The sequence below is a fragment of the Biomphalaria glabrata genome, chromosome 13 (assembly GCF_947242115.1).
Source record: "Biomphalaria glabrata chromosome 13, xgBioGlab47.1, whole genome shotgun sequence".
Lineage (NCBI taxonomy): Eukaryota > Metazoa > Mollusca > Gastropoda > Planorbidae > Biomphalaria > Biomphalaria glabrata.
The window spans coordinates 21,075,370-21,204,878 of record NC_074723.1 but is presented as its reverse complement, the minus strand read 5'-3'; the positions used below and the strand labels follow the sequence as shown (position 1 = coordinate 21,204,878).

At 36.7% G+C, this 129,509-nt stretch overlaps 1 protein-coding gene across 2 annotated transcripts; it reads left to right on the top strand.

Moving 5' to 3' along the window:
- Positions 1–17,330: 17,330 nt before the first annotated feature.
- On the top strand, positions 17,331–117,625 carry LOC106065235 (uncharacterized). 2 transcript variants are annotated; one of them, XM_056007960.1, is made up of 11 exons: positions 17,331–17,790; positions 37,174–37,299; positions 67,650–69,254; positions 70,162–71,361; positions 106,163–106,332; positions 109,299–109,452; positions 110,723–110,870; positions 111,977–112,092; positions 114,111–114,248; positions 115,897–116,853; positions 117,263–117,625. In XM_056007960.1, the coding sequence occupies exons 2-11, from the start codon at positions 37,177–37,179 to the stop codon at positions 117,323–117,325; spliced, it is 4,674 nt and encodes a 1,557-aa protein (XP_055863935.1). In that variant the 5' UTR covers positions 17,331–17,790; positions 37,174–37,176; the 3' UTR covers positions 117,326–117,625. The 2 variants fall into 2 exon arrangements, with proteins under 2 accessions (XP_055863935.1, XP_055863936.1); XM_056007961.1 differs by lacking the exons at positions 17,331–17,790; positions 37,174–37,299 and adding an exon at positions 66,576–66,765.
- The last annotated feature ends 11,884 nt before the right edge of the window (positions 117,626–129,509 follow it).

Sequence of the window (129,509 nt, the reverse complement as noted above, 5' to 3'; positions counted from 1 at the left end):
GGAGGCTTTAGCCATGAGCTCGAATTCAGGTCGTTCTCTTTTTTTTTATACTTTTAAAAAGTGAACACGGTCAAAATTCACCCATATTTCACTTTCTCTCCCCCCCCCTCCCAATCCATTTTCCAAGTTAGTCTAGATATTATTATATTAAAGTGATAGAAGTATTGTGGAGACTAAGAGCATGAGATAGTGCTACAAAATAAACAACAAAATATCAAACAAACAATTGGTAATAATATTTCTAATCGCACAGATTTATTGTTGTTGTTTCTAGATCTATTTACAAATTAATTTAATTACGTCACTGCTCCAAACTAATTGATACAATTACACTTTGAATAAGCTTTGTTTTTAGAAAAGTATTTTTTAATGTTTTTCTCGTTTTAAAAAAATGAATTGTATTTACATTTGGTAATACATCATTAATAAACATAAATACCTTTCATAGCTCATAGTCGTACGATAAGTTTGTAGGTGATAATTTAACTAGGATTGTTTCCCTTGATATTCCAACTTATTTTTTAAGTGTTTTTAATTTAAATTATTATTTATTTGTTTTTCAGGATTGAGCTCTAGATATTTTCATCTTTTCTATTTTATTTTTGGAGTCAATGGAACTTATCGTTACAAATGTCTAATAAAAACAAAAAAAAACAAAACAAAAATGTATATAAACTTTCAAAACTGCTTGTGTGTTGCTTCGGAGACACTTGATTGGTATTTGTATTGTATGTATGTACATTCAACATTACTTACTCCGTAGGGTATGCTACAGTGGTTCACGTGTTCAGCATAACTAGGCCAAGCTATATACACACCTCCTCTCACTAGAACGTCATTATAATATGGTAGTAAACTAATATTTTATTCTGTCCGAAATAATTATTATGTGAATTAGCACCTTCTTTAAACAAAACTTAGATCAGTCTGTCTGTCTGTCTGGGTGGATCGTTTTACACGTTTTTTTCTTCTACTTCCTATTCTCGCATCAAGTTGGAATTTTGCACAATTATTTATTGTCCATGACAAACACATTCATTTAATGGTAATTAATTAATCTTGTTTTACATAGAAAAAGTGAACATAAATCTTGCAATATTGAGAAAGGTGGCACCAATTGGATGGTCAACTCCCTTCACTCAAAATAGGCTTAGTTTGTTGTTTTTTAGTATTTTGGCTGCCTGGTCGTGCGGTTAGCGCGCTGGACTGTCGTTCAGATTTATCGATGGTCCAGGGTTCTAACCCTGCCCGCTCCAATCCCCCGTCGTCCTGCGGGAGGTTTGGACTAGGAAGTAATTATCTTCAACTCTGAAGGAACATCCGAAACATGTAAAACATTTTACAAACAAACATTTTTGTTTTTCTTTGCTTTTTTTTTTTTTAATTCTATTAAAAAGTGGGAGATTGTGTGAACTGAAAATTATACTTTTTAAAAAGTGCTCTGCTAAACTCAAATTGTGGAGGATTACATTAAGTTGGAATTTAATTTTTCTAAAAGTGCTCTTCTATACTAACAGTCCTCATTTAGCTATGATCATGTTACTTATGATGATTAGTACAAACAGTCCTACATGATTAGATAGTGACCACAGAGTGGACAGTGGGCAGTAGTTCAAACAAGTTCTATAATAGAACTGGTCATTCCTCTTCAACTAGACAGTCGCAAAACGCCGAGGTCTTTGTTTGCTGACAATCCGCTAAAATTCTCAAGAGGTGTTAGAGGCTATCGCACGACTCCAAAGAGTTCATGTTTTGGGGACCGAGGTCAGAGCACAAACAACAACAGCCCTCCCCCTCCTCCTCCTCATCATCTTTTTTTTTCCCATTCGCCACTATTTTTGATATCATTGATAAATACAGGAGGTATTTTGAAACCCACGTGCATTGGCTCAATGTCTATAAATAGTAGTTCGAGATTATTTTGATGACGTACGTGCTATCATGGCAGCGGATTCTATTTTGGCTCGAAAGTAGACTTAATGATTGTTTCACTGGCTTAAGGGTCAACGCTAAGACAACACTGCTGCTGCTGCCAGGAGTGATGTTCAAGTCCCATGTTCTATTTGTAAGTTTGTTTACAGAAACACGATAGAAAGCTATGTCCATGTTACATATGAAATGATATCTCCAAGTAATAGTTTACATTTTTTTTATATAATGGAAATAAATAGCCACCTCTCTAAAAATAATCATTATTCTAAATCTTAAATTTTATATAATACAGACGTTTTTTCAAAAAAGAAAATGATTACGTCCTACGCGTCATGCATTCATTCAGTCATGCATATTAACCAAATATTATACGTTTCAGTCAATTGTATGTATAGAAAATATGTTGATTTACAAACTTGGGCCGGTGTATTTTGAAAGCTATTTTTTCATATTGTAAGACTAAATCAAAGGACTTAATTAAAATATTGAATATGCAATCCAATGCAATCCTATTTAATTGATGACGTCACTCAGGCAACGTTTTTCAAAAGTATTGCTTCTATTGGAGATTTTTATTGCTACTATTCGTCTACATTTTATTTTGTAACGTAAGCCTATATTTATAGTGACAAAATGAAAATTGAAAACAAGTTTTTTTCAAGTATTTAATTTAGAAACATTATAAAGATATTTATGAAATGGAAAAGAATTCATAAATAGCACGCTTTTTTGTTGTATCCGGGGTAGAGAATACGGAAGTAGTGATAAAATATACATTTTAAAAACTATATAACTTAAAATTGTCACAATCAATAAGACATTGTCAAGGGCCTTAAAATGAACTTCAATGCTCCTCTAAATAAGTTACAAACTGGAGAGTTTAAAAAGTTTGAATCTGCAGTTCTAATAGTACAACAAGATAATAACACTTTTTAGAAATCCATAGCCTAGCAAAGCTTATTTTTCAATTCTTTACACTGGATCAACCAAAAACTTTGCTATTTATGATTTACATGCATTAGTACAACAAAAAAAAACACAAAAAAACTCTCCTATAATATGTGATACTTTTTTTAAAAAACTATACAATCAAATCAAACATGAAATTTATAATAAATTAGCGGATTATTGTAGATCTCCTTTGTGTTATTAATAGTCCAACATTCTCTATACCGGATACACCAAAAAGTTTGCTATTTATGGTTTCACCTCCCTTTCATAAACATCTATCTATATATATATATATATATATATATATATATATATATATATATATATATAATTCTCTTCTTGACTCAACCATTCCTGACACTACCAAGAAGTCATGGAAAAATCACTCTTTTATTTTTGCAAGTCGGACTAGAGTTACCCCACGTAACTTTAGCGAAGAAAAAAAAAGAGGGGGTGGGGGAGAATCACCCGTCACTAAATAGCATGGCCGGACTTAATTATTGTCGGGCCCTATGCGAAACGGATTTCGTGGGCCCCAGTTTTGGGCAGGGATACGGATAATAAGTGTAGAATAAGAGTTTGTATTTGAAAATAAATTCGTATTTGCATTTTATTTATTCTTTACTACATACAGAATTACTTTACGAGCCTTGAGTGTAGCGAAGTCATACAGTATATCAAAAAAATTCTATTTCCTACATAGATCATGATCAATAGAAAGAATTACCAAATGTTTCAATCTATCTTCCAAAATTGTTTACCTCAAATAATTCTTCATTAGTTTGAAGCGCGAGAAGCTTCTTTCACCAGATTCCACAATTACGGGTATTGCATAATGCCGTTTTTTTTTTTTTATCGCAGGTAGGATTGACGTTTTCCATATTGAATGACACCTCAAAATGACAATTTTTGTTAATATATTTAAGGAGATTTTTATGAGTTTTTAAAAGATTTTTATAATTTCCGGAGATTTTCAGGAATTTTTCGTATATTTTGCTATTTCATGAGATTCCCAGGAGCTCCTGGTAAATCAGGAGGCCTCGGGAAATTTGTTATTTATAAGTTATAAAATTGTTTAATTTAATAATTTACACCTAGAATTATGAAAGTCCTATGAAAGTACGGGGCCCACTGCGGTCGCATAGGTTGCAGTGGCCTAAGGCCGCCCAACAAAGTAGCGGCGTATGCTACGCCGCAGGTCGAATAATCACAAATAAAAATGATAAGGCTAATAAAAGAGTGTAGCAATACAATGCAACGTCAGGGAAAGTTTCAGTTATGTTTCGTTGAGGTACATTGCATTGAGAAATTAAGATTTAAAGGCCTGTCAACTACTTTTTAAGTGAAGGAAAAATGAACCTTAAAATTTCATTGTGAGGCTTGCGGATTATAAAAGTTGAACAATGGGAGCTCATTGGAACATGAATTTAGTTTTAAAATCTCACTTACACACTAGCTGGCATATACAAGGGCCGGTCTTAGGTATAAGCAAAGTAGGCAGCCGTCTAGGGCCTCCTATTGGTGAGGCCTCGCATAGTTTTTAGAGGGGAAAAAATAAAATTAAAACAAAAGCGCAACTTCGATCAAATCTCAAACATAGCAAAGCTCTATTGCTTTATGTCTGTTAAACTAGCTCTAAGTTTTTACCAAGTCTCAAAGTTTATTTAGATTTACTTGTTAGACTACCAATGTTAGAGCACCTTTTGGTGAAAAAGTCAAGATGGTATTTCGAGTCTGGTGCATCAAAAGGAGATGCAGGTTTAAGCCATGCAGAGGAGAGTCAATATATCGGCTTCTATTGGAAAGATATATCCTAATGGTCATCTTCAATTAACAATAAAGAACGTGTCGAAATCATTGATTGATTTCGATATAAATAAGATATGCTTTTAATAAACTGAGTGATTTTTTTTTTCGTTGTTTATTTTTTATTTTCTTTTGGGGCACACGAAGTCACTTCGCCAGTTACCTAAGGTTGGTCATGCCTATACACAAAGCTTCTTAAATATTTTTGGTCCATGGTTCTAGTTTATAACTTTAAAAAAAAAATCAGAAATCTAAAATGAAATTCTAGCAAGCCAAAGATAAGACAAGATCATCAGATGACACTTCAGGATGCAAGACTTCTGGGATTAGAGATTACTGCCCGCCGCTGCACTCGGCGCTTAGCTGGAGTGGGGAGGGGAAGGATCAATTAAGCTTAGAACTGTGTGGAGTCAACGACTGCTCGGTAGGATCAATGAAGGTCCGGGGATACAAAGGTATTTAAACAAAGGATATCTAGACCTTAATCTAACTTTCCCGTGTTGTTATGTACACTGATCGTTCTTGACAAGCAGAAGCCGCTAATGATGGACGAGTCCAGACATTTCTGATTCCACGCGATTATTATTATTGTTATTTTTTTTGACAGTTATGTACCAATGTCCGTTGTTTGTTTTTCGTATTTAAAGTATTTCTTGGAACATTTTATTTAAAACTTCTGATAATAATAACAAAAAAAAAAACCAAAAAAAAACAAACTTACGACTTATTAAAAGTGAATATCAAAAGTGAAAGAAAAAAGATTTAGAAATAGAAAGAAAATTCGAAGAGTATAGACAAAAACACATATTTATTCATTCATATATATATATACACACACGCACGCACACGCACTTAGATAGATAGATAGATAGTTAGATAGATAGATAGATAGATAGATAGATAGATAGATAGATAGATAGATAGATAGATAGATAGATAGATTGATAGATTGATTGGTTGATTGATTGATTGATACTTGGGGACCATGTATACACTCAATCAAATCCATCAATAAAATGTATTAATAATAATTTTGTACTTTCCACAAGGGTTTCAATTGTTTGTACTAAAAGAAAATAATAGTTCTCTTTGGTGCTTGAACTGACTATTGAAGAAACACCAAAACATGAAGAAAAAAAGAAACCATTTTAACAAGGACAATTTTTCTATCTGGGTTATACACATTTTTTTTTCTTTGGTCATTGTGACCTCCTTCTAACGCCCCGGGACAGTTCCTATTAAAGTCACTGCGTGATGTCCATGTAAATGTACTGTGCCCCTTCCATCATAGAGGCTCATTTCCATACAACTGTTTGGTTGATGAGCTCACGTATCTTGCCTTGATAGTAATCTCCCCTACAATACCTAGTGCAAATAATGTGTTTATTAAACAAGGCTACTTCTATCTAGAAAGGCAATGGATGGGCTCAGATGGATTACTGGTGTTTCTCCTTCAGTCGGGGCAAACTCTTCTGGGACTAAACAAGCCGATTATGGAGCGGCTAACAGTTACCATAGTTGATGCATGTGAATGTATCTGTGAATGCATCTATTTCAAGTCTAGAGGATAGGGCATCTTACTTCTTTCTCTTGTCTAGGGCCGCCTAAGTCTGTCTCTATGCTTTTTGATCTTGTGCAATTTCCTCCCAAACTATTTCATTGATGCCTGTAGTCATTCTAGCAGTTAACCCTAAAGGTTGGTGTTGAAGGACCTTGGGTCTGATTCCCATTTGCAGGCTCGGCATGGAGGATGTCTTAAGGAATTGTTCCTTCTTGCACGTGAGCACGTGATCGACAAGTCTTCTCTAAGTCAAGAAAAGCATAGACAGTGTGCGTATTGACCGAGTTCAAATTTGTCTGGATTTTAGATAGTTAAGCAGAACTCTGTACTACTTTCTCTCTTAAATTTTCACTTCAATTAGTTTATCTCCCTTCATCTTTTTCTTTTGTTTAAAATAAAAGTATTTTTGAATTATTAGGTCACGTGTCCTGGTGACTGTTTGGTTGATTTGATTGGGTCTCGAAATCAAATTAGTTATCTTTAACTAAAATTTCGCACAAAGTAGTTTGGCTGGATAGATCATTAGCAATAAGACAAATGTCGTTGGTTCTATCCTCATTTAGGAAATCGCTTACAAAAACCTTGAGATACACATTGGACGCTAAAAGAAAATCCACTGCCTCGGACAGACGTAGACAGCGAAAAGAAAATCTAAATCGAGCACCAGCGGAAAATGGTTATGTCTGCGCTGGGTGTAGCGAAATTTGTTGGTCGTAGCTGGGGCTGCGTAGCCACGGGAAATTCCTTATTAATCTTCGGAGTCGTAGACAAACCTTATTTATTATTATCTTATTTAATTATAAAGTAGGAGTCTTTATTTTGTATATGTTCCGATAAAAGGGTGCTGTACTTGTTATTAGCGGTGAGAAGGTGTGTCTACTAGATGTCTACAAACAATTCTTGTTCATTGGTTGTCACCTTTTCAAAAACTAAAATATCGCCACACAAATGATTTTATTTCGTGTTTTTTTCTAGTAATAGATAAACCTTTGCTTTTCAACATTTGAACAAGCAAAACGAATATAAATACGAGTTTACTCAATACCCACACCTTCAGTGAGAACATGTGAAAACTGGATGCCTGATGGGACAACTTGGCTCTGTCACTGACCAGGAGATCAACTCAGAAGTGAATTACTAAAACTGGTGTAGCAACTGACCTTACAGATTCCCCTTAACATTCCTAGGAACATTCTTTTTGCCTGTCATAGAGCGGTTTCTGCTGCAGACCTGCCACATACCATAAAATTCCTCAGTAGACACTAATAAAGAGACTACATTGAATTTTGTTTCACTTTAACATAACTCTGCCCTGGCAGCGCCAGGGAATGAATGCTCGTTCGTTCCTAACATAATACTAATGTGACTTCTCTTGAGTTTGAAGATTAAAAAGGAGTGAAGTAATTTTTGTGGCTACCAGGTCCTAGCTGTGATCTACCTATTTCGCCAACTCCAGAGCAGGCATTGCCGTTGTCTGCCTATGGTTTCTTTAAGGTCGTCTTTGCGACGTCTACGTCTGTCTTCGGCAGCAGATTTCCATTGAAGATGAACATTGTTAAGTTAAATTCTCTTAAGTTTCAATGCTTTCCTTTTGAAGGTTTTTTTTTTTCTGACGAATTTAAATTTACAATAACACAAAGGATGAGACGACTTGGTTATTGAGTTTTAGAAAACAGTTTCCAGTGCCTACATGTAGACCTATATTTCTATATCTTATTCAGAATTTAGCCTGCAATTTTTACAACTTAAACTTGGTTTACATTTTTTAGATTGTTTCTAGTATTCGTTACAATTTGAATTATGTGTACACTGGCAATCCCATGATAAATTGATCATTAACAACTGAAGCGTAGCGAGTCAGGTTCAAATGGCGCTTTAATTAATCGATGGCAACACCCCTGTCTGTTTATCAATCATTCTGTCGATGATGTAATCGATACTTGAAATCAAGTGTCCGGATGTTTGTAGTATAAACATATGGGGAAAGCCAGAGATCACGCGATTACCTCTGCCACATGGAAATGGTTATGTGAGAGAAACTTAGGACATCAGTTGATGTTGAGTGAGAGACATTTAGGACGTCAGTTGATGTTGTGTGAGAGAAACTTAGGACATCAGTTGATGTTGAGTGAGAGAAACTTAGAACATCAGTTGATGTTGTGTGAGAGACATTTAGGACGTCAGTTGATGTTGTGTGAGAGAAACTTAGGACATCAGTTGATGTTGAGTGAGAGAAACTTAGGACATCAGGTGGTGTTAAGTGAGAGAAATTTAGGACGTCAGTTGATGTTAAGTGTGAGATTTAGGACATCAGTTGATGTTAAGTGTGAGATTTAAGACATCAGTTGATGTTAAGTGTGAGATTTAGGACATCATGTTAAGTGTGACATTTAGGACATCAGTTGATGTTAAGTGTGAGATTTAAGACATCAGTTGATGTTAAGTGTGAGATTTAGGACATCAGTTGATGTTAAGTGTGACATTTAGGACATCAGTTGATGTTAAGTGTGAGATTTAGGACGTCAGTTGATGTTAAGTGTGAGATTTAGGACGTCAGTTGATGTTAAGTGTGAGATTTAGGACGTCAATTTATGTTAAGTGTGAGATTTAGGACGTCAATTTATGTTAAGTGTGAGATTTAGGACGTCAGTTGGTGTTAAGTGAGAGATTTAGGAAGTCAATTTATGTTAAGTGTGAGATTTAGGACGTCAGTTGATGTTAAGTGTGAGATTTAGGACGTCAGTTGATGTTAAGTGTGAGAAAGGCTCAGAGAAGAACAAGCAGGTTTCCGAAGAGGCAGATCGTGTACAGAGCAGATTTTCGTTTTACGAAATATCATAGAACAAAGTCTTGAGTACCAACAACGGCTAATGATCAGTTTTGTGGACTTCAAAAAAGCGTTTGATAGTGTCCACCGAGAATCACTATGGAAAATAGTTAGAGAATACGGTATCCCAGAAAAATTCGTCCAGATCCTACGACGCCTTTACAGTCAGTCTAGTTGCTGCATTAAAACAGAAGAGGGAACAACAGAGTTTTTTACAATCGAGACAGGTGTGAGACAGGGGTGCATCTTATCTCCCTTCCTTTTCCTCCTAGCCATCGACTACATAATGAGGAGAGCAATGAACCAGACTGCCTTTGGTATTCCATGGCATGAACAACTCAGATTGATGGACTTGGACTTTGCTGATGATGTTGCACTACTCGGGGCTACAAATAAATGCATTCAAGAAATGACGGAGAGCCTAGACAGAGAGGCACCCAAAATTGGCCTCCACATAAACTTGGATAAGACTAAAATTATGCGAGTGGGATATAAGGCAAAGGGTGTCCCCATCAGACTTGGCGAGTCAAAGCTTGAAGAGCTGGACAAGTTCACGTACCTTGGCAGCATCATAACAAATGATGGAGATGCTTACCATGATGTAGCATGTCGAATAGGAAAGGCAGGGAGCATTTTCCAAAGGCTGCAGCCTATTTGGACTAGCCAAGCCATTGGACTCGAGACAAAAATACACCTTCTCAACACAATCGTCATTCCAACTGCTACATATGCATGTGAGACGTGGAAGTCATCTGTCAAAATTGAGTGGCTCAACAGAGATGGCTGAGACGGATTTTGGGAGTCAGTTACACAGATCGGATCTCAAACAAGGAAATCCTATGCCGAACTGGGAGTCGAACACTTAGTGAGGTTGTGACTGAGCGTCGCATGAGGTTTGCGGGACATGTTCTACGTCAAAATGAATTACGCACACCAAGAGTTGCGATAACCTGGAAGCCAAAACAAGGAAAGCGCAAACAGGGACGTCCTCGTATTACCTGGCGACACACCTTCATGGAGGACCTCAGAACAGTGGACACCAGATGGGAGGAGGCTTCAGACATTGCCAGTGACAGATCATTATGGAGACAGCTTGCCGCCCAATGCGCCGAACGGCGCGGGAGGACCTAAGTCTAAGTCTAAGTGAGATTTAGGACGTCAGTTGATGCTAAGTGTGAGATTTAGGACTTCACTTGAAGATAACTGAGAGAAATTTAGGACGTCAGTTGAAGTTAACTGAGAGAAATTTAGGACGTCAGTTGATGTTAACTGAAAGAAATTTAGGACTTCAGTTGATGTTAACTAAGAGAAATTTAGGATGTCAGAAGAGGTTAACTGAGAAAAATTTAGGATGTCAGTTGAGGTTAACTGAGAGAAATTTAGGATGTCAGTTGAAGTTAACTAAGTGAAATTTAGGACGTCAGTTGAAGTTAACTAAGTGAAATTTAGGACTTCAGTTGAAGTTAACTGAGAGAAATTTAGGATGTCAGTTGAAGTTAACTAAGTGAAATTTAGGACGTCAGTTGAAGTTAACTGAGAGAAATTTAGGACGTCAGTTGAGGTTAACTGAGAGAAATTTAGGACGTCAGTTGAAGTTAACTGGGAGAAATTTAGGACGTCAGTTGATGTTAACTGAGAGAAATTTAGGACTTCAGTTGATATTAAGTGAGATTGATTTGAGATGTCAGGGAGATATTTCATTTTAAAGTTTTTAGGAACTACTAACCCTAACCCTCACTGTAAAGAAAGAAAAGTTAGTTTTTGAAACTTTACATTTTAAAAGTTCAGTTCTTAACACAGATCAGCGTTTCTCAAACTGTTGGTACAAATCAAAAAGAAATTGACAGTATTACCCAATGGTGTCAAAAGGGTGGGTATCATCGGGAGCGGTTGGATTATGATGTCCCTCCTCCCACCTAAAATATTTCCCGTTTTTGTGTGTTTTTTTTGTTGTTGTTGAACAATAATAGCCGATATTGAGCTAATGACCTACATTCATTGATGGTGTTATGCTCCAACAAAAGTTACTCCCTCTCGAGCGAGTCCACACAGCTGCTCGGCTTCTCAGACACTCTCTCTAAATAACTTAATCACGCTTTAATCAACCTTTCAAACGTTTATTTACAAGGGAAATGGTCGTGGGGTCTTCTAATCTAAGCGTCTCTACCGTCGCTACCTCTAGCGTCTCTAAACATGTCGTATTTCCTGTGTTCATGTACCTACTCTTTTGCTTCCGATAGTACTACACAAATTACTAATAATTATGTATCCTAACAATGGTTAGAAAACTATGAATTTCTAATTTAATTTTAAAGTTCGTACTTTATGTCAATCAATCAATGATATCAACATGCATTGAAAATGAAAGACTTAGAAACAGTCTTAACATCAACATGGGCTTTTAAATACTATCGATGTTTTGCCAAATAAACAGTCTTCTACACTCTACTGTCATGTATGTAACGACAAGTGAAACAATTCAAACTTTCGTAAAATGCATAACAAGGTGCAAAAACTATATAACAAAAACTAGCCGAACATTACCCGCGGCCTGCGGGGCCATAGTTTGTGTATTACAGATCTAGGGGATTGGATTTAGATCTATGTCAAACTTAATGTTCCTTTCAGGTTTTTCTCTTTTGCAACGAAAATAAAAGTAGTTTTGCGAAAATGGGATTACACGTTAAGCCGATACATTCATATCTATTAAAAACGAAAGTAGCGCGAGATGAACAGAATATAAAGTACAATTAAAACGGGTTTACCCAATTTGTAAAATGAATGGGATTATAAAGTACCTCAGGACTTCTAAATTCGCAGATATAATGAAGGAATTTATGTAAAAATGCTTTTAAAACACATATTTGAAGGTTATATTTATTCAATAATGAGATCAATAGCCTATATTTTGTATTTTAAAGTGTCAAAATAAAAAACATCTGTGCAAAGTGTAGTTTTAAAAATTAGATCTAGAGCTAGATCCTTTCAATCTTCTCTCATGTAAACATGGTCTAGATCCATGAAATAGTAATACTTTGATAGATTTGGGTAACTTTTTTTTTCAGGGTCTTAAGTTTGTTTTAGGGCTACTATACATACGTCTCGGTTCCAGTTAGTACCCAAGGAACATTTATGCCAAGTTTTATCAAGATTGGTGAAACGGTTTTGATTTCTATGCGTAACATAGACATATAAACACACATAAATCTGCCTTACTTTATGCTTTATATTATAGATATGAACGTAACCTTGTAAAGTGTACAAGAACAAATAGACGCTCTTATAGTTTAAATTTTCCTTTATTGACTTTAAAACTTACAATCCTATATATAACTTCATCATCATCATCAAACTCCATTTGAGGGAGGGCTTGAGAGGCTCAAATCCTATCTTGCAAAAGCCCTGGACAGAAACCCTGCTGTCTTGCGTAGTGCTGCTGACTAGTGCATATATGTCACCATACAGATCGAGAATTTTTAGTTTCTATCAAGAAGGAGATCAGCAAGTCTGGGTCAGTCAAAAAGAATATGAGTCAAAGTCAATATCTTTTCGATACTGCTTTCAATACACAGATTTCTCTCGATATGGAAGTCATGTCTTTCCCTTTGTCGATCTCAAAGAGTTCTTCATTAACTTCATTTTTAAAAAGCATTTTCACTAGACGCCACAAGACACGCAGATGGTAAGAAACAGTTGAAGGCTTAGTGAAAAGATTGGTAGAGATTCTTTGGAAGTTCGTATGGCATAGTCATTGAACAAAATGCAAGTACTGCCCTGTGTCTTCAAGAGCATAGATGTTTTCTCAGTTCTGGTATTTTATTCAACTATTAAACTTTGGTAAATTTTCATATGTAGCGACCAAGTTTGAAACGAACATCAACAATACTTCACCGATTGCTGAAAAAACTTTGTTGTTTTCAGAGGTTGTTGAATTGTACATTCTACAATGTATCTTTAGGAAAATAAAGTGGAAAAAAAAAAAAAAATTAAACGTTTACAATAGGAAGTCATGCTTGTTGGCTAGTAACTGCACCAACTTAAACATTTGTTTCTTGAGTGAACTAAACAGGTTCGCTACAAAACATCTTACTTAAAGAGTGGATGGTCTTACTAAGTCCATTAAAGAACGTTGAGCTCTACTTGCCACAAATGGCTCTCACTTTTCAGTATTGGCCAGTCCTACCTCCTCTTAAAATAACTTTGACCTGCGCTTTTCTTATAGAAGTAGTGCGTTGTAGAGACCAGAGAATGACTATCTAAAAATTACACGTAAGTGTGGAGGGGGATGCGAATGCATTTTTTTATTTCTAGAAAGACGTCCCTAATAAAAGCTTGAGAAACACTGGATTGTTTGCTAAAAATCAATTCAAAAGGCAAGTTCTCTGGAAGACCAAAGATGACAAGGAAATGAGCCGCCCTCTTAAATAATGAGAAAATTAACTGCTTAAATGGTGACATGTGTAGTTAAGTGACATAATCCGCTTCGTTATCTGAGTTCGAATACCGATGGAGAATAAGAATTTATAATTGGAATATTTCACTGAGCTGAATATTATTTGCATGTTACCAATAGTCAGCAAAGAAATCTTATACTAGGCAGCCCAGTTCCGGGTCGGACACTGTCCAATTGGTGCTTACCTCGGACGGTGGAAGAAGAATTACGACACACGGTGTCGCCATTGTATGGAGGACGACGAGACAATAGAACACATTCTTTGTGAATGCCGAGTTCTGCACGAAGGACGATTGGGACAAGGATTTGATAGAGAACTGGTACATGTCCGACACAAGGCTGTCCTTGTACGGGGACAAGGCGACCTTATGACTCACTGCTCGCTTCCTTTCACGTGCTCTAAGGGAGTAATTCCCAGCATGTTTTTCGCTGCCAATGGGGTTTCTGATTCTTATACTAGGCATATCTAATCCTTACAGGTCTTAGGCGGAGTATGGACCCGAAAACACTAAGGTAGATGTACCACTCAACTTACAGGTCTTTGAAAGAGTTTGGTGTGCACAAAGTGCACGTGCTTAGCCGTGTATGTGTAAAAGGGTTTGGGGGGGGGGGTAGGGGATCTATGTGTAAAAATACACTTTTAAAATATCAATACGTATTTTCGATGTACAATGACAATTAATTATTGTGTAATCGCTCCACCAGCCTACGACCTCTCCCACTTTCTTTTTCATGAATGGGGAAGGGGGAATAAGAGGCTGTGTAGGATGTGGTCTTCACGCCTCGTTGGCGCCACCAGTGCAAGTACTGAATTATTTGTATATTTGTTCGTCCTCACAGAATAACCCAGTTGATAACACAGAGGTCTTGGCCTGATCTTGACCTCTTCTTCAAGAGCTGCACTTAATCGATCATATTTGCTAATCATCCTGTCCACTGCTATCAAACATTGGCCTTAGACCAAGTACAAGACAATCTTAGTGGGATACATACACATAGTCATATAGACAAAGCCGGATTTAGGTCTCTTGAGGCCCTAGCCTCTTCCAAATTTCTGAATGGAAACGCACTTCATAAAAAAAATCAAAATGCATTTTCTAAATTGTTGAAGATAGAAATAAAGTACTTTGTAATCTTATTTGCTCTTTATTGGAGATTTTTGTCGGAAAAAAATGTCAAGGACGCTAAATTGAACGTCAGTGTTGCCAACTAAACATAAAAGAATGGAGCTCTAAGTTTAGTAATGCCTCAATGCGTGGCAATGAATCTTCGTATTAAATTTCCTTTATTGTTGCTAGTTAGTTGGTCACAGAAACAGATGACCTTTACATCATTTGTTCTATAGATCGCAAGATCTGAAATAGAAACGTTACTTCTTTACAGTCAATATTGGTCGGTTGGAGGGGAAGTGGCAGTATTACGGAAAGTTTCGTAAGTTAAAAGTTTCCCCTTAACATACCAAAGAGGTGCCTCGGAACCCCAGAGGATATCTCTCAATTATCCTATTCTAATTTTTTTAAATATAATTTTTGTACTGAAATTTACCTTCATAAAAGCACACATACACACAAATTGTTTTGAATAATCTTCGACGAAAAAAAAACAACAACAACAAGCAAACAATGGGGTCCCTAGGGGACTAAAAGTCGGTAAACAATGTAAGCGCTTGATATATTAAAGGTTAACTCATTTTTTTCCCTGTTGCTTCTGTTTTCTTTATTTTTTATTTGCTTAATACTTTCTTGAAATCTTATGTTACATTATACAAATGAGATTTTAAATTAATAATTGTGAACCTATGATCGAACAGGGTATGAGGTTCGCAAGACATGCCCTTATAATAGTTGAAACATGGAGACCAAAATGAGAAGAAGAAAAACGGGTCCGTCTTTGTCAATGGATGGCTAGTGGCTACGGACCTTAAAGGAAAACCTGAAAACGTGGACATCACATGGGAAGAGGCAGTAGACGTCACTGTTGAATGATCTCTCGGAGACAGTTTCTTACCTTTTGTGTCGAATGGCGATGGAGGATCTAGTTTTTGTAAGTGACGTTTGACAGTGAATATGACAGGCTATAATTGTATATTTCATACATCGTATTAAAGATTTATATCTTTATCTTTTTTGGTGGATGACATGTCCCCTACCGGGCACCTCAAAAACAGTAATAAAAAAAATTGTTTCAACAAACTTAATGATGACAATGAGAACACTTTATTATGACTTTATATTTGATATATATATATATATATATATATATTAATTGTAAAATTAGTAAAAGTTAAGTTCCCCTTTCAGACCTTGTGATCTATAGGGCATGTGATTTAAAACAAAATGCAATCACCTTTCTTGATTTAATTGATTAATTTATTCGATACTATATCTACATTCTAGCTGAGTGGGTTTAGTACCTCCTTAAATCCCCGTTGGAAAGTCCGTGTATCCTGCATCTGCTTCTGTGGCCCACGGTTAACGAGCGTGTCTTATGTGGCCAGCCTAACGACCAGCCGCCTTTGCTTTTCCCCAACTAATGACAGGTACCCATTAGAGCTGGGCGGACTCAGAGGCGCACAAGAATCCCGAAATTAAAAATCTCAGTCTCACTAGGATTTGAACCCGGGACCGCCGGTTCAGAAGTCAAGCGCCAGGATTCGAACTCGGGACCGCCGGTTCAGAAGTCAAGCTCTTTACGGCTAAACCACCGCTTCCCCCCTCCCCTAAGTTACTTATGGAATAAAAAAGAAACTAAAAAAAATATTCATATGGATTTTTAAAATGTCAATGGTTTTGAGCGCGTGTGCACTTCTGTGTGAAGAAATAAAAAAATGTGTTTTCAAATTATATAATTCTCCAACCTTGTTTGTGTGTGTGTCAAGTAGGATTAGCATCACCAGAGTGCCGTCTTTAGAGAGACAGAACCAGAAGGATCATTTGCTATTTCATCATCTGTGTTTACACATTTTAAACTGTTGCTTTTATTCAGGAAACAGCTGAGACAATGGGCAGTGAGTTGGTCACTCCATGCAGTCTCGTGTAGGTCCGCACGTATCGGTGCTTGACCTGACCCTTAACCAAGTGCATACCACTGTCGCTATTACGGCGTCGGCCGGTGGCGTAGGATAAAACCACAAAACAAAACAAAAAAGATGCCCGTCTTCGGCCTGGCGATGTGTAGAGGAGAGGGGCACGTCGGGAGGGGGCATCGGTCTGGGCTACTTAAACCTATGACAATAGGTGGTCAGGAAGGAGAGAGAGAGAGAGGGGGGGGGGGGAAAGTCACTTGTTTGACTTCGAGTGGGTGGGTGTGGCAATTGAAAAGTGGTAGTCAAAAAAAAGTTAAAGGGGGGGGGGGGGAAGGGAGGTAGTTAAGTGGCTGGGTCTACGGTACACCGGGTGTGGGGCAATAAATAGTTGAAAGTCAACTCCCAGTCATTCTTTTCACCCAGATGAAGGTCAGCCCGTGCCCCCCCCCCCACCACGCACTTTTTAAGTTTTAAGTTCAGGCAGTGTAAACTTTTGTGTGAGACGCTTGTGATGTCTGTTAGTAGACACATCTCTCATATAGTTTTGGTTGAATTCATTCAAGGAATGTTTGCGTTGTGACGAGATATATACGAGATATACACACGTATGTCCTCCCATATTCATATATATATATAAATATACCGTTTCTATGTGTCACGTGTGTTGATGTGAAAAACAACCGTCGTTCAAATATCTCATTAACCGCCTCACCCCACCCCCCCCCCCACCCCAAACTCCCCATTCGTGTGTTTGTGTCGCAATTTCCAGGGCCACTTATGCTACTGACACAATACTGTGCCTCTAAGATGTACCATTAACTCCAGCCACTCGCGGCGCCTAATTGTTGTCGTATCTCCCCCCATGATACATGTGAAAGTAATCCGACACCACCTGGACTCCCGTGTCCACTGTATTGCGTCTTTGTGTTCTAAATAGATACTATCTTCCAGTCGTGTGTGTGTGTGACCAAAAGCCGAGGATTCATTACCGAGCAGTGCATGCGTGTTTGTTACTAGATGTGCCACAGGTCATCCCTGGCGACACACAACACTGAATGTGTAGAGACGTTTAGAGAGAGAGAGAGAGATACACATCATTTACAATGTATGTTGTGTACAGGACGAGTCCCATTGCAATGGCTTAGAAAGAGATTTTTCTCACCATTTTACTAAGGAGTAAGGCAAGTGGGAAGAAAAATTATCTTCCGACTCGGATATAAGAAGATTTAAAGAAGGTGAGTTAATGTTAATTTTTTTTTATCTTATAATTCAGTAATTTAACTTATGCAGGATACACGGACTTTCAGCCTGGAATTTAAGGAGCTACCAAACCTACTCAGCTAGAATATTAAGGATCTAGAATGGAATAAAGTCATCAATATAGTCTAGAAGAGTGCATTTTGTTTGACCTCACACCCTTGTGTGCGGTAGCCGGGTAAATTCACAGGTGGACTCAGCAGCACGCAGAGCCCAAGGTGAGTGGCATGCCCGGGTCCGTGAGCCGTAAGCGAAGACTACAAATAACGTACCACATTACGCTAACGGCATTATTATTGCTACAAAACATAGTACCTTACGTAAGTAACTGTACTATTGGCCGTTTGACTTAATCAGTTACTGTATTGTAGACCTAATTTCTCTACATATAAGATTTTATCCCCAGTCTACTGATATTTATTTAGTGGCATTTAATCAACGTAACGAATGATTCAGAAACATATTGCATGAGAAATAAAAAAAAGAACACACACAAAAAAAAACAACAAAAAAAAAACAACTAGATAATAATACTTTCTTTTATCATGTAAAAATTTGTGAAAAATGTCATCACTAGTAATTGCAAAGGGTAGTACTCACATTGGAAAGCATTTTTGTAACTATAGCCTTTTGAAACGTACTGCATGACTCGACAGATCTTAATTTCACTTAACCAATGAGAGGGAGAATTCTATCAGATTCCATTAGATTCTTGATCCCACTGGTACGTTGCTAAGTTACTGAACATAGATGTAGCTCAAAGATTGAGCACACACGTTTCATATTGACTCCCTTAGCAAAACTATTTGTTACATATAGCTACTTATTGTGTTACTAAATGTGTGAGGCTTCAGGAGTGAACACCGAGAAAAAAATCAGAAGCCCTTGCGTTGACCAAAGATTGCGCACTCATTGGGACGACTTCCTCATTGTAATGAACCACAAAACATCTAATCAAAGTAACAAACTCTAATACCTTTATTTAATATTAATACCAACATATACACACCAAAATCCTTTCCCAACACTCATGAATTAATACCTACGACAACAAAACGATTTTAACTTTGCATTCACTTTGGAACCAAAACTTCACCTAGGAAACGTTTCAACTGTATAAAAACAAAAGAGTACCTCTTTCAAACCTTACGATCTAAAGGGCGGATGTTTCTATAGCCAACGGTTAACGATGGTGTCATGTGTCCAGCAATATGACCAGTAACCTTTACTTTTTACTACACATTAGAGTTCGGTGCACTCATGGGGGCCTCCTGAAAACCCCGAAATTCAAAATTCCTATCTTCACCTAGATTTGAACCCTGGACACATCGGTTCGGAGGGCAAAGGGTTTTGCCAGCCTGCCTCCATGCCACCCATCATTTCATCAACTATGTAAACAAATATTTAAAAGAATAGCATAGCAGACTGGTTTTATTATTTTTTTTTAATGTGGGAGGAATGGGCTTTAATAATATTATTATAGCGTTTTAAAAAGTATACATTTAGGTCTCAGAACGATAATTGAGTCCATACCACCATATCATAGTTACGCCCCTGCTTATAACGATAAACATTAAAAGAACCATTTTTTTTAAAAATCCGTTATTTCCACCTATGACTAACGTAGTCTACCGTGACCAACTCAAAATATGTTGTGTGTATGTGTGTTTCTCAAAAGTTAGTCATACTAGATCTACACGCCCCTGGACCTACTGAAATCATTGAACCATACAAACAGCATGTTCAGCGTGCTAACTCTTAAACCAACTTCCCATTACAGCCTGCCCGAAACACAATAGAAACAATTTCAATGTCAATTCACTTTCCGTATATCAATTGAGTTCTGGTATTGTCATGTCTACATTCGCAACTACTAGAATCATTCCGAGCCATGGTAGGCCTATAATCCAGCAATCAGGACTGTATTTAACCGTCTACATTGTCCTGTTTCGCTGAAGCCTTAATAACCTTATTTCAGCACTAGTCTAGAACAATATTCTAGCTTTCTCGTCTTTAGTAGGCCTATAAATCTAGATCTATGTGGATTCTCCTTTCAAATAGATGCACAAAAAGGTGGTTCGTAAAGAAAAAGATAAAATAAATTATGAACAAATATTTTCAATGATATACTTGTAAACTAGCTATATACAAAAACACACACACACACACAAATATGTGTGTGTAATTAGGTGTGTGTGTGCGTGTGGTTTATGTTATACTAACAATCTGGATAGAATTAGAGAAAAAAAAAACAATACAGTTTGTGTCGAAAGAAAAACTAAAATCTGCTCCTGAAGTGGTTCACCCAGGCAGGTCCAATGCAGGTTTCAAGATTTCCTGCGTGTATATCAGAGACTATGAACTACAAACTATCAACAACCACAATCCTATCTCAGCCAGTACAAACAAGGAGAGACAAAATAGTGTCAGTTTCGAAAGTTCTGCCGATACTGTCTTATTGTTAGGCCGATTGACGACATGATACCACAGGCTACGGAGATTTATTAATGTTAATATTCATCTATCTATGTATATAATTCTTTTCATGGCTCAAGAATTTGGACATCAAGAAATAGAAAGATCACTCTTTTATTTCTGCAAGTCGGACGGACTAGAGTTATTCCACGTAATTTTAGAGGCGAAAAAAATAGGGGGGGGGGGGTGAGAACGAGTAGTATTCACCCGTCACTAAATAGCAGGGCCGGACTTAACCGTTGTGGGGTCCAATGCGAAACGAATTTCGCGGGGCCCAGTTTGGGTAGGGATACGGATAATCAGTGAAAATTAAGAGTTTGTATTAGAAAATATATTCGTCTTTGCATTTTATTAATTCTTTACTACGCACAGAATTACTACACGAGCCTTACATGTAGCGAAGTCATACAGTATATCATAAGAATTCTGTTTCCTACATAGATCACACTCAATAGCAAGAATTACCAAATGTTTCAATCTATCTTTGAGAATTGTTGACCTCAAGTAATTCTTCTTTAGTTTCAGGAGCGAGAAGCTTCTTTCACCAGATTCCACAATTACGTGATAAGGCCGTTTTTTTTAATCGCGCATAGCATTGGCGTTTTCCATATGACACCCCAAAATGACAATTTCTTTTCTATATATTTCTGGAGATTTGTATGAGTTTTCAAAAGATTTTAATAATTTCATGAGATTTCCAGGACCTTTTCGTATATTTTGCAATTTCATGAGATTTCCAGGAGCTCCTGGTAAATCAGGAAGCCTCGGGAAATCTGTTATAAGTTATAAAATGGTTTAATTTAATAATTAACACATAGAATTAGCGCGGGTCCTATGAAAGTGCGGGCCCACTTTTTCCTGATATCAATCGAAGACCTGTGACAAGAAGTCTCAAGACATCTTCGGTACTCTTGTTTTGTCATCAGAAGATGACGCTGTTGTGGACTTGCCTCATCAGGCGAACTTTTCCTAATGGGTACTCTATATGGTATTACAACTAACCTCGAGATATGTTAGAGGTCAGGGCACTCTATATGGTATTACAACTAACCTCGAGATATGTTAGAGGTCGGACACACTATATGGTATTACAACTAACCTCGAGATATGTTAGAGGTCGGACACACTATATGGTATTACAACTAACCTCGAGATATGTTAGGGGTCGGACACACTATATGGTATTAAAACTAACCTCGAGATATGTTAGAGGTCGGACACACTATATGGTATTAAAACTAACCTCGAGATATGTTAGAGGTCAGGGCACTCTATATGGTATTACAACTAACCTCGAGATATGTTAGAGGTCAGGGCACTCTATATGGTATTACAACTAACCTCGAGATATGTTAGAGGTCGGGCACTCTATATGGTATTACAACTAACCTCGAGATATGTTAGGGGTCGGACACACTATATGGTATTACAACTAACCTCGAGATATGTTAGAGGTCGGACACACTATATGGTATTAAAACTAACCTCGAGATATGTTAGAGGTCAGGACACTCTATATGGTATTACAACTAACCTCGAGATATGTTAGAGGTCGGACACACTATATGGTATTAAAACTAACCTCGAGATATGTTAGAGGTCGGACACACTATATGGTATTAAAACTAACCTCGAGATATGTTAGAGGTCGGACACACTATATGGTATTACAACTAACCTCGAGATATGTTAGAGGTCAGGACACACTATATGGTATTACAACTAACCTCGAGATATGTTAGAGGTCGGACACACTATATGGTATTAAAACTAACCTCGAGATATGTTAGAGGTCAGGACACACTATATGGTATTACAACTAACCTCGAGATATGTTAGAGGTCGGACACACTATATGGTATTAAAACTAACCTCGAGATATGTTAGAGGTCAGGACACACTATATGGTATTACAACTAACCTCGAGATATGTTAGAGGTCGGACACACTATATGGTATTAAAACTAACCTCGAGATATGTTAGAGGTCAGGACACTCTATATGGTATTACAACTAACCTCGAGATATGTTAGAGGTCAGGGCACTCTATATGGTATTACAACTAACCTCGAGATATGTTAGAGGTCAGGGCACTCTATATGGTATTACAACTAACCTCGAGATATGTTAGAGGTCAGGGCACTCTATATGGTATTACAACTAAACTCGAGATATGTTAGGGGTCGGGCAGGACACTTAAGTCTCTCCATGGGCGGCGAAATACTCTCTACGCCTCTGCATTTTACCAGGCATGAATTACAACATCCGCTATTCGAGCCTGATTGTAGTTCCTGAAGCGTGACGACAAAACGTTTATTATCCTTTATTTCATTCATATATTTATTATACATTCTTTTTTCAAAACGATTGTCTTTATAATTGTTTTAAACGTGATTTGCGATAATTTATTTTTTACTTTATACAATACTAACTATTACTAAACATAGACACACACTAAATATTACTCCATATAGACACGCTAAGTTAATATCATCCTTGTTAAACAGGTAGACTGCACTTTCCTCACAAAGTCATGCCCCCTCCCCCCAACCACTTTTTTCCCAACACCATTGGCGAGATTCAAGTGATTCATCACTCTTGTCAATCTCTGCACTTAAAACACACAGTGAGAATGATCACGAACTGTGGTTGCCTATGGGATGTGTACAGCTATTTAATACCCTCGTGCCGTTACTGTACCAGCCCACGAGGCTCCCTGCTCTTCGTGATCTGAATCTTTGATTTCACTATCAAGCATCTTGTTCGCTTGTTTGTTGACTCGAGATCACAGACATTTCTCAATTAGTCAATAAACAATTTTTAAAAGTTAAAAAAAAAAAAACAAGGTTACAATAACAGTTTGTGTGGAAACGCAAACTCAAAATCGGCCCCCGAAGTGGTCCACCTAGAGTCTTCACCAGGATTCGAACACGAGACTTCCTTTTCCAAGTGCTTTATCCCTCAGCCACAGCATCTCCATATATTCAAAAATAACGAACTACATGTCCCTGACAACCAGTCCAACTTCTGACATTCACGTGTGGCTCAGATATTGAGTCCGGTGGAATTGTTCTCACTAACAGGAGAGTAACTGTCGCCTAAACTATTAGGCTTCGGGCCGGAGGGGCTTGTTGGACAAGGCTTGAGAAGGGGAAGGGAAACTCTGAATTCAAACCTCTGATGCCTTGCAGCTGTGTTCTATCACAAGAAAAATCTTCGGGAGTCAACCCTGATGGAAAATCAGGAGCCGGCATTTTGCAGCACTCAGTGTACCCAAACTGTATCGACATTTGCCACTCCTTGTGGACACGGGAGAACTGATGCGTGGGTGACATCGTTCCAACAGGAGCTAATGCCCAGGTATTCATCTCATTTCCATGAGATGACCCATAGTTGAAGGAGGCCATACTTGCCACTGACCAGCCTGCAATGTGAGGTTACCTTGACCTGTACTTTTTACCATGACAATGTCAGGCGTTGTTGTTAACCAATTTCTACAATCTCACTTTCCATTTCCACACACTCATATTATATATACTATTTAACACGTCATTTTTGACAAAAGAAAATAAAACTCTCTAAAACTATATAAAAGTCATAAAAGTTCTTAAGGCGTCAGCGAATGTTAAAATAAACTTAAGAGTGAGTATTGGTTTATGTTTTTGAAGACTAGAGAAACAATACTGTGAGTCATACGATTCTTGTCAGGATACTTGACAATTAAGAGTGTTTTGTTCCGGAGAGACCACTCATTAAATATCACTAAATAGATCTACTATACAGACCTATATATATATATATATTAAACCCAGACTGGAAGACGGAAACAAATTCTTATCCGATAATGATCAGATCACAGACCTATATATATATATTGTTATGTACGTAACTCTTTTTCAAGATGTAAGGGAAGTCGCCTCATATCTAGAAAATTGGATCTTTTTCTGTCTTAGAAAAGTAATGATCTTTAGTTTTCAAAGTTAAGAAATAATGCAATACCATTTTGCAGATATTTAATAGAATGGGCTATTAAACACAGAACTATATAGTCACGCAAATACATGAAATAAAACCATTTCCAGTTAGTTTTTCCATTGAGATAATGTTTCGAAAATCCTAGATCGTAATAATTCACGTCTGTTGATTTAAATCATCTTATGTACATTTAAATAGATTGATGACCTAGATCTTCCTAGATTATGCATCTAAAAATTGCAAAATAATAATTATGAGACGAGAGTGCTCCTATTTTCGATGTTCAATTACTAGATCTAGACCTAAAAATTAGATTATATGTTTGAGCTTGTTTTACATGTTTCGGATGTTTCCTCAGAGTTGAAGATAGTTTACTTCCTAGTCCAAACCTCCCGCAGGACGACGGGGGATGGGAGCGAGGGGTTTGAAACCGGGATCATCGATAAATCGAAACGACAGTCCAGCGCGCAAACCGCACGACTAAGCAGCCATTCATGTTAGGTTTATAAGTAAGGGTTAGAAGAAAAGACAACCTTTCTTTTTTATAACTACTTTACAAAACAACGCCATGTTTCAGCTTTTTAACAAATGTTTACGATATTTTTGTAGTGTTAAAAGATCTTCATGTCCATTCTAGATATAATCTATATAGGTATGTGATCAACTAACAGTCTAGCTTTCATTTCCAAGCACTGTAGATCAATCCCTGTCTCTCTGTGTCCTAGTATTGTAGATCAATCACTGCAGACCAGTGGTGTTCATCCTTATTCTTGTCTGGGAGCCACAGAAATGTCCGACACTCATGTGACATCCCAAATCACCACAAATGTTTCATCTTGCCAAACGGATGCTTTCCTCTTGGAGCTTTGGGGCTTCATTGTGCTCCGTAGGCTGTAGTTTCTACGGGTCTGATAGTACCGCCTGACGGACTGGATAAGGCTCGCGGGTAGTAGGTACGGCATCACTGTTGTAGCCAGGTCAACATGACTATGCATCTTAGTGTTTTAGATAAATAAATACTACTATATATTTTTATATATTTGAAACCCACCGGCTACGCCACCGTATCTTGTTTACAGGGGCTTTAATAGGAATTTTACATTATTTGGGAGCCCGGGGGGCTTGACCTCTATGGGGCCCCTTGCATTTTGCGTAATATTTAATATTTAATTTAAAAACACTCAATTGGGGGCACACCTCAAGTGGAGGCCCGGGGATTTTTCAAATTCTTCCCCACACCCTAGCTACGCTACTGCTTGTTTATCAATAGATATATTAATGTCTATCTTAAACGCTTGTAAATGTAATCAAAACTGCATTAATCATTTGATAATTACTCACGAGACACTCTTACGTCATGGGAAGTAAGTGACCAATGCATCAAAATATTTCAATTTCTTTGGTCCTTGTGCGTGTAGGGAGGGCTTTGTAGCTCTCTAATGTTGGATGTAGTTTTTGTCTAAAAGTCAGTGACCGCGTGTTTACCTTATAAAGTGGACATAGACTCAAGAGTCAGTTTCCATAGTTGTCTGAGATAAGGTTACCACCATTTAGCACTTGACGGGGATGAAAGAAAGAGTCGCTACTCTGCTTACGTCCACCACGCCGCTCCTCAAGGGGTTGTGTTTCCATGGCGGTCCTTTAAAAGAGACAATGTTACATATTCCAAGGAAGACCAAGAAATGGGGAGGGGGGTTCCACCACAGTACTCAGCATCGCGCTTCACCTTTCTTTGAGGGAAACCAGTGTGTGTGTGGGTGGGAAGTCAATGAGGGTACAAGATCCCTTTCTCTATGAACTTTTAGTTGACAAGAAATTCTCCAATAGAAGGACCGGTGAAGCTCATAAGTTATCAGGTCATTGTCTCAAACTCAAGAACTCAATTGTTAAATTTGTAAGAAGATCGTTAGAGACATTTGTCTGTGATCCGCGTCCTGCTTATAGGATCCTGGTTCCAGCTTCTGGTTGCAGGTTCTATAAAATTCTGGCTTGAATAGAGGTATTGTAGCAAGACTACATCAGTTGTTATAGGCATATCTTATCACTTTCGTTAAAAACCATGTCCTCGTGGTATAGATGTATTACAGTGAATACACTAACAGACTACACCTAATATGTATAAGGAATTACATACACATGAAAACAGAAAGAACAAAAATGCATGCAATAAATTCCATTCGACAATCACAACAAAGATGCGCCCAGGCTGACTGCTTCATGACATGAACCGATTGGAACATTGGCGAGAGCATCAACATAATTACCCGCTCTGTTGCACCGATGCCCCAAAACATCAACGGACAACATGCGTTTTCTTGTCATCTTCTTCTTGGTGCCCTGCACTCTCAAGTGTAATGAATTACTCTCTACGCACGTTTGTAAACGTACGAGCAGGTCAATCCAGCACGGAGCACATGTCAAGGTAAAGGTTCATTGGAATCATCACGTGACGGCAAAGCTGTGGCGCTGTTGGTGTGATGAGTATTTCTATTATACACGCGTGAGGGTGTGTATGTGTGGCGTGTTGAATAGAAAAGGAGGTATGGAGAGAACGTGTGTGTGTGTGTGAGAGAGAGAAAGAGGAAGTAGCAGACATTTTATATTAAAACGAAACTATGTCTCCTTCAAAGCTTAAATACAAGTCAGGTGAACAAGGCAGGTTTTATAACGAATATTCTGCATTTGGCGGTGTTGTGTTGAGAACTAAAGCTACAGATCAATGTTTTAAATGGATAGCTGCCTTGGTCTTGCGGTATGCGGCTACAATGTTCCGTCGTCTAGATGGTCCCGGGTTCATATCCTGCCCGCTGCCTACCCCCCCCCCCCCTTTCCTCCGCCATCGTCCTGCTGGAGATTTGCGACTAGGATGTAGATCATCTTAAAACTGCGAAGCAACATCCCAAACATGTTAAACATTCTTACAAACTCATAGACTATGATGACACAAAGTTATAGGTTGACTCTATGAGGCATCTCTATAAAGTGAGGTTATAGATGTCTGATCTATAACATATCAATAACGTTTAATGAATTGAGATTATGGATCGAGTTCCATCAAATTATCTTTTTGTTTTTCAGTTCCTGCTATTACCCCCACACTTCCTTCATAGTCACAAACTAGAAAGAAACGTCAAACTTTGGAAATCTCATGTCAAAATATTTTATCATTTATTTCAAGCCCACATTTTGGACACAGTATGGCTGCATAGCTACATTGATAGAGCGTCGCTTAATTAACGCGAATATCGGTCCCTATGCTCACCATTTTTGTTTTCTCTTAATTTTTTTTAGTGATCAATACAAAATGAATGTTTAGTTTAAGCTAATTATTAAAACATAAAGTAGAAACGGATTTTAGTTTTTGTAGCTATTACTTATTGCAATATCTCTATTCAAGTCTGAACCTCATCAGAGGGGGCGGAGGGTTGAACCTGGACACAAAATCTCGATAACGGCTTCAACGATTTAGTTCTAGATGTCTATATAATTAAAGTAACGAAAAATAATGAAACAATTTCACAACATTGCTCTGGCACTGTGGGTCTCTGCGTTAGTGCATCGAGTTGACGGTGCAAGTATGAGACACGCCTAGAGCTAAAAAAAAACAACACCGTTTTTAAATACAAGCAAAATAGCATAGACACTTCATTCTATAGCGCCGAAAAGTAAGAAATCTACCAAACGGCTAATTTAAATACTTCTCTTTTTAGTACTTCCATATCTGCACATGAAGTGTAACAAAAACCTTGCAATTTTCTGGTTCGCCCCCATGTATGAAAATCGCCCATTGGATCATTTCTATTGATTCTCTCATTAGAAAGTGACAAACTTGACGTCACCGCTTCCCTCCCCTTAGTTTCAATTGTATATATATTTTCAGTTCTCATGTGTGCTTCCCCGACGATGTAACAAAGTGACACCTTATTATTATAGTCGGTGTGTTTGTATGCACATAATCGTCCACGACAAACTAGTCAACACTCAACACTAGAAGTCATCTATTTTTGAGACAGAATTGTATTTGTCTGCTTTTAGTATGGCTACATTTGTTACTGCAAATATTTCGACACATTTGTTCGCTTCTGGTGCTGACCAGAAAGATTGATGGCTCGTTTAACAGAACGTAACTTGTTGCTACGGACTCCGTCATTTCTCCAGGAAGACCACAAAGTGCAATCCCCGATGTGACCTAATGTATTAAGTTAATTAAGCGCTCTGAGCTCTTCAGATAAGAACCGCTGAGAATGCCAAACATTGACAATGTGTTCAGAAACATTGACATTTGTCCCTAAAAACATTGACACTGCGATTTCGTAGTTAACATTTCTGTTCCCGAAAAGTTTTCTTTTCTTTTTTTGTCTTCAAATGAACCAGTCCCTTCTTGGTTAAGACTTGACTTTGGTGGTTATATTTACAGATAATAAGTATTATACCAACTAAAACAGTGAACATACAAATAGGAAACCCTGCTGAATCAAAGTAAAAACAAATAATGTTTTTTGCCACGAGGCCTTCATAGGCTATTAACAAACCTAAAAGAATAGAAACAATTAACAAGAAATAGGCTTTTAGTAATGACGTTAAAATTTATATATAACATATATATGCAAAAGAAATGAAGCTGCACCGGTCAAGAGAAAGAAAAAGAAAGCTGCCCTGTCAGTGAGCCCTAGGACAGATGAATATAAATGCTCGAACTGTGGCAAACTCTGCCGATCCAGAATTGATCAGTCACTCCAGATTCTGCCCCATCTCAAGACGTAACCAAAGCCAGTGACTCATCTGGGCGCATCCTTTGTCTTCCGAGACAGAAGGAGCCATATATATATATATATATATATATATATATATATGAGGTCCTGGGTTCGAATCTCGGTGAAGGCTGGTATTTCGAATTTCAGGATTTTTAGGGCGTCTCTGAGTCCACCGAACTCTAATGGGTACCTGATCTTAGTTGGGGAAAGTAAAGGCGGTTGGTCGTTGTGCTGGCCACATGATACCCTGCTCGTTAACTGTTGGCCACAGAAACAGATGACCTTAACATCATCTGCCCCATAGATCGCAAGGTCTGAAAGGGTAACTTTACTTACTTTTACTATATATATATATATATATGTGTGTGTGTGTGTATTTATTTATTTATGTATTAGTAAAGTACCTCTTTCAGACCTTCGATTTCTAGAGCAGACAATGTATAAAGATAACCTGACTCTATTACAAAGCCAACAGTTAACGATGATGTCATGTGGTTAGCATTACGACCAATTTCCCAACTTATGTAGTCCTACCCGTAGAATTCTCGGCTAGGAAGTAAAGCGCTTAACCACTTATCTTCCACCCCCCCGACTCTAATGTAAATGTGGTTTTCCTCTTAGCCTCTTGTGTGTAGCTCGCTACCTTTTAAGAAATCTCCAGCTGTCTCGTTCGGAAGCCATCTTCTGCTACATGCCAATTTAAACGAGCCAACGCCGAATTTCGTCTTAAATAATGTTAAAATTAATTCTTTCTCTCCTAACCGACGATGCCAGTGTTGATTCCACCAGAATGTGGTATATAATTACGGAGAGAAAGAGTTAAATCAAGTAATGACCTCTACTTGCCATTGAAGTCCTTCAAGACGCACGATCTCTTTGACATGGTACACATCTCTATACCACAACACTTTGCATTCGCTATATCTGTACATGTAGAATACTATTGTCTATGTCATGCTACCTCTAGATGTAATGTTACTGATATTGTACAACGGGAACTGTGTCTTGTATAATCATTCTGCAGAGTGGTCAATCCTGACGAAGGCGAAGGTCAAGCCGCCATATTTTTATGACCACAATCCGAGGGGTAAATATGTTGACTGCATCTCATCTTTACGGATTTCTAAACTGAAGAATCTCATTTTTACTGCTTTATAAAACGTCACATATTTACAGATTTCTAAACTGAGGAATCTCATTTTGACATCTTTCTAAAGCGTCGCATTCTTACATTCTGCTTATACATCCTTGTTACGTAAACACCCAGGCATTCCTCCCACACACCGAGATAAAGAATCGGGTCTCAATCAATAGACGACTTTAATCTAAACTTTTATGAATGTATTGTATTTAAATAACGCATCAACGAATGTTATTTCAATGTCTGCCACATTTAAAAAGAAAACGCCAGAGATGAAGGAATATCCATACAACACCTGGCTTGTAAATTAGATATTAATGAAAAGAGTTTAAAAGAAAAAAAATACGAGTTATAACAGCAAACTAAACAGACCAGATTGATTTCTCGAAAGTTGATTGTGTGCAATAGCAAATACAATAACTAAGGGGGAAAAATCTCATTTATTTTATGTCTGTCGACAAGATTAAATTGTTTTACATGGAAATGAGGAAAGATTTTGTTTTAGGTCGTGGTTAGGTCTAAGCAAGTGACACTTCTTTTTTTTTTCTGTAGCTTTTTATGTTAGGGCTTGAGTTCAGTTCATCGCCATTAGCACCGTGATAATGTTTAAGTTAAAGCTTACACTGGCGGGTTTGGAACCACATTGTGTGGTCTCTTCCAAATATATAAATCACATACACCAATGAAGCTTAGACTAGTATACCAGGACCAATGGAACCTAGACCAATGGAACCTAGACCCACTGTTATCTTACCCAACCTAATGACCAATGGAGCCTAGACCCAATGAAACCTAGACCAATGGAACCTAGACCCAATGTTATCTAAACCCAACCTAATCTAGACCAATGGAACCTAGACCCAATGTTATCTAAACCCAACCTAATCTAGACCAATGGAACCTAGACCCAATGTTATCTAAACCCAACCTAATCTAGACCAATGGAACCTAGACCCAATGTTATCTAAACCCAACCTAATCTAGATCAATGGAGCCTAGACCCAATGTTATCTAAACCCAACCTAATCTAGACCAATGGAACCTAGACCCAATGTTATCTAAACCCAACCTAATCTAGACCAATGGAGCCTAGACCCAACAGAACATAAGCCCACTGGAACCTAGCTAGAGGTATCTGATCTTAAACATTTTATTTTTGTTCTAAGGGTGGAGGGGTATGTTTGGCTTCAAAACAATACTTTGTATGTTGGTATTTAATATATATGTATATATTATGTGGGTGTGTGGGTGGGTGAGGAAAGAAAACACAATTGTATCCTCCCTCCCCCCAGAAAAAAAATCCTGGCTACGCCCATGGTGTCATTTAATTGTTGTTATTTGCCTCAATCTACTTTACTTATCCATTCCGTAAGGACGTCTTTACGTCGACTATGTATGTTTGGTTCCTTACAATGCTAAACCTGCTAAACATCTTATTCCAATGATTTTATGATTTAATTGACATTAGTTCTGAGACTATACTTATAGGTCCTACTCGTCTTTCACACTCCAAAGGGACAAGGCAGGAGTTCCACTACTCAACTTTAGAAATAAGGTTTTCAACTAAGATCATATATCATTTGTTTAATTTTGACTGTCTACGGCGAATTAGAAACTCGACAAATTAGGAAATATGAGAGATGTCATAGAACAAAGATTCTCTAATCAAACTAATCACAATCTACTAAATGGCATACTTCAATTCTTTTGTTTATCACTTGAATTGAATTGAATTTGTTATTTCCCCTGGTAGGAGTTATATTACTGAGTTGCACGAGTATCCCAAAAAGGGGGGGGGGGAGCCTACATTTATATTATTAACAAGGATAAATATTGTGGTTTACAGTGCCCTTTCATTGAAAGTTTGAGAACTATCAACCTCATAGGCTATCAACGCTCAGCCAGTCAATACTCTGCGAATACGTAGCATATGAACTCTCCGCAAACACAAAGCTTATCAACTCTCCGCAAACACATAGCTTATCAACTCTCCGCAAACACATAGCTTATCAACTCTCCACAAACACATAGCTTATCAACTCTCCACAAACACATAGCTTATCAACTCTCCTCAAACACCTAGCTTATCAACTCTCCACAAACACATAGCTTATCAACTCTCCACAAACACATAGCTTATCAACTCTCCACAAACACATAGCTTATCAACTCTCCACAAACACATAGCTTATCAACTCTCCACAAACACATAGCTTATCAACTCTCCACAAACACATAGCTTATCAACTCTCCACAAACACATAGCTTATCAACTCTCCACAAACACATAGCTTATCAACTCTCCACAAACACATAGCTTATCAACTCTCCACAAACACATAGCTTATCAACTCTCCACAAACACATAGCTTATCAACTCTCCACAAACACATAGCTTATCAACTCTCCACAAACACATAGCTTATCAACTCTCCACAAAGACATAGCTTATCAACTCTCCACAAACACATAGCTTATCAACTCTCCACAAACACATAGTTTATCAACTCTCAACAAACACATAGCTTATCAACTCTCCACAAACACATAGCTTATCAACTCTCCGCAAACACATAGCTTATCAACTCTCCACAAACACCTAGCTTATCAACTCTCCACAAACAAATAGCTTATCAACTCTCCACAAACACATAGCTTATCAACTCTCCACAAACACATAGCTTATCAACTCTCCACAAACACATAGCTTATCAACTCTCCACAAACACATAGCTTATCAACTCTCCACAAACACATAGCTTATCAACTCTCAACAAACACCTAGCTTATCAACTCTCCTCAAACACCTAGCTTATCAACTTTCCACAAACACATAGCTTATCAACTCTCCACAAACACATAGCTTATCAACTCTCCACAAACACATAGCTTATCAACTCTCCACAAACACATAGCTTATCAACTCTCCACAAACACATAGCTTATCAACTCTCCACAAACACATAGCTTATCAACTCTCCACAAACACATAGCTTATCAACTCTCCACAAAGACATAGCTTATCAACTCTCCACAAACACATAGCTTATCAACTCTCCACAAACACATAGCTTATCAACTCTCCACAAACACATAGCTTATCAACTCTCCACAAACACATAGCTTATCAACTCTCCACAAACACATAGCTTATCAACTCTCCACAAACACATAGCTTATCAACTCTCCACAAACACATAGCTTATCAACTCTCCACAAACACCTAGCTTATCAACTCTCCACAAACACCTAGCTTATCAACTCTCCACAAACACCTAGCTTATCAACTCTCCACAAACACATAGTTTATCAACTCTCCACAAACACATAGCTTATCAACTCTCCACAAATACATAGCTTATCAACTCTCCACAAACACCTAGCTTATCAACTCTCCACAAACACCTAGCTTATCAACTCTCCACAAACACATAGCTTATCAACTCTCCACAAACACATAGCTTATCAACTCTCCACAAACACATAGCTTATCAACTCTCCACAAATACATAGCTTATCAACTCTCCACAAACACATAGCTTATCAACTCTCCACAAACACATAGCTTATCAACTCTCCACAAACACATAGCTTATCAACTCTCCACAAACACATAGCTTATCAACTCTCCACAAACACATAGCTTATCAACTCTCCACAAACACATAGCTTATCAACTCTCCACAAACACATAGCTTATCAACTCTCCACAAACACATAGCTTATCAACTCTCCACAAACACATAGCTTATCAACTCTCCACAAACACATAGCTTATCAACTCTCCACAAACACATAGCTTATCAACTCTCAACAAACACCTAGCTTATCAACTCTCCTCAAACACCTAGCTTATCAACTTTCCACAAACACATAGCTTATCAACTCTCCACAAACACATAGCTTATCAACTCTCCACAAACACATAGCTTATCAACTCTCCACAAACACATAGCTTATCAACTCTCCACAAACACATAGCTTATCAACTCTCCACAAACACATAGCTTATCAACTCTCCACAAACACATAGCTTATCAACTCTCCACAAAGACATAGCTTATCAACTCTCCACAAACACATAGCTTATCAACTCTCCACAAACACATAGCTTATCAACTCTCCACAAACACATAGCTTATCAACTCTCCACAAACACATAGCTTATCAACTCTCCACAAACACATAGCTTATCAACTCTCCACAAACACATAGCTTATCAACTCTCCACAAACACATAGCTTATCAACTCTCCACAAACACCTAGCTTATCAACTCTCCACAAACACCTAGCTTATCAACTCTCCACAAACACCTAGCTTATCAACTCTCCACAAACACATAGTTTATCAACTCTCCACAAACACATAGCTTATCAACTCTCCACAAATACATAGCTTATCAACTCTCCACAAACACCTAGCTTATCAACTCTCCACAAACACCTAGCTTATCAACTCTCCACAAACACATAGCTTATCAACTCTCCACAAACACATAGCTTATCAACTCTCCACAAACACATAGCTTATCAACTCTCCACAAATACATAGCTTATCAACTCTCCACAAACACATAGCTTATCAACTCTCCACAAACACATAGCTTATCAACTCTCCACAAACACATAGCTTATCAACTCTCCACAAACACATAGCTTATCAACTCTCCACAAACACATAGCTTATCAACTCTCCACAAACACATAGCTTATCAACTCTCCACAAACACATAGCTTATCAACTCTCCACAAACACATAGCTTATCAACTCTCCACAAACACATAGCTTATCAACTCTCCACAAACACATAGCTTATCAACTCTCCACAAAAACATAGCTTATCAACTCTCCACAAACACATAGCTTATCAACTCTCCACAAACACATAGCTTATCAACTGTCCACAAACACATAGCTTATCAACTCTCCTCAAACACCTAGCTTATCAACTCTCCACAAAGACATAGCTTATCAACTCTCCACAAACACATAGCTTATCAACTCTCCACAAACACATAGCTTATCAACTCTCCACAAACACCTAGCTTATTAACTCTCTGTCTGGTCTTGTGGTATGAGCTCTGGACTGGCGTGTCTCGAAGGTCCCGGTTTCAAATCCCGCCCTGTGTCTAAAGAAACCTCCAAAACACATAGAAGAAAAACAAAGAAGAATACACACATTGTCACTGGCAATGCCTGAAGCCTCTTCCTACCTGCTCTAAGGACCTCCAAGAAAGTGTGGCGCCAAGTTTTACCAGGATGTACCTGTTTGCGCATTCCTCATAATGACCTTGTCATCGTAACTCTTATTATGCGTAATTCATTTTGTCGGAGAACATGTCCCGCAAACCTCATGCGACGCTCTGTCACAGCCTTACTAAGGGGTCGACTCCCAGTTCGGCATAGGATTTCTATGATTGAGACCCGATCTCTTTAACTGACTCCTAAAATTCATCTTCGCCATCTTTGTTGAGCCACATTTAGTCTTTTTCAATTTTGGCAGATGACTATTCAGTTTATTAATGGAGCCCCGCCACTGGTAGAAATTTGTAATCTCTCTTGGCTACGATCTTGGAATTAGGTGACTGTAGTTTGCTTTAGATATATCTTTATATCGAAAAGGGAAGTTTCATTGTCAAAATCATCTGTTGGTGGGTTTTAAACTAAAAGATCTCTGAAGGTTGTTTTTTTTAAACCAATTCAGAACCCACTTAGCTAAGCTCATATAATTTGGTGATTAGTATAACTGTAGAATAAAATTGAAGAGAGAGGTTTTCAACCTAAAAACCATCTGTTTGGATGATTTTAAACTCAAAACCATCTGGAGGGGTTTTAAAGCCCTCTGGAGGAGGAGGGTTTAAACTCAAAAATTTGCTTTTTTATTATATTAAAGAGATATTTTTTAGTATCAAACCCCGCAGAAAGGGGGGTTTAAACTAAAAAAACAACTTTGGCTACGCTCATAGCATTTTGAGTGCGTAGTTTGCTTTTTGTATTTTGAATATATATTGAAGGGGGGTTTTAACTCAAAACCCTCTTTGGCTACGATCATAGAATTTTGAGTTTGCAATTTTTTTTTTATATTGAAGAGGTGATTTTTAGCTGCAAAGACAAAACCCCTCTAGGCTACGCTCATAGAATCTGGTGATTGATGTATGGATAGTCTTATATTGAAGAGGGAGTTTTATCGTAAATTTCAGAGGGGGTTTTAAAATCAAAATCTTCCTTAGCTATGCTCTTGGAATTTGGGTATTATCGTTTACATTATTATTGTTTTTTGTTGTGTTTTATAGAAGAGGGGGATTTAACTGCCAAAAACCTTAGTAGGTGGTTTTATACTTAAAACCACATTGGCTGCACTGGGGTAAGTGATGGTTTATATTAAAATCTCACCTAAAATAAACAAAATCAAAGCAAAAAAATCAGTCACTAAATTCCGATAAAATTCACAATAAGTGGTGATCAGTATTTAAAATTCACTATAAGTAGTGATATGTATATGAAATGTACTAAAAATGGTGATCGTTTTATGAAATTCACTATAAGTGGTGATCTGTATTTGAAATTCAATTTTGCAGCCTTTTTATTCACTGCTGTGGGTGTAATTTGTAATATGCATACCATTTAAAAGCTCTCTGTTCACAGCAGTCTTCATCATTTTGTAGGTTTCTTCTTCTCTTACAAAAAAAAAAAAAAAGAAAGAAAAATAAAATTGTTCCTTCTAAAATAAGGATGTTTTCATTCATTAATCGAAATTTAGAGCCTTTAAAAATGTGTTTGAACTTGAGTTTTCTTTCAGTTACCTGGGTTTGTGTACATTTATCAGAAAGTCAATCTCCATTTCTATTGATGTATTTAATAGTGCTTAGTTTATTATAAATACGCACACCTAGCCATATATAGAATTGTATTGTCGATATATAAATAGACTTTTTTTTTCTATCGCATATATCTATATAGACATATTCTGTATTACTGATGTATTAATAGCCCTGTTTTTTTATTCGTTGATAGGCTATGCTTGAAGATTGCAGTCTAGTCATGTCTGAAGTCAGTCCCGCTGTGGCAGCCATGTGGCGTCTCATTGAGATATTAAATAGCGAGAAAAAATTATGGCAGAGACAACTCCTCCTGAGAAATGTAAGTGAAAACAATTTTGTTGGTTATGTCCCCTGGTCTACAATGTCAGATATTTTTATCGGCCCTCGAAAGGGGAAAAGACGCTATTAGTTTTGTGTGGAATGTCTGTCCGTCTGTCCCGTTTAGATCTTGTAAACTAGAAAAGAGTGAAATACAATATCATAATATTTTAGACCATTCAAAGTTCTGATACAACGGCTAATTTTTTTCTTTTCTGAAAGCGAAAAATCTATTCTTTTAAATCACTGATGCAAGCAAATTTTTTATAAAAATACTCCACTTTTACAACTATTCACTATTAATAGTAACAAACACGGGAGGCTCTCTGGTAGGGAAGGTAACTATATACCATATTATTAACACATTTATGGAAACGGTTTTAGATTTTTGTCAAAATATTTTTTATATTTGTATTGCTAAGTTAAGTAAGTTCTGTTATACTAACTACTGCATTTACAAAAAATAAATGTTTACTTTTTTTTTAAAGAGAGAAATCTATTTAGTATGCATATAAGTGGGACAGAATCTAAATCAACAATTAATAATAAGTTTTTAAAATTATCGCGTGAAGTGCACAAAACACTACACCACAATTGAACACCGAACTAAACGATTTTTATTTTTTTAACTTAATGTTTTTTCCTTGAGGAATAAGAGATTGGCCATTTACAAAACAATTAGACCAATTATATATTCATTATCAGACATTAGTTAGGCCAGGTTCACATCTAACTTCACGTTCACATTCACTTTACGGTCTGTGGACCTCTGGGGCACCACACAAGATCTAACAACCTTCTTTCTCCATTCTTCTCTGTCATTTGTCTTTGATCGAATTTAATTCTGATGTTCTTTCTGAAAATATTGAAACCTGCCTTTGTACCTGCCTGGGTGGACCACTTCGGGGGTCGATTTTGAGTTTGTGTCTCCACACAAACTTTCTTTGTAACCTTGTTGTTCTTATTTTCACATAGGGTTACCCGAAGTTTAAAAATGTAATAGCACATTATCAATTGATAGAATTTGATCCTTCAAATGTTCTGGTTTAAACAGAAATGCTCGGTAACAGTTGTAAGTGAAAATTATTTAGCAAAAAAATAAATTACACGACAAACTCTTTCGTTGAATTGGAAAAAAAACCTGTACCCAGAGTGAATAAAGAAACAAATAGAGTTTCCATTGTAGCGGCGTTTTTCACACACAAATAACAATCTAACGAAAATGGTGTGCGCTCGTTTGTCCGAGTTATGAACTAGTACAAGAATTACTTTTGTCTGAGAAATCAAATGTAACCTATGTTCTGAACGGTCTTATATTAACTACTGTGTAGGTCCTCGTGTAAAAGTTCATTGGGTTTCCTCCTTTTGTAAGTTTTTGTCTTCCTTTGTGTCCTTCTTTAGGTTTGCAGGTGTCAGGTAACTCTACATTCACGCATTGACACTAACGTCAGAAAAAAAGTAGAATGAAAATTTTGCCACAAATAACAGACAGAAATACATTTGTGCATGACAGTTTAATTTATTACAAAGCTTATATCGACTCACTCTGTCTGTCTGTCTGTCTGTCTGGAACAATTTTTGAAAACGTTATTTCTCCCATAACCCTTCGTGTATCAAGTCGAAACTTACACAATTATTTTTTGTACCTAAAAACATTAATCAATATAAAAAAAAACTAACCAATTCGTTAATTAAACGGTTCCCGGTCATTTCATCCCCGGTCACTTCATCCCCGGTCATTTCATCCCCGGTCACTTCATCCCCGGTCATTTCATCCCCTGGTCACTTCATCCCCGGTCTTTTCATCCCCTGATATTTTCAACATCTGATCATTTTTATCTAACAAATTGTAATTTTAAAAATCATGAAATGAGCAATATTTAATGTATTCATTTTTTATTTAAATGACAAAACTGTAACACATTAATGTTTAAAAGGAATTAAAGCAAACCTTATACAGGCGACATGATATCACGAGGCTAAAAATCACGCGCCCATTTTCAAGAAAGAGCGATTGAAAAATAAACTAAAGTGAAACATGGTCGTACTTTCACCACACCTTGGTCTTTGATGATAAGTTATCAGCGGCACGGTCATAATTATTGTAATCGCACTTCTATCTCTCAAAAGATTTCCTCTACTTGCACCACACCTTGGCCTTAAGTTATCAGTGGCACGGTCATAATTATTGTAATCGCACTTCTATCTCTCAAATGATTTTTTACTACTTCCACCAAACCTTGGTATTCGATCCGGATAATATTATGATATTACAACCCCAACATCCAACAGAAGCGCTATAGCTACGTACACACCCAGATTTACAATATAATATAAGATTTTTCATTAAGAAAACAAAGTGGAAGAGGAAACACTGTAAACGCATTAGTAACAAGTCATAAAATGTCAAAAAGCATTCTACATAATCATATTTATATATAAAATATTTAATTGGGGATGAAATGACCGGGGGATGAAGTGACCGGGGGATGAAGTGACCAAGGGATGAAATGACCGGGGATGAAGTGACCGGGGATGAAGTGACCGGTCACCAATTAAACATTGGCAATTAATTACTTTCTTTGGTATCGAATAAGGGGAATAATTGCTACTTTTCAACAAATGTGCTATATATATATGTATTTATATGGAGTTATTCCGCTTATTGTGTGTCCTATCTCCGCCCAATTTCCATTTTCGGATCAAGTCGAACTTTTGCTCAAATATTCAAAGTTGGTGACAAGGATCAATAATAAACTTAACCAATGATCTAATCAAGTCATGGTAATTAACTAATTAATTTTATTTTACATAGAACAAGATAGAGCTTATTCCTGCACTATTGAAATATTAGACCTTAGATACGTTTTTTTTTTAATTTTTTTTTTTTATATTTTGCTTGTTTTATTAAACATTATTATTTATCTCTTCCTATACGTGGGTAGGCTATTGACCAACTGAATCGTTAGGAATGCTGGGAGAGTTCGATATTGAATGTTTTCCAAGGTGGTAGTTTGGAAATGTTTTCTGTTCGACAAAAAGATGGACAGATGGTGCATTGGCTGAGAGGAAAAGTCACCAGAAAGTATTTGAGAAATTATTTTTTAAGCAAAAAGTCAAGAGCCTAAATATAATCAGACCATCTAGACGTTTGATCCGTCAGTCTAGGCATATGATCTACCAATGTAAGCCACCACTGTGTTTTGCCAGAAAAGTCATTGTTAATCTGTTGTCCGCGAACTTATTCTTAGCACCGTTGTAATACTTTTCATTTTAGAATAAAAAGCTCCAACTGAGTCTCAAGCACTGTAGATCCGTTGAAGCACGGGGTTTTTAACAACAACCTAAAATAGAGCTGAAAGTAAGATCTATTTGGTTTTATTCAAATGGAGAGCGAGGTACTACAAGTCAGGAGGGACAACCCATTGTTTATATAATCTCTACAGTGCTTACCGTATAAGTATAGAAAGCAAAACTAAGTGACTTGGAGCTATCATGTGACACCAATGTTACATCAAGGGGTGTAAGAAATATTCTGTCTTTTATGTATTGAATCAAAGACTTGGTGTGGGTGGGTGCTAGAGAGGGGTGCGTGGTCGGAGGGATTAGCTCGCACATGTAAGGGGAAACAACCGAGATATTTATTCACGACTCTCTTGCTAACTGAGAATGTGCAATATCTACCTTTCGATAGTCCTTGCAGTTACCAACTAAAAAGAAAGCTCTGCGCTCACGATATATTCCAATGTTGATTTGTGTATGTGTGGTCTTAGTGCTGAGAAAATGAATGCTAATTAGTTTGTTTGCTTCTTGACATAACTTCTCAAAATTTAACTACAAAATAGTAACTTCACTTACACCATGAATACCCACAGCCTATGACCATTGGCTAGTCCAAACGCGGTCCTACTGTTGTATAACAAAAAATAATTTCTCAGTTTTCAGCGATTCTCGTCTGATGTGTTGCGCATACAACTTTTGATTTCTCGTCTGATGTGTTGCGCGCATACAACTTTTGATTTCTCGTCTGATGTGTTGCGCATACAACTTTTGATTTCTCGTCTGATGTGTTGCGCGCATACAACTTTAGATGTCCCCTTTATACTTTTACATAACCAGTGAACCGTTTTATTTTTTAAATGGATTAATATTCATTAACGCAAAAATAACCAAAAATACAATTTTATAAATGTCATTATTATATTAATAAAGCTACTTATTCTCTCAATATTGCAAAAGTTATGTCTCTTTTTCGTTCTAAACAAAATAATTAATTACCAGTAATAAATTGATTTATTGTCTCCGCGCTCTACAAGACATCTTGTGACAGAACATGTTTTGTCTACCTAAACAAAAACGATGTACCATAGTCGAAAAAAAAAAACGACGTTACTGTTACGTAGCATAGTGCATTTATTTTACACCAGTGATGCTCTACCTTTAATTTCCATTACTCGTCTCACGGGCCACATGACCAAAAAGTTGCAAAAACTAAATGAAATTATTCTGAAACTATTTTGGTAGAAACCTGTAGATTTAATACTTGATTAATAGATTATTTGACAATTATATTTTTTACTATTAAAAAAATTGATTAATTTCGCTCCTTACAATGTGAGCAACAGTGTAATAGGTAGCTTTACCAACGACTCATTTTGTGGTCTCTTTTTGGTAAACATTCCCATCAATCTTCCAATCTCTAGGCGTAGTTTAACAAACTTTTTATTCGCGTCATAAACTAAGAATGCCGTCATATTTATTTTATGTCATTTTATGTTGTTTTATTATATGTTGGCTTATTACCATGTTCAACAAAAAAGTCAAGATATGTTCACTTTTCCTGGTAGATTGTATATTCAGAGTCCCATTTCATAAATACACAAAGGTTATGGTATCAATCCATCGGAGAAAAAGTGAGGGCCCAATCGTATGTAAAGATACATTTTTTCAACCATTTTTTTTGTTTGGAAGGGAGATTTCTATACTTTGTGCCGATGTTTCGGCGGGCCGGATGGAACCACGTAATCCGGCCGAGGGCGTATTTTGGGCATCAGTGATTTTACACTATAAAATGTGTTTTTCGTGTTTCGTGACATCCTACCAGCCCCTGATTTATATATACAATGTTTCTCCGCATTAACATGACGCTTGGCTGGTAACCCAGTTGTTAGAAGGAGCGATGAGGCCAAATGGGAAAGCAAAACAAACCCCATTTGGAGTCCATTAGGACCGAGTCCATTGCACTGGCGGGGATGGAAGAAAGCCTCAACAAGTATATTACTATGCCGCACCGTTCTTCAAGGGGCTGATTTTTTTTATGGCCGATACCTGCACGGCTGATGTGGTACAAAGAAGGAATATTTTATATCTTATCTTATAAAATACAGACGTTACTTTCAAAAGAAGATGATTACGTCCTATGCGTCATGCATGTTAACCAATGACTTTAATTTTGTCAAGACATTGGTTTCCTGGCTAGCCCAGGCAACCCATTCCATGCTCTAATAGGGAAGAAGGAGCACTGGTACACATCTGTCTTAGAATATGAAATGCATACAGTGGCGTAGCAAGATACCCGTGTGCCTGGGTTCAAAAAAATATTGGTGGGCCCCTCCCCCAAAAAGACAAATACAATGTATAACAAAACAATTGAGTAATCTGAATGTATCGGTACATTGACCAAAAGACATTCCAATGCAAGAAGAGTAGCTTTTTAATCATCGTATTACGTTTGACTCTGTTAGAAGTCTCCAACACGAATTGTTTGTACAATTGTAAACAGAATTGAACGAGTAAATGGAGTTTCAAATATATAAAAAAAGAGTTCTAGTTCCCATTCTACACAATGACATTCCTAAAGCACCTCTAGGTGTCAAACTTTGAAGCATTGATACAAACTATTATCTAGTTCTTCGTCCATTATTTAACAGTAAATAGATCGAATATTGATTGACTAACATTTTTCTGCCCTTTGAAGTAGCAAGGTAAGAAACCAGTGCATCTATTTCTAAATGCGCGAGCGGCTTCTTCTGATGAAGCAATGCCCAAATGCCATTGTAGTATTTAGTCATGTTGGAAGCACCATCATAGCATGGGCCTTGCAGTTTAGTTAATGACAAATGGGAATTTTTTTTAATTACTTGGAGCATTTGTTCAGCAAATTCTGCTGACGTCTGATTCTAACAAACAGGAAAACCTAGAAATGACTATCTAATTTCTTTTTCTTTGGATGTTCCGTCATCGGAGATTACTAGCAGTATCAAAAAAATAATAAAACGAATTTGGTATCAACTTTTTATTTGTCTTGAGTCCTGCCACTAATGAAAGAGACAAATGGTACAGAATGGATGTCCTAAAGTACCAGTATTTAGCGAGTCACCGAGAGGTCCTGAGGTTCTGTTAGAATCACCAGAGACTGAAAAGATGTCAGTCTTAGTTTTTTTAAATTCAGTACTGAAGAGATTATATTGCAAACAACACACAAGACACTAACATAAGTTTACGGTTTACACAACGGTTCACGTTAAAATTGTTCATAAACTGTCCAAACTTGACGATCACTGGGTTGTCCATTGTCCTTTGGTGTAGACGAACGAAGTTTTTGGGATTCTTTCGGAAGGATCTGTCATTATTTCCTATGGAAGCTCAAGAATTCCAAGAAATATAAATGGTTATTCAGTACTGAAGACATTACCTTGCCAACAAGTAATTAAGATACTATAAGAGATTGTAAAGAACAAAAGATGACTTTACAATATATTAAATACAAAACAAATAAAGAACATATTAAGCTTTAAAAAAAATGAATAATTTGCAGCTGTATCGAAATTTTAATCAGTGACAATCGGGACTATCCCTACTTCTTAACCAAACTCTCCCCATCTCCCACCCTTCCTGTACTACCCATAAGTGTATAACTATACACAGACAAGAACAAAAAAAGAATAGGACGATATGGAGACGATTGTCACCTCAAACGCACGATTAGGGCTAGCCACCATTACAATTCACATAATCTGATGGAAAGCAAATCCTTACATTAAAGTTTAAAACACTGCTTTTTAAGTTGATATAAATTCTGGGACAAAGCTCAGGATATTTTGAGAGAACGTTTAATTCTATTTTTTATCGTTTTTTTTTTACAAAAGTGCATTTATTTTTTCACTTTGGTGTCACCCCAAAGTTCTCAACTAGTCAGTGGGCCCCTAATGGTCATGGGCCCGGGTTCATTGAACCCCTTCGCGCCATGGATGCTACGCCACTGAATGCATAGTATATATAGTATATATATATATACTATGTATGATCCCCTTCCTTAATAACTGTTTGTACATAGTTAGGGTTAGCTGCGTCCTCCATCAAATCCCTGCTAATTAATGTATAATCTTTGTATTTTAAAAAAATCACATTTTTATAAGTGAATTGAAATTATCATATCGAAAGAAATGTAAGTTGTATTTCAAGGAGGAAGGTGGCATAAAAGTTGAAGGAGAAAGGGCGAATCAGACGGCCTGGATTACAGTCCACAAGTTATTCTCCCTCCCCTAGTCGACATTGACATTGTATAGTTGGTGTCAGAAGCACGAAAGTTCGGCTCAATGAAAGGAAAACCGCGAGGTGTTCAATCAAGACTTGCGTTTATCTACTTAAGGCCTTGATTGTAGACCATCGGTCATTTTTGTGTGAGGACGTGTGACAAATACGTTCACGGGAGTTTTAGCCCCTGTCAGTGTCTTGAGTTGTCACCACTCGTTAGATCTGAATGGTATGTACTCTAATAATAGACCATTGACTGGGGGTCACCCTTCGGTCAGATATGGCGGTCACTAGTAAACTTTGCTAATTGTTTATCTTGACCGTTTTCAATCTCATATCATATTCAGAAGCTTCACCTTATTAGACTAGCGTATTAATGCCGCAGATTATATCTCCAAGCCTGGGAGAAAAAGAATTGGCCTAATAAACTTTTATGAACAAAATAGTTATAGTATTAATGAAACACTTTTAGCTTAGTTTCAAATTAAAGACTAATGTAGGGCCTAATTTGTGTTGCTGAAAATGTTCTATATTTGTTTTAAATACACTTTACGAACGATAATTGAACAAAATTATGTACAAAACATATTCAGATGCAAAGTTTTGATAGATATTTTAAAAAAAAATAATATCAATTCAAATTTCTTAATTATGATTTTGGTTTTGTTTTGTACAAATCTAAACATATCGTTTATATATTTTATCATTTCGTTTTATATTGTTATATTATATTGTTATATAATATTGTTTAGTAATTTTTTAGTTAATATTTTCCTTTCTTTTAGATTATTAGATAATATATTTCTAGTTTTCTCGTTCATTTGATTACATATTGCACTTCTAGTGAACTCAACTGTATGACTCATGTGTCAGTATAACGGTACAATGGCTTGTCACTACCGGTTTGTTATGTCAGTCTATGAGACGCACAGATTAGCTTTTAAACAATATGTACAAAATAAAGTTTTCTTTAACAGATACTTAAAATAAATTAGAGCCTAAAACTTTCAATGCATGATCCATCTGTTCAAATAAATAAAATGAAAGAGTAATGCAATCTCTTTCTCTCAAAGGTTTTATTCAGAGCTTTGCAAGACTGTTTATACATCATAAAGTTTCATTCAGATGTATTGATCAAAATTAATGAAATGAAAACTTCTTTTTTTAAATATTTTTTTGGGAGGATATTTAATAATTATTCGTGGGACAACCCTCATTACTATTAATTTAAATCAGCTTTTCTCAGCCTATAAGATCTTTCTGGTAAACTACACATCCCCTTTACTTTAAGTTACAAAAGATATTTTAGGATCACCGTTCGAGGTCAGCGAAATTTCTTTTGTTCAATTTAAGCCTCTCTTCTCCCGTTTTTACATAAGGGGTACACGTTTCTCAGATTGTGAAACCCTGGTATTGTATCTCAGGAAGGATACATTGTCAGTTTATTTAAGAAGGAAGAAATAGATGCGTGAATAGGAAGTACAATAGAGCAAAACATTCCCCATCCCTTGACGAACAGCCGAGCCTAGAGCAATCTGAATTGATAATCTCTAACCAAACATGCACCGCTGTGTTCAGGAAATCAAACATGCAATCATGACCCCCATACTTAGTGTTTGAGGAACTTTTAAAAGAATAGCGGTAGCGCGGGGAAGGGTACTTGCTCTAAAATTGCTTACATTTTTTTAGAAAGGTCATATCAAACGTCATAGGTGAGGGAAAAAAAACAGACTTACTTATACCGTTACACGAAAGTATTGATCTATTCAACGTTCAAGCCGGATCTGATCATTCGTTGAAGGATTACTTACTGAGACATTGTTGGTCTTTTTTCCTTTGAAGGGGATTTAATCCGTTGGCCTCCCACCGAGAGAAGAGTTATAAAATAAAAGTGGGAGGAATAGCCTGTTGGGAGGACTAGATTGTGTTGTTATATTGTCTAACATCCTACGTCCTCTCCTACCCCCCAAACCCCCACCCCCGAAAAAAAAATTAAAGAAATTCCCCCGTTCTATAATGTTTACAATTAGTACAATTAACCTTCTTTAACAAATACAGCTTACGTTAACTTTCTCGCTGACACACAAGGTTATCTAGCATAATCTGACACACGCAAGGTTATCTAGCATAATCTGACACACGCAAGGTTATATAGCATAATCTGACACACACAAGGTTATCTAGCATAATCTGACACACACAAGGTTATCTAGCATAATCTGACACACACAAGGTTATCTAGCATAATCTGACACACACAAGGTTATATAGCATAATCTGACACACACAAGGTTATCTAGCATAATCTGACACACACAAGGTTATCTAGCATAATCTGACACACACAAGGTTATATAGCATAATCTGACACACACAAGGTTATCTAGCGTAATCTAGTTATCGTTCATTCTTTTTTTAAAAGTATTTTACATTGACAAAATAATAAAAGCATTGAAAATATTTTTTTTCCAATTGGGTGTCGTCCCCTCCACACCGATGGGTGTCACCCGGTGTTGTTTACACCCCCTAAATGGCCCTCACCCCCCCCCCCCCCCTTAGCGACGCTACTGATATAAATAAATATTTATAACTATATATTGTAATAATACATGATATACGTGAGATTTTCTTTTCTTCTTCCTCGTTCTCATTGGCCATGTCGCAGAGTTCAGATCATTAATTCTATATGTGAGATGAGCCGCGCAGTGGTTTCCAGATCAGGCAGTTCTCCGTTTTTGTTCTATAGGAAGGTTTTGGGGCCAGAGTCTTGTTCGGGCCTCTTGATATAGTATACAGTTTTGAAGGACATGGTTAGCATTCTCTGGTGATGATCCACAAATCAGGTTTCGCTCGTTCCTATTTCAAGCTTCCGGAACATATGTTGTCTCATTCTGCTGTGTCTGGTTATGGATTGTAAAATTATGCGTTTGTCACGTAGGACGTAATCATCTTCTTTTTTGAAGTAACGTCTGTATTATATAAGATAAGAGATAGCTTATAATAGGCGTCCTTTTTTTCTGGTAATTGGGATTTGAGCTGGTCTTATTGGGTTTGTAAACGAATTTCCACAGAATGCTGAAGATTAATTTTTTTTTTATTTCATAACCCTCCCAGTTTATTAATGCATTAAAAAAAATAATTGCCCACTTAGACAATATCTTCTGGCCATTACCTCCCTTATACTAAACGTTAGCGCTGAGTCAGCTCTCAGTTTGCATGTTGAGAAGGTAATGGGTACAACAGGCTTCTCGTTGAAATCACTGGGAACAAAATGTTATAAATTATTTGAATTAAAAAAAGACTTACAATAGCGGTACAGTTAAAGCAATGTTAGGCCTATTATTTTTCGCATATTTTTTAAAAAATAAACTGCTTCTTGTATCTAAGGCCACCGACAGACCCACCTGGTACCGACCACCCTCTTTCAACTTATATTTACTAATGATTTAATTTGATATTTGAGTGGGTGCGGCCTACTATACAAATGAGTTCAATTATCAACAAGTAGCTTATATTATATAGATATTCAACTAATTTTGTTCACAAACTTTGATTTCTGCATTAACATTGCACCGTTCCCCTACTCCAAGAGTTAAGGTTGGGAGGGCAGTTGATGCAATTGCCTCACCCACCCCCACCACATCGACCAACATACCGGAAGGAGAGAGCCATAACATAAAAATTATATTACATAGATAGTCCACTAGTTGTTTTTTCACAGACTATGATTTCTACAATAAAATTTGACCCCCCCCCCCTACACACACACTCAAATTGGCTGACATACTAAAGGGAGGGTGGACATAATCTAAAAAATTGGTTAAAATATAACAATTAGTATATATTTTGACCTAGGTAAAGAATTCTTATACAAATAGTGTGATTTCTCTCCTAAAATTCGCCCACCTTTCCCCACTGGGGGGGGGGGGGGGTCGGACGAGTAAGGGGTGGGGTGCGATCGCCCCCGGATCCGCCTGTGTGACGAGACCATTTCCCTCGTTATTTCCCTCGTTATACTTAGATCCAACAAATTGGAGAAAATATTTTCTTGAATAGAACTAGATCAATACATTGAAGAGTAACTGCAAGGAATGGGAGAAAAAACAGTCATAAAATGTCATTTTCGAAAAGGATATTCTCCTGTACAATTTATTGTCAACTTTTTTTTTGCCATATCCTAAACGGTAAATCGCTGGATATACATTCATAAAATGGTGACTTTGTTGTTAATGGCATATACTTTTGAGTGCCTTATCTCTATGTTTCTTCTTCTCTCTCTTTCTCTCTCACTCTCTCTTTCTCTCTCACTCTCTTTCGCGTAGCCCATTCCATTCTCTGATTCTATAGGACTATAAATCAAGCAGACAACTCGTGAGAAAATGGCCATGAAATCAGCCGCCAAACAATCAAACTTGTAATGAGGAGCCAGACTGACCTATATTGAAATCTAGGACAGAATCGTCCCTATACTTTCATTCAAGCAACTGCACTATAGAAATAGAGAGTGATAAGAGGGAGAGGGGTGGGCAAGAGGAGGGGGGTGAGAGGAGACAGAAGGGGGGGGGGAAGAATGAGAGAACGAGATATTCAATTCAGTTTTTAATTACAGTTAACGTTTGGTGAGTTCTTAATGTGAAAAATTCGAATGAAAGCCTAGAAACTTTCCCCAGAATTTGAGCTCAGGTTCTTAGGTGTGGCAGCCAAGTACTTCACTGGGTTTTATAATTTGACCATCCTTCTTTTTAGGACACCTACAATTTGGCTAAAAGTCAACAAAGGAAATGTAACTCTTGTCTGACCTCCCCTCGTCTAAGTTTGTTTCGTTTTCTAAGTTTTCAATTCTTGTTTTTTTAATTTTATTTTGTAATACTTTGTAACATGCCAGGAAAATTGATGGTTCTTTTACTGACGCTCTACTGTAGTGATACCACTGATACACATTCATCCAGGTAGAAATAGTGGCGTGTCGAAGTGAGGAGGTGTAATACACTAGCTCCAGCTGGAATAACCTGCCCATTGTGCAGCTGAACATTTCGAGATGACATTGGTCTCTGCAGCCACATGAGAAGGCACAGAACAAAATGTGGAAAGCCCTCAGCTCACTGGATGAAAAAGTGGTCATTATCGAACCACGATGGACGAACTATAACTATATTAATGGTCGAAAAATGCATTTTATTATGTATACAACTGTATATTAAATTTAATCACTATAAAATAACTGTAATCACTCTATGCAACTACTGTACAGTATTTGTCAAAGTGAAACCTTAACTGCAATTTATCATTGAAAGACTACTTCCGTCTGAATGCGCTTCATTCTAAATCAACGTATATTTGTTATAGTTCAATATGAAGTCTTTTGAAGAGTGAAGAGTATGGACTTACCTTCGGGTAAAGTTGGCTATCTGTCATGTCAATCAGACAATACTTTATGCAAAGCAGTATTTTACAAGAACACAGCTTTTTATAACTCAGATGTTATCACTTTTAGAATTTTTATATGTAATTAGTTTTTTGTTTTGTTGTAAAATGAAAAAAATATTAATAAAAGATGCTTTTGTAGCAGAATAGATAAACACTTCTAGATAGGATTTTTAAAAAATATTTACAAAATAGTGGTATTGTTTCATCTTTTTTCATTAACATAGTCTTAGTTGAGCTAAACACTACTTTCAATCCTTTATTCCTGGTTAATTTCGTTTGTTGTGATCACACCTCACCTCACCTAAACCCATAGTCTGTTGGAGGATTAGGGCACCATACAAGATCTGTTGACCGTCTTTTTCCATTCCTTTCTGTCTTTTGCCTTGGATAGAATCTATTTCAATGACAGACTCGTCAATTCTTGTTTGTATCTTTCCATCGCTTTCTATGTCTGCCTCTTCTTCTTTTCCAGGTACTGTTCCCTGAAGGAAGGTTTTAGTGATCTCTGAGGATCTTGTGATATGGCCATAGAGCTTTAGTTTATGTGGGGTTTTTTTTATAGTAGTTAGCAGGTCGTGGGGTACAATGGTACAATCGCTGTAGATCTTTTTTTCTAATCTCTTCGTTTGTGATGTGCGTGATACCTAGGATCTTTCTGTAGCATCTCAATAACATTGCTAGGATCCTCCTCTCTTGTCATTTGTTTAAGAATGTAGCCATGACCAGGAAGCGCACCAATCTGATTTATGTGTCGAAGGCAAAGCCTTTCTCTTTTCATATAGTTTTGAGTTTGGCAAGTGCTGCTGTCGACTGTGCCGTGGCTGGCCAGTAGTTCAGGTTTGGTTCCTTCATCTGAGACAGTACCTCCGAAGTGTTTAAAACCTCTGACACTGTCAGTTTTTCACCTCCTAATACTTCTTTTCAAGCCCTTTTGGCTATTGGTCATAATTTGTGAGAACACATTCTAAATGTATGATTTGCTTAGGTATTAATTTATAAACGTTTCTTTTGAAGGTTTCTGTATGGACTTAAAGCACATGACAAACTTGAGAAGCATATACAAGCGACTACCAGTCATCTATTTTTAGAAACAAGCCTATTTCATTTAACAATCGAATCCTTTTACAAGACCTTATTTCTTTTATCTCTTTTAATCGATCATCTGTTTAAAGTACACTCTAGCCGCAGAAGGAAAAGTAGAGATGAGTGATGTCATATGAAAGTTCTTTTAATTACATACTTTGTTAAATCTATAGCGCCACTAACATTTTGAGTTTTTGTTTTGAACTTATATCAGCTCACAGCGCCTGGTAAAAAGTTTGAACATGTTATTTTTCCGACTCCCTTCCTCGGATAAAGTTCAAACTTTGCACTTCAGTGGTGAAACAATTCACGAATCAATAAAAAAAAAAGTAATCAGTCAATTAATAATGGCAATTAATTATTGTGTTTGATACATAAATAAGAAAATAACTTCTACATTATTGAAAGAAATAGTTGTATTATAAGCTTTTTTTTTATTTTATATATTTTTCTTGTTAACGAATCATTTTAGTTATCGTGATGTAGAAGAATAAATACTACAGCTAGCGTTAGTGCATTAGAGAACATAGAGAAGGAAGAATACTAATGTACAAAATATCTTAGTCGTAGCGTCTTGTCATCAACGTCATATAACGTCCTATGTTCGAACTGGAAGTTATTCTCCTTATTACTTACATCTGACGTATCTGTCGTTCAAGGTTAGCTATTGTAAGACTGGGACTCTAAAAATAGAGCCTTGTTGTTTACGAAAAGACGCTTTATTGAACTTGCCCACCACACTTGCTAGTAAACATTGTTTTGCTAATACTATTCTAGCGGCTCTCTAATGTCAACCCAATGTTGACATGTGTAATAATGTTTTGCTAGATTATCTCTCCCACTCAATCACTTCAGGTTAAAGGCTCGGGCATGTTTGCTTTATAACTCCAGGGGAAATTACTCTCGCGACTCTCAATTAATGCAGCAGAAGTCAGCGCCGCTTATCAAATATTTGAAAATTGTTCACCTTGTGTAAACTGACCTAGATATTATCCACGTTGTCATAAATTGTGATGAGTTCAATGGTTCTCAAAGAATTGCACCAGTCTCAACTAAACGCAATATAATCTAGTGTTGGCAGGTATGAGCTTCTTGGAGGGAACCTCGTCTAACTTTGTGACGTTATATGGTGATGAACTTTGACCTTACCTCTCGTCTCATGCACACCCAAAGGGGAGGGCAGATAGGAGGAAAAAGCCGTACAAAGGAGGACAAAAAAGACGGATATATTAAGAAAAAAAAATTATGCAAACAATTTATTTGATAAAGCATGTCAGTAAATTATTAGGTTATAAAACTGTCATAAGTAGTAACATATCAACCAGACGAAACGACATTATTGTGCAAACATGTGCATGGTAAATTTTTTTTTCCAATTTCGGTCTACTTTCTGAGAAAAATATCTTTGTCTGAGTTAATATGTGTTTTCTTTTTCTGAGTTAATATGCGTTTTCTTTTTTTTTTTGAGTTAATATGCGTTTTCTTTTTCTGAGCTAATATGCGTTTTCTTTTTTTTTTCTCTGTGCGTTGATGAGCTAAAACTATCTTCCATACAAGTAAAATAACACGATTACTTTCTTAAGAACAAAGCTTATATTGAGTGAAATTGTGTCCATTATTTTGAATTAATCATGTAATTAATTTTTAATAGATCTAGACTAACAATAATACATTTGTTGGTTTTGTTCTTAGCATTTAAGATGACCACAACATGCTCAGTGCGCTATCAACAAATTACATTTGTGGACATTTGGGGGAAGGGGGGTGAAGGTTTGCGTTCTGCCTTTTCAAAAACTATTGCGAAAACAAAAAGTTGCTCCAGTCTGAACTTGAGATTTCGAGCCTCCATAATGGAAGGCCGACGTGTTAGCCACTGAGCTGTTCAACTACTTATAAAAATGAAAACAAAATGCGCTGCACTAGGTTTATTTCCCATGACCTTAATGTATTTTCTGCATAAAACAAAACAAAATTATTTAATTATGTCTTTTTGATTAACGAATCGGTAGTTGTTGTTTTTTGCAATTGAATTCAAGTGTTGTCAACAACAATTAATAATTGTGCAAAGTTTCAACTTGATCAGAGAATGGGAAGTGGGATAAAGAACGTGTAAAAGATTCTACCCAGACAATCAGAATCTTATATAAGCTTTGTAAAAAAAAATCTCAATAATCTTACAGAGCTCTGAGTAACAAATTTTATATGAACATCCTTGACAGTTCACAGTGGACGTAGTCCAAAAAATATAGTCATCTTTCTGTCCCACAAAATAATTTCATTTCATTCATAAGGTATAACATATTTATAAACATGGCCTCTCGATCACGTGACCCACAAGTGACAGTTTGCATGTTCCCTCCAATAGCATTTTACTTCTTTCTGAAAGTAAAGCTTTGCATTCATAAACATTTGTAAGCCGATGTCTTCATACTGTTACGTATTTCTGATTTTCTGGCTAAATGTACTAGGCACACAAATAAAAGAAACACTGCAAAGAACTTGACGACTCAACTTTCAGCTTTAAATAACTTTATTGAATTATAACTATAACAATTCGTCACTGTAACATGTAGCGTATACGTCTTACATCGACTGTATCGACTGTAACGGCTCAAGTCCACTCTCTTCTACTGTCTCGCACAGTAGAGAACAGTATCGACGACTGTACTGACCCTTTTCACATGAACATCTCTGGTTTATAAAGAGTCCCTAATCGCTTGTCTATTGTTGCAAAAACACTGCTAGTACCCTCTGGAACAACATGGGAGGAAACATCACATCCTGTTGTTGTTTATACATGTCGATTCCAGAGGATGCCTGCTGCAGTGTCATCTCGCCGAGGTCACACGTAGTGACCTCTAACTGTCACTGTTCATTTGTCACAATGCCCCCCTTCGTAAATCTGTTCGTCCTCTGGAACAACACTTGAGGCACGTCCCATCCTGTCTTTGTTTACATGCATAGATTCCAGATAACACTCGGTGCTGTGTCATCTCGCCGGGGTCACACATAGTGACCTCTACCTGTCACTGTTCATTCGTAACACTGCCCCCTTCTTAGATCTGTTCGTCCCGAACAGATTCTATTTCACCACGGTACTGATGGAGTCGGTCAACGTGGACAACCTTCAGCTTGGACCGTGGACTTTTCTGTATCCGGTAGACCACGTCGTTTATTCTTTTTGCGACACGGTATGGACCTTCCCAGTCTCTTTGGAGTTTCGGGGATCTGCCTTTTCGTCTCTGTGGGTTATAGAGCCACACTAGATCATTCTCATGGAACCCCGACGTATTGGCCCGTTTGTCATACCTCGTTTTCATCAGGTCACTGTTGGTCTTGATGTTTCTGCGGGCCAATACATGAGCATTCTCCAATCGTCTTCGGAGATTGGTGACATATTCAGTTGAAGACACTGGCGTATCTCTCGGAATCCCAAATAACAGGTCACATGGTAGACGAAGCTCACGACCAAATAACATCTTCGCTGGGGTATATCCTGTGGTGCTATGAACGGATCCTCTGTATGACATGAGGAACATGGGGATATGGCTGTCCCAGTCGTCTTGTCGGTCATCAGTAACCTTAGACAGATGTTGTTCTAGGGTTCTGTTGAATCGCTCCACCATCCCATCAGATTGCGGATGGAGAGCTGTCGTGTGAGTCTTTTCGATGCCAAGTGTCTTGCACATCTCCTGGAAAACTTTGGACTCGAAGTTCCTGCCCTGGTCAGAGTGCAACTCATTAGGTACACCAAAGCGACTGATCCAGTTATCCACGAGTGTTTCGGCCACTGTGATAGCTTCTTGATTTGGTATGGCATAAGCTTCTGGCCATTTGCTGAAATAGTCCATGACTACCAAGATGTATTTGTTTCCTTTCTTGGTTTCAGGAAATGGGCCTGCTACATCTATTGCGATCCTCTCGAATGGAACACCAACATTATACTGTTGCAAAAGACCCCTAGTTTTGCGTCGAGGGCCTTTTGCTGCCGCACATATGTCGCACCTTCGACACCATTCCTCTACATCCTCTCTATATCTGAACCAGTAGAACCGCTGACGAACCTTTTCCAGAGTCTTATTGACACCAAGATGAGATCCGCTAGCGCCATTATGCATCTCTTTCAGTACTTCAGCAACTCTCACCTTCGGTAACATCAGCTGAAGGCGATTGGATGTTCCATCAGCAGATTCCCAAACTCTTTTGATGACACCATTGACCAACGTCAGCGAGTCCCACTGAGCCCAGTACGCCTTGGTGGCTACCCCCTTCTCAGAGATGTCTTTCCAATCTGGCCGTTGTCCATCTTCTTTCCATAGAAGAATGGGAGCCAGATCTTCATCTTGCATTTGGTCCTCTCGAATCCTTTTATCACACCAGGGTCCGGAAACATCTACTCCGAGCCGAAGACAATTGACAGCTACCTCCTTTTCTTCAGCCCTCTTGCAGTGCTTACATTCTGCTTTGCAGGGTCGTCAGCATTTTGGTGAATTTGCCCTTTTCGATGCTTAGTTTCAAATTCATAGGTTTGAAGACGTTCGATCCACCTTGCCACCTGACCTTCAGGGCTCTTAAACGAAAGCAACCATTGCAGAGCTGCGTGATCTGACCTTAAGATAAATTTCTGCCCGTATAGGTACTTGTGGAAATGTTTTATTGCATCCACAGCAGCCAGCAATTCACGTCTCGTCACACAGTAGTTCCTTTCAACTCTCGATAGGCTTCGACTGAAGTATGCGATGACTCGTTCAGTTTCATCCACCTTTTGGGACAAGACTGCGCCTATTCCAGTGTTGCTTGCATCTGTGTCGAGTATGAATGTCTTCCCTGGAATGGGGTAGGCCAATACTGGTGATGAGGATAGTGTGTTTTTCAGCCTCTCGAAAGCTTCTTGACATTCAGATGTCCAAATAAATGGCCTCTTTTGCTCTGTCAGTTGATGAAGGACCTTACAGATGTTTGAGAAATTTGGCACGAAACGTCGGTAGTATGTACAGAGTCCCAAGAAACTTCTCAGCTCATGGATATTACTTGGCGTAGGCCATCGTTTCACTGCCTCAACTTTGTCAGGGTCAGTGCTGACTCCGTCATTTGACACAATGTGACCAAGGTACTTAACATTTTTCCTGAATAAGGAACACTTCTTTGGGCTGAGTCTCATTCCCGCACTTCTTATCCGTTGAAATACTTCCTTCAGATTTGCAAGGTGCTCTTCAAACGTTTTGCCAATGACAATAATGTCATCAAGGTAAACAAGGCATGTAGTCCAATGAAGTCCTCGTAAAACCCTCTCCATCAATCGTTCAAAGGTGGCTGGTGCGTTGCAGAGACCGAATGGCATCACAGTAAATTGCCAGAGGCCATTGCCAGCAGAGAAGGCGGTTTTCTCTCTATCATTGGGATGCATTTCAACTTGCCAATACCCACTCTTTAGGTCGAGAGTAGAAAATACCTGGGACCCTGCAAGCGTGTCCAAAGTATCGTCGATTCTAGGAAGTGGATAACTATCTTTATGTGTGACTTCATTCAGAGCTCTGTAATCTACACAAAATCGCATAGATCCATCCTTCTTCTTTACTAAGACAATAGGCGAACACCAAGGACTATTTGAGGGCTCAATGATTCCTTGCTGCGTCATGCCCTCTATCATGTCCATAGCTTCTTGTTGCTTTGCTAGCGGCAAGCGACGTGGTGGCTGTCGAATCGGTCTGGTGTTTCCAGTGTCTATTCGATGTTGTACCATGTTTGTCCGTCCGCAGTCTGTTTCATCAGATGGCAGAATATCTTCAAACTCAATGATCAACTGTTCCGCTTTGCTGAACTGCTCATCTGATAAATTCACTTTCATTTCTGTCAGGAGCTTGGTAATTTGTGGATTGAAAGGTTTGGTGGAATTAACGATCGTGATATCATTATTACAGTTTCTTATCAGGTCAAGAGTATTACATATTGCGATGGGGCTGTCTTTCTCTAGATGTCTCTCCTGTAGGCCGAGGTTCATGATTCTGACGGGCACCTTTTGATCTTTTCCGACAAGGACCAATGTTTTTCCTACTGCCATTCCGCTGTTGTCATTTTCAATGCCTTCCACTATCGCCGTCATCGTTGCAGTTTGACCATGCTCTAACTTTCCCCAGATAATTGCTTCAGACTGAGCTGGCAAACTTGTATCTTCTGTTAAAAGGATTCTTCTTATTTGACCATTCTCTTCATCTTCATCCCCGAGCAAGGTAATCTCAACATCACCACATTTCAAAGTACCACCTCCGATGTTCAGAGAGAATTCACATTTCTGCATAAAATCGAGCCCAATAATACAGTCATCCGTAATGTTAGCGATCAGAAATTCATGTATAAATGACTGATGCCCGAGCTCAAAGTTTATATTTGTCAGTCCATGTATAGGCATCATCTCTCCACTGGCCGTCTTCAAGGAGTAAGAGTTCACTCTCTTGATTTCGTTCTTTTTGACAATGTCTGGACGAATGACTGAACGTGAGGCACCAGTATCTAGAAGAAAACGGTAATTTCGAGATCCAATTCTACCATTGATGTACAGACTTTTATTCTTCCCTAACACAGCGACTGGAATTATAGTTGCAGGGGCTGTCATGTTCTTGATCGCCGATTTTTGCCCCATAAAACCGGCGAAAGTTAGTTTCCCTGGTAGACATGAGCACCTGACCTTGCATCTGTCTCCGGTCTGTGCTGATACTCTGTTTGTCGGGGAAATCTTCTCGTGCAGTTCCTTTGTAGATGGCCAGGTTCTCCACAATTCCAACAACGTACACTGGTTCTATTCTGTCCTTCTTGCTTCTTATTTGGTCTGCGTTCTTCTAGCACTTCAGTTACCCTTCTGAGAAGTTGTGTAAGATCTTCTTCTTGGACTTCCAGCATACGCCCATGATGGATATTCTTAGAGGCGTCTTTGGCGGCTTCATAGGAAAGGGCGTAGACCAGAGCTTCGCTGGATTTGCGCTTACCACTGATTCTTATTGCCTTCTTCAGTTCTGGATCTCGAATAGCATCAATGAATGCATCAGTGATAATGACGTCCAGAAAGTCTTGTGCTGCTGTTGGATATGCCAAATGAGCAAGACGTTCTATGTCCGCCTCTAGCTCTTGCAAGGTTTCACCGGAGCGTTGTTGTCGGGTTTTCAACTGAACTCTATAAACTTCTTGTAAATGTTCGTCTCCGTAACGGAGCTCCATAGCCTTAACAATGGCAGCGTAATCTTGTTGATTTGTTATTGACTGAAGCAGTTCTGCTGCCTTCCCTCTTAAAGCTAACACCAGAGCAGTCGCTTTCTCTTCTTCAGTGTTCCAGTTATTAACCTTGGCCGCTGCCTCAAACTGTCTTTTGTAAACAGTCCATGAGATGGATCCATCAAACACAGGCGGCTTTATCTTCCCAGAGATTTCGGGCACTAATGTTTTTGTTCTAGTACCCCGTTCCTTACTCAGTTGTTCTTGGACATGAGTCCTTATCTCTTCCATTTCTTTTTCCACAGTGTTGACTCTCTGGTCAATCTTCTCGTTCATAGAGCTCATCTGTTCATTTACTTTTTCATTCATGGCGTTTATTTTCTTGAGGCTCTCCTTCATTAAGTCCATCTGGCCCTGCATGTTACTCAGGATCTCTGTCATATCTGGGTTTAATTCAAATATGTATTCATCTGGATCTTGATCTTCCTCAATAAGGGCCTGTCTTAGGCGTTCTGTTAGTGTTTCTTTGTTACCATTGAGCTGCAGACCTCTCTCACGAAGTTCTTGCCTTAATTCTTTGACCAACAGCTGGTTAAGTAGTTTCCTCGAAGACATTTCAGCCAGAAAACATCCCACTTCTGACACCAATTGTTACGTATTTCTGATTTTCTGGCTAAATGTACTAGGCACACAAATAAAAGAAACACTGCAAAGAACTTGACGACTCAACTTTCAGCTTTAAATAACTTTATTGAATTATAACTATAACAATTCGTCACTGTAACATGTAGCGTATACGTCTTACATCGACTGTATCGACTGTAACGGCTCAAGTCCACTCTCTTCTACTGTCTCGCACAGTAGAGAACAGTATCGACGACTGTACTGACCCTTTTCACATGAACATCTCTGGTTTATAAAGAGTCCCTAATCGCTTGTCTATTGTTGCAAAAACACTGCTAGTACCCTCTGGAACAACATGGGAGGAAACATCACATCCTGTTGTTGTTTATACATGTCGATTCCAGAGGATGCCTGCTGCAGTGTCATCTCGCCGAGGTCACACGTAGTGACCTCTAACTGTCACTGTTCATTTGTCACAATGCCCCCTTCGTAAATCTGTTCGTCCTCTGGAACAACACTTGAGGCACGTCCCATCCTGTCTTTGTTTACATGCATAGATTCCAGATAACACTCGGTGCTGTGTCATCTCGCCGGGGTCACACATAGTGACCTCTACCTGTCACTGTTCATTCGTAACAATACTTAGTGAATTCATTCACACAAGAAATATCTTCTGAACACATGTTGAGTTCATCATGTATGCTGTGTTTTAAGAGGCATTTAGAATTTCATAAGCTCTAAATTAAATATGAGAGATTTTCGCTTCTGAGACCAATCCATATAGAGCAAGCTGTTCGTTGTATCCGGTGTAAAGATAATGGAAGTATCGACAAACGAAGTATTTCAATAAACCAAAGTCTTATGTTTGTGCAACTTTTCAGCACTGCAGAATCAAATTTCTAAAAAGCTCTTTAGCTTGTAAAACAAATCAGTTTTTATAAGATGGTATCCTGGTTGTGTGGTGTGGGCCCTGGAATGTCGTCTCGATGGTGTTGTGTTCGAGTCCCGCCGTCGTGCGGGAAGTTCGGACTAGGATGTATTCATCTTCAATTTTGAAGTCACCTTCGAAATATGGAAAACAGGAATCTCTCGATAGGGCGTCCTTCAATTATTTTTTTTTTCAAAATCTTTCCTTATCCTTTTTTTCATTTTCTTGAGTTTTTTCTTTAGGTTTCGTTATATCGTCATATTTTTCTGTAAGGATTAGTCGTTCTTTTTCTCTCTTACTGTATTACATTGTTTAAAAAACGCCAACAGGATCGTACAGATCAAACTGTACACAAAGAAAAAATTACTGTGACTAACATTTAGCGTGAAAATCTGCTATTGGCTATTTCAACGTGGACTGAGATGCTGGTGCTATCATCTGTTTCTAAATGTTATCAGTCAAGAGAGAGGCTTTCGTTGTCTTTCAGTTGACTCAAGTAGTCCCTCTCTGTGTGTAGCCTAATCAATACGCACTTTTAGTAAAAGCTTGAATGGGACGTAGTGTTAAGGCTGCACCAGAAAGGTTGCGCCCCTTCATGTAGATCTACGTCTCCTTTGATCGCATGGTGCAGTTCCGTGCAGTACCGTGGCAATGTTTAAGTGAAGTCGTCCAGGGTGCTCTAGGGGAGGGCGCCACAGATATCGCTAAGATCGGTGACATTGTTATTATGATGATTTTCATCAGCTTATTTTTTAATCTTGTTAAAAATCAGGGGAAACTGGCAAATGGCGGGTGTGCCGATGCCTAAATGGGTATACATGCTCAATTTTGTAAAAAAAACAACAACAACACTTTACCCAGATAACCCCCTGCCACCCCACCCCCACTAGTCGATTCGGATTTTTAATGTCTAGGTTTAGGCCGTACATGTCAAGCGAGTGAAACAATGGGGCTCTCACTAAACAATGAAACATTCCAAGCAATAGAAAAACAACTAACATTAAGAATGACATTCCTGGAATGACATGTGTCTGCTAATCTTCCCCATCGAACGGCATCTGCAAGGAGTTGGATTGACACTAGGTGCTGGGATGATACCTCATTAGCTCGAGTTAGGTCATTAGCTCGAGTTAACTCATTAGCTCGAGTTAACTCATTAGCTCGAGTTAGGTCATTAGCTCGAGTTAGGTCATTAGCTCGAGATAGAAAGTTTATTGGACAACTATATGGCGCGACACACATATGTGTGCTTATGTGTTTAGGCTGACCCTTAACTGCCACCGTCACCTATCTTTCATCAACTCACATTTTTTAAACAGGAAAATTGTTATAGCTTTTCAACATCGGTAAGTCTAGTTTAGAGTTTCATTAGACTAGTTTAGAGCTCACTTAATTTTGATTGAAATTAAAGGTTCTAGCTACCAACCTTTAGGGGTTACGACCTGTTTATAAAGAGGCAAAAACAAAATAAAAGATTAACGACCCATTTTATGTTATAGATCATGGAATCTAACTTTCAATCATAATAATATTTTGTAATGAGCTCCTAATAAACTATATTTTGAAATGCACTGTATCCTAATTTGAAGTTTTGACTAGACTAGGTTATGTCTCCTAAGCAAAATTTAAAATCTTGTTAGATGTCAGAGGTGAAGAGTCATTCCACTGTATCTGAATGTGGGTTTTACACAATTTCTTACGGATAAAAAAAAACATTATTTTACCACGCACTTGAAGCTGGATTAATGTATTATATGCACTCCAAGCGGCTCGGGTCTTTTCGGGCGTAAAAAGTTAGTCCATAATTCAGTTTTTTAATTAACCGAGAAAGTTTTGCGCTCAGGAGATACAAAAAAAAAAAAAAAAAGAACAACCTAGACAACCCTGTCACACCTGGATGCCCCTGACGAGTCTCCTGGAGCGGTATTGACATAACAACAAAGGCCCCCAGTGTCCGTGGTACCTTCACAGACTAGAGGTGAATCTTTAGGTGCCTAGCTTCGCTGAGCAGTGTCGTCAATATGTTGTCGACTTTTTCCGAGTCGATTTCTTTTCTTCCTTATTATTTCTTATGCGTGAAGAGAACATGGCCGAAGAATTAGATTTGTTTGACTGGCGCAATGGTTCTCAAGTCGTTTTCCCTAGACACGATATACAGCTATGTCTTCGAGTTAAAACGCATACATTTTGTAGATTACGAGAACTGACAGGTGAAATAAAGTTTTTCTGTTTAATTTCCTCGTAGTTTTTAATTAAAATTTTGTGAACATCTCTATGACCTCCACGATAACAGAAAGTGAACAGCGGTGATCAATCACACGTGAATGATTGACATCTGATTGACATCCACGGTTAAGTTATTAGCTCGTCCGAGTAGAAGAATGTCTTCAGTGAAATTTCTTTTGGAGAAGTAAAGGTCGATAGGTCAGGGCAAGCTCAAGATCTATAACTTGAATGAATAAGTTCATAGTGACTACGAGACTCTTGAGGTTGTCTTTTCAGTGCACTAGTCGCAAGCTCATGTCACGTGCCTTTTTTTTTCTCAATGAAATAAGCTAAAACGATACGGTATTCAAAAGTTAAATATATGGATAATTTAGATCAGTTGTGCCCATCTGTTATCAACATGAGATACATGTATGTTTCCGAAATGCTTTCGCCGTGGGGCAAACGGGCTAGTGATATTTTTCTCAGCGAAACACATCAAATTCTAAATCTCTATTAAAATCGTAAGAGCCGTTTTTTTTTTAGATTAATGTCATGCTGCTTCCTGGTTCCAGGTTCCATGAAATTCTGACTTGAAAAGAGGTATTGTAAAAAAAAATGTGCAATTTTTTTAAACCAAAAAAAAAAAAAAGGTTTATTTTATTCACAATATCTTCAACTGACTGAAAAAGTGATGCTATGCAATGCATTTCATACACCTCGCCGATAATATGGAAAAAAAAGGGGGGGGGGGGAGAGAACATATCTATGTCGTAGTCTCTGGTATGAATCTGACTTAATATTTATTCATCAATAAGTCAAAGCCTTTATTAATTTTTTTAAATTTTTTTTTTATATTACAATACCTATATTTAACTTGTATCTTCTTGAAAACTAAAGCCTTCTGTGTTGGCTCAAAAATCTGGGTGGACACGGATCTTGAAAATGGCTTTAACAATTTTCCTAGAAATTTGATAGTTGATGTGTATTGATGTGAAAAGAATTACTAGCTCGTTGGCCACTTGGGAAAACTCTAATTTGATCGTTTATCATTTTTTCAAAGAAAAAAATAAATTTAAAACACTTCTCTTGAGCGGCCTATCTGTCTTTTGGTAATTCCGCATTCATTCAAGAGTTTAATAAATTAATGTTCAGGAACGTTTAGCGCTTCGCCTTCTAAGTCTAGATCTAAAAGTCTATCATTGGAAAAGTATAAAGTCTAGTAGATCTATACATTCGCTTTGTGAGGCTGAGGGCAGGGTGAAAAATGTTCCATTTGTTAAAATCTCACCTTCATTAGTTGTGAAAGAAAACATTGCTCTCTAAGTTGTATAAATGAATTCGTTGTTGTTAGTTAATGTGTTTCATTACGTGCCACGACACACTTCCAATACAACATCGACAGTTGCAAGCGTGGCCTGGGTACCGTTTTTGTTGCAGTGCCCGCGTTGTAGGAATACGCTTCTATTCTTTTATGTTGCCTATACATTCAATAACATATTCAATGGTTAGCAGTGAACAACGCTATTGGCTTTACAAACATACATAGATACATTTATACAGACATACACAGATACATTTATACAGACATACACAGATACATTTATACAGACATACACAGATACATTTATACAAACATACACAGATACATTTATACAAACATACACAGATACATTTATACAAACATACACAGATACATTTATACAAACATACACAGATACATTTATACAGACATACAGATACATTTATACAGACATACACAGATACATTTATACAGACATACACAGATACATTTATACAGACATATATAAATACATTTATACAGACATACATAAATACATTTATACAGACATACACAGATACACTTATACAGACATACACAGATACATTTATACAGACATACATGGATACATTTATACAGACATACATGGATACATTTATACAGACATACACGGATACATTTATACAGACATACACGGATACATTTATACAAACATACACAGATACATTTATACAAACATACACAGATACATTTATACAAACATACACAGATACATTTATACAAACATACACAGATACATTTATACAGACATACACAGATACATTTATACAGACATACATAGTTCTACATACAGGTATAGCATACTCATTCAGCATAGTTTCATTTTGAAAATGAATTCGGTCTTATCGGATAGAAAAGGGAATATTTTATGTTGTTTTTTACCAATGCGTTATGCCCTAAAAGTTGACCATTTAGTGACTTGCCATAGGTTATAATTGCTACCTTAATAAGATCAAATAAGAAGATTGATGTAGAGCCATGTAACATACATTTTAATCGTTGTCATCGGTTCGAATCCACAAGGTGATAAACCATGCTTTAGAGTTACGTAAGTACTGGGACCGGTAGTAAATAGATTTTAAATGTTTACAGGAATGTATTCGTGCTAGCTTGCTTTAACCGTTGACCTGTATGTCCTGGAACATGACCACTGGCCTGCTAACGTTGTACATGGTTGTGAAGAACTACCATTGACCTGCTAATGTAGTACTGGGCTATGTAGAAGTACCACTAACCGCTAGCGTAATACGGATCTGTGTAGGATTACCACTAATCCGGATGATGTTAAAGCCATCTATTTCTGTGGCCCACGGTTAACGAGGGTGTCTTGTGACCAGCATAACGACCAACCGCCTTTACTTTTTCCCACATTATGCTAGGTACCCATTAGAGTTGAGTGTACCCAGAGACGGCCTAAATATCCCGAAATTCAAAATCCCAGTCTTCACCAGAATTTGAACATTCTCTGTTCGTAAGCCAAGCCCTATACCAGTCAATCACCTCTTCCTTAATAATACATGTACTAAATATTACAAATGCCAGTAGGTTACTTCTATAGTAAGAATACTGTTGAGTACAAGTGCCTTCATTTAATTACACAGCATTGTTTGGCTAGAGTCTCTGTCTAGTTTCCCATGCTGACAAAACAAAACAAAATAATGATTCCCTCACTGACATGTTGACAGTTGCTTAGTTTGTCATCGGAGTGTACAGCCGAATGACACTTTGGGAAATCCACAGCGCTCTGTATAATTGTTTATGCTGAGTTGACACTTAGCATTCAAAGTAATGAATCATCCGTGTGTAGGGTATACATTCTGTTTTGTTATAATATTAGTTGCCAAGAATGACTGGTATTTTTAGGCTAACATGGGACACAGCAAGGCCTGATGACTCTAGAAACATTTGTAAAACTTTAAATCTTATAGAATCTATTCCAAAGATTATTATTTAGAATAAAACTTTCTTCAGGAACTTTTGCTCTTGTAAACACAAAGGCCAGGTCTATCCTTGTTTCTAAAATGAACTATACATATACGGCTCTATCGTGAGTTATTTATCCCGTAGAAGTCCTAATTTTCAAAGAGTGATTTCATTACTGCATCATTTATTTCAAATCAGATTTACAAATTAGTTATGTTCTCCAAATGCTCACACTTTTTTTGTTTAAATTTATACTGCAGAATTCATGCACATATATATGAACCAATTTCAAAAATAGATTTTAAAAGAAGCTGGAGCTACGTATTTTTTATCGGATAACGCAATTATTTCATTACACATCAAGATTATCCGCAGCTCTAATATGATTACCAAAGAAGTCGACAAAGATCTTCAGTTTTTTGTTTAAATAGCAAAAACCTAGAAAAAATAAAAATCCGAATTCATGATTTTTTGTGGCTTGCAAAGCTTAGGTGCTACTTTTTATCTCGTGAAAGCGAACAGTTTAATTTAAAAAATTTAAATATACGGGCAATTTTTCATAAAGGAGAGCCCTCTTAAACAACATATAAATGTAAGGGAGATTATTACAATAATCTCGGATTCTACGCTGACTGTTGCTACGAGGTGTTCCGATGTTGTTAAGTGTATGCGACATGAGTTAGCAGCTTACGTTTCGTTCTCGTCTGCTCAAGGAAGCATTTCCAGAATCTAACGTAGAGGGCGCTCCTATCTTCACAAGGCAAACACAAGCTTTTAACTCTCCATAACGCTGACCCATATCAGCTGATTAAATCAAGGGAGTTAAACGACACAGGGGAAATCACTTTGCATGTAGGGTATTGGTACACCGATCGCTCAGGAGAAGAGAGGAACAATAATCACATACCTACACGGCTGTTTAAAAAAAAAAACAGCCAAAAAAAAAGAGATCAATGTGGATCGATAGGTACCTGTCTAATCATTCATACTTTCGTGAACTCTTGTTGTGTCTACAAGCTTACCTTTTCCACCGAACACAGAGCATGCTTTGTGCTGCTGCTGTCTGACGGGACCACGTAAAGGTCTAAGGGGACACAGGCCACACACAAAAAATAGTAGTGAATTCGATTATGGAATTGAGTTTAAGTATATCGAGTCAACTTGTAGGAGCTAAACATGTTTTTTATCTCTAGGTATAGTTCACTTCTACAGATTGTCTATAGTTTTATAAGAGTGAATTCGAACATGTGAATTCTGATGGAGCTATAAAGTGATGGGGTTGTATGCTCAAAATTTGGTTTAAATGCTATGCAAATAATGCTTAAGCAAATTTTACAGTAATATGGATATATTATCATAAAATAATTTCATAAATGTATAATCTGACACAATAAAGAAAACTTTTGACTATCTTTGTTTTAAATATTCATTTACTAGTTATTTGAACAGTAACATGTTGGCATAAATTAATCCGTCTTAAGTTCATGGATTTATTCTCAATTGAATATGTAATACATACCGATAAAGTCTCAATGGAATATGTAATACATACCGATAAAGTCAAGGGAATTGAGAACCTTTACCTTGGCTTTTATATTTTAAACGTTATTTGGTCTTTCCTAATTTATTTATTGATACCAAACGTAACTATTGTAGATGTGTCATATAATTCTTATACCATTGTAAACTGTTCATATTTATGTTTATACTAATTCCTCTCTAACCTTAGTTATGTAGTGTATCACCACTCGGATTGTATATAACTTATTATAAACTGAAGTTTCGAGAATAAAAACATGAACTTTCTCTCACAATAAATCTAGTTTGAAATATCAGTTTTTTTTCCTAAAATTTACTTGAACACTTCTAATGAGTGCCCCGAGTTAGCTGTTGAAATCCAATGGGGGTAATTAAAATCAAAGAGCGCGCTGACCCATTTCTTCCAAGCCCCTTTGACAGTGTTTCAATACATATTGATTGTACCAATGTTCATTCTAGTTGTTTGTTATTTCATTTTGTAAACAGATTTTTAGAAAAATAATTACTAAACAACTTTTTGCTTCTTTTTTTCATGCAGGAAACAGAAAGAACCCCTCGGGCTCCACCAAGAAAGAAACATCTTTTTCTTCGTTCATTCAGCGTGGATATCCCTCATACAATCTGTGACGGAAACAACAACTTTAGCGTGCGGTCAGATGACTGCGCATGTTTCTCCGCTGGGGAAACCCCTTGCCCGATTCATGAAGACATAGATTGTGATACAGCCATGGCTGACTCGGCTGCTAGGCAAGACACGGTACCACCTAAGAATCAGGATATCACGGCTGCATCGCCTGTGGTGGAAATCCCCGCTTCTGATCACCAAGGCTGGCTGTTGGACCAGCTTAGGGGTCAAAGAGTCTGGGGTTCAGTGTCTGATGGAACGCTAAGTCTGTACGAGACAGAGTCAACAAGTGTCCCTAAGAAAGCAATATCCTTGCACTCCTGCAGAGTGAAACCCATTGAATTCGTGTCCAAGCCGAACCAGAGGGAGCACAACGGCGTAGTCAGGCACTATGGCAGCAACAAAGCTTCAAAGGTAGAAAAACATCAATTTCTCATAGAAAATCGGAACAATAAACAAAATTACGTTTTCGGGGTGGCGTCTAAGCAGGAACTCGACCAATGGATAATCGCTCTGAATAATGCATCATGTGAGGATTTTGATTCTAAACTATCCGAAGACACGGGTATAAGCCTTGACTCTTCAAGTGCGTCATTTGAATCGGATTCAGTCAAGCTTCGAGTCGGCTCTGACACATCGGGAATGTCTGCAGCTCCGTCACCAAAACTTCGCCCCCATTCCATCTCCTTCTCGAATGCTCCACACGTAAAGAGAAACTCAGTAGTTGAAATCCTTAAGCGCCACCGAAGCACCCAGGGTGAAAGTGAGCAAAAAGCCCAACCTGTGAGAGTTCGACACGATGCTGAGGATACTGGTCTTGTCCGGCCGTCTCGCGATGCTGTCAGAAAGTCTAGGTCTTTTCTGAAAAATCCTTTTGACAACTTGTTTCGTCTTCGTCGTAAGAAAAGATCTTCGTCGGCAGACGACGCTTTCGAAAGGAGGCAGCAGCTATCGTCAGAAAAGACCAGAAGCAATAATCGACTTTCAGACAGTCTAGATTCAAGAGTAGATATATTTCAGAAAAGGGAAAGGCAGGACTCACAAGATAGCACATCTTCTTATTCTCCTGAGACAAGTCCGAGGTATGTGGACATAAACTACTCCAGAAGAGTCACTTCCAGTTTAAAAAGAACTGCCTCAGATTTAAAGTCAAAGTTGTTTGGAAATTCGAAGGACTGGGATTTTACTGGAGTCAAACTAAATCAACTACAGGATATAAAAGTTTCAGGATTTCTGTTGTACAGACAAGACTTCAAATATGTCAAAGTGTTCTGTGCTCTGGGCCATGGCTGGCTGTACATGTTTAAAACTGACAGGCCGGAGGATACGGCCCTGCTGTCCATCAGGCTGAATCACAGCTGCGTCCAGTATGTGGTAGAACTGGAGCGGCGCAGGAAGAGCTTGTTCGCTTTTAAGGTCAGTCAGCCTCAGTGCCCAAGCGTCTACCTCTTAGCAGATGACCAACAGTCTCTGACCAAATGGATAATGTCTTTGCAATCAGAAGCCAGTAGTATTCAGGTAATCTTTTTATGTGGATATTTAAAAACAAATAATAAATAGACTTAAAAACATTAATACGAAACTCATTACCAATCAAAAAAATAAATTAAGTTCATTAAGTAGGAACGGATTTTCACAAACCAAAACGAGGTAGTTTTTTTTTTTTTTACTTTGGTTAGACCAGTATTAGGATGTGCGTCCACAAAAATCAGTCGCAAAATCGAACCATAGTAGTTATAACAAATGAATATTGGCATTAAATCAGAGTATCATCATTAGCAGAATATCTAAATGTAGAGAAACTTCAGGGCATAAGGTTTAAAAGTAAAGTAGCAATAATAATAATTATAATAATATATGAAATGCTGAACCATAACTTACAAATACGAAAACATATAAGATACTTTAAAAAAATACACAGATAAAAGCAAATTCTAGATCTAAATTCTATTGATATGTGTGTTTATCGTAAGAAATCCTAAAAATCGTAAAAAAAAAATAAATTCTTCTAATGTATGTATTTATAGATACAGCTACCCCATCCACCCTTTTTTTTAAATAAATAAATAATAAAAACTGTAAGAGGAGAAAGCAACAGGCGGAATGATTTTTGTAGAGTTGAGTGGTCAGGTTTTGTTTCCCTCGGGAAGTTTATAGCCCCCTGGCTTCATTCTTATGCTGAATACTAGTCTCTGTAGGGACGTAACTGGAATTACGAGAGAAAAAAATCTAACTCTACATTAATCCTATCATAACACTAACCCTACTTTAGTTCTAGGACACCACGTTAAACAGTTGAAAGAGTAATTATTTAAACCTAAAGCAATGTGTCCTATAGATGTCAGCAATGTGTCCTATAGATGTCAGCAATGTGTCCTATAGATGTCAGATACATTTGTGTTTGTTTTTTTTTCCCCTCTAACAGGCTGAACAACGACTGGCCGATGAGATACGAGCAAAGAAGTCTGTACAAAAAGCCAGAGTCGCTCTGGAGATTGGAATGTCGCCGTCTGATAAAAACGTATCCAAGCAAGCAGAACTTAGACTCAAGCGTAATTCTTGCCCCACATTCAGTCTCACTGACCTCAATCAAGTTCAAGGGGATTCTCTTCGACGAACGTCCGATATATCAGGGATTATCAGTTCAGATAAAGGTACACTTCAAAAGGGAGACAAATCATTCTTGCCTTTAGAAACAAAAAAATTAACTGGATTATCTCCCGATATTTACGACGAGAACTATGCCAGTTCTCACTTTAAAATTGCTCACTTGATATCTCCTGACTCTTCAACTGTTTCAGCTTGCGTGGATGACATTAATAAAGTATCTGACACATCTGCATCCCTTGGATTAAACTCACACATAGATTTAGTAGCTGCTGAAGCAGAAACAACTCATTCAGCATCGTGGGAGTTGAAGCATCATCACAAAGTTGTGGCAGACGTTAAAAGTCGCCACGTCGCTTACTCTCCAGAAGTCAAGCATGAAAGCGAGCGTCTCTTGCAGAAGGCCGCGGCCACAGTCAGGCGGGCAGCCTCCCTAAACATTTCCGACGTCAAGCCCGCAACCCACCCTCGTAATAGTGTGTTCAAGCCACGGGTAACCTCATTTTTCACTCCTGTTCAAAAGCGTAGTCCTGGAGAAACGAATACAGACCAACTCACCTCGAGAAATCTACTGCCGAATGTGAATTTAATCCAAGACGCTACAAAAGTAGCTACAGACACTTCTACTCTCTCTGATGATCAAACTCCAAGCGGTAACATTGAGCCTCGTTATGAAACCAAAGTATCCAGGAATCCAAGCACTGACAAAGAAATTTCAAATGTTGAAGTTTCACTTTCCACGGAGAGCGACAGCTCGTTTTTGAGTGATTCAAAAAAGGAAACGAGTTCGTCGTATTCCAACCAGCCGGAAGCAGCGCCCCAGTACAGATTCGACTCCAACGTCCACGACAGCGCCCTTCAAGAGTCATGGTCGACGGACCAGAGCTTTTTGCTCGCGGTCATCAGCGACAAGCTGCGTCAGCGACGCCAACGCGAGTCACAAGACACAACTTCCCATTGTTTCAACGAAAATGTTTTGGTTGTTCACGATGACCTGCCCTTGAACTTTACTAAAAAGGTAAGCAGAGTTGTTAATAGAATTGTGTATTTTTCTGCTCTGTCAGCAGAACTGTGTATGTTCCTGCTCTGTCAGCAGAACTGTGTATGTTCCTGCTCTGTCAACAGAACTGTGTATGTTCCTGCTCTGTCAGCAGAACTGTGTATGTTCCTGCTCTGTCAGCAGAACTGTGTATGTTCCTGCTCTGTCAGCAGAACTGTGTATATTCCTGCTCTGTCAGCAGAAGTCTGTTTCTGGTCTGTAGGTAGCTACAACATTAACTGTCGTCTTGCCCTAGTCTCTACTCCATTTTATTTTATATTGTCTTTTATAATACAACATCCCAAGACACTTAACTGTGCGGCACTGTGCGCCTGATGGTCTCTACGGAAACCTGCTTATATATCGCCTCCATCAGCACATGTTTCTAAAAGAATCCAATATAAAATACTGTGAAAAAAGTTTACCCCATTTGTTAAAAAGTTTCGTACTTTAATAGAGATACAATTAGGTACTTTTTTTTCTACTTTTAGGGCCTTCCGGTTGTGGAAGGGACATTAAACATGCACTACGGTCTCCGCCATGCTCTAAGGAACGTTTATGTCAAGTTTGATCAAGATTGGTCAAACGGTTTTGATTTGTATTCGGGACATACATACATACATACACCTTTCTGCTTTATAATATAGATAAACATTTGTATAATCTTTTTAGGGGTTACATCTACACAATGAAGCTCAGTTAACACAATCACATCAAATCAATCAAATACATTGATGCATCCATTTGTAGTGTAATTTCGATTATGCCTACAATTGTATTCATTTCATTAATTAATTATTATATTAATTATTTTTTTCCATATATTCTACCCTCGTATTTAAACAACTGCCTGGTCGTGCGGTTTGCGCGCTGGACTGTCGTTCAGATAGATTTATCGATGGTCCAGGGTTCAAACCCTGCCCGCTCCCATGCCCCGTCGTCCTGCGGGAGGTTTGGACTAGGAAGTAATTATCTTCAACTTTGAAGGAACATCCGAAACATGTAAAACATTTTACAAACAAAAACTCTTCCACCAATGAAACATTAACGCAACTACCCAGGGTCACTAACAGGTCAGAGGGTCAAATCAGTGCAAAAGATAAAAACATTTTAAAGGGAAAAAAAAAAGAATCTGTCAGCCTTTTGTCATACGTCTTACAAGTACGTCACTCTTGGTTTCTCAGACTGTAACGTAAGGTGAAAACAAAAAATCACTACACAGGTCGCTGCTTGGAATGTATTTGCAGTGGCGTAGCGTGGATAGGGCGAGGAAGGCATCTGCTACATGCGCCGGAGTGTAGGGGTCATGGGGATGGGTATCGAAACTCTACAGAAATTATCCTATATTTACAAAGTTTTTATCAACTCATTCTGTCTGTTACACATTTTGAATTTTATTTCTCAATCTCGGAACAAGTTGAAACATTACATTACACTACTATTAATTCTACCTAACAAAGCGTGAATCAATTTTTAAAAATCAATTAATTACTGGTAATTAACTTTTTTTTTTCAATATCAACAAGGGAAATTAAACCTTGAGTACTAAGCGATATAACTAAATATGTGGGGTTTGTCCCCTCTGATAATTGTAAACGTTATTTCTCCCAAACCCATTCTCCGATCTAGTTTAAACTTTCCACAATTATTAAGTATACCTAAAAAAACATGAATTAATTTTAAAATTTACCGTATAGTCAATTAAATATTGGTAATTTTGTTTTGTTTGATATAAAAAAATTACATTATTGAATGATATAGTTTTTAAATATATAGTTCTTCCACTTAGATAAGCTTTTTTTTTTTAAAGTATTTTTTTCTTACTTCGAATAAGCAGCAACAGCTAACAACAGTAAAGGTCCTTTTATGTAGTTGTTGTTTTTTTTGTCTGCGAGTATCTGTCTCATGCGCCAATCAATAACCAACCAGAAAATGAAGTGTGAAAGCAATAATGTATACATCCGTGTCTTATTCCTGCTTTAACTATAAAATTATTGGTCAGTTTACGGCTGTGTATTACTTGGCACGGTGAGTTATCTTACATACAAGTTTTTTAATTATGTTGGTGAACTTCGGCGGAATTCCATAAAGATTCATAAGCCTCTGTCAATACTGTTGAAATCCAGAGGTCATGTATAGAGGAGACGCCATTCAAAGAATTATTCTATGATAATGCGTAGTGTTGCAATGTAGTCAGTACATGATTTTTTTTTCTTCCGGAAACCAGTCTGCTCTGGTCGTAGTCTTTTGTCTAAGTGATCTTTGAGGAGTTCCAGTATTAGTCAAGACCTTACTAAGTGTGGACAAGATCTTTGAGGAGTTCCAGTATTAGTCAAGACCTTACTAAGTGTGGACAAGATCTTTGAGGAGTTCCAGTATTATCTTAGTCAAGACCTTACTAAGTGTGGACAAGATCTTTGAGGAGTTCCAGTATTAGTCAAGACCTTACTAAGTGTGGACAAGATCTTTGAGGAGTTCCAGTATTAGTCAAGACCTTACTAAGTGTGGACAAGATCTTTGAGGAGTTCCAGTATTATCTTAGTCAAGACCTTACTAAGTGTGGACAAGATCTTTGAGGAGTTCCAGTATTAGTCAAGACCTTACTAAGTGTGGACAAGATCTTTGAGGAGTTCCAGTATTATCTTAGTCAAGACCTTACTAAGTGTGGACAAGATCTTTGAGGAGTTCCAGTATTAGTCAAGACCTTACTAAGTGTGGACAAGATCTTTGAGGAGTTCCAGTATTAGTCAAGACCTTACTAAGTGTGGACAAGATCTTTGAGGAGTTCCAGTATTAGTCAAGACCTTACTAAGTGTGGACAAGAACTTTGAGGAGTTCCAGTATTATCTTAGTCAAGACCTTACTAAGTGTGGACAAGATCTTTGAGGAGTTCCAGTATTAGTCAAGACCTTACTAAGTGTGGACAAGATCTTTGAGGAGTTCCAGTATTAGTCAAGACCTTACTAAGTGTGGACAAGATCTTTGAGGAGTTCCAGTATTATCTTAGTCAATACCTTACTAAGTGTGGACAAGATCTTTGAGGAGTTCCAGTATTAGTCAAGACCTTACTAAGTGTGGACAAGATCTTTGAGGAGTTCCAGTATTATCTTAGTCAAGACCTTACTAAGTGTGGACAAGATCTTTGAGGAGTTCCAGTATTAGTCAAGACCTTACTAAGTGTGGACAAGATCTTTGAGGAGTTCCAGTATTATCTTAGTCAAGACCTTACTAAGTGTGGACAAGATCTTTGAGGAGTTCCAGTATTATCTTAGTCAAGACCTTACTAAGTGTGGACAAGATCTTTGAGGAGTTCCAGTATTATCTTAGTCAAGACCTTACTAAGTGTGGACAAGATCTTATTTTCTCGTCAGTTGTTGCTTGGGTAACTTGGAAAAGGTAACTTGATGAGGTAACTTGGATAAGGTAACTTGATGATGTAACTTTGATAAAGTAACTTGATGAGGTAACTTGGATAAGGTAAGTTGGTGAGGTAGCTTGATGAGGTAACTTGGAAAAGGTAACTTGATGAGGTAACTTGGATAAGGTAACTTGATGATGTAACTTGGATAAGGTAACTTGATGAGGTAACTTGGAAAAGGTAACTTGATGATGTAACTTGGATAAGGGAACTTGGATAAGGTAACTTGGTGAGGTAACTTGATGAGGTAACTTGGATAAGGTAACTTGATGATGTAACTTGGATAAAGTAACTTGATGAGGTAACATGGATAAAGTAACTTGATGAGGTAACTTGGATAAGGTAACTTGATGATGTAACTTGGATAAAGTAACTTGATGAGGTAACATGGATAAAGTAACTTGATGAGGTAACTTGGATAAGGTAACTTGATGATGTAACTTGGATAAAGTAACTTGATGAGGTAACATGGATAAAGTAACTTGATGAGGTAACTTGGATAAGGTCGGTCGAAGCTGAAAATACTGGAATGATAAGAAGGATGAAGAAAGCTGCTCAGAGCCGAGTTCGGTGGATAAATATAGTTGCAGCTTTATATCCCCCTCCCCTGGAGGATGGAGTTACAGGAATAAGTGTAGCAAGAAAGAAGATAGATTTAAATGTTTCACAGATTTTGTATTTCAATTTGTTAATTTTTAAGGTCAGCCGAATACATCAATCAATTTAGTCTCACCCGTTTAAAGCTGCATTGATAAATGTACTTCTGTCAGAAAATGCGATTTTCACAACAGAGACATCATACTCTAGCTTTGTAACAATATGTATACGATTTGCCATCTGATTTGGTGACTATTCGTACAGAGGTGTAAATTACCGTCGAACACAATTTAGAGGTGGGGGCGTTGAAAAGACTATGTATCTATCTTTTGGTATAGGCCTGCCTTGAAATATGGGGTACAGGTCTTGGTTTCAAGGCGTACAAAGAAACACAAAAAATAAATATTTTGTTTTGATAGAATGAAAATTAAAATCACTTGATGGTGAAAAAGATAAGTCCATGCATTCGCGGTGGCTGAGTAGTTAAGCTCTTGGCTTCTGAACCTGGGGTACTGGGTTCGAATCTCAGAGAATACTGGGATTTTGAATTTCGGGATTTTTAGGGCCTCTCTGAGTTCACCCAACTCTAATGGGTACCTGACTTTAGTTGGTGAAAGTAAAGTATTAATGATAACATGAGAAAGTGAACGGATTGTCACGTTGAGGGGCCATGAAATATTATCAAGAAAAGTGGGGAAGAGAACACAGGAAGATAGAACGAAGAGAGAAGGAAACTGATAGAACGAAGAGAGAATGAAACAGAGTGAAACTGATAGAACGAAAAGAGAATGAAACTGATAGAACGAAGAGAGAATGAAACTAATAGAACGAAGAGAGAATGAAACTGATAGAACGAAGAGAGAATGAAACAGAGTGAAACTGATAGAACGAAAAGAGAATGAAACTGATAGAACGAAGAGAGAATGAAACTAATAGAACGAAGAGAGAATGAAACTGATAGAACGAAGAGAGAATGAAACAGAGAATGAAACTGATAGAACGAAGAGAGAATGAAACAGAAAATGAAACTGATAGAACGAAGAGAGAATGAAACAGAGAATGAAACTGATAGAACGAAGAGAGAATGAAACAGAGAATCAAACTGATAGAACGAAGAGAGAATGAAACAGAGAATGAAACTGATAGAACGAAGAGAGAATGAAACTGATAGAACGAAGAGAGAATGAAACAGAGAATGAAACTGATAGAACGAAGAGAGAATGAAACTGATAGAACGAAGAGAGAATTAAACTAATAGAACGAAGAGAGAATGAAACTAATAGAACGAAGAGAGAATGAAACTGATAGAACGAAGAGAGAATGAAACTGATAGAACGAAGAGAGAATGAAACAGAGTGAAACTGATAGAACGAAAAGAGAATGAAACTGATAGAACGAAGAGAGAATGAAACTAATAGAACGAAGAGAGAATGAAACTGATAGAACGAAGAGAGAATGAAACTAATAGAACGAAGAGAGAATGAAACAGAGTGAAACTGATAGAACGAAAAGAGAATGAAACTGATAGAACGAAGAGAGAATGAAACTAATAGAACGAAGAGAGAATGAAACTGATAGAACGAAGAGAGAATGAAACAGAGAATGAAACTGATAGAACGAAGAGAGAATGAAACAGAAAATGAAACTGATAGAACGAAGAGAGAATGAAACAGAGAATGAAACTGATAGAACGAAGAGAGAATGAAACAGAGAATCAAACTGATAGAACGAAGAGAGAATGAAACAGAGAATGAAACTGATAGAACGAAGAGAGAATGAAACTGATAGAACGAAGAGAGAATGAAACAGAGAATGAAACTGATAGAACGAAGAGAGAATGAAACTGATAGAACGAAGAGAGAATTAAACTAATAGAACGAAGAGAGAATGAAACTAATAGAACGAAGAGAGAATGAAACTGATAGAACGAAGAGAGAATGAAACTGATAGAACGAAGAGAGAATGAAACTGATAGAACGAAGAGAGAATGAAACTGATAGAACGAAGAGAGAATTAAACTAATAGAACGAAGAGAGAATGAAACTAATAGAACGAAGAGAGAATGAAACTAATAGAACGAAGAGAGAATGAAACTAATAGAACGAAGAGAGAATGAAACTAATAGAACGAAGAGAGAATGAAACTGATAGAACGAAGAGAGAATGAAACTGATAGAACGAAGAGAGAATTAAACTAATAGAACGAAGAGAGAATGAAACTAATAGAACGAAGAGAGAATGAAACTGATAGAACGAAGAGAGAATTAAACTAATAGAACGAAGAGAGAATGAAACTAATAGAACGAAGAGAGAATGAAACAGAGAATGAAACTGATAGAACGAAAAGAGAATGAAACTGATAGAACGAAGAGAGAATGAAACTAATAGAACGAAGAGAGAATGAAACTGATAGAACGAAGAGAGAATGAAACAGAGAATGAAACTGATAGAACGAAGAGAGAATGAAACAGAGAATGAAACTGATAGAACGAAGAGAGAATGAAACAGAGAATGAAACTGATAGAACGAAGAGAGAATGAAACAGAGAATCAAACTGATAGAACGAAGAGAGAATGAAACAGAGAATGAAACTGATAGAACGAAGAGAGAATGAAACTGATAGAACGAAGAGAGAATGAAACAGAGAATGAAACTGATAGAACGAAGAGAGAATGAAACAGAGAATGAAACTGATAGAACGAAGAGAGAATGAAACTGATAGAACGAAGAGAGAATTAAACTAATAGAACGAAGAGAGAATGAAACTAATAGAACGAAGAGAGAATGAAACTGATAGAACGAAGAGAGAATGAAACTGATAGAACGAAGAGAGAATGAAACTGATAGAACGAAGAGAGAATGAAACTAATAGAACGAAGAGAGAATTAAACTAATAGAACGAAGAGAGAATTAAACTAATAGAACGAAGAGAGAATGAAACTAATAGAACGAAGAGAGAATGAAACTAATAGAACGAAGAGAGAATGAAACTAATAGAACGAAGAGAGAATGAAACTAATAGAACGAAGAGAGAATGAAACTGATAGAACGAAGAGAGAATGAAACTGATAGAACGAAGAGAGAATTAAACTAATAGAACGAAGAGAGAATGAAACTAATAGAACGAAGAGAGAATGAAACTGATAGAACGAAGAGAGAATTAAACTAATAGAACGAAGAGAGAATGAAACTAATAGAACGAAGAGAGAATGAAACAGAGAATGAAACTGATAGAACGAAGAGAGAATGAAACAGAGAATGAAACTGATAGAACGAAGAGAAAATGAAACTGATAGAACGAAGAGAGAATGAAACTGATAGAACGAAGAGAGAATGAATGATGAAGAAAAAGAGGTTAAAAGAAGAGGAAAGAGATGTACATATATTTAAAGACAGAAAGTAAGAAAGTTTTAGAAAGAAGGAAAGAGACAGAGTGAGAAAATATGATTGGAGAGAACAGAAAGAGCGACTGGGAAAAAAAAAGAAAAACATTTAGTCTCAAATACTGATAATAGTCAATAAATAAGAAGGCGTGAAAAACAACAAAATTAACTAAACAAAACATATCGGTCTGTAATAAACAAAACATACCAGTCCGTAACAACCAAAACTTACAGGTCTGTAGCACCCAAAACATACAGGTCTGTAGCAACCAAAACATATCGGTCCGTAACAACCAAAACTTACCGGTCCGTACCAACCAAAACATACCAGTCCGTAACAATCGAAACATACCGGTCTGTAGAATCTACCAGTTTGTTGATAGTTTCTCTTGATGGGTTTCCCAACCCCACTGACCTGTATCCTGGTCGAGATAAGAGGGTCATATTCCGATGGACTTTACGCACGTGAAGCTATCTCTGATAGTAAAGTTGTCGTTTCCAGCACGCCCACAGCTCCCCGGCCTTAATGTACAACTCCTTCAGTATCGCCCCTGATGTAGTAGGCAACATTTTCAAGGGGAGAAACAAAAGCGATTGCCACATAAAAAAAAAAAACAAGAAGAGAATTTTTTTTTTTAATTTAATTGTAGCCTGATTGAACAATTTTATTTGTTTCATTGAAAACACCGAGACATCACCGTCAACAGGTTTAGGACTAAAAAACATTACTCAACAACCAATGTATGACTCAACAAACCAATGTATGACTCAACAAACCAATGTATGACTCAATAAACCAATGTATATATATATATATATGGCTCCTTTTGTCTCGAAAGGCAATGGATGCGCCCAAATGAGTCACTGGTTTTGGCTTAATCTTGAGACGGGCAATGTATGACTCAACAAACCAATGTATGACTTAACAAACAAATGTATGACTTAACAAACAAATGTAAGACTTAACAAACAAATGTAAGACTTAACAAACAAATGTATGGCTCAACAAACACAAATATGGCTCAAGTAACAAATGAATGGATTGACAAATGTTAACAAATGCATGACATATGAAACAAAATTATCTCTTAACAATGAAGACCAGGCCACATTGGCGTAGCGGGGGGGGGGGGAGGTTGGGATGGGATGGAATTTTGTGACTTTTTTTTTTTTTGCTTTAATTTTGTTTATTATATGTGAGATTTTAGAATGCAATGAAGATTAATTACTTATATTAAGTACTTATATTAATTACGTGTATAAGTTGGGGTGGGAAGAAAACAATCCCCCCCCCCCCCCCGAAAAAAAAATTAGGCTGCGACAATGTTGGTCCACCTCGCTTCAGTAAGAATGCTAACCAATGAACTTCTAAACCAGTCCTTGGACTTGAGAAATCGGCACACCGCACTAAAGGCTACTCTGCATAGAAGGCTAGTAGCGAGAGGCTAAGAAATAGAGGGAATGATGATGTCAGGACAGCAGTTCTACAGGAAGGACTCTCTCATCTGGTCTCACGTCTGTTACATCTACCCGAGACCCAACACGCATAGAAAGAAGGATAACGCGAAATAAGATCTATACTGAACTAGAAGTGAACAAATTTAAGATCTATACTGAACTAGAAGTGAACAAATTTAAGATCTATACTGAACTAGAAGTCAACAAACTTAAGATCTATACTGAACTAGAAGTCAACAAATTTAAGATCTATCCTGAACTAGAAGTCAACAAATTTAAGATCTATCCTAAACTAGGTCAACAAATTTAAGATCTATCCTGAACTAGAAGTCAACAAATTTAAGATTTATCCTGAACTAGAAGTCAACAAACTTAAGATCTATACTGAACTAGAAGTCAACAAATTTAAGATCTATCCTGAACTAGAAGTCAACAAACTTAAGATCTATCCTGAACTAGAAGTCAACAAATTTAAGATCTATCGTGAACTAGAAGTCAACAAATTTAAGATATATCCTGAACTAGAAGTCAACAAACTTAAGATCTACCCTGAACTAGAAGTCAACAAATTTAAGATCTATCCTTAACTAGAAGTCAACAAATTTAAGATCTATCCTTAACTAGAAGTCAACAAATTTAAGATTTATCCTGAACTAGAAGTCAACAAATTTAAGATCTATCCTTAACTAGAAGTCAACAAATTTAAGATCTATCCTGAACTAGAAGTCAACAAACTGCCAAATTTGACGTATTGACAAACGTAGTGGGGCATGCCTGGTGAAAGACAATTGGGAGGGTTGAGGAGAATTAGTTGTCACTGGCGGTCAGGACCGTGCCACGTGACAATACGACCTTCGTAATGTTCGTCTGCTTATATGCAATCTTGTTAGTAAACAAAAGCGAGTGGACTTCGAGACACGGCAGATTAGGACGTCTGCTAGGAGTGTGTATACTGCAATCGTGCTTGTGTTTTCTGGGTAAATATAAAGGAACACCTTTCAATTGATGTTTTTATTGCTTGTTTAAAAAAAGGCTCTTGATTTCAACAAAAAAATAGATGACAGGATAAAATGAGTTGTAGAAGAAGAAACAGGTGTTGAGACTAGAAAAATAAAAATTTAAAAAGAAACAGCAAGAAATCTTAAACAGCAATTCAGAAATAATTTTACCTGCATATTTTTTTTTATAACATTGCATCATTTGTGTGTGTGTGTGTGTGTTTGTGTGTGTGTCAAAACGTGTGTTTTCTGTATTTATAGATTGGTTTGTGAGAGATTATTATGCTAAATCTAATAACCAAACTCAGAGTACTAATTCTAAAAAGTACACTTTTATGTAAGATCTTCAAAGAATAGACGAGAAAGTAGGCCAAACTTCCAGTTCATATAATTGGATTAATACTCGAACGATAATACTACGTCTCTACCCTAACCATGCTGATGGAATGTTGCGTCCCTTTCAGTAACTCGCATAATATTGTAGATTACGCCCCTTTTATGTATATTGTGTATAGTAGGAGGAGTTATGCCCATTCATAGGGGACACTATTCTGTGAGCCAAGATTTACCTCATCATGTGATATACAGTCAGCAGACGAGGTAGAGTAATTAGTTGGTTAGTATATGTTGTGGTATTTTCTCAGATTATGTCTGCTGCTAGAGAACGATCAGAAATCCTCATTAGAAAATAAAACTCTTCAATTCTCAAAGTAGAAATCACGACGACAAGATTGAATACGGTAGAGCTTAATTCCAGTTTAAAAAAAAAATAAATTTGAAGCTAGAAACATACTTACAGAAAGGACATCGATATAATATATAAAATTCTCTCCCCTCATACAGGTTTATAATTTGAATCACGTAGAACAGGAAATAACGTGATGACTTTTCATTTCTCATTATCTCCCTTTCATTCTACACTATTCTATCTATAGCCTGAATGTTATCGAAGCAAATGTTTAATTTGTAAACATCCTGTTCACACATCTTTTGAGACCGACACTTAGTAAGGACTTTGATGATGTGGGTCTTAAGTCTAAAACATTCACCCATGCTCAAATACCTCAGCATTGTATACATTTAAGTTTATATACATTCTAATGCAACTTATTTATAGACGCATGATACAAAAACAAAGAACCATAACTAAAACTTACACAAATAAAAATATATATACAGACACATACACGCTACTTTTCCTTTTTTTGTCTAAACATTCTATTAATATGTGTCTGCTAATATTGGTATGCTAATAATATTCTGTGTTCTAAATTTACAATAAATAAGCACAATTCTTCGTACCAACTCTATCTCAAAGAAATGTTTTGTAGAGCTGTCAATGTCCAAGGACGCTACTTATCTCATCGGAACGCAAAGTTATAGAAGGCCTCAACACTAACCTGCGACGTCGCGACCTGTGGTCAATTGAGACCAATAGCCACGTCGTACAGAGGCGCGGTGGCCGAGTGGTAAAGCGCTTGGATTCGGAATCGGGGGTTCGAATCCTGTTGAAGGTTGAGATTTTTAATTTCGGGATATTTAAGCGCCTCTGAGTCCACCCTGACATTAGTTGGGGAAACGTAAAGGCGGCTGTTCGTTGTGCTGGCCACATGACACCCTTGTTAACCGTGGGCCACAGAAACATATGACCTTTACATCGTCTGCCCTATTTACTTTTACGTCGTACAGACATGTGACGCGGCAACAAGCTATTGGTCTAAACTACCCACAGGTTGTGACGTTGCCTGTCAGTGTTCAGGCCTGCTATAACGATAGGTCTTGATTCGGTCATACCTTCTTCTATCTCAGCGGTTCTCAACCTTTTTTGCTCGGCGACCCCTTATTATAATCCCCCACTCTACCGCGACCCCACCCACACAGCAATAGAAGAATAGACAATAACAATCCATATTTTCGATGGTCTTAGGTGCCCCCTGGCAAATCGTCAATCGACCTCCAAGGGGGTCGCGACCCACAGGTTGTGAACCCCTGTTCTTTCTGATCTAGACTATGTAAACTAGTATGTAGCAGCAATGGATTGTAACAACGCCACCATGGAGCGTGCTATGTTAAGGATGAGAGGGTCGCTATCGTTTCCCGGCGCGGTAAATGTTTCCCTTAGTATAATCTCTTCAAGAGGCGGCAGTTTAAAAGAATGTTTTTATGCACTGGTCTGGCCCGACTTGAAGAATGGAGTGTGACTTTTAATATAGACTAGACTAAGCAGTATTGAAGCATATCGTTTACTTCGCTGTTATCAGAAACAGGCATCAACGTGTGCGGATTATTAACACCAATAAGAGTTATAGAGGTTCGCATGAATGAATTGGGCCGATCTAGACGATATCTCCAGACTAAGGCTCTTAAATCACTCAACGTTTCTTATGTAGCATTCTTGTAGATGTGCTTATATAGAACCTATCTATATAAATTATCATTCAGGTTCCTGATCATATCGCAAGGTAGGGTATTTTCTTTTCTATTTCGGTCATCGTTTGAATTTTAAATAACTTGCATAATTTGTATATTTATCGTCTGCCTAATGTTTGTGTCTTAAATGATCTCCCCTGTAGAGTGGATGTCTAATTTTAGACATATGTCTCACTCTCATGTTTTATTCATTGCATTGTTTCTTATCGATGTGACTTCAAAACCAAAGTGTATATGCTACCGGTAGATCCTGACCTAAATATAGATGGGTTTTAACTAGATCAACTTCACTTTGACTCATTAGTATTTCCCGACTTTTGATGATTGATGATGTCCATTTATTTATTTCAGTTGCTGGTACATGTGGTCCACCAATAGTCGCTCTCTCTCTCTCCTCTCTTTCTCCTCTCTCTTCTCCTCTCTCTTTTCTCTATTTATTCTCTTTTCTCTCTCTCTCCTTGCTTCTGCTTGGTCGAGCTATAATTTCAAAATATTTGCACTCATGGAACATGATAGCTTTGCATCCTGGTAAAATACAAACTATATTTAGATCTAAATTTTTGTTCCTACCATGTGTGTGTAGTGCTCTACTCGACCTTGCATCTACATTTACATATGCCATCTAAATACTAACACTTGTTTGGTAGTAGCAATATCTTCCTATTGTAGCGCTACAGCATGCAGACCGACTAGGCAAAGCGTAAACCTAAAGTAAGAAACTCAAATACACTCGGAGAAACAAAATGCTCCTTTAACTTAGATAGAGTTTTAGTTTTTTAGTTCATTTATTTGTACTAGTCTTCATTAAATACTTTTGAATGCTGCTTGTCAAACATCTGACAAAAGTTAATATTTAATCTATCTATCTATCTATCTATCTATCTATCTATCTATCTATCTATCTATTTATCTACCTATCTAAATACCTATCTATCTATATGTCAGTCTCTGTCTGTCTGACTATCTATCAATATATATTCATCAGTCAATCTGTCTATCCTTACATCCGTCTGTCCGTCCGTCTGTCTGTCCGTCTGTCTGTAGCTAATCTATTTACATCGTTCACTTAGCAACATCTAATGAGTAGAATTAAGACTAAGCTTGTCTTTGGCCGTGGGAAAATTCGGGGCGTGTCCCGACTGTGCACCGGGAGTGGGTAAAATACGCGCCATCACGTTGAGTGAGTACACATTCCTGAGTGAGTGGCTTGTCTCTAAGCCCAGTTTATTTGTGTATGCACACACACCAGCAGACGACATCTAAAAAGTGGATAGTTTATGCAGCCTGTGTTTTGAGCAGCCCTCGTAATGGGAAAAGAAAAGCAGCTATTAGTATTGTGTCTGTCTGTCTTAAGACAAACTAGAAAAGCTATTGACAAGTTAGTTTCGTCATATTTTTATAAGTTTATGTGCAATTGCTTCTTTTTTTTTTTGTCTCAAAATAGCCATCCATTTAGTCGTTTAAGTACCAGGAATAGTGTAGTAGAGATATACTTACTTTGTTCATTTATACTCTTCGTATTGTTCTTTATCATACCTCACTTTAATCTTCTGACTCGAAGACAAGCCTTATATAAGAAATTATTTAGGTGTGTTATTTGAAATTTAACTATAAAAGTGTTTTTTTATTTCTCGCTAGCCTAATTTTATATATATACATATATATATATATATATATATATAAAGCATCTTACATCTTACCACTACTAGAAAAAAAAGGTAACTAGGAATGTCATTTTCGAGCGATTATTACTCTCCTATTATGCTGCTACATTAACCCGAATCACTATTCTTTATGCCTCAATATAATTCTACTTTTGCACCAGGGATTGACTACTTGTGATATAGCTAACACTGTGTTGAACGGTTTTCATTAACTGATACCTTTCGGTTACCATTTTATATTGTAGTGAAATAGTTTCGAGTGGGTTTTAGATCTAGTAATATCCCGCACGTTGTAACAATCAAACTCCATTTCAGGGAGAGATTCAAATCCTCTCTTGCAAAAGCCCTGGACACAAATCCTGCATTTTTGCGTAGTGCTTGTCTGAATTTGTGGTTTCCCAAACCTGTCGAGACGGTTATAACAATGAGAAAGTTCATAGTCAACAGTTCAGAAACACATTAGTACAGCGTAGTCTAAACCCAGAATGGAATTTACCTTAAGTATTGTTGGATTTACTTAGTACACAAACGGAGCTGGTCCGTGTGGAAAGAACGGATTCAATTGTTCACTAAAAGTTCTCACACTGCTTACCATAGTGTTGAAAATTCAGATCAAACTTTGTAACCAACTTATCTATCTAATATCTATATATCTATCTAAGCAATCAATCGATCGATCAATCATTCAATCGATCAATTATGTATAGGTCTTTCTGTTTGCTGGGAGCGCAGAGGTTGAGTGGTTAAGCGCTTGGCTTCCGAAGTTCCGAACCTGAGGTCCTGGTTTGAATCTCGGTGAAGACTGTGGATTTTAAATTTTTGGATTTTTTTAGGGTGTCCCTGAGTTCACCAAACTCGAATGGGTACCTGACTTTAATTGGGGAAATTAAATGCGCTTGGTCATTGTGCTGGCCATATGACACCCTGCTCGTTAACCGTTGTCCATAGAAATAACCTTAACATTATCTGACCTATAAATCGCAAGGTCTGAAATGGAATTTTTTTAATGTCCGTTTGTTCTCTTTCTTGCAAAAAGAAAAAAAAAGCAAAACAAAAGAGTTATTCTAAAGCGTTGAATTCATTCAACAAAATACATAATGCATTGATTGTTTGTCTGTATCTAAAGATAATCTACTATAACACTAGGAGAGAAGCACACAAACACAGAGAACATTATAGTTTATGTATTTCTGAAGCACATCGGTTTCCATTCATCTTCCTTCACGGTCCAGCAATGGTCTGTTTGTTACATTTTATACACGTTATTTCTCCCAAACCCATTTATTTATTGTACCATACAAAGCACGAATCAATTAAAAAAAATGCTTTGTCAATTGATTGTTGGTAATTAATTATTTTGGTTAATATAAAAAGGGAAATAATCTCTACATTATTGTGAGATATAGTAGGAAATGTGTAGTTCTTCCCTTTGTTTAAACGCTATGAATGATAGCTAACAATAGTATTATCTATCCCAACGATACAATATTCCTAATGTAATATACTCATGCGTCTTCAAACACGAAACAGTATAATTTGAGGACCTTCCAGGGCCCGTCACTGAGTCAGCATGAAGTCTCACCTACCTCCCTTTGTCCCTCTGATTCCACTGTTTGTTTTCCTTGTATGTAGGGAGAAAGTGTTACTATCTGAAAAGTGTTATTTGATTTACCACGATGTTATAGCCATCGTCGGCACACATTTCCTTACCAAAGACTTCTTAACCTATATTAGAACATGACCCGGATACTGTTTACTCTGATCTTCACCGCGACGCAGCAAGCCTTGACAAGACTTGAGGTTGTATTTTGTAAATATTACTTAAAATCCTACAATCAATCCTGTATATTATTTTTAATCATACAATGAATGCTATATATTATTTATAATCATACAATCAATCCTGTACATTTGACTAGGTTTGGGTTGAAGCGAATGATGGTATAATCGTAGACAGAGACAGGAGATGGACTAGGGCTTAGATTGCATGGGAGTGCAGGCTACTTGAAATAGTTTGCACATATATAATACTAAACGTCTTGTGAAATTGTCCTAAGTCCTAGGAGTTAGTCTAAAACTCTTAAAAACTCACGTCTATGGAATCTTGCCCCCATCTGTCTGCCTGGTCAAACTTCTGACTGGGAAAGACCCAAGAAGTTGTAAATTTTTACATCCCTATTACTGCTGGCTCGTATCCCAAAACGCCTGGAAGCGAGACCAAAGGCCAAGCACACCAGGGAAACTCCCACATATTCCTTCTATGTACCATATCGCTGTGCAGGTGTCTGACTTAAAAATTGGCGCCTTGAGGAATGACGGTGAACAGTAATATGTTTATATGGGCTTTCTTTAATCCCCGCCAGTGCAATGGACTTGGCTCTTAGGCACTTCAACAGGTGTTCTTTTTTGCTCCCCCTAATGGCCTAATGGTCTCCTCTAACGACCGTTTCCGCCCGAGCGCCACGGTCAGGCTGAGAAGCATTACACGGGTTACACTAAGCCTACAACTATCAGCCTTGCTCTATCCTCTAATTCTAGACTTATTTATGTCTTTTTTTTTATGTTTAAAGTTGTCTACCTGTTTTTGAACTCTAGAGCTCAAGCTTCCTCAAGACTAGCAACTGTGCCAGCAAAGTGCTTATGAAAATAAAAGGTTTCATATTTATCTATTATTAGTTTCAAACTTTTAAGCGACAAAGTATAAAGGGGACTAATTGAACTTATACTCCACATCTGTCAAGTACTATTTCTTTCCCTTGTTCATTACTAAACAAATTAATTAATTGCCAATAATTAATTAACTATTTGATTAATTTTTTAAAAATTGATTCTTGTTTTGTCGGGTACAAGAAATAATTGTGCAAAATTTCAACTTGATCCGAGATTGGGTGTGGGAGAAATCACGTGTACAACATTCTACCAGACAGACAAACAGACAGACAGCGTAAGTTGATTTAAGCTTTGTAAAAATAGGAAATCGTCGGACATAATAGCAGGGACATGAATGGAACTGAAGTAGGCTATATCATTTCTTTCCAAATACAATCTTGTATGTACACGCGTGCGCGCACAGACACGCACCCCTTCCATTGTTTACTTTTTCTCCAAGCTTGACATACTTTTGGGCAGAAGTGAAGAATCAATGAAGCGTGGTTCAGTAGGTTAGGGCCTTCGCCTGCCAATCCAAAGGTTCTAGAATCCTTATCTGACTTATAAATAATGAGGCTCTATTTATTTAGTCAATATCTCTTTGTCTATCGGGTATTGTGGGAATGGGTCAAAACAGTTGTTTGCTGCTCTGTAAGCAGAGCGCCATTGTGTTTTCTATTTACGAACGATCCTTGAGAAATTAAATCTTTCAGCTCCAGCCGAATCCTCCTGTTGGGCGGCGGGTGATGACAGGACAGGATTGAACTCGGGACCACCTTGACAACAGTCCAGAGCGCATACCACACGACCTGGTAGAATTCCATCCGAAACACATAAAGCCCGCTTATCGGTTAGCAGTGGGCAACTTCGATAAGTACATTTCTTACTGGCTTGACCTTGAGTCTGTTTTAACGTTTGGCGCCACAAGATCTATTTCCCTCCTATTTCTTCCGTCACTTCTTGCTGGTGTCCTAACATGGTTTTATCGGTTACTTTTCCCTATTCCTGTAATTTACCCTAAATAAAGGTGTTGTTTTCTTCCCCTAACTCTGATGTTGCTTCTGACTTAAAGATGTGCAGTTGAAAAGGAAAATTAGCATTTTAAATGTACTTATGTATAATTAAAGAATTAATGTTCTGACATGGCACAACATGAGTTATCAGCCTCTCTGTCAAGTAAAGTTAGCAAACGAGAAGTATCCTTTCTGTCACAGATCACTCTGGTTTTATCTTCTTCATAGACAACAGACTTATCTAACAGTTTTTTTTCCTTTCAATGTCAGATCTATATCAGATGTTCTTATCTAACAGTTTATTCCTTTCAATGCCAGATCAATATCTGATGTACACACCAGACGCCATTGTCTCCTGGGCCAGTAGTTCTTATTGATGCATGACATAAATGTTTAATTTTTACAAGAAATTTAAACATTTTTTTTAGTTGTCAGCAGTATAAAAGCTTTTTATGCTAGTATGTTCTAGTCAAGATTCTATTACAATAAAAGCCATCGCTTTGAGAAACCACAACCTTATAGCACTAGGTTCAGGGGTTTCACTGTTTTCAGAGTTGTTGTTAGTGTTTCTAAACACCTACAGGCGCCTTCAAAGGAAGACAAACGTGTGAACTTAGAAAAAAACTTAGGCTTACATTTTATTAAATGAAAAATATCAGTATCTATTAAAAGCTGTTAATTCACTAAATAACATTTTCAAGCGTTAGAGCTTCATCAGCGTTATAGGCCTACCAGGCAGTGCAAAATAGCAAAAAAAATCACAGATTTCCATGAGCTCTGATTAAGTTTTTTTTTTTTAACATTCTAGAATATTCGAAAACTGGTCGTGATGGTGGTTATAAGTAAATGAGATTTGAGTGAGTTAGTGTACTTCAACCAGAAGACATAAAGGATAGACTTTTACACATTTTAGCCAAATTTCTGTCGAATAGACACGACCCAAAAAGTAGGACACAGCCTCCTTTTGCCGGACGACTGGTAACCCTAGTTATTATTGTGAATATTGACAAAGTTCATTCAATACATTTGTAAGCTTTTTAAAAATGTACCACCGATGTGTAAGCTCAAGAACTAAGTGAGAGTAAAATCTGTCTGTAAAATCCCTGTCTCTTTTGTCCCCGAGCCACCAAACTTCGGAGTTTGTTTTCACTGCGTGAGTCATTGCTTCTTCCACTCAGTATACCCTTACATTCCAGTGTATGGGCTTGCCAGACAGACCGAAGACATGAAACAATGGACGCTTGTCTAGTTCAGTGCTGTTATCTCTTGCTATGTCCTGATCCCCCCATTGTAGTCTCGCCCAGTGGTTGCCATCATTTGTGATTTCAGCGTATTTCCATTTTAATGTCATAGAACAAAATAAAAAGGTTGTCTTCAATATTGTTAGAATCCTTGACTTATAAGACTGGGCAGCCCTGTGATAGACGATGCTGGAGATATACGCGAAGTGATCCTCGGACGAAGGATTGGGTAACGCCGCGAGAAAGTCGCCAAAACTTGTGTTTATTGACTGTTCCAATCGTGGGGGTTTAACGAATGTCATTCAATGAAGTCCTCCTGACAGAAGCCCGTATCAGATTTCACCTGTCAGGTATTTTCTTGGCATGTTGTTCCTATGATAATAGACACACGTCTGACACTGGAGTTATAGAAAAGGAGGTTGACCTCATGATGACCTGACCGTGAATACTGTTACACTACTTTCAAATAGTATTTTCATCGCCCTGTGCATTGGTTTTGTTGAGATTGTTAGCTACTTGCTAGCTTGTGTTATCATTATATAGACATTTCTTCATTTCATTGCGTACCAAGGACGCTTCTGTGGTGTTTAACACTCTCACGTGTCTTGTATTGGTGTAGGCTAGATGTAATAACACACTGAAGGAGGAACCTGATTGATATATAAGTTCTATGTAAGTAACACATTGAAAGATGAGCCAGGCAGGTTCGTTGCTGTATGATAAAGGTAATAGATTGAACGATGAATCTCGCAGACTTTTTCCCCCTTGTATTTGTTCAAATGACATGGTCCTAACAATGTACCTGGGGCAACTATTGAAATGTATATTGTTTACATTAATACGTCACTTATTGACGAGGAAGTCCAAACGTCTACTCGTGCAAAAGTGTGCCGATTTAAACACTCTAAATATGTCGTTGAAATGGTTAATTACTGTGACAGCTCTCGTAAATCTATAAATGGTATATTGAAACTATATAGACTAGTTTTTGACCGCTGTAGTCCAGACTTTGTCTGTTACCCTATACAATCTCCAAACTCTATAGACTAGTGTTTGACCACTGTAGTCCAGGCTTTGTCTGTTACCCTATACAATCTCCAAACTCTATAGACTAGTGTTTGACCACTGTAGTCCAGGCTTTGTCTGTCACCCTATACAATCTCCAAACTCTATAGACTAGTGTTTGACCGCTGTAGTCCAGGCTTTGTCTGTTACCCTAGTATACAATCTCCAAAAGAACTTTGTCTGTTACCCTAGTATACAATCTCCAAACTCTATAGACTAGTGTTTGACCACTGTAGTCCAGGCTTTGTCTGTCACCCTATACAATCTCCAAACTCTATAGACTAGTGTTTGACCGCTGTAGTCCAGGCTTTGTCTGTCACCCTATACAATCTCCAAACTCTATAGACTAGTGTTTGACCGCTGTAGTCCAGGCTTTGTCTGTCACCCTATACAATCTCCAAACTCTATAGACTAGTGTTTGACCACTGTAGTCCAGGCTTTGTCTGTCACCCTATACAATCTCCAAACTCTATAGACTAGTGTTTGACCGCTGTAGTCCAGGCTTTGTCTGTTACCCTAGTATACAATCTCCAAAAGAACTTTGTCTGTTACCCTAGTATACAATCTCCAAACTCTATAGACTAGTGTTTGACCACTGTAGTCCAGGCTTTGTCTGTCACCCTATACAATCTCCAAACTCTATAGACTAGTGTTTGACCGCTGTAGTCCAGGCTTTGTCTGTTACCCTAGTATACAATCTCCAAAAGAACTTTGTCTGTTACCCTAGTATACAATCTCCAAACTCTATAGACTAGTGTTTGACCACTGTAGTCCAGGCTTTGTCTGTCACCCTATACAATCTCCAAACTCTATAGACTAGTGTTTGACCGCTGTAGTCCAGGCTTTGTCTGTTACCCTAGTATACAATCTCCAAAAGAACTTTGTCTGTTACCCTAGTATACAATCTCCAAACTCTATAGACTAGTGTTTGACCACTGTAGTCCAGGCTTTGTCTGTCACCCTATACAATCTCCAAAATCTATAGACTAGTGTTTGACCGCTGTAGTCCAGGCTTTGTCTGTTACCCTAGTATACAATCTCCAAACTCTATAGACTAGTGTTTGACCGCTGTAGTCCAGGCTTTGTCTGTTACCCTATACAATCTCCAAACTCTATAGACTAGTGTTTGACCGCTGTAGTCCAGGCTTTGTCTGTCACCCTATACAATCTCCAAACTCTATAGACTAGTGTTTGACCGCTGTAGTCCAGGCTTTGTCTGTTACCCTAGTATACAATCTCCAAACTCTATAGACTAGTGTTTGACCGCTGTAGTCCAGGCTTTGTCTGTTACCCTATACAATCTCCAAAAGAACTTTGTCTGTTACCCTATACAATCTCCAAAAGAACTTTGTCTGTTACCCTAGTATACAATCTCCAAAAGAACTTTGTCTGTTACCCTAGTATACAATCTCCAAAAGAACTTTGTCTGTTACCCTAGTATACAATCTCCAAAAGAACTTTGTCTGTTACCCTAGTATACAATCTCCAAAAGAACTTTGTCTGTTACCCTAGTATACAATCTCCAAAAGAACTTTGTCTGTTACCCTAGTATACAATCTCCAAAAGAACTTTGTCTGTTACCCTAGTATACAATCTCCAAAAGAACTTTGTCTGTTACCCTAGTATACAATCTCCAAAAGAACTTTGTCTGTTACCCTAGTATACAATCTCCAAAAGAACTTTGTCTGTTAGCCTATACAATCTCCAAAAGAACTTTGTCTGTTAGCCTATACAATCTCCAAAAGAACTTTGTCTGTTAGCCTATACAATCTCCAAAAGAACTTTGTCTGTTAGCCTATACAATCTCCAAAAGAACTTTGTCTGTTAGCCTATACAATCTCCAAAAGAACTTTGTCTGTTAGCCTATACAATCTCCAAAAGAACTTTGTCTGTTAGCCTATACAATCTCCAAAAGAACTTTGTCTGTTAGCCTATACAATCTCCAAAAGAACTTTGTCTGTCACCCTAGTATACAATCTCCAGAAGAACTTTGTCTGTCACCCTAGTATACAATCTCCAGAAGAACTTTGTCTGTTACCCTAGTATACAATCTCCAAAAGAACTATGTCGTATGAAAACCAACGCAAACTGTAATTCCAAATCATATCAGCAGACTACGGTCTTTACTAAATCTTACACACTTCCGGTCATACTCTTATTCATTCTAACTGACCTGTACAGACAAAGTTAGATTCTATATACTCACACACATTCATCCGTAAAATCCTAACACTATTTAGGCGCCTTAAAGATCCTAAAAAATCCCAGTGTTCAGAATTCGAACCCGGTTCGGAAGGCAAGCGCTTTATCACTGAGCCACCGCGCCTTCTCTCAAAGAAGAGCAGTATGCAAATAAGCGGGCGAACGTCTTGGAGTCCTCAGATGAAGGTAAAGTGCAGTATATCTCGTCAACACATAGAGACTAGTTGTGACATGCATATCTTTCTGTGTATATCATTAACTCTTCCTTTCCGTAATTATTTTCCACGTTCAGATGGTGTTATTCATTTGGCTCACTTGTGTTTTACTACCATGTTATGATCTAACTTCAATAACTTTTTTGTATGTAATCTGGAAATGTTATATTAGATATATAATTATAGAAGAATGCATGCTCTTTTTATGTAACACAAATTATAATTTATAAATCCAAAATTTAATTTAATTTAGTGGGGTCGGACCAACGTTGGTATCGTCAGTTAGGAGCAAAAGAGTTAAAGAAATGAAACTAAACATTGGAGCACCTTCTATACTTCAGCCACAGAAAGATCGTAAATGACTTGAATGTCCACTTGAATGTCCACTTTATTGCAGCCTGCACTCAGCAATATGCAAATACCAAATTGAAAGTCTCTAATCATGGTTTGAAATTACGCTGTAAACGTGCGTGTGTGCGAGGTGCAATGACTCATTTCTTTTTTCACTTTGACTCGTTGTTTTCAATAATAGGTGACTAAATATATTGTTTGTATAGTGTGCGCGCTTGTGTGTGTGTGTGTGTGTGTGACTGTGAATAGTTTATTGGCTTGTGCGTTCTTTACTCATAGGCCATACGGTTTAACTGGGTAATTCCAGGGCGTATAATTGGGGGGTCGTTGTATATATTAACAACAACAACAAAAGGACAGGTTTGAAAGATGCCTGCACGTCCTTAAGATGATCACGTGATTGGGGTCAGGAATGTTAAGAAATAAATCTTTCGATAGAGACTTACCTGGAACAATCAATGCACGAGTGTGGGAAGACTGAGTAGAAATGTGACCATTAGAAATAATGTCTTCAAGTGTTCGTTCTATGATGTTGTCTTCCAGTTGTTGTTCATTAAAGATGTCTTTTTGTTTATTGATGATATCATCAAGTGTTTGTTAACAAGTGTTTGCCCAATAATGTTCTCTTAAAGCGTTTAATTCAATGATGCTGTCTTAAAGTGTTTATTCAATGATGTTGTCTAGAAGTGTTTGTCCAATGATGTCTTCAAGTGCTTGTTCAATGATGTCCTCAAATGTTTGTCCTATGATGTCTTCAAGTGTTTGTTCATTCCAATATTTTTCTCTGTTGTACAAAAACATACACTTTGTGTAGAGAAGATTTACAACACGAGTACACATATTAGCGTTATCTTCGTATATTTTCATTGAATACAAATGTATGACATCCGCTATAGTCTTTGTTCTTGTCATCCCCCTTTTAAATTCTCATAAATTACAGACGTTTCTCCATAGAAGAAGATAAGAGAATAGCACTTAACTCCAATATAGATAATGCTTAGATAGGTTTTAAAAATTCATTGTTAGCTTTTCTAAAATTTTAAATGCCGTTTTTCTGATAAAGTTATCTTCTTCTATCCAACAGACATTCTAGAGATTTCAGTCGACAACTTTTTTATTTATATGTTTAAAATTTACAACACGCTGGTATTAACAGATGTATATTTCTGAGCAGAATAACTGGTATCGCTAAATCTCTAGGACGTGAGACTTCTTCAATAGCATGTGACTAGTAAGCAGGATCTCAGAGCAGGCCTATAAATTGTTTCGTCGCTTACAAGACAATATACATGTAATTTATTTTATAGCACTTCGCTAGGAGTATTACTGACGCGTGAAAACGAATTCAACCATGACGATTGATCAGTATGGGTCTAGACTTTACAACTTCACACAAAGGACTATCTTGTGAGGGTAGACCGTTTTTCTTGAAACTACTAACCTTCTTTTCTTCCCTCGTAGATTGAACTGTACCGTGTTTCATCCCAATGCAATGTGGGTAATTCGACACACTGCTGTCACATCGGTATGTGGGTAATTTGACACATTTAAAGTGAGGGGCGTGTCACTGTGTCAGTGGGAGGAATGGCATCCCTAGCTACATAGATTTAAAAAGAAAGGAAAAAAAGTGTTTTCTAGAAGAAAAAAAATATAGATAAAATAGAGATTGACCTAATGAAGCACTGGTTCAATTTCACACCATTGTCCAACTTGAGAAATAATTTGTAGTTCAATTTTGATAAATCATTTAATGTTGATTCACCTTAAAGCCACATGTTCAACTTGAAGGCTGCTATTTTTATTTGATAATCCATTGGTTCAACTAGAAGGCCATTAGATGAATCTGATAAACCATTGGTTTAATTTTAAAGGCCACTAAATTAATTTGATAAACCACTGGTTCATCTTGAAGGTCTCTAAATTACTTTGATAAGCCATTGGTTCAACTTGAAGGTCATTAGATGGCTTTCATAAGCCATTGATTTAACTTGCAGGTTCCTAGTTCAATTTGATAAGCCATTGGTTCAATTTGAAGTTCGTTTTGGTAAGCCATTGGTTGGGCTTGAAATCCATACTTGAATGTGATGTCATTTGTTCACCACAATGTTACTGGCTGTCTTTTTAAATTGTTTTATTTACATATAAAATTAGTCTACTTTGAACTTTATTTATCTTGATTACATTGCACGCATGTCTTCCATTACATTTCTATTTATCATTACATGTATGTCTACCCTTATATTATAAGGTGAATCTCTTCAGTCTTCCGTATTGTACCATCTTATGCTGGACGCAGATCTATGTGTGATGCATCCGCTGATGTGTAACTGTGTCTCGACCTGCCACGACCTGTTCAACTATCTACACTTTTACTATTTCGACCTATTTCAGTTAGGATAGTCCATTAACTGTCAACGACTGGCCAACACTCACGCACGCACACACACACACACTCGTTAAAGTGACCATTTGAAAGTGATGTGAACTTGAGTATTTAGTACTTGATCTTAGCGCGTTAAAACTGCCGATAAATAGCAAGGTGTGTAAATGACAGATGTCAGTGTGTGGTCTGCATCGTAATGTTAAGCAATAATCAACCACTGACTTATGTCTGAAGCAAAGTATGTTGATTTACACAAAAATCAATGTTAAAATAATAGAGTAAATCTTATATTTTTCATTGAAAAATGTCAAAAAAAAATAGTCAGTATGGGGATCAAACCCACGACATTCACGTTATTAGTGATACGCTCTAATAACTTAACACTACTATGTGCGATATTTCTACTTGAATTCATTTTTTTCTTGTGATTTTGAGTTTTTACATAATAACTTTATGTTTTGACGAAGTGTGAGTGTATAGTAGGAATTGATAAAGAAAAAAGAAGGAAAATTGTTGTTTTGTTTTTGTCACTCTGTCTGTCTGTCTGGTAAAAAGTTTTTAAACGTAATTTCTCCCACATCCATTCTCGGATCAAGTAGAACCTTTAAACAATTATTTATTGTACCTAACAAAACATAAATTAAACAAATAGCCAATTAGTCAATTAATTAATGGAAATTATTTATTTTGTTTGGTATCTAATAAGGGAAATAACGTCCACATTATTGAGAGATAGTTGAAAGTGCGGAGTTCCTTCCCTTTTAAAAATTATATTTTGCTTGTTAATGTATTTGTTTATTTATATGCATGCTTTAGATCTGTTTAAAAACTTTGAAAATGTTTTACCTGCACCCCTCCCCCTTTTCTTTCCTGTCTCCACTTCTGCCAAACTCTCATTTCTTATCTTATTTTAAGGTGCCACATTTAGACATATGTATCAGGGGATGTACGCATATATTTAGTCTTATCTTCAGAAAATATGATATTCATTTGATCCACCCATCTGTTTTTTTTAATGTACCCACCTTGCTCTGTGTCTAGCCGTGGAACAGCTAGATTTGCAGCTTGGCTCACTTGAAACCCAGTCGAATCATTACAAAAACAAGACTACTTTGATATCACCTAGCATGACGTAGACTTGTCAGTAAAGTTTCAACCAATGGACATTTGATAAGAGCGTCTGCCGTAACCCTTGCTTCTCTAACCCCACCCGAACAGTTTAGTGTGCGGTATTCAAACGGGACTGGAATGGGATGTAGACGCCAGTGGCGAAGCTAGGGTGGGGGAGAATTAGGAAATCCCGCAGGGCCCCCACTTACTTATGGGGGCCCCCAAATGAATGTTTTTTAGATTAAATATTACGATAATTGCACGGGTCCCCAAAGAGGTCAAGCTCCCTCCGGGGCCGCAAAGGATGGCCAATTCCTAGCTACGCCACTGGTAGACGCTGCGCTATAGATTTACCTGTGTCTAGATATAGTGACGTAATTAGTAATCACCTCCACCTTTTCCTTAGTCTTTCAGACGGTTTGGGCACCACACATGATCGGTTGACCATCTCTCTCCATTCATTTCTGTCTTTTGTAAGAATTAGAGTCACTTTCAATGGTAGGCCTGTCTTTTCTTCAATATTGTCTTCCTATTGATTCTTTTGTCTGCCTCTCTACTTTACAAGTCTTGTATCAACTCACTCCGTCTGTGTCTGCCTCTCTACTTTACAAGTCTTGTATCAACTCACTCCGTCTGTGTCTGCCTCTCTACTTTACAAGTCTTGTATCAACTCACTCCGTCTGTGTCTGCCTCTCTACTTTACAAGTCTTGTATCAACTCACTCCGTCTGTGTCTGCCTCTCTACTTTACAAGTCTTGTATCAACTCACTCCGTCTGTGTCTGTCTTCTAAAAATGTTGTACACGTTATTTTCCCATTTTCCATTCTCGGATCAAGTTGAAACTTTTGACAATTATCCATTCTAGAAGATACTGCACTAATCAATAAAAATTTAACAAACTAGTTAAATAAATAGTGGTTAATAAGTAGTAATGTTTTAAATAGAAAAGGAGATATATGGTAGTCTTTGTCTACTTTTTTCCCCTAGCATAAACTTTAGTTTATAATTTTGCTTGTTTCTCTGGTATTGTTTCATGTAGAAAATCTTTGCGAGCCCTGTGGATCTTGAGATATGGCATTACTATCTTAGCTTAAGTGTTTGACAAAGATTAGAAGATCATTGTGGGGCCCGATTGTGATCCGTTATTGTTTAAATTTATTTCCTCATTTGTAAAGTGTTCTTTGTAGGGTTTGCCTATAATCTTTTTGTTGCAATTTAAAGAATATTTGGACTTTTGAGGTAAAAATTATAAAACAATTGATCGTGAACTGACGACAACCACATTAAAAGTCATAGCCATAGAATTGAGAAAAATTTGCCTTCGACAAATGTGTCACGATGTTGTTTTGGAGAGAGCTTTGTATAATAAACAATACACAGTGAAGATACAGATGACCAATAATACGTTATAGAATAACAATAATAATCCAATGCAGAATATTTATAACAATGACTAACAAATAACCGTGAATAAAGACTAGCGACTCCGATAGGTAGCTTCACATACCTCGTATAGCAGTGTATATCAATCTTTCTGGATCCTTGATGTCATTGATAGTACATTCTCCAGGCTTTCACATTGACCTCACAATATGTTTACACAAATCAATGCTTTGTTGAAGGGTCTTATTTCCCCCACACACTTCTGATGCGACCTAATTAATGCGGATAGTAGACTTCCTGCTGGTCAGCTCTATTCTTTCCCTTGCACATTGAAGCGTGACTAATCCGCTCTTTTTTCTCTGGTATACACCGCTAAAGTGTGATTATAAGACTTGTAGAGATAGATATCTTGTGATTGACATAGACTTCCTTGTTATAGACTTCCTTTGTGTAAACTTCTTTGCTATAGACTTCCTTTCTGTGAACTTCCTTGTTATACTTCCTTTCTGTAAACTTCCTTGTTATAGACTTCCTTTCTGTAAACTTCCTTGCTATAGACTTCCTTTCTGTAAACTTCCTTGCTATAGACTTCCTTTCTGTAAACTTCTTTGCTATAGACTTCCTTTCTGTAAACTTCCTTGCTATAGACTTCCTTTCTGTAAACTTCCTTGTTATAGACTTCCTTTCTGTAAACTTCTTTGCTATAGACTTCCTTTCTGTAAACTTCTTTGCTATAGACTTCCTTTCTGTAAACTTCTTTGCTATAGACTTCCTTTCTGTAAACTTCTTTGCTATAGACTTCCTTTCTGTAAACTTCCTTGCTATAGACTTCCTTTCTGTAAACTTCCTTGCTATAGACTTCCTTTCTGTAAACTTCCTTGCTATAGACTTCCTTTCTGTAAACTTCTTTGCTATAGACTTCCTTTCTGTAAACTTCTTTGCTATAGACTTCCTTTCTGTAAACTTCTTTGCTATAGACTTCCTTTCTGTAAACTTCTTTGCTATAGACTTCCTTTCTGTAAACTTCTTTGCTATAGACTTCCTTTCTGTAAACTTCTTTGCTATAGACTTCCTTTCTGTAAACTTCTTTGCTATAGACTTCCTTTCTGTAAACTTCTTTGCTATAGACTTCCTTTCTGTAAACTTCTTTGCTATAAACTTCCTTTCTGTAAACTTCCTTGCTATAGACTTCCTTTCTGTAAACTTCTTTGCTATAGACTTCCTTTCTGTAAACTTCCTTGTTATAGACTTCCTTTCTGTAAACTTCCTTGCTATAGACTTCCTTTCTGTAAACTTCCTTGCTATAGACTTCCTTTCTGTAAACTTCTTTGCTATAGACTTCCTTTCTGTAAACTTCTTTGCTATAGACTTCCTTTCTGTAAACTTCTTTGCTATAGACTTCCTTTCTGTAAACTTCTTTGCTATAGACTTCCTTTCTGTAAACTTCCTTGCTATAGACTTCCTTTCTGTAAACTTCCTTGCTATAGACTTCCTTTCTGTAAACTTCTTTGCTATAGACTTCCTTTCTGTAAACTTCTTTGCTATAGACTTCCTTTCTGTAAACTTCTTTGCTATAGACTTCCTTTCTGTAAACTTCTTTGCTATAGACTTCCTTTCTGTAAACTTCCTTGCTATAGACTTCCTTTCTGTAAACTTCCTTGCTATAGACTTCCTTTCTGTAAACTTCCTTGTTATAGACTTCCTTTCTGTAAACTTTTTTGCTATAGACTTCCTTTCTGTAAACTTCCTTGTTATAGACTTCCTTTCTGTAAACTTCTTTGCTATAGACTTCCTTTCTGTAAACTTTTTTGCTATAGACTTCCTTTCTGTAAACTTCTTTGCTATAGACTTCCTTTCTGTAAACTTTTTTGCTATAGACTTCCTTTCTGTAAACTTCTTTGCTATAGACTTCCTTTCTGTAAACTTTTTTGCTATAGACTTCCTTTCTGTAAACTTCTTTGCTATAGACTTCCTTTCTGTAAACTTCTTTGTTATAGACTTCCTTTCTGTAAACTTCTTTGTTATAGATTTCCTTTCTGTAAACTTCTTTGTTATAGACTTCCTTTCTGTAAACTTCTTTGCTATAGACTTCCTTTCTGTAAACTTCTTTGCTATAGACTTCCTTTCTGTAAACTTCTTTGCTATAGACTTCCTTTCTGTAAACTTCTTTGCTATAGACTTCCTTTCTGTAAACTTCTTTGCTATAGACTTCCTTTCTGTAAACTTCTTTGTTATAGACTTCCTTTCTGTAAACTTCTTTGTTATAGACTTCCTTTCTGTAAACTTCTTTGTTATAGACTTCCTTTCTGTAAACTTCTTTACCGTTCTCTGCGTTGACTGCAGCTGTTATTGGAACTGATATTTGCTGGAAACTGTGGAACAAAAACTCTTGAACATACCACTACAGGAAAAAAGGCGCACACATTGAGGTCGAAGGACCTGGAAGGCGAAGTGCAGAGAGCAATGTCCTTGGCACTTCTTTTACCAATCAACCACTGAGTTCCGTTTTGAGGGTAAATAAACAAGTGATTTTTCGACAAAGACAAATTGACATCCTGAAGAGACTGTTTGGACAAACTTCTATTGCGATTCTTCATTATGTTGTCTACCTTATCTGAATCATCCAAGTGTATGATTGATGCGTGATAAAAAATTGAAAATTACAATAGATTTTAAATAAAAAATTTACAAACGCTTATTTTTTTTAGATTTCAGGGTCACGGACACTCTGAATAATGACGATGTGACATTGACTGTTAAAATATTTCATGCTCAAACAGTGCCAATGTGCCAGTTTAATGTTGCAATGTCTGCTCAAATACCAAAAAATGTGTCCTTTCATTTAAAATGTAAGCATTTAAAAACATCTCAAATGTCAGTATTTCACGTGGATACGCCAAACTAGCTGTGATGTAAACATAATGCAACAATAGAACATGACTTGAAAACTTTCATTTGGTGTTTAACATTCTATTTTTTTGCACTGTTAATAAGTTTAGTTTTATTTAACTGTATTTGCAATTTTATCTCATTTGCACATTGCATTTGACTTCCTTAAAATATAAGGATGTGGCTTTGAAAACTAATTCTATTAAAAGGTTGTTAAATCTCAAGTATATGATAAACATAAAGGATTTTTTTTCTTTCTCAGTTATAGATAACAAAGAATTCTGTTTGAAATTGATGATAATGAATGATTTAGCGTGAAACTATAGTTTTAGCTCAACATAAAATGCTTAACACTAGAAGACCAAAGCTCTTTTAAACTCTTCCAAATCCCCTTCTACCTGGCCATCTCACTAAGACAAAGTAAAGCTTAGTGTAGGTGCCAACAAACACACCATATGTCGTCATGACATTACACCTGACACTAATTTTTGACATGTCGATAGAGCGATAGCACGGGGCCAGGTTTCCACATCATCTTGATTTAATATGTAGTCTGTGTGTTTATTTACCCTGATACAAACAAGTCTCAAGGAAAAGAAGTAAAGAAAGATAACTTTTGGGGAAGAGAGAGATTTTGGGGAAACATGTGCAGTTATCACTACCTGATTGTGAGGTTTATTTTTAAAACAGCATGGTGTCCTAGCTGTTAAAAACAATATTTTTAAAAATGTTTATTTACTATGAGAAATGTCATCCAGTAGCTACTCCTGTAATTGTTGAGGGAAATAGCAAAGTAATTTTAAGACTGTTATTTTTTATTTTTAGCAAGTAATTATTAATACTTTCGTAACATGCTCATTGTGAGCTAGTTCAATCGTATTTGTTGTCAACCCTGTATACTGGGGGGGGAGGGGGGAGAGGGAGTACAATGTATAGCACATTTTAGTCCCAATTTCTATACGATCGTTAGAGGCATCTTAAAATTAGAATGGGACAATTTAAGACAATGCCATACCATTAGGGGAAGAGAAAGGCTATAAGACCAGAGCGAATATGGCGATCAGTTGAACGAGAAGCAAAGACGGCAGGATTAACATGGAACCAACTAAAGAGCTTTGCCTAGAACAGTACTGTTTCGCCCCTCCCCCCCCCCCATACTCTACTGGTTGTCAAAAGGGATTCAAGTGGCCCTCTGGTCAAACGTATTTGTCAGAAACAAGAAATGAAAAGCTTTTTTTTTTTAAACTAAACGGACTAAAAAGTATTTAAGTATTATACTTACAGTTCAACTTACAGTTCAACTCGATGTGTTTTTAAATGAACGAAAACATCTCCAAACTGGATCTTTTGAGAATTATAAAAGGTTTGAACAATAAAATGAACATTTCAATTCAAGCTTTTAGTTTGACGAATTCTAAATTGACTGAAAAATTGGTGTATTAGCATAGAAAAGTTGCAGTGGATCTGGATTTAAGAATAGGATGTTGAGCCCCATTACGTAGATCGAGTACAAGTATATTTACAAAAAAAAAAAAAGGCCTTCAAATCAAAGTACTGCCTTTTGTAAGTATCTGTGTCATTACACTCCAAACATTCTGTAACGACTTCTAGCAAGTAATACATGATAGAAATTCGATATATTAACATTTTAGTCAAACGTTTTTCTATTCTTTCAAAGGTCCCTAATTGTCCAGGGCCTTTTTTTTCATGGGCCTGGGTGCACTAAGCGCCTTGGCTACTACGCCCATGACGTACGGCTTAGAAAAACTGAAATCGCTATCGGTGGCTTGGTTGTAACTCCTTTGCCTTCGGTGATAACCATTTCCAAAAACTCATTTCACTGAGTAAATGTTTTGATATTCTAAATTACATAAATAAACCATACTCGACTTTTAAAAAATGTCTCTAGCTTTGGGATCATTCTACATGTGGATGTATATACATCATTTGTCGAGCTGTCTAGTGCTTATTTTTTTTTTCGAAACAGAGTAAACTCTGCTTTCTTGCAACTTACGGAAAAAGCTTCTCGAAAACATAGAATGGAAAAGCTTTGAATGAATGAATGAATGAATGAAACTGTACATTTTGTATGTTTAGTTTCCCACCCCTCCCACGACCAGACATATATAATGATTCCGAGAAGAACATGGTTTAGGTGAATTGGTTCAGGGTTGTCTCGCTTGTGTCATCTTCAAGTGTTTCAACAATTTGCTATCATTAGGGAAGTGAAATGAGCTGAAGTCGGAACAAGTGGAAGGGGCGGGGGGAAATTCATGTCATTTTTTTTTTAGGACATTGTCACAGCTACTTTTGACAATGACTTGCCACCTGCTGACATGCTTTTCTTTACCTGTTTTGTTTTTGTATGTATATGTTTTACTTCCTCTTCAGGTTTGCAGATTTTGTTGTTCTCTCAAATCTCTTTGGAAAGTTTATAGTGAAAGTTTAAAGAACAGAGTACCATCTTTTAGACATTGTGATTAATGGGGCAGTTGATGTAAAGGTTATCTGTTTCTACGACCAACAGTTAACAAGGGTGTCATGTGATCCGTACAACGACCTTACTTTCTTATTATGTAAATTACAGATTTCCATTCCTTTAATATTTTGTAAATTAGAGATGTTCCCTCAAAATGCATGTTCTGAAAGTGTGTATGTGTTATTCGTACATGTTGCTTAGAAACCAAAACTTTACTAAACTGTTGGTTTTCCTGTCTGATTCAGGCAACGCTTTCCATGCTCTTAGAAAGTTAAAATAAATAGTAAGAATATGTTCTAACAAATGGAATAAGAAATGCGCCTTTATCTTTGTGTCTTTCTGTATATTTTATTTATATTTTCATGCATATTTTATTATATTATGTCTATATACTCATAAGCTATTGTTCAGTGATTGCTATTTTAGTTTGTTGTCTTCTGTCCTAAAGTGTCTCTAGGTTTGTTTTGTAATGTTATAATGTCTTCCCGCTGCACTGTCGGCAATACAGTTTTTGCTTCATATCAGTATTTCTGATTTAAAAAATTAATTGGTGTGAAAGGACGCCACTGACCCCATACTGTATCCGCAGTTGCGCTCGTTAGGATACATAAGCTGCGTAGAAACGGGGGAACTGCTGTGTGGGCACATCGTTCCGACCACGGCTAAAGTCCAGCTCATTTCCATGAGATGCTGCATAGTCGCTTAGCGACTGAAGAAGAACGCACATTTCTATAATCTTTGTTTTTTTTTTTTTTTAACTTTCTGATGATTCTTGTTGAAATGTGTACACCTTTAACTGTCTCAGATTTTTTAAAAATTTGTAGACAAGTGTCTGAACAATATTTAAAAAAAAAAAAAGCATTTACATGTTCCCATGCGAGATTAAATCCACAGACCTATAAATATATTATTATGTCATCTTGAAGTAGGTCAGATCCATGACGTCACTACTGAGCTTAACATAAGTGTTAGAAATTCACGTGTTTTTCTGTTGTTGTTTTTTTTACAAAGTTTATATCAACTCACTCTGTCTATCTCTCTTGTCAAATGTTTGCACACGTTATTTCTCCCACACCCAATCATGGTTGAAGTTGAAATTTTGCACATTATTTATTGTCAATGACAATGAGTGAATCAATAAAATATAACTAAACATTTAGCTAATCAATTAGTTGTACTTAGCTTGAGTTGTGTAGAGAAATAGGTTATTAGCTAAAAAAAAATTAACTAACGATAGTATATAAAACTTTCTATATCTGTAAGCACTTGAATAGCTCAGTGGCTAAGCATGTCGTCTTTCTTTCAACGAGGATTGAGACCTCGAGTTTGAATCCCAACTCAGAAATGTTTTTAAAATTGCTTTTGAAAAAACAGCACGGAAACCTTCTCCCAGGTACCCCCCCCCCTCCCTCACTCCTCCCAACTCTGGTCCACAAAAGTGATTGAACCAAAGCGCACTGAGCATGCTTTATGCATGAAAGGCGCTAAACAAAAAACGTGTGATAAAAATATTTCCAATTACACATATTTATTATTGTTAGTTTAGTTCTATTATAAATTAATTACGTGATTGATTCAAAATAATTTAAACAATTTCTCTCAATACAAGCTTTGTTTTTTTTTTATAATTAATTTTAAAATGTAACTTGTTTAATTAATGTATCGTATCCAGAAGGGCCAATAGATCCAGTCCATACTTGCATGATCTTGTTTTATTGTTTTAATTCGACTATAATTGTATGCCTTGTCACTTTTTGTTAAGTCTTAAAAATAGTGTCTATGCGAACTTCTTGATTTTATGGTAGATTTTATATTTTTCACTTCCTTCTTCTCCTAAACGTGCCGCTGGACAGCTCCCAAAGATGTCATCAGACGAGACGAGTGAGAGCTCAGACAGTGAGACAGTCACGTCCTTCTCAGCCTTTTTGTCGTCGGAGCGGAAAATATCCAGCGATGTCGCCGACTGCCATGCACAGATGCAAGGGTTCGTGGAGAAAAGAGGATATGACGACAAATGGATAAGGTAGGCCTTCGTCTCTTGTGAGTCAATGTTTTGTGTATAGAGTGACTGCAATCTTGCATGTTTGCTGACTTGTAGCACAGTTTGTTTCTCACTTAAAACACGTTGTTAAAATTGATACTATATCAACAATATGCTAAGAGCTGGAAGACATGACATCCGCGCTGATCAGCATTAGACGCCATGGCTGGCTTGGCTATGTTCACAGAATGCCATAAGGTCAACCCCAGAAGACATTCTGCATGGTGATTAATAGAAACCAGGAAAGCCGCTGGTCGCCCACTTTAAAGGTATTCTTATGTATGCAAACGCGACATGAAGCTCTTAAAAAACGACACTGCTGGGAAAAAGAGCCTGTGAAATGTTGGATAGATCCACATGAAGAGCAAGCATAATGGAAAGGTCCTGGATTGCAGATAGCATACACATCAGAAGTATTTAAAAAAGGTGAAGGTGCAACTGCGCTTGTTGATTACAGATGTCTAACCTGTGACCGCAGCTGTGTATCAAGTATTGGCCTCTTTCATCACATGAAAAGTTGAAAAAGGGGAGAATGACCATATATATGAATTCATTAGAATATTCATGTAGGTCTGAGTGGTGAATTGGTAAAGTGCTCGAGTTCGAATCCAGGTAAAGATTGGGTTTTGAATTTGTCGAATTTTAGAATGCTCCTGAGTCCACCTAATTTTAATGTAAACCTTACTGGCATAGTCGGGGAATTCGGTCGTTATGCTGATCATATGACACCCTTGTTAACAGTTGGACATAGAAACATGAGCATTACATCATCTGCCCCCATTGATCACAAAGTCTGTAAAGGGTCATCTAAAATGTTTATATAGATTAATTTACATCTTTTTTTTTACATTTAATTATTTCGCATATTTTTATGCCATTTTGCAAGGTTTGGGGCTTTGCAGTGTTTGTTTGTTGTTTTTTTTCTTAGCTGTGACATAACTTTTCGGACTCAAGGCTTATTTGAGATTGATAGAACTTAGGAAAACATTAGATAAAGCACTAAGTCCTTAGGACAAACTTGACTCTACACAGCAGATGTTGAAGGGCGAGCATGAAATTAGGTCCCATGGATTTGTTGCCTCTTTCCTTTGCCCAATGTGCCGCTACTTCAGCATGTCCATAGTCTGAACGTAAAAGAGACCTTCTGACTATGACTTCATTTCCTTGCTCTTGTTTGCTGTATGTAAATAGACTGTTGATGTACTGTCGTGGTAATGTGTTCAAAACATTGGAGGTTTTCCAACATGGTTGAACAAAAAACTAACCTATATATATTACACGCGTTTTGGTGTAGACATTAAGTGTTGACAAGCTATGCTTTTTGACAGGCGCATGATCCTTTCTGGGAATACACTTATAATTTCATAATTTTGACATAATTTTTAAAACAAAGGGAAACATACTAGCATTCGTGGGAAGCGTGGTCGAGAGGCCAAGCACGCTTGAACTTGGTTTGGCTTGGCTACCTATAAAGGGGGGCTCGAGCTCCTGAAGGCAGCACGGAAAAAACTTCTCCACCCACTGGTCCACAAATGAGATTGGGCTATAAGCATGAAAGTAGCGCTGTATAAAAAAAAAAGCATGGCATGGGAAAGTGTATGTGAATTTTGGAGAACTTTGGGCACTTTGCAGGAAATTTAATACTATGCACTTAAATACACAACTGTAATTGGGAAAAAAAATTTCATTGACATACCTTGTGGTCAAACTTCAACACAAATGATTTTCTCTACCTACGCCCGGATGATAAGGCATGGGAAAGTGCCATGGCTATATAAAAAAGCCATAATAATAATAAGGGAGATTTGATGCGAAGATCAACTGCCACAACTGGCACTCATTGAGAAAGCAAAATTCTTTTGTATCTAGTTGGCGACAGTGACGTCCTAGACATTGTTCAGTTTATAATGAAAATCTTATTTGACATAGTTTGTTCTAGTCTTTATTCTCTATGTTACGTTCCAGTACCATAAAATATAGTGTCTACTATATTAGGTATTTTCTCCACTTGAAATTCGTATTCCACTGCAGACACCCAGCATGAACTCTCCATTGTCCATTGTGTTTTCTTTGGCTTGTCATTTCCCCGCCCCCTCCCCCATAGGACGAAGCTTGCAAGTCTTGGAGATCTTGTTTGTCCAAAAAAAAAAATGATGGAAAAGATATAGCCTATAATCTCACTATCGTCAGCATGTGAGGCGTCAATACTGATTAAACTAGACCGGCCAATGTTAAAATTGTTAAAGTGGACGCTGAACAGCTCGAGAACTGATAGAGAAACATGATGTCACTCTTCCCAAATGATAAACTTTCCTTATAATCTACTTAAAATATGCTTGTCGATACAAATAGTAAAAACGAATATAAAATAAAAAATATTTAAAATTGTAAATATTATTTATAAACTTAAAAAAATAGCTCATAGAATGGATTTCTATTAAAGTTTTAGCAGTACTTACACTTCATAAAAAAAAAAACATTTTGTTAAGTACAACCTAATGTTTTATTTCTATAATTTCATGTGTTTCTGTTTTTTTTTCTTTAATATTGTCATGTTTCATATTTGCTGTTGTATAATTCAAATTAACTTTAACATGAGTATATTTTAGTAGCTATGGGAAAAGGCAGAAATATGTGTGTGTTGGCCGAGTGGTAAACCCAGGGTCTTGAGTTAGAATTCCAATGAAGACTGGAATTTAGAATTTTGTGTTGGACACCCCTGAGTCCAAACAAGACCTGACATTTGTGTAGGACACCCCTGAGTCCAAACAAGACCTGGTTTATTGTTGTGTTGGCCACATGACATCCTTGTTAGCAATCATTGATCTCAAAGTCTGAAATGAATCACCCAGAGAAAATAAAATTAAAAAAAAAATTAAAACTTCAGATTTTCAGTCATGTCTTATTTCTAGGAATAGTTTCAAACACTTTATTGTTTTCTTGAACAGGTACTGGTGTGTTCTAAGAGAAGCCTGCCTGTATTTCTACCTACGCCCGGATGATAAGGTTTCAGTGGATGTGACAGAGCTCACCGGATATGGCGTTACGGAACTGGTGGATTCTTTTGAAGGGAAATCATTTGTGTTGAAGTTTGACCACAAGGTATGTCAATGAAATTTTTTTTCCCAATTGCAGTTGTGTATTTAAGTGCATAGTATTAAATTTCCTGCAAAGTGCCCAAAGTTCTCCAAAATTCACATACATTTAGAAAAAAAAGGCAAAAATAATAAATACATGAAAGTACTAGATCTCAGCCAGTATTAGCAGTGTCCTGAATCATGGGAAAGTGTCATATGATTATGAGGGACATAGTCATGAGTTTTCATGGTGATTGATATATATGCTGGAAATGTTTCAACAATATTCAGTAACAAGTCCATGTTTAGAATTGTTTTCAAATAGATTCACACTGTAATTCTGACTATACAGTATATTGGTATGGTATATTGGAATGCATGACAGAGACCTCGCATATTTGTATGTTGATCTGATTGTAACAAATAAATCTTCATATTGCTAGGCCCCTCTTTTGAGGGGGCATGGATCATGTTCACTAACTAGAAGTTGTCTCTGCAAATATTGATTGACATTTGACAGGGTTTTGAAAACTTGCCCAGTTGCTATGTTTTGCAAACTTGTCTCATAAATTTGTGTTCCCCATCATTTCATTCAACAAGATAAACACCAGTATTAAAAAAAATATTTTTAAAAAGATAATACCTCCTTAATACCTCATTTTTTCCCCTCCCAATCTCCACCTTCTCCCCCCCCCCCAAAAAAAAAAATAAATGTTGGTTAAGTGAATGCATGAATCTACTAGACTTAGATCTAGACAAAGATGGTAGGCAAATGTTCCTGAACATTAATCTTGAATATATAGGCCTTTATTAGGGCCTACATGCAAAAATACCTGAAGTCATATAGCCTGTTCAAGATAAATATTTTCTAGTCTCTTTCCAAATTTAAATTAATTTCTTTTTATACCGGTACTTTGAAAAATTATAATGGTCAAACTAGAATTTTCCCAGTGTGGCCAATGAGCTAGTAATTCTTTTCCCAATGAAGTGTCAAAATTCTTGGAAAATCGTTGGAGCTGTTTTCGAGAATCACGTCCACTCTCATAAAAGTTTCCACCAAGGCTTTTTTTCCATAAAGTTATGTATTGAATAGAAGTATTGTAAAAAGAAATTATTTATTGTTAAAGACTTTTTCGAGAGCCATGTTCACACAGGTTTTGTCCATTCCGAATCTGCTACTTGAGTAGAGGTATTATAAAAAAGCTTGTGTTCAACACTCACATTAAAACTGGAAACGATGTTATTTTGTTACTTGATGTCACACTAACCTTTTGGTCACTTTTGTTTTTTCACAGGACTATATCACTGTTGTAATCTCACTGGACTCTCACTCAGAAATGTGCGATTGGTTTCAAGCCATTAAAGCTGTGCTGACTTCATTGAAGAGGGGCAGAGCAGCTGGCTTTAGTCAGATTGTCACCAATGACTCCCGAAACCATGAAGGTATTTGAGGATGTGTTGTCATATCTAGATTTAGATTTAATTATTTGCAAACAATGATAAGTTAACTTTATTAAAGGGCAATAGCCAGAATAAAAAACTAATTTAAGGAAGTATCAAATATATACAAATATAGTATATATATAGTATACATCCTATACGCTGAGCTTGCAGAGGGAGTCAGACCCAAGGGCAGCCAAGGACTAACCTACAGAGATGTCTGCAAGCGAGACATAAGAACCACAGGCATTGACCGAATTATGTGGGAGGAGAAAACCTAAGACTGGAAAGCATTGAGACAGACTGTACGCGCTGGTATGAACTTCGCCGAGTGCAAAAGAAACATAGCGGCATCAGCCAAGAGAAAAAAAAAGAAAGCTGCCTTGTCAGCTAGTCCTAGGTCAGATGCATATACATTGACGAAGTGTGGCAAAATGCCGCTCTAGAATTGGCTTGATCAGTCCCTCTAGATTCTTCCCATCTCAAGAGGAAATGAAAGCTAGTGACTCATCTGTGCTCATCCATTGTCTTCCGAGACAGAAGGAGCCATATATGATATGAATAAATATTAATACCCTTATTTTACCTAATTAAAAAAAAAAAAACAAAAAAAAAAACATTACAGTCAAGTCTAACAGTAAGGGCAGACCCAAATGATAGGTATTTATTAACTTATTTTGTAAAGCGTATTCATCAGTCTCAATAGCTGTAAAATCAAGGATCTATATAAGTAAATGTATAATTTGATAGTCTAATATCATAAAGAAGAACATTAAATAGTCTTTTATTTAAAAGTCTAATATTTGATAGTGTGTTTTTTTAAATTCTAATATTTAAAAAGCCCTTTTTCAAAGTCTGTTATTTGAATGTCCTTAATCTGAAATTCAAATTTCTTTGTACTCTTGTTTTTTCAAAGTGTGTTCTTTCAAACTTGGCTATATATTATTGAAAGTACCTCACTCAAAAGTTCCTTAAACTCCCCTATATGAATTTTACTTTTTAAAAGTCTCATAATTATTTTAAATTCTTTTATTTAAAAGTCCTTTATCTGAAATTCTTTTCATTTAAAGTTCCTTTTTTTTTAAAGTGTATATTTATATATTGTCCAGAAAATGTACAACAGATGTCACCCTCTACCAGGACTGTAAAGGAAAAACTTCTGGCTGAAATGTTAAGACAAAAACAAGAACTGGAGAAAATGCAAGCTGCAAGAAATTATATGAAGGTAGATTGCATTGAGTAAAATAATTTTTTTTGTGACCATGTTTATGTATGTGATTATATTATTGAATTTAATCATATTGTACAGTAATAGTTTTTGTTTCTTATTTTAGGATTTATTCTTAAGAAATTGAAGTGTTTCTTTCTAAATAGAAATTGTGTTTTTATAAACAAGGCTCTATGACATACATTGGATATATGGTTCCCGGTCTTTTCATCCCGTCACTTCATCCCCGGTCACTTCATCCCCAGTCACTTCATCCCCGGTCACGTCATCCCCAGTCATTTCATCCCCTGGTCATTTCATCTCCTGTTATTTTCCTCATCTGATCATTTTATCTAACAAATAATAATTGTAAAATTTGAAATTAGCAATATTTAATATATTCATTTTTATTGACTTGACAAAAATAATAAAATTAAGTGCATTAAAAACTATAAAAATTGAACATGTATTAATATAGAGGTCATGTAAAAAAAAGTGTTTTTGTGTTCTCTACATCAATAACATAGATAGGCTATTGATTCTAAGTACAGAAGACGATCCATCAATTTATATTACTGAACAATGTTTGTAGTTCTCTTGGCCCATAACACAATTTACAACATTAATCAGTGCTTTTTTTGGTTTAAAAAATAGGTGGCGGTACTCAGTGATGGATTGCTTAACTCTAATTTACTAATAAATTAATAATAAATGTTAAAATACAAGAAAAGTAATAATTTTTTTCCCCACATTAAAAAGGTGCCAGTGTGCCGTACCGGTGCGTACCGTTACAAAATAAGCAATGTTTAAAAGGAATTAAAGCGAAACTTATATAGGTGACATTATATCCTGAGGATGGGTGAAGTCAGCATTTATTAGAAATAAAAAAACTTATTTCAAGGCTAAAAATGATGCACCCATTTTCAAGAAAGAGCGATTGAAAATTAAAATAAAGTAAAAGATGGTTGTCAGGAGTTATCAGCAGCATGATCATAAGTATTCTAATCATTCTCATTTCTTAAATGATTTCTACTACTTCCACCACACCTTGGCCTTTGATAAGTTATCAGCGATATGGTCATAATTATTCTAATCGTTCTAATCTCTCAAAAGATTTCCATACTTCCACCACACCATGGCCTTTGATCATTGCGTCATGTGCTGGATAATATTACAATATTATGCCCCCCCCCCCCCATCTAATAGAAGCGCTATAACTAAGTACACACCCAGATTTACAATTTATTATTTCTCATCAAGAATGTAAAGTAGAAGGCGAAACACTATAAACGCATTAATAACATGTCAAAAAAATATCAAAAGGCATTCAAATAATCATACTTATATATTAGATGAAAGAAGGGCTTAAAGTCAAAGCCTTAACAGCGCAATTAAACAATGATTTAGAAAAAATATTTAATTGGGGATAAAGTGACCGGGGATTAAATGACCTGTCACCTGGATATATATATATATATAAATCCTCTCTAAAATTAGTTTATTTCAAAAGAAAGTAAAGAACCAGAATCTTCCTCTGAAAATATCCCTTCTTATTTTTCATTCCCTTGGTTATTATAGTTATATTGGCAAAATTACTGTTTTTTTCTTATTATGTAATATTAAGTACGCTTTCTAAACATATTTTATTTTTAAGTAAACAATTCTATTCTATTTATGAATTTTATGTATTGATACAAAAATTGGTGAGATCAACTTCATGATATCACAGACATACATTGGATATTGGGTCATCCATATTTAACTCCTGGCAATCACAAATACTTATTCATCATCAAATTACTTTGATTTTACAATGTTCTAAAGAATTTTTTTCCTATTAACAATGTGGTAGTAGATGTACATATCATTTTTAGCAAACTAAATATTATTGCGTGATAGACTTGTAAATAAGTAAAGAAAAGTGAGTGAAAAAAAAAGTGAAAAAAATAATTGTTTAATAATAAATTGATATTTTTTATTTAATTAATGTCTCCTTGATAAAATTTTGAGATGTGGTTCTATCTGACTTTTGTTAGAAAACTGATACTGTTATGATGAGATCTTCACCAACAGTGGGTGCCTCTCCCCCAGCCACTCCACCGACAGTGACAGATGATAACAGAATATGCAATCTGACCAGGCTTAGACAGAGGAGAATGTCAGCTCAATTAAAGGTAAATACCAAACCTATAAGATTGAACAAAGAATGTTTAGTTTAGTGATAATTATAAATGTAACATACATGATCGTATTGAAATTTCTACTTAGATTAGGTTGCAATCTTACTAAACACTCATAGATGTATTTGTTAGAAATAGCAATGCTAGAATGGAAAAATATAATTCACTAATTAGATTCATTTGTTAGGTAATAGATAAAATAAACAGTAATGAATATATTACATCTTCTTCTTGATATCATTTATAAATCTTTTTCTTTTTTATTTTCTACTCCAGTTCACAATGAGCTTTAAATTAATTTTTATTTTATTTATTAATTTTATTGCAAATCTTAAATCAGCTCTATCTCTGTGGGTAAAAGTAAAAACAAGTTCCCATTTCGTACCTTGTGTTCTAAAGGGCAGATGATGTTTTAAGTTCAATTGTTTCTTTGGCCAATAGTTAATGAGCATGGTGTCATGTGGCTAGCACATTGACCAGCTGCCTTTACTTTCCCCAACTTATGTCAGGTACCCATTAAGTTGGAAAGACTCAGGGGCACTCTAAAAATCCCAAAACTCAAAAGACCAGTCTTCACCAAGATTGAAACCCAGTAACCCAAGTTAAGAAGCGAAGCACTTAACCACTCAGCTACTGCCCCCCTCTTGTCTGGGTGAATCTTACTCTCAGAGGCATAGCTAGGGTGGAGGGAGGGAGGGGGAGAATTTGACAATCCCCCTGGGCCTCCACTCAAGGGGGGCCCCAAATAAGGGTTTTTTACATTCAATATTAAATATTAAGCAAAATTCAGGGGCCCCCAAAGATGTCAAGCCCCCCGGGCCCCCAAATGATTGCAAACTCCTAGCTACACCACTGCTTACTTTATTTCATTTCTCCTACTTCTCATTCTCAGATCAAGTTGAAACTTTGTACAATTATTCATTGTCAATGACAACACATAAAACATTTTAGAAGAATTAAGCAATTAGTTACTGTATTAAATTAGTCATAATTGGTTTAATTTGTTTTATACAGAACATTTATTAAGCTAAGGGGAGATAAGCCTTGTGTAGAGAATTTGATCGTTCAATAAAAATTTGAAACTAGCAATACATAGGCCTAACTATAAAATCTTGTATTTCCATAAGTACTTTAGTAGCTCAGTAGTAAATGCACATATTATTGTCAAGCAACTTTTTTGAAAAGGCAGCACAGAAACCCTTTCCCCTTTATCACCTCCCAACTGGTCCACAAAAGTGATTGTACCATTATTCACTGAGCATGATAGTTGCACAAAACAAAAATGATTAATAAAATATTTCCAATCTCACACATTTATTATTGTACGTCTAGAATTAAAATAAATTACATGATTTATTCAAAATAATTGATGCAATTTAACTCAATATAAGTTTTGTTGTTAATTAATTTTATTTTTTATTTGACTTGTTTGAACATTTTTAATTCTCTGAAAGGTAGACAACTTTTTAAATTGCACTTAATATTACTTAGAAAAGTTGTTTGCTCCTGACGGTAAACATTAATATGTTTAGGACAGCAACAGACTGCTATTGGGACTAAATATAATTTTTTTTTAAATTTATAAATGTATCTAAATGTTTTTCGCCTTATATTCTATTAATGTAGACTTTTTATTTTTCAGCTAAGTGTCATCAAAAAGCAAATGGAAGAGAGTCAAAATTCCCCAAGGGACAAAAAGTCTGGATTTATAATTGGTCGCAAGAAACCTGATTTGGTTCCCACTGAAGTTCCTGGACTTAAATCTGACTTGGAAGAACAAGCCAAATCTTTGTCCTCAATGTTAAATGAATTAGATAGCTGCATCACTGCTCATAACCCTAGCACCAGAGAAGCAGATCTCCATGACAGACCCATCTTAAAAAAGGGGACCATGTATGCCTCAGATTTGTCTCTTCAGAGATCAACTCATTTATTGACTGAACACAAAAAGGATTATTTATATAACTCCAATGGTGATGTGTCACCCAAACTCACAGAAAAATCTACCAGTTTAAAATCTAGTGTTCAAAAGTTTGCCCACAAGACATTTTCCAGAGCAAACCGGTATCTTAGCCGGAAGTCATCCAGTCCTTCAGAGGAGAAAGAGGATGCAAAAAGTTCATTATCATCACCAAACAATCTTTCAATCATGACTCCAGATGTCATTGATATGACAAATAGTAATGGCATATCTATTTTAAAGCCCTTTTCTCCAGATGGCTCAATTTATCCAGACCCGCCTGACAATTTTAAATCTGACTATTCACTTTTAGCAAGAACTCTGCCAAACTCAAAAAAAGGAATTTTCTCTACTAAAAGTCACAAAAATTATCTTCTTAGTTCCTCATTTAGTCAGATGGACCTCCATGGTCCACGAATATCACCTTCGTCATCATTTCCTTCACTTCATTTCACCAGTGACAGAACTAAAGAGGATTTTCATCAATTAAGTTCATCTCAGAGGTCATTCCTTAAATCTGAATCCCCGATTGATAGTTTAGACAGCAGCAGTTCCTGGTCCCCGATCATTCCAGCCAAAAATACACACTCTCAAGCAAGCAGACGGGAAGTTAACCCTCAAGCTATGGCACAAATTTATGTAAGAATCATTCCTTTCTGTAAATAATTGATTTGTTTGTTTCATTTCACATTTTGGCATATTCTATTCCAATATCTTCTTATCTTATATAATTCAGATGTTATTTCAAAAAAGAAGATGATTACAAGCTTGTTATAAAAGACTAAAAAAAATGTCTGTCATAAAATCAAAGCCTTTCTTTTATGTTCAATAGTTCTTTTCACATTTTTAAAACATGCCATCCCCTAACTTTAATATTATTATCATAATTATATTTCTGTAAGGTCATCTCTGGTCGTTTTATTATAGCCTACTCTGTGTTCTAATTAATTAAATTAATTGTTTTATCTATAAATGTAACAAGTCATTTCTTTTAAGTTACATTATTTATTTATAATTTAATCTTTTTTTTTTTTTACCTCTTTCATAGGCATTTGAAGAGCTCTCCAAAAAATTCATGCAAGATTGTCAAGTCAATCAGGAGCTGCTGTAAATTTGTGTACAATGAATGCATGATAGGAAAAGGAGACAAGTAACAACAGATGAAAACTACAGCTGTCATTCTTTTTCAAGACTTTTAAAAACAATTGATTTTAAAATTTGAAGCTTTTGTTTTGGTTTATTAATTTTATAACAGACTAAACTTGCAATATATCAAAACTTATTGTTATATAGTCATACTTTGAAAGAGATTGTAAAGCCCTTAGTTAACATACTACTGTGGCTTTAAAGATTGTAAATTCCATATTACATAATTTTTTTTAAAAATAAAATAAAATTGTTTACATTCTAACAGACTTTACTTTGGTTCTTTACATTTTTATAAATATCTTTCATAATTATAATTATGACTTAAGAGGAAAAGATGCTAAAATTATTATGTAAAAAAAAAAAGAAATTAGTACTTGTAGGCCTATATATAATATTAGCTGGTATATTTCATTCTGATTATTTTTTTCCTTTTTTAATTCCCAGACTTGACCTTCAAGAAAATTATTGAATGTTTTACCTAGTTATTTGCTTTTAGAATTATTTTCATCTATCTAGGACTAACTGTATTTTCTCCTATGACTATTTGTATTTTCACTAAATCAAAGGTTGTCAATTCCCTTTAAATGATTATGTGTAGTGCACTAATTATTATCTCAATAGCTTTCTTATCTTATATAAACAGACGTTACTAAAGAAAAGAAGATTATTATGTCCTGCGGGATAATTATGTCCTATAAGATAATTACATTCTAAGTAATCTTTCTACTACCCATTATCACACATCTATATTATGATTTCTATATGGTATAAAGTAGTAGTAAAGTTCTCCTTTCATACCTTGTGATCTATAGGGCAGGTACCTATTTGAGCTGGGTGGACTCAAAGATCCCAAAATTAAAATATGCCAGTCTTCACAAGGATTTGAACCCAGGACCCCCAGTTCAGAGGCCAAGCACTTTACTGCTCAGCCTTCCGTACATCAGTACATGGTATAAATTTAGAGTGATTATAAAACAAGGCCACACTAATTACTGTAGAATCTTTGTTTAGGTAATGTCAGTTTCAATTCCTCAAGTAGAGAGATCATAAATAGATTTAACACACACTAGAAACAGACATTTCAAGTCAATTTCAATAATAAATTCATAAAAGTATTCTTGAAAAACTTGAACCTGATGATTAATATTACGTAATAGAGTGCATTAACAAAAAGACTTTCTGATATATGTACTAACTTTTACAAGTAACAGTGTCATTGCACTCAATTCACTGATGACTTCATGCAAGTAATGGAATCATGACACTTAATGCTTGCACTTTTTTTTATTGTAATAAATAGCTCCTCTCTCAGAAGCCCCCTATTAGTGACGATGAGTTCCTATGAAGGCTTCGCCACTGCACTAAAGGTTTGCTGAAATACTGCTATTAAAAAAAACTGGAAATGTATGCTATATGGCAACGTATCCTTCAATACTTATGCTCTCCGATAAATTAAATATGACAACTTTGTTTATAATGCACATTCACCTTTTTTTTTTTTAAATATGAAAGTTTATATCAAGACCCACTATGTTACCTTATTTAATAAATATAGCTGCAACAAAAGTACAACGGTAGGCCCATAGTCATACTTTGCTTATATAATTCTAATTGCCATAATTATTAACCACCTTGAATTTAAAAAAAAAATCTCCTTTAGTGAAAACATTACCGGTACTTGTGGTTTGAGTTACTTACAAGACAAATGATAGATTATTTTAAAACTATATCTACTAATAGTATATAAGCTATTTCCCTTATTCGATATCAAACAAAATAATTTTAAAAATATTTTTTGTTTATTAATTCATGTTTTGTTAGTACTACTTACTATACTTATTAACTTGATTGGAGAATGTGTGCGAAAGAAATAGCGTTAACAAGTATTTAATGGGACTTAACCCAACAAATTAATCCTCTTCTGTGAATACTGATGTATTAGTTTCCTTTGTTGCTATGAAACGAAATAATGAATTACCAGTAATTAATTGTCTAATTGGTTCCTTTTTTAGCGGCCCTCGAAATTGGAAAATACGCTGTTAGTTTTGTGTGGTTTGTCTGTCTGTCCGTCCGTCCTAGATCTCGTAAACTAGAAAATTTATTAATAAAAAAAGGATTTTTTAAATATTTTGTTTTAAATTTAACATCGACTTCAATGTTTTAACCTTTTAAGATTTATGGTGTTATCTCCCCTTCAAAAGTTGTAAATAAAAAAATGTAAGGCGATTTTTTAAATATTTTTTTTTACCCTCTTTAATAAACAACTTTATGTTTAAATGTGTCAAACCATTACGACATACAAGAAACATGATTAGACCATAATGAGTGTATTTTATGATTGTATACTATTATAGCTGTATTTATTTGTGTGTAATTTAACGATGGAGTTAATTTGTGGGTGCACCGCCCACAATGGCCAGTTGACATTTGTCCCAGCATAATTGCCACGCCTTCACATTTACAGGCAGGAAACAGAGACACTGCTTGTTAGGTTTGAATTCAGACCCGAGCAAGTACTTTTTTATATCAGAAATTGAAAGGGTAGCACGGTAACCTTCTCCTAGATACCCAAACCCGATCTAATGAAATGGATTGGGGGGGGGGGTTCATAAGAGTCTGGTGTTATGAATGGCATATTGCATAAAGGAACATTATAAAACATTTTGTGTCTAAATATAACCTAGATCACATGACCACGTTTTTGTTTGACAAAACACACAAAGACAAAAAATAAACCTCTGTAAACGTGAATCAAGTAGAAGTAGAAAACACCAAACTGTGGGAGAAAAGTGGGCAGAAAAATATAGAGGTGCAGTTCTTAGAGAGGAAGTGGAGATGGATTGGTCACAGCCTTAGAAAAGATATCAGCAACAGAGCTAGACAGACCTTAGAGTGGAACCCCCAGGGAACAAGACGCAGAGGAAGACCAAAAAGAACATGGCAACGCAGTATACTAGAGGAAGCCGAGAGGACCAGAAAGAGCTGGGAAGCCATAAAAAAAACTAGCAAGAGACCGTGGAGAGTGGCGTGTTTTTTGTCGAGGCCCTATGTTCCATGAGGAACCCAAAGGAATGATGATGATTATTAACATTGATTATTATAGTAATAACGTGTAATGTCTAACTATTCAGCAAGATACGTAGATATCTAAAAAAAACAAACTATAATTTTACCAATAATTTGTTTCTTATTAGATCTATTAAGTAGCCTATACAAAACAATAAGCAAAGACATATACATTAATACGGATGTTTTTTTTTTTAAAGCTGACATATAAATAATTTCTTCTCAAACTCTAAGCATGACAAAATCGATTTTCTTTATTCATCGTAACACTTTCCAGACCAACTATAAAACAACAAAATAAAGGTCATTGTCAAGAGAACTTATGCTTCACTAGATGTCACTAGTATTAAGCAGAGACACTGAAAGATCAACATTCTACTATAAAATGTTGATGCTGTCTTTTTGAAAAACACAACTAAAATAAAAAGTATTGTTATAACTCTGCCATGCGCACCGCAATCCAGGCTAGTGCAGAAAGAAGGTTCGCACTATTAGTGACAAGACTATGTCGGATGTTGACATGGGGGAGAGAACCATTTCAGCCCAAGTGAGAGCTGATGTAAAGATGCTGTGCTCAAGACATGCTCTACATGTATTTGTGATGTCCTGTAAATAAACATCGATGTCTCGTTGAGTTGCCTCCCTTCAGTTATTACAATATGAAGGAAAATATTCCAATCCGATTAAAAGTTCAGTCAGACCCTTTTTAAAACAAATGAACACTTTCTCATTTTATTTCGGTTTCCTTGTGCTACGAAATGTTATACTAATGAGACTAGACTATGATCGAGACCAGTCGATATGACCCGTGACGTGGCAACAAGCTATTGGTCTCCACTGCCCACAGGTTATCACGTCACAGGTCAGTGTTCAGGCCTACTAAAACGATTGGTCTGGCTAGGATCCAATGAAAAAAAAAAGAGGAGTTTGGGAATATTAGGTGGGTGTGGTATGGAGGGGAGTGACCAAAACTAAGTCCACATTTTGAAACTATTCGGACCAAGCCTATTTTATTTCTTGCCACGCTCCTGCTCCAGTTTATGCTCAACAAAATTAATCGCCATGACATTTAACATTTCAAATGCTGTTTTCTCTTTACGACATCTCACGCCAATCACTAAATACCATCAGTCTTGACTCTATGGACGTTTTTCTTCAGATTAAAGCTTAAACACTTGTTTATAAAATGTTAACATATTTTGGAAAACTCTAATGGTTTCAAGCCAGTTTTAATTCCAATTTTATTAGGATTAATAGCTTTCGAACAGCTTTTAGATGCACCGATGACATTTAAACATGCCGATGGGGAAAAAAAGAGACAATCTATAGTGACATCTAACTGTGGAGTATTTCTGTCCAATGTATTTGAAGTAATGCAAGATTCAAACACAGGGTCATATTGTAAATGGATCTCTTCTCTTAATTTTTTTTTCTTTCTACCTTTAAAGCCTACACCTACGTACTTGCCTATATCCAGCCTCCCCATCTCTCTCTATAAATACTTCTATGTGTGAAGTAAAAAAAAGGTGAAAGTCTTACAAAGTGAGCTATATTTGTGGACCACAATAAGTTGTGTGTTGTTTTTAATAATTGCTTTTAATATAGCTTCGTGGAGGTGTACGTCTAGACGCAAGGTAAATATATATTTTTAAAAATTATTTTGCAGATCGTATTTTATGTTGACATTACGTAATAAAGTGTAGTTCTTAGGCTTGTAGGCCTACTGCACATTACATTGCAAAATGGACAATTGAAGTATAGTACAAAAAAGATTACTTGAGGAAGTGGATGTTCTTGAAGTAGGTTCATTGTACCTCAAATAGATCTAGTACTTTTTCTAAAACTTTAAAATAGGCCTAAACAGCAGTAATGCATAACTTACGGTCAGAGGGCCATATCCAGCCAATCGAAAAATCTGTCCAATATGCATAATTAGCTTAAGTGGTTCGTTTCCATCTCATGAGTTGTTTTTTTTTTTTTAGATAATGTGGCCTGTGACACGGAAATTTAAATGGCCTCCTCGTCCCGAAAAAAGTTGGCAAACACTGATTTATTGAATTAAGATTCATACTGTTTAAAACAAGTTACTGCATTTTGTTTTGCTAAAGTAATTTGTGCATTTAAATACAACAAAAATATATTAAAAATTTTTAAACATGTTTGTTTTTACAGTTTGTATTGCTGTGAGCTGACCATCATCTCAGGATGACCAACATGACCACCAAAGCTTTTGGTCACACAGTAGCAACCATGTCGGACATGTTCACAACACCAGGATTTTATATGATCTGTGCCATCAGGGTCGAGGCTGAACAGTACATATTTATATTCCTGATGAATTGTATCATTAGACCAGCCGTCTGCTGTACGGGACTTGTCTCAAACGTGATCAGCCTGGCGATTCTCAAACGTAGCGGACTGCACAAACCCTCTAACATTCTTCTGCTGGGCCTGGTCGTAGCGGACAGTTTATACTTACTGTCCGGGTTGAACTATGCAGCTATTATAAACATGTTCGGGCCTGACAAATTAAATCCATATATCTGCGTTTATCAGTACGACTACGCCCTGGACTATTTTTTACTCATCTCGGACCTAGTCATCACTTTCATTGGATCTTGGGGCTTCTTCGCTAGCACGGTCATACCGATTTTGATAACACTGGAAAGGCTTTTGGCTCTGTTTCGACCAATGACTTTTAAGTCTTCAATCACAACGAAAAGGACCACAATTGCCGTCACGTGTTCTTTTCTAATTTGGTTACCGTGGATGTTGAGCTGGAATTCTTTTTACGTAATATTATCAGTGAAGATAACGCAGACAGTCACATTTATGAATCTGTGGATTCCAGACTCCAAATTAACTTACATTTTATCGATATTAAGACTCTATGTTATAAACAATGTCGTCTCTTTCTTAACCATCGCTTTCATCACTTTAGGCTGCTGCATTATTTGGATCAAGATGATACTCGTGTTAAGACTTAAGCGAAAGCTTGCCTCGTCCAGGAATAAGCAATACTGGTCGCCTAGGACAACGCGAACGCTGGTACTCACCTGTGTTGTCTTCGCCGTAACTCACGGCGCCAGTTCGGTGGGCGGGATTATGTCCACCAGGTTTTCCGGAATGCCTTTTTACTTCTTAAACGAAGCAAGACATTTGATCTATCCCTTAAACGCATCAAGTAGTTTGTTTGTGTACATATTGTCTAACAAAAAGCTGTACAAAAACTTGAGGGCGATTTTGCGTTGTTCAACTTGAGATTCGTGACTTTACGACATCATGGACTAATTTTTAGCGGCCCCCGAAAGGGGAAATGACGCTATTAGTTTTGTGTGAAATGTCTGTCCGTCTGTCTTGTTTAGATCTCGTAAACTAAAAAAGATAGTGAAAATCCGACATCACAATATTTTAGACCATTCAAAGTTCTGATGCAACGACTTCTTTTTTTTTTCTGAAAGCGAAAAATCTAATTTTTTAAATCACTTAAGCAAGCAGTTTTTGAAAGAGAAAAGCTAATTAGTATGCATTATAAGTTAGACCTAATTTAAAACGAATAGTAAACTTGTAAACAGCATTTTCTAAATATCTTCTGTTTAGCGCGGCAGTGCGTGGTTCGAATCCTGGTGAAGACTGGGAGTTTCAACTTCGGAATCCTTGGGCGCCTCTGAGTCCACCCAGCCCTAATGGGTACCTGACATTAGTTGGGGAAAAGCAAAGGCTGTTGGTAGTTGTGCTGGCTACATGACACCCTCGTTAACCGTATGACACAAAAACAGATTAACTTTACATCATCTGCCCTATAGACCACAAGGTTTGAAAGGGGAACTAGTTAGGCAAGGTTCACATCTAACTTTGCATTCACTTGCACCTATCCTTTGATCTGCTGGACCGTTGGGGCACTACACAAGATCTGTCAACCTTCTTTCTCGATTCTTATCTCTCATTTGTCTTTGATATAATTTCATTCGGATGTTCTTTCTGAAAATATTGAAGCCTGCCTGGGTGGACACTTCGGGGGCCGATTTTGAGTTTGTGTTTCCACACAAACTGTCTTTGTAACCTTGTTTTGTTTTGTTTTTTTGTATCTCAGCAGAAACATTGGTAAGTTAGAACGGCTTGATTGATATCATTGTTTTCCTAGTCTACCTTCTCCTTGGGTGTTCCTGAGGAACCAGCAAGCACTCTCTGGCGAGGATTCAAGTATCTCGCTGGACTGAAATAAATTTAGAATGAGGTCATTTGAAATCCTTGAAGGTCAAAAACGCTCATTTGGTTTTAAAGACTTCCAACAGGGAACTTGTCTCAAGGATGAATGGACAGTGTATTTTAAAAAAGGAATGGAGAAGCATTGGATCGAAAAGTTCTTCGATGGCTAATACATGAAATGGTTAGTCAGATTTACGTCATGTTGTAAGAATAAACGAGTGCTTTTCATAGTTTATAATGAAATTAGTTGCAAGAACTTTATTCAAAGACTTGATGTATCGCGGTTATTTTATACTTTTACATGGCGGCACATCGCACATTGATCTACAAGAGTCTGTCTAACCATTGCAAATGAATCCGATTTCATCCATATTGGTAGCAGCTGATGAGCATTGTTTCTTTTATTGGTTCTTTGTGTCTAAGCCAGAAACTCACGCCCATGAATATACAAATAAACAATGTTGGATCGCAGAAAGACGTCTTATACCAAATATTTTCTAAATAATAGGCTACAGTTTTCAGATTCCAATGATGTCTTTGAATGTTCTAAGCACCGAGAGAATCTAAACTTTTTGAAATGGAGATTGTATAGTGTGATCGTTGTTTAAAGATAGATCTACTACCTCGCTCTAAGTTATAAAAGATAAGACATGTCATGTTTAAATTCACTATTTATACTGTTAATTAATAATAAACGCAATCGTGAAGACTCCTATAAGCGTGTCTAATTTACATACAAAAGACTGTTGTGAAACATTACATTTATAGGCTCTAATGTTTTTAAATGTGATTCTTGTGTTATTTTGTTTTGAATTAAGACATACTTCTTTTTTTTTCTTCTTTCTTCTAAATCGTTCTCACTATCAACACTGGAGGGTTTCAAATAACCTCGATTGAAACATCCTTAATCTGCCGGTGTTTCTGTACTCCTTGTCTTTTAAAATACCAGAATATCCATCCGGTGTCTTGTTAAAGAATGCAGCTTGAAGGACGGGATTGGAACTCTGTGCTGAAAATACTCTGGGGGGGGGGGGGGGGGGGGTAAACGTCACTGGTTTCTAGTTTCATCTTCTGAGAAATGTCATTGTACCGAATGCGTCTAGTCGTCCTTCAAAACTCCCCCCCCCCCCCATTCACTCGCTCTCACCCACTCTTTAGTTTTTCGAGGTAAACAAATTAAAATTAAATTCCAATAAGAGACAGTTACTACAATTTAAAAGAATATAAATTATTTACATATTCTCGTGAAAATGGTCTTAAAATCCTTCATTACAGGAATAATCAGTATACACATCTTTAAAAAAAAACTGAAGTCCATTATAAGCCATTAAACGTAGACTTTGTGACATTCACATCGCGTTCATGGAAAGTTGTGCACTATTTGAGTTCAAGACGAGCTTAGAAACTTAAAATGAATTGCTGTTAAATGATTAACAAGCTTTTATATTTTAGGTTGTTTTTTTATCTATTGATGGGAAATTACAAAGATGTCAGAGGAATTTGGCGACAAAGTGGTCCTCTATTCAAAACTATTTGCCGACCCTTTGCATCAGTTGGCCTACTTGTGCTGTTAAATGATTAGGTTAATTACCTTGGGAATACTTTCAGCTCCACTTCCATAACCCCCCCCCCCCCAATGCCCTCCTACATCAACTGTTCTTCAAGTCTGTCAAGTTGAAATAGTTGAACTTTAGTTGTTAGTTGAGTTCAACGCGCTGACTGGCAGACACCACACACACACACAACACATACAACACACACACACGTTCAATGCTCTATTTCTCCAGTCAACGAGCTTACTGTCGAACTCCGAACTAATCTGTGAAGTTGTGACTTAATGATATGTCTCTCGTCGTTCTAGCCCTCAACACTCACACACAGAGAAAACAAACACGTAGACACACACACATGCACACACACACACACACACAAACATCCTTTCAAGAGCGCGTGCTAAAATAAAAAAAAAACAATAAAATACAATATAAAGAAAGAGAGAAAGAGAGAGGGCGAATTGAGGATGGAGAAGGATAAGGAGGGGTGGTAAAGACTGAGGTAATGCCTTTTACCCATTTTTTTTCTTTCTAAACTTGATAAGAGAAGAAACTTAAATCAGCTGACAAATTGACAGCGGACTTACATACTGTCAAAACACATGTGGCAGAATCAATTTGGTTCTAGTCAAAGCATTCAGTAGATGTGATATTGTTCCATAAGTGTCACGGGAATGAATGTGTTGTATCTTGAATGAAAAGAAACTGTGCTAATAGTGTCATTGTATTTAGCACACTATCGACATTCCTATATCGGAATTGTGTCTTTTTACAAAAGGCCACGTGACAATGCAGTTTGATTGAAACATTTAAGGTTATTTTGTACAAAGCTTATATCAACTCACTCCGTCTGTCTGTTTGGTGCAAATTGTGTACACGTTATTTCTCCCACCTCTCATTCTCGGATCAAGTTTGAACTTTACACTATTATTCATTGTCCCTAAGAAAACATGAATCAAAACATAAAATGTTTTAAATTAATTAGTGGTAAATACCATACAGCCACATCTAATGATAAACAAACTGAGTAACTTAAATGTAAGCCCTTACTTACAAGCATGGGTTCTAAACGTTTTAACCCAACGGCCTCAATATGTTAAAGTCAACAACACCAATCGTCAACTCGAGTACTATGTACGGGTGCTCCACAAGGTTGTGTACTTTCTCCTGTACTAAACACTCTTTACACTAATGACATAAGAAGCATCTATGACTCCGTTAAACTCATTAAATTTGCTGATGATACTGCCATAGTCGGTCTTATTTCAGGAGACGAAACTCAGTATCGAAGCTCGATAGAAGAGTTTACAAACTGGTGCACCGACAACTTTCTAGAACTGAATGTCACAAAAACTCAAGAATATAAATAAATAAATTTCAGAAAGAAAAAACAAACTATACGTGAACTGCAAATAAACACTACATCTATAGAACAAGTAAAGGCATATAAATATCTAGGCGTTATCATCAACAACAAGCTCTCATGAGAAGATCACCTTGAAACTCTGACAAAGAAAACAGCCCAGCGACTCTTTTTTTCTATACAAACTCAATAGCTTTAAACTAAACAAGAAGATCCTTGAGACTTTTTACGGCGCGACTATACAAAATCTGCTAACATACGGAATAACTTGTTGGCAAGGCAACGCCTCATTTAAACTGTTGCGACGTCTAGAAAACATCATTAAAAAAGCATCAAAAATGACACTCACACCATGACCACATTTAAAGGAACTTTTGGAACAAACGTGACTAAGAAAAGTCGAAAACATCTTGGAAGACAACGGCCACCCGCTCCATCAGAACTACGTCAGGTCGTCGTGAAGTGGGCGACTGCTGTCAATCAAAACAAGAACGGAGCGGTACAAAAACTCGTTCGTACCTCACTCGGTCCGACTCTATCACCGCCACTCATTGATCAGGGAACATGAAATGCACCAAGATACCTGTGTGTAGTCGCTGAATGAGCTCTTTATGTTGTTTGTATTATTAATGTGTATTTTTCTGTTGTGTTGTCTTTATATGAGAAAAGAGTCCTTGTAATCACAACAAATTTCCGTAAGGATCAATAAAGCAGTCTTAGTCTTAGTCTTAGTCTTAAATATTTAATTTTGTTTGATATACAAAAGGAAAACAAATATAACAATATTGAGAAAGTTAATACTATTGAGAGTCTACATAAGGCACTGCTCTAATATGACTCTCGCCTAGTGATAAATCTACATCTGCATTGTACTAAGTTGCCGTCATACACACTTTGTACAAAACACTTATCAAACGAAGTACTATAAAGTTATCAAACGAAGTACTATAAAGTTATCAAACGAAGTACTATAAAGTTATCAAACGAAGTACTATAAAGTTATCAAACGAAGTACTATAAAGTTATCAAACGAAGTACTATAAAGTTATCAAACGAAGTACTATAAAGTTATCAAACGAAGTACTATAAAGTTATCAAACGAAGTACTATAAAGTTATCAAACAATAGAAGTACTACAAAGTTATCAAACAAAAGAAGTACTACAAAGTTATAATACAAAAGAAGTACTACAAAGTTATCAAACAAAAGAAGTACTACAAAGTTATAATACAAAAGAAGTACTATAAAGTTATCATATACAAGAATTACTATAAAGTTATCATACATAAGAAGTACTATAAAGTTGAAATACAAAAGAAGTACTATAAAGTTATCATATACAATAATTACTATAAAGTTATCATACATAAGAAGTACTATAAAGTTGAAATACAAAAGAAGTACTATAAAGTTGAAATACAAAAGAAGTACTATAAAGTTATCATACATAAGAAGTACTATAAAGTTGAAATACAAAAGAAGTACTATAAAGTTAAAATACAAAAGAAGTACTATAAAGTTAAAATACAAAAGAAGTACTATAAAGTTATCATACATAAGAAGTACTATAAAGTTGAAATACAAAAGAAGTATTATAAAGTTAAAATACAAAAGAAGTACTATAAAGTTATCATACACAAGAAGTACTAAAAAGTTATCATACACACTGTGTTCGTTATGTTTTGTAAGCAAATAAAGACATCCAGACTACAAGCCATGACATTTTCATTGCATCAATAAACATTGAGAGGGAAGGGAGATTTTTTAAAGCATGATGTTAAGTGTTGACATACACAAAATAAAACTCTAATGAGTAGATCTTTATGAGAGGACAAAACAAGTATTCGGAGGTTTAAATAAGAGTATCTCAATACTATAAACAGGGGGTCTGAGTTGGTAGGTGGACCATTAGTTTGAATGGTGTTGAAACGAGGTGAGAGTCTCAGTGGTATGCG

Coding starts and splice junctions, on each gene's coding strand:
- LOC106065235 (XM_056007960.1), top strand. CDS start 37,177: ATGCTTGAAGATTGCAGTCTAGTCATGTCTGAAGTCAGTCCCGCTGTG. Junction 69,255..70,161: donor CAGAAGCCAGTAGTATTCAG/GTAATCTTTTTA, acceptor CCCCTCTAACAG/GCTGAACAACGACTGGCCGA. Junction 110,871..111,976: donor TGACTCCCGAAACCATGAAG/GTATTTGAGGAT, acceptor TATATTGTCCAG/AAAATGTACAACAGATGTCA.